This window comes from Ceratotherium simum, chromosome X (assembly GCF_057802395.1).
Source record: "Ceratotherium simum simum isolate JZ-2026a chromosome X, ASM5780239v1, whole genome shotgun sequence".
NCBI classification, from domain to species: Eukaryota; Metazoa; Chordata; class Mammalia; order Perissodactyla; family Rhinocerotidae; genus Ceratotherium; species Ceratotherium simum.
In genome coordinates, this window is record NC_141940.1 from 30413202 (window position 1) to 30532876 (window position 119675).

Sequence of the window (119675 nt, forward strand, 5' to 3'; positions counted from 1 at the left end):
GAGGAGGAGGGGGAGTGGGAAGAGAGTTTGAAGGAAGAAGTAGTCAGAATTGGGAAGTACCGTTAGCAAATGCCTTTATAAGCATCATTATGTAAGCATTCCTCCCTTTCAGCCTGCAATCCCAGGGAGGCATCCTCTTCACCCCCCACCCCCACCATACTATCCTATTGGCTTTCCCCTCCCCATTCCTACCTCCTCTGTCCTTAATATCAATTTACATCAGACTTGACCTGTTTACAAATGTTGGGGGTTGGGGGAGGTCCCTGCCCCACCAAGTGTAGTTTTCCCCAGTCCAGCTCCCTTAGAGATGGCTCTAGCTCTGTAGGTCTTTAATTCCCAAATCCCACTTGCCCCCAGACTCCCTAGGGTGTTGTGAGAGCAGATATTCTGAAGGCATTCTGAGCTATCTGGATGAATGGCTCCATAGAAGCCACAACTCAGCTCTCTAGCTTACCCTCCCAGGCTTGGTGAGATGGGATGCTCCATCTGGGATGCTGTGATCAGCAGGTCACATGGATTCAGACACTAAACTTCTTTGTCTCTCTCATTTCTAACCCTTAAACCCACTGTTTTTTTGCTAGCCTTTAGTGGGAACTCGTTCAGAGAGCCTCAGGAGGTAGACTGAGGGGAGAGGGAAAGAGGATGGAGGGAGACAGAAGCCAAAAGGAAAGGGAGGAGAGACAGGAACTGAGAGGAACCCTCTGGAAGGGTTTGTATCTGCTCAGAAGTGAGGGAGTCTCACCATTCTCCATTTCAGGCTCTAGTGATTACAGAGATTTTTTTCAAGAGCCAGATGTTGAAAAGTCCTGGCAAGATTTTTAAGTCAGTCCTGAAGGTTTCAGTCGAGTTTACCCTGCGTGTTTTAGACTCACTGGAATCATTGGCTAGAACCAGGAAGATCAGATTCCCTTCAAAAGCAGTGGGGGCATTTATCCAAAAACTGGGGGGTCACTGGCAGTGTTTGCATTCTTGCTTTTGTTGGGAGGGAGCAGCTGTGCCCTGCTACCCCTGGAAATCTGCCTTATTGGCCTGGCATCCTAAGGATGTGCCCACCTTGCTTAGCAGAGGCCATCCCCATCCTGAAAGCCAAGTAATGGAATGTATGCCCTCCTGGCATTTACAAAAGGTGGACACTTTTTCCAAAAAGTCTGGCTGTGCATAAAGGTATCTACCTTTAATTTTAAGAATTAAAAAAAATCTAGTCTCCAAATAGTTGTTTTTGTAGTCCTATCTTCTTACCCAGCTCCCACCATGCTATGCTAACATTCGCTTCTACTGGTCTGTCATAAATAACGACTGGCCTTTGGGCATGTGATCATTTTCAAGTCAATGCTATGACCACAGATCCCACAGAAGAGTAACCTCAAAGTCAACTCAACAAGGCATTCTATCCACTATCGATGGTTCACAAAGTGGTGTGCCAGCTGCTATGGTACATACAAGAAAAAATGTAAGAAATATGTCTTGCCCTCTGGAGGCTTACAATCGAAGTTAAAGAGATAGGATATATGCATTTGAAACACCTTGAGAACCAATAAAAGATAGTAGTATATAATCAAATGTTAAATGACAATGGCATGATAACAGCAATTCCTATCAGTTACTGAGGCCTTCCTAAGGGACAGGCTCCATGCTAAGGGCATTACATTTGTCATCTCATTCTAATCCTCATAACAACCCTATGGGGTAGGTTCTATTAATATCTCCATTTTAGAGCCGAAGGAACTCAGATTTGCAAGGAGTAAATAGTTTGCTGCTACACAATTAATAAGGGCAGGCAGAGCTAAGATTTTATCCTTAACTTTTAATTTCGAAAACACTTCAAAACTACAGGAAAGTTGAAAGAATAGTATAATGAAGACCCATATATGCCTCACCTAGACTCACCAACTGTTAACATTTTACCTCATCTGCTTTATCATTCTCTCTCTGTCTCTCTCTCTCTACACACACACACACACACACACACACACATACATTTTTTCTGACCTATCTGAGCATTAATTGCAGACATCATTACCCTTCACCTCTAAATACTTCAGCATGTATCTCCTAAGAACAAAGACATTTTCCCACAAAATCCCAATGCAGTTATCACACCTCAGAAACTTAGCTAGAGTCAGGATTTGAACCCAGCTCTGACTCCAGAGCACTAAACACAAGTGCAGTGAGAACAGATCAGTAGCAGGAGCCATCAGGGCAGTCTGGGAATTACAAGAGGGATTTTCTGTGGACCCTCTACTCCTGATTATTCATAGCAACAGGAGAAAGGAGTTGACCAAATAATCACAGAGCATGCATAATCAAAAAACAAAATTCTATGGTTTTTGGAGTGTGTTCTACTTGGGTTGGAGGGGAATGACACAGATTCGCCTTCCTAATTAGCTTCTTCTCTGGCCAATATTAAAATTGGTCTTTCCTAACCACCCAGTAACATTACAACTGGGGCAGCTACTACAGAAGTTATTCTTTGATTAAAACATAACTGCAGGGCTGGCCCTGTGGCCTAGTGGTTAAGTTCGGCATGCTCCACTTCGCAGCCCAGGTTCCATTCCTGGGCATGGACCTACACCACTCGTCAGTGGCCATGCTGTGGTGGTGACCCACATACAAAATAGAGGAAGATTGGCACAGATGTTAGCTCGGGGCTAATCTTCCTCAGGCAAAAAGAGGAAGATTGGCAGTGGATGTTAGCTCAGGGCGAATGTTCCTCAGCAAAAAAGTAAAAACAAATAATTGCAGAAAATCCATGGGGCCAGCCCCCTGGCTTAGCGGTTAGGTGCGCGTGCTCCGCTACTGGCGGCCGGGGTTTGGATCCCAGGCGTGCACCGATGCACCGCTTGTCCAGCCATGCTGAGGCGGTGTCCCACATACAGCAACTAGAAGGATGTGCAACTATGACATACAACTATCTACTGGGGCTTTGGGGTGAAAAAGGGAAAAAAAGGAGGAGGATTGGCAATAGATGTTAGCTCAGGGCCGGTCTTCCCCAGCATATGAATAATAGAGAACTGACCACAGATTGTAGCTAGAAATTTTAGCCACAGGTCAGGATTCAGGATCTACAATATAAAACTAATCTTTGGTCAGTTATGCATCTTCCCCCCTTCACTAAGTTAAGAAGAGAGGGGTCCATGCACTGCCCTGCTCCAGAGACCCCAGTCTACCCACCCAATGAAATTCCAGAAGCAAGGTGTTGCTTATTGCAGACTGAAGGAGAAAGCAGGCCTTCTGCTACCCAACTGGCCAAGCCCAGCTGAGGGGCCCTGACCTGGCTTTCTCCTTTCTAATCCAGGGAAGCCAGATTTAGAAAGGCTGTCAGATTAGGAGACATCTTGACCTTTTTAAACCCTTGATTTCTCTCAGTAAGTTAAAAAAGCCAAAAGCCTGCATCTGCATTTGCTTTGCTTTTCACACTCTCACTAGACACTTCAGAAACCAAAATATTGCAAACCTCTGCATCTCAGATGCCAGGACAGGGACACCCCTTTACCCAAAGGGGACTGGGAAAGGTGCCCTACTGGATCTTCCAGGCAGCCAGCATTATCAGGTCACACTTCTGCTCTCTCTCCAGTTCTTTTGGTTTTCTGTAGATACACTCTAATCAGCAATATCTCTGAATCCATGTAATGTAAGCCATGTTATAACTGGGATCCACTGTGTATACACAATCTTTGGTGGGGACTTTCATCTCGAGAGCATTCCTGCCCTCGAGATTTCACAACTTTAAGGACATTGTTGCTTTTTTTGTTTGTGACACCAGACTTTCTTAGGGAGTAAATCATTTTCCTTAGGCTCGAACAAGTACAGTTTAGACGGGTCAAAAATAGTGTTCAGATTGAGGTGGGAATCCTGGCAGCCTTGGTATTTAAAATCTGCCTCATCTCTCTCTTCTCCCCTCTGCTCCTCCCTCCCCCCAGCCTGCAGAATCTGAAATGCCAGAAAGCAACTTTTTACATTTCCTTCCTAAGGCTGTTCAGTGTCCTTCTCTGGTAGAAGTCTCTGCTAACTCCTCATGGCTTCCCCTCCAAATTACTCCTCACACTCGTTAGCCCTGCAGGGATACAGAGAGGCTAAGAAAGAGCATCTGGTCTGCACTAAGGATGCTGTGGTCGCGAGAAGTTGGAGGCAGAGGAAAAAGGGGAGTTAACAGTTCCTAACCATGTAGGGAACAAGCCCGGCCCTTTTTGGAACTAGTTCAGAAGACAGCGAGAGGCCTCAAAGGAGAAACTTTATCTGGCTGGTTATTGCATCGGCCCGCTGGTTTGGGGCTGCGTGCGTGTGGGCGCTTGGCGTGCAGAGCTGCCCCCACTGGCATGCCCGCAGCGCCGGCTCCTATGTCCCCCAGCAGGCAAGGCGCGTAACCGGCCGCCGGCTACCCAGGAAGCACCATGGCTGGGTTTTATGCTTGCCTGAGGACTCCAGAGTAAGTGGCGGGCGCAGCCGACCTGCTCCAACTAGACTCCGTGGAGTGGAGGGTGGCAGAGCGCCGGCCGCCGGTGCAGGGGCCTCTACCCGCCCAAGCGGGGTGCTCGCCGCGAAGAAGGGCAGCTAGGGGCGACCCGGGGCTGGGCGGCGGGCAGCGTGCCTTCCAGGGGCTCGAACTCGCGTCATCCCGCCCGCTGCTTGGGGGCGGTCCGCTCCCGGGAGGGCTCGCGCAGGTGTGCGTGCGTGCGCGTGTGCGTGTGCGTGGGAAAGCGGCGGCGGGGGCGCGGGATTCCAGGACTTGGCGGGCCGGGCAGGGTTGGGGCGGGGCTGGGAGCAGCGCTGGGCGGCTGGACGCCGCGAGGCTCCTGACTTGCAGGCTTTCTCCTTCCCGCCGCCGCCCCTACTGGCTCACCTGAGTCCCCGGGCGAGATGGCCGGGCCGGGCCTGGCAGGTGGGGCATCTTCCCACGGCTGTTGCGGTTGTTGATTAATTTAGTTGTAGAGGCAAGGGGGAAAGCGCCAAAGGGAAAATACAGCCGCGCTGCAGTGACTGATGTAGAATATCTAGTCATTCCAGGGGTTTCCTTTCATGCGCATCGTGATGCCCGACCTCTTGGTGCAAGGGTACCTTGTGGCACCCCTGCGGCCTTGGCTTTGCCAGAGTTTGTAAGAATGGCTCAAGGATATGAGGAGAGCTGCACGAGGATGTTGATGTAACAGGCCAGGGCTAGGGAGAGAGACTAGGGCCGAGCTATAGGTTCCAACCTGCACGTGTCAAGAAATGTAGCTCACGTCATCTTAAAAAAAGCAGCCCACAAACCTGGATTTTACCAGGCTAATTTCATTGACTAGTAACACCGTTAAAATAACGTTCGCTGTAATACTTCAGTTAAATAATGTGTCTCAGTTACACCGAAACATTTTGTTCTGGCACCAGTCAGCAGCCAGCACGACTGAAAATAAAGATATAAGGGAAGGGGGGCACTGGAGGCAAGAAATGGGAGAGAGAGAGGAAGGAGAGAGGGATGGAAAGAAAGTGGAATTTGGATGAATGGAGAAAATCACCTTAAGTTTTCTGAGTTGTCTTAAGTTCTAAATTTGTTCCCAGCTGTACAGTGTGCCGTCTCCCAGTTATCTGATGTGGAGTTACCTCCAAGCCGTTTATTCTCACTATGTGTCCCCAGTGGTGTCTTTGGATGTTGTGTGTGCATACTTCAAGCACTGACAACAGAAAGAAGATATTAACCCAAACAGACCTAGTCATATGGCTAATTAGTGGGTGTGGGAATATACTTGGTTATTTTCCATTTTCATTCATGAAGCTAACGCTCTTCTCCCTCAGCTATCACAATTGAGCATCACAGCCAGAAGCTCACCTCGCTCATTGCAGGTCTCCAGTAGTTGAGAGGTGCATAGGTTCACCTGACCTCTGCAGGTCAGTACCTTCATGGGAAAGCACTGTATGGACACGGACTGGCAGCCTGTGGCCTGCAGGCCCAAAGTGATATTCCATGTGATTTTTAGTGGCACTCTGTTTGGGGTGCTAAAGTGAGGTGCTTCAGGCATGGAAGTGTGGGTAGACTAGCTGCCCCCTTCTACTTTTTCCTCAAAATCAGTACCAGAGTGCATTCCTACTCTCCGGGTGGTGAATGGGCCCGGACTCTTGAAACTTGAAGTGTCCTTGCAACTATTTTATAATACTTGGCCTTCGATGGATGCTGTGGAAGTTACAAGGCTTTCTCTGTGAAACTCACTATAGCACCAGATGACAGAGAGGTGGCCAGTGAAGGCTTTGGGAGGATGAGGGAGATGACGGCCGCTACAATGGGAGATGATCATGGCAATGTTATTGCTCCCAGGTGAGTGTCCAAACCCTTCCTCCCTGGGGCTCAGTGCCACCTCATGTAAGATTCTCCTGCTTGCAAACAAACAAGTGGCCTTTCTCAGAGCCTCTTCATCCTAATGTTTGCTTTCCATGGAGGGGATCTGGGGCAGCCTGAAATCTTTGGGGGTGGAAAAGGGAGATTCAGTGGACCAAATGGTCTCTATACTTGTGGCCACAGTTGAAGGCCGGAGCTCATCTGATGGTTTATTGAATCTGGGCTGCAGGAACAGGAGAAATGAGAAGAGGGCATTTGAGGAGATTGAGGAGTCAAGGCCTCTACAAATAAGTGGCTTGGAGTCTCCCACAGGACCTAAAAGCTATAGAGACTCAGTAAACATTCAAAAATATTGTGTACCTGCTGTAGCAAGCTTTGTGCTGAGCACTGTGGGAGAAACTTTGCTTTTGTTTCCTGGAGCCAGGCGAGCACAGTGCCTGGCACAAAGATTTGTTGAAAGAATGATGTTGACTGAGCCCAGATGCCCTTGAGGAGCTTGCCTTCCTAGGGAGCGGTCAGCCAGGTAAACAGCAGTTTGCGGGAGGTGGGGTGGGAGGCCTGAGCTCAGTCGGAGAGAATGTAAAGGAAGACAGGAGCAGGTGGAGGGCCTGGGCGCCTGCAGTGGGAGAGAGATGAGAGGCAGAAGGAGAGAGGGATGGAAACAGAGCGTGGAATTGGGGTGAGTGGAGAAAATCACCTTAAATTTTCTGAGTTGTCTTAAGTTTCTAAATTTGTTCCAAGCTGTACAATGTGCTGTCTCCTAGTTATTTGGTGTGGCGTTAGGGTCCCTTCTCTGAGCTTTTGCCAGGACTCTGGGCGTTGAGGGAGAGGAAGACCAGGGGAGAAATCGTGCTGCTCCAACATTCACTGCTCCCCCTGTAAGCCTTTGCTTCTCTCCCGCCTTCCATGCCCCCATCATCCCTCAAAAGGGGGTTTCCTAGAATCACAACTTGGCCATATCAAGAGGGTTGTACCCCCTCAAGGAACCCCAATAAGCATTGAAAGTTGAATTTGGGTGGAAATACAGGATTGGTTCAGTTTTCTCTCCAGATCACAATTGCATTCTAGGTTTTATGTAGAGGTGTGTGCACTTATTATATGAGCTGGAGATATTTGAGATGTTTGGCCAGTGGTGGAAATGGGTATATTCAGAGTCACCCGTATCCTTGTAGGCCTTAACTTCATGCCACGATCCTCGTTGACACCTGGGTCTAATCAAGTCAGTTGCTAGGGTACCACTTTTGGTGTTTAAATTCTGAGCTGGTTATTGTAGATATAGCTTTTGCTTAAGATAACTAGCTATTAAGTTCTGTTCTTTTCATAGACATAGAATGGCAGCAGGTGACAGGAGAATTATCAAGGGATCAGTGAATATGCTTATTGGTAGAAGGAAGAAAATAGTAATAGTCTTGAATTATGTAACACCATTTTGTGCAAGGATATGAGAAGATAGAGGAAAAGCAAAAGAACTTTCTTAACTAGACAAGATCCTGTCATAGTGGGACGGGTGAAAATGTCTTCATTTTAAGAGTGAGGAAACTGGACCCCAAAGAAGTTAAATGATTCTCCTTGGGTCACAGAGTCAATGACAATTCCAAGATTAGAATCCTGGGTACCCTGACTTCCAGCGTAGCGCTGTGCAGCCTGGGATAGAGGAAAGATCAACCTCTGAGCGAAGAACCAAAAGCACCATCATGGGATACTGTGGCCCCTAGCCTGAGCTGCCCCAGAGGTTTATTCAGCCCAAGGCAAAAGAGCCAGCTGGGGCAACTTCATATTTGGCAACCCCAATCTCTCCGGTCACCACCCCTTCCCGTTTCAGCACCCTTCCCACTCCAGGTGTTCTGGGCCTGAACCTTGCCCGTCTCTCCAAGCCTGTCTTCTCCAAGCCTCTGCCATCCTAGGCTGTGGACTTCCCCTTGGCTAATACATTGCCATCCTGTGATGCACGGGCTAGCTCTTGGCCAAACTGACCTGTGATATTAGGTTAGGGGGCATGGTTGGATTACTCTTGACGATGTGCATTTCAATAGGACCTGGATGCTTTTGTGTCACTCTGAGGCTTGATTGTCATCTGGGGGAGCTTGCCAGGTTGGTGGGCCCCTCGCATCATGCTAATCAGCTTTTCCTACTCTAAGAACAAGATTCAGGAAGGTGAAACTGAGCACTTCTGCAACAGGTGCCTGACCCCCGACCAGGGAAGAACTGTTGTAAGTGGTGTGCCAGCCTGCTCCTCTTGGCTGCAAAACTTCCCTGATGCCCCCCAAAGCAGTGTGGGCTGCTATTTGAGATTAGAGGCCACAAATATTGACTTTTTATGAGTTTCAGTTGCTGATATTCTGGGGGCCCATGCATTCTTTTTTGGCCCTGGGCAGCCCCCTGGCACCCAGATGCTGGAGGAGATCCAACCCCAGAGGTCCCTCCAGTGGCTGACAGTCTTGGGGCTCTCTATCTCCCCCTCCCATCTGCAGCTATTCTCCTGAACTCGGGGCCCGCCTGCACCCGGGGAGCAATGATGAACGCGAAGCCTGGCCCTGTGAGCTTCTGGTTGGAGAAGGCAAATATGGGCCAGCAGAAAGCACCAGAAATGTGTAGCTGCAGCTACTCAGCCTGCAGCTCAGACCCAACTTCCACTCCTCACTGTAATTAAGTGTTGAACGTGGTCATTAGAGATCCCTGTGGCACTTCGCCTCCTTCTCTCTTTCCCTACTTCCCTGCTTTTTTTAATTCTAGTTTTAGAAGAATGGCTGTTAACTCCAGTTCCCTGGCAAGGGGCCCAGACTGGGTATTGCATTTTGCTAACCTGCATTCACCCTGTGGCATCTGCCCGAGGCACTTTCCATTCATGAGAGCCATAGGGGAGCCTATGGAGTGGCAGGTGCCTACCCTGGGGAGGGACTGTCCCAGGCCCCCAGCCTTGCCCTCTGTTGGGGGGAAGCCCAGCTCCTGGGAAAGTTCTTGAATAAACTATTTGCTATATTTACCAGTTTACCAAAGGTTTGTCTCTTTTGATTATTTCTAACATAGTTAAAATATTTAACTCTTGGTAAAAATTCATTTAGGAGGGAATGGTTTTAAAAGCTTTTAGAGATTTCATTTGGTCTCTAGCGGCATTCTAAGGAGTGTTCCATTTGTTGTAAGGAGGTTTTGTTTCCTTGGGAATATATTAAAAATGTGGAAAAGTATCTTATTTCATCAGTAACCAAAATTTTAGCATTTTATATGGGAATGTTTACACTAGTTTCTTTTGAATCCTTTGAAAGCCCATTTTCTGTTGGGCCAACTTTAGCATTTTGGGGATTCTTTCACCAACTTCTCAGCTAGCACAATTTTTGGTTGGTTATTTCTGGAAGTTAGTAGCCAAAATGTAGTGTGCGATGTGGTTGCTCCTGTCATTTCCTAATTGATTTTCTACTTTACCATTCTTTTAGCTTTTTAAAGCAATTCAGTTCTCATCCTTCCTTCATGATTTCATGGTTAGGGTTAATGGATAGCAAATTTGGGGAACTAATCGTACAGTACGTTATGGTAATCCCTTCTTGGCATCTCCACTCTCCTTCTGCTGCTTTAAATGGTTTTACTCTTTCATGAAATCTTCAATAGTTATTAAAACCACTCATTCAGTGCAAATTGCTGTAAACTATGATTCACTAGAAGAAATGAGTTTTGGTCAAATGGCTTATTTTCAGAAGGCCAAGTTAAGTTAGTGAAAAGATTTGCCAGTTTGATTACTTCAAATACATATGCTAACCTTAACCCAGAGATTCTCAGCAGGGGTGTGGGGAGCAAGTTTGCTCCCCAGGGGACATTTGGCAAAGTCTGGAGACATTTTTAGTTGTCAAAACCAGGGGAAGGGGTGCTACTGACATCTAGTGGGTAGAGGCCAGGGATGCTGCTCAACATCCTACAATGCACAGGACAGACTCCCCCACAACAAAGAATTTTCCAGCCCCAAATGTCAATAGTGTCAAGATTGAGAAACCTTGCCCTAAACTAATAACATTTTACCAAAGTAGAAGTCTGAGGAGGACCACCCTTAAGTGTTTAGACTAGCACTATCCCATAGAAGTTTCTGTGGTGATGGAAATGTTCTCTATCTGTGCTGTCCAATACGAGAGCTGCTAGCCACGTGTGGCTATTGAGCACTTGCAGTGTGGCTAGTATGACTGAGGAAATGAGTTTTAATTTATTTTTTTTAATTAATTTAGAGTAAAATAGTCACATGTGGGTGTTTGCTTCCATATTGGACTCAACTTTAGAGGCACTATAGTCTAGGGGAGCATGGTTCTGGGATCAGACAGTCCTGGGTTTGCGTCCACGGTCTACCACTTCCTAGCTTTACGGCCTTGAGTATGTCACCCAAGCCTTCTGAGCCTCAGTTTCCCCATCTGTAAAATGGAGGTAATAATGGGACCTACTTCTCAATCTTCTCAGAGGATTGTGAATATTCAGTGAAATAATGCATGAGAAATAAAGCATGCGGCACAGTGCCCAGCACAGTAAGCCTTTGAGGGTGTTAGTAATTATTGCCGGAGACTTGTGATTAGTATAGCAATTGCCATCATGTAAGCGGGGCTTCTGCAGGGCTTACAAATGAGACCTCCCCTGGGATATTATTGAAAGGCCACTTCAGAGGCAGAGCCCTAACTCTCAGCCCTCACAACATTACCATAGGCGTGTCCTCATCCCTCTTTGGACCTTGGTTTTCTCATCTGTAAAATGGGAATAATAAAAACTGTAATCATAATAATGCCACGTACCTAACTTTCTATGTCACAGAATTGTTGGGAGGGGCAAATGGCTGTGGAAGTGCTTTGAAGAGTACAAAGCCCTCTAAGTCTAAGGTTTATGTTATGAGTTTGCACACAAGAGTGCTTTTGTTTAGATTCAGTGCAAAAGTTCTGCCTTGGTAGAGCTGTCGTCTTAAATGTGAAATGAGAGTGCCTGAATTAAGGAAGTTGTATTGGAGAGCAGCAGAAGCCAGGAGCTCTTCACAATGTCAGGTCCTCCTCTGTCCATCACCCAGCCAGTAGTGTGGCGGGAGAGCCCACGCACCCCTTTAAGAATGCAGGGAAGCTTGGCATTTGGGGTTGGGAAACCAGAGCAGTGTATGGACCAGCCTGGCTCCCAGGCTGTTCATGAAGGAGCAAGGCATCTGGCCCCAGGGGAGAGAAGAGGGCCCCTCACAGCAGCTTCCAATGTGCCATCAAAGGCTATACTGCCCCAGGGCTCAGCCACCTAGCGTAGTATCTGGCCTGAGAGATACACACGTACACACGCTGAAAATATTTGGGACCATACAGTGGAAAGAGCATGGGGCTTTGGAGTCAGACATGGGTTTGAATTCTCACAATGCTGTTTACTAGCTGTGTGGCCATGGGCAAATGCCTCAGCCTTCCTGAGCCTTAGTTGTCTCATCTGTAAAATGGAGGTAATGGTTCCTACCTCACAGGGTTGTCATAAGGATTAAATCATGTAGGTGACAGGCACATAGGTTAACCTCAGTAAATGTGAGTTCCCTTGCCACCTAATGTTGGTAAACAAAGATTGACTTTTAAGGGGCCGGCCCAGTGGCGCAAGCGGTTAAGTGCACGCGCTCCACTGCGGGGGCCCTGGGTTCTCGGGTTCGGATCCCGGGCGTGCACCGACACACTGCTTGGGAAGCCATGCTGTGGTGGCGTCCCATATAAAGTGGAGGAAGATGGGCACGGATGTTAGCCCAGGGCCAGTCTTCCTCAGCAAAAAAAAAAAAAGAGGAGGATTGGCAGATGTTAGCACAGGGCTGATCTCCTCACACACACAAAAAAAGATCAGGCCGGCCCCGTGGCTTAGTGGTTAAGTGTGCGCGCTCCACTACTGGTGGCCCGGGTTCGGATCCCGGGCATGCACCGATGCACCACTTGTCCGGCCATACTGAGGCCGCGTCCCACATACAGCAACTAGAAGGATGTGCAACTGTGACATACAACTATCTACTGGGGCTTTGGGGGGAAATAAAAAAAGGAGGAGGATTGGCAATAGATGTTAGCTCAGGGCCGGTCTTCCTCAGCAAAAAGAGGAAGATTAGCACGGATGTTAGCTCAGGGCTGATCTTCCTCACACACACACAAAAAAGATCGACTTTTAACTAATTAATTGGTCATAATCCCATTTGCATTCCTCTGAGATGGAAAAGGAAATGAAAGGTTTCTGCTGATGGCGTGGGAAAACTGTTTAGTCTTTTGTTAAGAAGGCGAAAGGGGAAAAGGATTCTCCTTGCTCTGCTGCTACCATGTCCAGAAGAGCAGTCTGAACTGTTTGGGGACAGGCTCAGATAAAGGAGCAAGCACGGGGCTCTGAGTTAGTCACAATTACAGTGTTAATGAGGAGCCTGAGCAGCCTTGCCTGGGCTTGGGAATTCCCTGGAAGAAGTCACCATACTCTGTGTGCCCAGAGAGAGGCTTTCTGGGGACATGGGTTTCCCAGGCATCTGGAATTTAAACTCGAGCCATCTCTGTGGCCGGTGGCTCTTGTGGTGGTAATGACCAAAGGGTGCAGGTTGGATCCAGTTGGCTTTGCCCTCCCGCAGCCGTGGGCCCCAGCCCTCCATGCGGATAGCCGATTCACAAAGCTGCTGGCCACCCGGAGACTACTGGAGAGAGTATGGGTAACTGCAGGAAGTCTCATCCCCTACTTTTGGGAAACCAATGAAGATCAGGGGACAAAGGTCATTAACACCTTGGGAAGGATAGCCTTCCCATGGAGAAGGGAGAGTAATGATGATAATAGCTCACATGCATCAAGTGCTCACTACGTGTTACCCCCGTGCCAAGTATGAGTTAGTTCACCAAATTGTCTGGGAGAGCAGGGCCCTTCTCTTTTTTGAGCACTGTTCTGGTCTCTTCTTAGCACATAGTAGGTGCTCCACAAACACTTATTAAATGAATGCGTCCTCATGGTTAGCCTATGATGAAGGTACTACTCTTAGCCCCACTTAACAAATGAAAAAATTTAGGTTTTGAACAGTTCAGTGACTTGCCCAAGATCACAAGCTAGTAATTGACAAGAGCCAGGATTCAAACCTAGATTTGTCCAACTCCATAGCCTAACTCTTGTGCAACTATGTTATGCTTCCTCCTCAGAAGGTCAGGGTGCCATATCTCTCTTTCTGCAGCAAAGGGATGTCTGCTCAGAAACTATTGGATCATAGAATCAGGGACACTGCAAAAAGACATGATATTGTGACATCTATACCTCCTTCATCCCACCTGCTCCCTCCACCTCCCAAATTCTGTCCCCAGATAGGTTCATTTTATGGGAAGGAAGCTAGGCATGAAGAAATTATATGACCTGTCCAAGATCACACAGCTTGTCGGGATCTTCATTAGCTTGAAGTTCTAGTCTTCAAAAAGCTCAGAGCCTGATAGGGAGAGAAAAAGTTTCATCTATCGGGGCCAAGACCTAAATGGGAGAAAATTGACAAAAGGCCCCATATTGTTAAAGCAACTTACTTGAATTTTTTAAAAGTAGAAACATAAAACATTTTACTCATCTAATTTGAACTTTTGAAACTGTATTCCTTGTTGCAAACACAACAAATTATAACAATATAATTCAGTTATCTACTATAGCATATGAGGGAGATGCTCAAAATGAGGAATGGAAACAAGAGAGGAGAAAAAGAAGAGATACAGACATGGGAAAGTCTAGATATGGATGAGAAAAAAATTAAAAATGGTAGGCACTGTATTTCAGAAAGATTGATAAAGTCATGGTGCATTTTTATATCAATAAGGTCGGTATCTCTTATTTCCCATCCTGGGGTACTCATGAGCCAAGGACCAGCCCAACCTATAAGCTGTGGGTTACGTTACTTCCATTTTCTTATTGCATTCAGAGCTCCCCTTTCCCTGAGCCCAACTGTTCTGAAAAAGTGGAGAGGAAAGTAAGTCAAAGGGAGACTTCTGAGGCCCATAGGGGTTGGGGAAAGAAAAGGGTGCCAGGCACATCTGCCTGTTCACATTTTGAGCAGATCCCGGTAGATAAGGCAGGAAAAGTCTACTGTCCTGAGTTCGCATAAAGCATATGAACAGAGGTTTCTTCATTGGTTCACTATTCACTTGTGATACTTGGAGAGAGTCTCCAGAAGCCTTTTAAGAGAATGAGATGGGGAAAAATCCCCACTAAACCTCCATCACCTCTTTTTGAAGGACATAATTTTACTTTTACATATGAGGAATGTTTGTTTCTTCTGTGCCTGTGGCTCCAGAAGCCAAATGTTCATAATCCAAAAACCTTATTTCATGCAGAAATGGCCTATGTTTGCTTATTCAGAGTTGGAGGAAGGAGGAAATTGGGATGAGGTAGTTAGTTCTCTGATAGGGATGAACTCCCAGTTTGAAGAGTTGTAAAAAAATTTCTTTTGGAGGGGAAGAAAGAACGAGTAGGGAAGTTTAAGTCAAATCTTCTGCAACCCTGTGAATTTTTTAGATGGGAAAAATAGCTTAGGTTTCTAAACAATCTGAAAGTAGGAGAGTTTTCTGAAAATATCGACAGGCTTCAGAAGGGCCTGCTCTGAAGGCTGGTCCCCTGTTGGCCAAGTCAAGCAGGACCAGTAGGGGCCTCTGCAAAATCTGGCCTCTCCAGGGATGAACTGGGAACTTTGAAAGATTATCTCAGTGAATCCTAGAATCCTAGAATACCTGAGCTAAAAGGAACCCTAGACTTCAAGTCTAGTCCAATCCCTTGGTTTTTAGCTGAGGAAACTGAGGCCCAGAGAAAGAACTTGGTGTGCCCAAGGCCCCACAGCTAATTAATAGCAGAATGGGGGTGTGTCAGCTCTCCAAAAGTTGCTATAGGCCTCATTGGAGGCTCAAGTCTTAGAGAGGTTTATTAGAAAAACAAAATACCTTCCTTTGTGGTCACAGTCCTCTCTAGATATCATTCAAGTTGCTTTTTCTTCACCGCCCTTGCCCTGCCATCCATTTCTTATGGCTTCCCATTTCAGCTTTTCTGTTCCAGTCATGCCCAGTACCCAATATGATTTACAGCAGGGTTTCCTTAAAGCGGGGTGTTTGGACTCTTTATCTGAGAATCACATGAGAGCTTGTGGAACATGCAGATCTCTGGGCCCTGCCTCAAATGAAGAATCAGAATCCCTGAGGGTGAAAGCCAACGAATGGGTGATTGTTATGTAGGATGTTGGCTTACCACCTTCCTCCTGGAACTCATTTCTCACACCATTGTCCATATCTGTAGTAGCAGTTTTAAAAAAAAAAACCCTCCTATTTATTGAGCTCTTACTTTGTACCAGACACTGTGCTGTTTCTTACGCATTATCTCATTTATTCCTCAGATGCTGGCTGTGTGCTTCCCACTCACTCTCAAGTGGACAACAGAGTAGTGTCCAGCTGGGAGAAGGGGCCAGCTACCTCCCACCCCCACACAAGTGCTCCTCCCAGGCACTACTCCCAGTGTGGCTTTTTACTTTCCTAAGCTATTCTGACTAGGGATTCTTGAGCCTTACTAAGTCCCATAGATTTCTGCTCTCCTGGTTCTCACTGTCGCTTTTCTTTTCCCTTGAGATGGTTACCCCAATGGGAAGAGCTCTGTGCACATCATTTACTTCTTCAAAGTGGCAATCCTCTTCCTTTCCCTGCCTAGCAATGAAGTGGTTTGAATGAGGGAATGAGTGAGAGAAGGCTTTGAGCACTGCGTGTTGGGATGCTCTCTGCTTCTGCGGCCTGCAGTGAACACAGGAGGAGGGTGCCAGGAATCTCCTTTCCGTGCTTGGCCATCTGGGTCTTTCTCTCCTCCCCTACTAGCTGCCTTCTAGTCTGGCCCAGCTCCAGGCTCTCTTTCATGTGGCCCTTCTGTCTCTGCCCTCTTGGTGTCCTGTCTAGCCCTAGGCCCTGGGGCATTCCATTTTCCAATCCGTTGCTATCTGGGTCCCTTGTCCTGGAGCCTCCTTCCTGTGGCCTGCCAATATTACCCCAGAAGCTTCTTTTCCAGGCACTGGACCAAAGAGGTACAAGAGTCAGGTGTGAGAGCAGACTTGACGCTGGGCACAAGGGCTGTAACCAAGCCAGGTGCTGCCCATGCTTCGTTGCCCCCAGCACATCATTCCGGCCAGAGTCCTCAGGCCCTTCTTGGTCACCCAGAGTTTGTGGCTGCCATCCGCCCTCTCTGCCCCGATCCTGAACTCACCTGTGCTGACTCTCAGTGCCTCGGGGCTCAAGCTGTGGCCAAACGTTTCTGTCTAGCAAAAGGCCCATGTTAAGGTGGGCTTCCTCTACCAGGCCTTTCATGATTACTCCAGCCTACACCAGAGGTCCTTTTGCGTCCCTTTTGCTGCTTTAAATGGAGCCACCACAAAAGCACCCTCTAGGACCGCCTGTGGTGAGACTGCCTCCTATCCCTCAATTCTCCCATCTGCTGTTCCCCTTCACTCTCACCTTCCCTCGTTCTTTTTTTTCTTTTTGTTTCCTGAGGAAGATTCACCCTGAGCTAACATCTATTGCCAATCTCCCTCTTTTTTCTTTTTTGCTTGAGGAAGATTAGTTCTTTGACCTCATTTGCACCTAGATCTCAGCTCTCTAGCCTTGCTTTGCTGCTTCCTGCCCAACTCGGCTTTGCGATGGATTTTGGACATACTTCTCTGGCTTAACCTTGGCCCTCTGCCTCATTTCTGCCCTCTAGCCCCGTGTATGACACATGCAAGCAACTTGCGCTCCAGCTTCCTGTTCCATGACTCTTGGGGCCTACAGGCCGCTCCTATAGGTAGTCAGTACCCTAGAGTTTAGCCTTTGGGTCCTCATCATAAAATGAATCCTTGTCATAAAATATCATAAGAGAACACATGATAATTTTGTCACCCCCTCCTCATTTTACATATGTGGGAACTGAGGCCCAGCGAGGAGCTATGACTTGGGCAAGGCCACAAGGATAATCTGTTGGAGGGGCAAAATCAGCACCCTGGCCTTCTGATTCCTAATCAAGCACGGTTCTCGAATTTCTCATGTGTATTTTTTTCTTTGTCATCAAGGAGCGGGCCACTTTAGTGTAGCACTTATGGGCTCTGGAGTCAACGACCTCGGTTCAAATCCTGCCTTGACCATGCACTTGTGTGTGACCCTGGGCAGTTAATTACCCTTTCGGTTTCCTTGTCTACAAACTGGAGGAGGAGGAAGAATAAATAGTCCTGCCTCGTAGAATTTTGTCTGAGGATTCAATGAGATGATATATGCAAAACACTTCAAACAGTGTCTGCACATATTGAATGTCCAGTTAATGTTAACTATTTTATTTTGTCATTGCCTCTGTGGCACCTAAAACAGGTCTGAGCACATAGTAGGTCTGCATAAAGACTTTGGGGTACTAAAGAGAGAGGCCCTGGGAAATAATGTTCTCACTGTGTTGTCTGGTTCAAGGGGAATGATTCTAATGGTGGGTATTTTAGGCCTTGTAGAAAGAGAGGGCAATGCCATGGCTGGGGTAAGGGGAGAGATTTGAGGTCCAGGCAACCTTTGGGTAATGCTTCCCACAGCTCCAGGTAGGCAGCTGCCTCTTTGCCTGACTGCAGGGCTGTCTATGGGGTTAAGGGTTAAGGAAATCTGAGGTCTTAAAGGCTCTCAGATATCACTTTGACTGAGAGTGGCCAGGACTCTCAGATTCGTGGAGGCATTTTTATTTCAGTGGGCATGTGCCCCTTGGGGACAGCAGCATCACCCCTCCTTAGACCCATTCCCTCCCTGTTAAGACACAGTTCACTCTGAGACCTCTCCCTACCGCACCCCAGAACTGGTAGACCAAAGGCCATGTATCATAGCCGTGAGGTGATGCTGAGATTGCCTGCCCCAGCCCCCACCCCGTGGGCTAAAGGGCCTTAAGATGAAACCAAAAAGTTACAAGTTGCCCTCACAAAAGGCACAGCTAGTTCAGCTTGGGATAGGGCCACATTCTTGTGGCCTAGTTCTCTTCCTCCTTTATCTCCCCTGCCTCCCCCACCAGGGAATGTCTGCTGGTTGTTGTTTAACCTCATTTATATGTAGATCTCAGCTTTCTAGCCATGCTTCGCTGCTCCCTGCCCAACTGCTCTCCTAGTGGCCTTTCGAATTCTAAGGCCAGGAAACATCTGTGTCATAGCCACAGAATCCAACCAGCCACGTGGAATTCACACCCTGCACCAGCACCATCGCCCCCTTTTCTCCCTTCTTGGAGATTTTTCCCTCCTGCCCCCAACTGATGGTTTATTGACTGCTAGGAGCAGTAATAACAGCAACCACAACAAATGCATAACAAAAGAAAAAGCCTTAGACACACTCTGCCGGGGGTGGACTTGAGAGCTGATGGAGACTTTGAGGCCAGAGCTCTTGGCCCCCAACACACACTTAAAGCTGTGAAATCCATCCTCAGGTCCTCTTGACTCAATTCTGGCTCTTCCTTGAGTCCCCCAGGGTCCTCAAGCTTCCTGCTCCCCTTGCTGATACCCCACTTCAGCCTGGCCACCGGAGGGGCCCACGCTACAGACCTATCCTCTTTAATATTGTGCGATCTCTCATCACAATATACGTGTCCAGTGAGCCATTTTTGGAAGGACTCTTCATTGCTAAAATGATCAACGAATCTTTGCAAAGATGTTAGGGGCTGATAATGACCTGGAGAGTTATCCTATTTTCAGGTCCTGTAATAGGCCAGTCCGTGACATTCTTTGGGGCAGGAGTGGATGTGCACTTAATACTTACCAGATTTTGCCAAGTTAGGAGGGAGCAGAGTGTAGTGGTTGAATCATGGGCCCTGAAATCCACCAGAACCGGATTTGAGTCCTGGCTCTGTCGCTTACTACTTGTATGACCTTGCACAGATTACCTAATTTCAGTGGAACTCAGTTTCCTCATCTGGAAAATGGGGATGGAAATAATAAAAACCAAATAACAGTGCCTACCTCATACGGCTCTTGTGAGGATTAATGAACTAACACATGTAAAACCATTTGTCACAGTGCCTGCCTGGCACAGAGTAAAAACTCAGCAACTTCATTCATTGTATTAATTGTATAATATTAATTGCGCCTGATTGCAAAAACAGAGCCTTTAATCATAGGATATGTGGATTGACAAGACAGAATAGGACTTCTCATCAGCAAGGCTTTGAGGCCGCTAAAGAGATGGCAGAAAGAACCTTTTAGACCAGGTTGTTTGCATTTTTAATGCCCCCCACCAACCCCGCCAGAGGATCTAAGGTGTTAAGGGTGGCATGAGTTGGGTCTTTCTGAGCCTCTGCTGGATTACTCTGGGGGTGAGAAGCAATGAGGAGGAAGGGAAAGCAGGACTGGAAGCAGAGTTAAAGACCTTTTAAGTGGAAATGCTGGAGGAGGAAAAGGCACAACGACGAAAAAAAGAAAGAAGACGACGAAGAGGAGGAGATGGAGGAGAAGCTTCAGCCAGTATGGCTGTTGCAGCTGCTTCTCTAAGATAAGGAGTGGGTCTTTCCTGTTGCTCTCTTCTGCTAGTAGTGGAATGTAGCTCCACAGAAATTTTGAGCAGTCTTCTAGCCAAGGCAACCTATTCTTTTGAGGCTGCCTGTAGTCTCCAGGACAAGCACATGCTCCCTGGATGACGATCAGGATGCTAAGAGGTATTCCTGAAATGGGCTTCCCTATGGTAGGGAAGTGGAGAGTGGTAGGCTTTCATTTTTCTCTGGTCTCCTAGAGTGGAAGAAAGGCCTGGGTGACAATTACTCTACAGCAGGTATCTGAGACAGGAGGCCCCTAGAGCATGTTTGGGTATCTGCTCAGTGGTTCTGATGGTCAAATGCCCATAGGTGAGTGTATGGAATGTAGAGAAGTGACCCGCTATCCCTCATATGTCTTCCTACTAAGACCCATGGGCATTTTGAGGGTTGACTTTGCAGAAGTTGCTGAAGATGTCTTTTCAAATAATGTGCCACCAAAGCCATGCAGCAGTTTCTGCATTGGGCAGATACCCACCCAAGGCTCTCAGAGCCAGGATAAATGACCATCAAGATTGTTCTCCTCTAGAGCCAGCCCTGATGGTCTAGTGATTAAAGTTCGGCACTCACTGCTTCAGTGGCCTGGGTTCATTTCCCCGTCATGGAACCACACCACCCATCTGTCAGTTGCCATGCTGTGGCAGAAGCTCACATAGAAGAACTGGAAGGACTTACAGCTAGAGTATACAACTATGTACTGGGGCTTTGGGGAGGAAGAAAAAAAAATATTGTTCTCCCCTATTCAGGATACCATGAGGGTGCTCACATCTGCTCCTAGGAGCATAAGCAAACAGAAGTTCTAGAGGTAACAAGTCAGCTTTGAGCCTTCCAGGAGCTGCTGCTGCTCTTGGCTCCTGCTGGGAAAATGCCAGTCATACTGACTACCTTGGAAAACTCTGAATTTTGCATGGAAGTAGTTATATCCTGGGTGGAACATGGTATCCAACCCTTACCACCCTAAATGAACTCTGCCAATCAGTGGGGTGGCCGTCCACATCAGAGCTATTCTGATTACTGGTGGGTTTGTGGAGTGGGGCTTCTGGAGCTCATTGTGGGATTTAAGGGACAGCCCTCTCCACCATGGCGTCCAAGGGCTGCTTTCCAAGAGCTGGCTGAACCTCTGGTGCCCTCCTGCCAAGCTCATGTGGGAAAAAGAGGAAGGGGGAGTGATCACAGGCTCCTCTCCCCTGAGGTTAGCTTATTTTTCAATTAATAATGGGAATGGGGACCCTTTCTGATGTTTTCCTTTCAGGGGCAGCCCAGGTTCCTCTCTGAGTTTGCTTCCTGGCAGCAGATACTTCCTCTAGAACTAGCTGGGCAGTTTCAAGGAGAAAGGCACTCGCCATCATTCTCTCCCCCACGTCATGCCTCAGAGTGATCAACTCCAGGGCTCTTCATCCACCGATCGGCAATACACACACCCCGGGCTGAGGGCACAGAATATAGCAATAGTTTGAAAGAAGTTGGAGACATTGTCTTGGGGTAGGGAAAGCCATCTCAAACAAGGTGAATCTTCAGGGTGCTCTCGTATGCTCTAATGTTTTGGCAGGGCCTAACCTGCTCGGTTGACACCTCGCTTGAGAGAGTGGCAACTTATGTTTCTTCGAAAAGAAGTGTTTGTGACGGGATGGCCTGGGGCACAGGAGCAAACAGTCTCCTCATGGGCTTGTTACCAAGTCCTGTGTTGCAACTTACATGACTCCAAACCTACCCCACTTTTGGCTTCTTCCTCAATTAGAGCTGGGGCTTGTAGGACTTGTATTTGTTTTCTATTGCTGTGTAACAAGTGACCAAAATTTTAGTGTCTTACGACACAAATTTACTATCTCTCAGTTTCCACGAGCCAAGAGTCTAGGCGTGGTGTAGCTGGGTCCTCTGCTCAGGGTCTCACAAGGCTGTAATCAGGGTACCAGCCAGGGCTGAGGGCTCATTCGAAGTTTGAGGCTATTGTGGGGGAAGAAGGAGAATCCCCCTCTGCCCTTTCCCTTAAGGTTCTTCTGGCTGGCCAAATAATTAACAAGACAGGTTAGCAGGAGAAAATAATACCAAGTTTAATAACTTGTATGCATGGGAGAAACCCAGGACACTGAATTCCTCAACACAATCCAGAGATTCTTGTCTTAAATACCATCTTCAGCTAAAGACAAAGGAGGATGTTGGGGGTGGGTGGTGTTTTGGGATTTCAGAGGGGAAGAAGACAATTTACATGGAGAGGGAAATGTAAATGTTTGTCAGACAATGCTTTGCAGGTCCACCTATAGAGAATGTGGCCGGAGAGACAGGAATTATAGTAATCAAGAGTATGTAGATTTAAGTCTTCTTCTTCTGTCCTGATAAGAGTTTTCACAGATAAGTTCATCCCCCCCTTCCCACTACACAGAGGGAAATAAATACCTTTACAAATGTAAATATTTGGTAAACAGAACTTTGTTAAGAATGGGCTTAGCGAGGACCCTGCCAGTCTGTCCATACCCCGAGTTAAATTCCTTTAGGCAGTTAGTGGGGGAGGTCAAATGTCCATCAGAGAAAATACTTAAAGTAAAGAGATATATTTCAGGGTGGCCAATTTTGATCTCCTACACTATCTTCCAAGCTAACTGATTGTTGGCAGAATTCAGTTTTTTGAGGCTGTAAGGTTGATAAAGATTGGCCCTGGGCTAACATCTGTGCCCATCTTCCTCTACTTTGTATGTGGGACACCGCCACAGCATGGCTAGATGAGCAGTATGTATATCCGTGCCTGGGATGCGAACCTGCGAACCCCGGGCTGCAGAAGCAGAGCGCGCGAACTTAACCACTATGCCACTGGGCTGGCCCCCGAGGTCCCTGCTTTTTTGATAGCTGTCAACCAAGGGTTGTTCTCCACTACTAGAGGCTACCTGCCATTCCTTGCCACATGGTCCTCCCCATAACATGACAGTTTGTTCCTTCAAGGCCAGCAGGAGTATCTGCTGCAGCTTCGAATCTCTCTGACTTCTATATCTGACCTCTAGACACTCTTTTAAATCAGATCACCTGATTAGGCCAGGCCCACCCACACTCAAGGGGAAGGGATTTACAGGGCATGCACACCAAGGGGGGGGCAACAACCTTGGGGGCCATCTTAGAATTCTGCCTACCACAGACTCTATGTAAAGCATTTCATCCTATCAGATTAGCTTTTTAAAAATGAAGCCAGCTGCTTTCCATTAGCATTCCCCACTTTGGGAAGGCAGCAAAGCTGTCAAGCGAAGTCTCCTGAATCCTTGAACCTGAACCAGGCTGTGGTTTAAAAATTTCAACAACCTTAGAAAACAGGCCTTTTCCCCTTGTTTTTTCTCTTTTTTTTTTCTAAAGCCCTTGTTCAGCCCTCAAGTCAGTCTGAGGAGGAAAAGATGCTTCTGGGGCTTAAGCATCTGGGGTTGGCCCAGAGAGAGCAAGCAAGCATTTAAATAATGACTGATCATGAAACATTGTATCTCTGCTGGGCCAGACTTCTTTTTTTTTATTATTGATGTCATAATAGTTTACAACATTGTGAAATTTTAGTTGTACATTATTGTTTGTCAGTCACCGTATAATCCCTTCCCCCCTTGTACCCACCCAACCCCCTTGCCCCTGGTAACCACCAAACAGTTCTCTCTGTCCATGTGTTAGTTTATCTTCCAGTTATGTGTGAAATCATGCAGTGTTTGTCTTTCTCTGTCTGGCTTATTTCGCTTAACATAATACCCTCCAGGTCAATCCACGTTGTTGCTAATGGGACGATTTTCTTTTTTTTTATGGCTGAGTAGTATTCCATTGTGTATATATCTATATATATATATACCACATCTTCTTGATCCAATCATCAGTAGAGGGACACTTGGGTTGTTTCCACTTCTTTGGGCCAGACTTCTTGATGACCATTATTCCATAACTTTATGCTCCATGAAAGTAGTTCTGAAGGCCTTTCATCATTTACTGGATAAAAACTTACATTATTTCCTCTTTCCTTACTCAGCTTGTCAACTTTTTCATGAATTTCATGCAGAGGGTTCTTTTACCCACAGTGTGTCTCAAATTGTCCCCACATGTTTAAAAAAATGGGTTACTTTTCCCACTGATTCCTATTTGTCACTGCAACCCCCCCCCAACTCCTGCATTCTACCATCCATAAAAGCACACAGTGAGCACCTTCTGTGTGCCTGGTGTCGTGCTAGGTGCTGGTGATATCCAGACAAGCAAAATGTGGTCCCTGTCTGCAGGGTGATATCAGCTATGACAGAGGTGTGTGCAAAGGGCTGAGAGCATGGGGCGTGGGTGGTAATCTTTGATCTGGGACTTGAAGGATGTGTAGGATTTCAATGATGTGGGGATTAGGAAGGTGGTTTTCCGGGCCAAGTGGACAGCCTGTGCAGAGCACAGAGAATGTAAAAGAACATGGTGTATTTAGGGAATGACTGGTGATTCTGGGAGACCAGAACATGGGGGTGTGAGTGGCGGTGGATGGTAGTAGAATGGAGGGGGCAGGGAACATCAGATTGCAGAGGACCTTGAATGTAAGAACTTGGCTTTCGTCCTGCAGGCACCAGGAAGTTGGTGAACTAGTTTAAGCAGGGGAGGCTCATGGTCAGATTGGTATTTTAGAGAGAACATTGTGACTTTTTTCGAGATGCCAGTGAGGTGACAGTAGTTTTTGCTCAATATCATAAATAAAAGTACAGACCAGAGGAGGCGGCACCAAGGCCACTATTAAAGAGCCCTGGTATAATTAAGGAACAAATTCGCTTTAAACTTATTTTAGCCGTAATGAGACACATGAAAGATATACAGTGATGCCTCTATGAGGAGATACTTGGGAGGCAAAGCTCTGGTTAATAAGGTCAGCCGGAGGGCAAAGGGAGAGAAGGTTTGCCAATGGTGGTGGCTGTAAAGTAGGAGGAAGCAGGATGTCTGTTCCTGAAACCTCCTCCATGAGCGTCTGGGCCTAGCCCAGCTGAATGGGGCTTCTCACCCAGGGTCCTCGTGGCTGGGACACCTGGGAATGGACTCTCTGCACCAAGGACAAGAGGGGTCCAAGAGTGCTTGGTTCTGCACAGGTGAATAACTTAGGGGTGGGGCCCACCTTGCTGGGATGGAAGGCAGGCCCTGCTAAGTTGGGAAACAAGGAGGTTCCTTCCCTAAACAAGTCTTCCTCTGCCTCCTATAGCATGCCTCTACTTCTAAGAAATTGCTGACCACAAAGATGGTTCTTCTGCTACTTCTTCTTCTTTTATTGGATTTAGGCATTCACTCAACAAACACTTATTGAGTGCCTGCTATATGCCAGGTACCATTCTAGGTGCTGGGAGATCCAGTGATGAACAAAATAGACAAGGCCCCTGCCCTAACGGAATTTACATTCTAGTAGAGAAGACAGACAAGAAACCAGTAATTAAATTAATGTAGAATATAATTTCAGGTAGTGATGAGTGCTATGAAGATGCTAATAAAGGATATCAGTGATGGAGAGAAACTGGGAGGGCTTTAACTAGTATGCTCATGGAGGTCCTCTCTGGGAGGTAATATTTGAGCTGACTTGAATGCTTCAAAGGAGTCAGCCTTGCAACTAGCTGGGGAAAGAGCCCTCCAGGCAGAGGGAGCAGCAAATGCAAAGATCCTGAGATTGCAAGGGGCTGGCTGTGTTGGGGATTAGCAAGGCCAGTGATGCTGGAGGGGAGGGAGAGTGCAGGAGGGTAGCAGGAGTGGTTGTCCGGGGGGCCTGGGCGTGGGGCCACATCACATAAGGCCCAGGGTAAGGAGCTAGGATTTGCTGAGTGTGATGGCAAGCCACTGGGGGGTTTTGAGCAGGGGGCTGATGTGACTGCTGTGGCGGCGGTGTGGAGAATAGGGAGGCAAAGATGGAAGCAAGGAGACCAGTTAGGTATTGCAGTGACCCAGCAACAAGATAATGATGGCTCAAACGAGGCAAGTAGTGGTTGGATTACAGAAATATGTTGAAGGAAGAGTCACGAGATTTACTGTTGGATTAGATGTGGCATGTGAAGGAAAGAGAGGAATCAATGACTCCTAGGTTTTAGTCTGAGCATCTGGTTAGTGGCATTTCCTGAGACAGGGAAAACTAGGGGAAGGAGTGAGTGTGAAGGAAACCAAGATTTCCATATGCACTGTTAGGTGGAGATGTCGACTAGGCAGTTGGTTATAGGAATATGGAGTTCAGGGAAGAGGTCCAGTCTAGAGATAAAAATTTTGGAGTCCAGAGTGTATAGATAGTATTTAAAGTCTGAATGAGATCATCCAGGATATGGTAGCCGCCAGCCACATGTGACCCTTGAGCACTTGAAATGTGGCTAACCCAAATTGAGATGTGCCGTATATGGAAAATACACAACAGATTTCAAAGACTTAGTATGAAAAAAAGAATGTAAAATACCTCATTGACATTACTTTTATAATGATTACATGTTGAAATGATAATATTTTGGTTCTATTGAGTTAAATAAAATATATTATTAAAACTAACTTCACCTGTTTCTTTTTACTTTTTTTAATGTGGCTACTAGAAAATTTAAAATCACATACATGGCTTGTAATAGTGGCTCACGTTAACATTTCTATTTAATGGCATAGGTCTAGGAAATGATTGTAGATGGATAGGGTCAAGGACAGAGCCCTCGGGTGCTACAACATTTCAAATTCAGGGAGAAAAGAAAGATCCAGCAAAGGAGATTGAGAAGGAACAGCAAATGAGGTAGGAGGGAAATTAGGGGAGTGGGGTGTACGGAAGGGCAAGTGATAACATTATTCGAAAAGGAAGAAGTGTCAGATGCTGCTGGGAGTTCAGGTAACTGACAGTTGGATTTAACAAGAGCAGTTTGGTGGAGTGGTTTGGAAGCAGTTCGGTTTGGAAGCCTGATTGGAGAGAGCTCAAGAGAATAAGTGAAGACATAAAGAGAGTAAGTAGAGATCACTCTTTTGAGTTTTGCGTTAAAGAGATGCAGAGAAACGGGGTAGGAGTAGGAAGAGGATTTTGAATCAAGGGGAGGTTTGTGTGTTTTATTGTGGGTGTTGGTTTGTTTAGAAGGGGAGACAGCTCAGCTGATGGTGGTGCTGTCCTCAGGCCCGTTAGGATTCAGTTGGGGAAATAGGGCAAGTGTGCCAGAAACAATTGGAGACAGTCTCAACTCAAGAGTTAGTTAAATCGAATAATGACACTGTTAGTGATCTAGGGACGCAGATGCCGCCAAGATGCCCTCTTTCTTTGTTCTCCCCTTTGTCTTTCATATTTTTCTCTTTGGTTGTTGTTTCCCTTTCTTTTTCTACCCTTGACAGTGGTAGGTCAAGGACAATGTTATCCTACTGTGGCCTGGTGTTTCGGAAAGCAGGCTCATTTTCCACGGACTTCTCTAAAGCTCAGAGAAAGTTTATTTCCCCAGGGTCTAAAAAGCCTTCTTGAGTGGCGGGGCAGGGGTGCTGCCATGTTCATTAAGATGGCCCAGGAACTCACCAGTGATGTGAACTGCTCCTAGACCAAGGAATTCTCCTGTTCTCCCTCTGAATTTCTGAGGGGCTTCTGAATTTCCTTACCCCTTTGATCCTTCCAGATCTCCAGGTGGAACTTGTGTGTGTGTGTGTGTGTGTGTGTGTGTGTGTGTGTGTGGTAATTAGTGAGCATTCTGTGGGCCTGGGGTTAAGTCATCTTCAGGCACAATTGTGATATTGGCTCATAGAGTTTGAGTGACTTGAACGAAGTGTCAATACCTTTCAGCCAAAGCCCGCCAGCAACACGCCTGTCGTTGAACAAGTTGGGTTTAGTACTCGCTGCAGTGAGAAGGAACACACACCGTGGGGAGCCATAGGACTTCCCGTGAGAGAACCTGAAGCCGTCTTGACACCAGGGCCCTGTCAGCCCTCATTGTGGTTTGGAAGCTTTCGCTTTCCAAGGCCTTAGTCACTCTTGCTGGGTGACCTCTCAAGTTTGCCTTAACCTCAGAGCCTGTGGTCTCCTGTCTCTACCTCCAGAATTGTATCAGGGACTTATGGCTAGAAAGCAGCACAGGATGGGCCTGGAGCCCATCCATGAAATAGCAATGGCAGCTTGACTATATCTGGGAGCAGAGCAGATCTGAGGTGGGGAGGGCACCCCAGAACCTACTTAACCCCACTTGATGTTACTTGAGTCAGTCACATCAAGACCCCAGGGGAGCTATTATGAGGCAGTCTCTGCTTGCCTCTCTACAGCCCTCCTGCTATGTATGAATATAACACCCTTTCTCTGGATTAAGGTGCTCATCAGATCTCCCTCCCCCTCCCAAAGTCCCATTAAAAATGTCAGCATTGATTTATAAAGGTTTGATTGTCAACTGACAGGCTTCTCTAGACCTGTCATCCCTAGCTTTTGCTAGAAGGCTAGATTGAATGGAGAATTTACAGTTGACTCTCAATTGATTATCTGCACTAATGGAAAAGAGCACAAGGACAGATAATTCTCCCATGACATAGAATCAGAGTCATGGGAGAATTATCCTTTTGATGGTCACTTTGGTTGTTTCCCATTTTTGGCTATTTAAAACAATGCTGTGATAAACATTCTTGCAGGTCTATTTTTGTGTACAAGTGTGAGTATATCTACAGGGTAAAGTTCTAGAAGTGATGCTACTGGACCAAAAGGTATGTGCATTTTTTAAATTTTGGTCTTGTGAAATTGCTCTTCAGAGAACAATTTACACTCCATAATGTATGAGAGTGTCTATTCTTCCTATCCTTGTCAGCAATGTAATGTCATCAAAATTAAAAGTTTTTTGACAATCTGATAGGTGAGCATGTTGGCTTGATATTTTGATTTGCATTTCTTTAGTTATAAGTGGGACTCAGCTTTTCCTTTTTTTTTTTTTGTGAGGAAGATCAGCCCTGAGCTAACATCCATGTCAATCCTCCTCTTTTTACTGAGGAAGACTGGCCCTGGGCTAACATCTGTGCCCATCTTCCTCCTTTATATGGGACACTGCCACAGCATGGCCGGAGAAGCGGTGCGTCGGTGCGCATCCGGGATCCTAACCCAGGCCGCCAGCAGTGGAGCGCGCGCACTTAACCGCCAAGCCACGGGGCCGGCCCCCAAGCCTGAGTTTTTCTTTATGTGGTTATTAGCTATTTCTATTTCTTTTTCTATAAACTGCTCTTGTATCCTTTGCCCCATTTTATATCGAGCTGTCTTTTATTGATTTATATGTGCTCTTGACAAATTAAGAAAATTGGCCCCCATATCTGTATTTGTTGCAAGTAGTGTTTCCTAATTTGTTATTTTTCTGTTGACTCTTTACTTTTTTTGGCCAAAAGTTTTAAATTTTTATGCAGTCAAATATCTCGATCTTTTCCTTTTATGTCTTATCAATATAATTTTGTCTCCGTGGGCACACCCATGAATAGTAACGGGCCTCCAACACTAATGGTCCCCAACACAAAGCAATAGATCAGGGTTTTTACATTTGTCTTTTTTTGATAACAGTTTTATTGAGATGTAATTCACATCCTATACAATTCACCCATTTAAAGTATATAATTCAATGCTTTTTAATATAGTCAAAGATTTGTGCACCCATCACCACAATTAATTTTAGAACATTTTCATCACCTCAAAAAGAAACCCTGTACTCTATCTCTTAAAAAAAGAAAAAACCGAGAAAACCATCACCCCCATCCCTAGGCAAGACACTTTCTGTGTCTGCATATTTGCCTATTCTGGATGTTTCATATAAATGGAGTCATTGTCTTTTTTAAGGAAGGATAATTCTCTTTGATGGCAATTCCCTTTGTATATCTTTTCTTGAATAGTTTTAAGAATCTAACTGAAGGATAAAGGGTAGGGTAAAATGATTGTGTTCTGTCCTGGATATTAAATGATGATCTTCTGCTTTTTTGCTCTATATTTTCTTTTAGTGCTCTTACTATGGCTGAATCACTAAGGGAAGTTTCTAGCAGTCTGGAAGTTCTGGAGGCCAGTGATGAGAGTAAGTAACCTAATAAAATCTTGATAACTAGAACTAGATTTGTTTACTGTGCTTAGCCCCTGGGACAAAGTATCGAGTCACAAGAAAAGAAGTTCATATGAAATTTCTAATAACATTAGACTCAGGCCACATTTACTTTTCAGTCTTCTACCTCTTCTCTTTCATCTCCAACTCTTATAGACAAAAGATTTGTCTGAGGCCCTGTAATCTTTGAGGCTGGTTACCACATTCTACTTACTAAGGCAGGGGAAGTATTTCTGCTTAATCAGAAAAAAACATCAGAGCAGGCTATAACCTCAGAGTCAACTGAGGTTTTACTCTAGCGAGCAATCCAGGTTTAACCAATAGATACATTTGTAATTTGAGGAGTAAAGGGAGGAGAGAGACAAGAGACCACTATAGGCTTCTGTTACGTAGAATTCAATTGACAAAAATTCTGTTTTTGCAAAACTTACTCAGATGTGTATTCTTTGCCTAAATTGTGGTGCCACCTATGAGTGATAGGTGACCATGAGTGGAATAATAGAAAGGGAGGCAAAAGTCACTAAACAATGATAAGCTTTATTGACACCGAAAAACCAACCAACCAACCAACAAAAACCAAAAACAAAGGAATCATAAGGCATAAAATGAGACCTTGAATTTAAAGACAACTGAATTGAACAGTTCACTGGTTTGTTCTTCAATTTTTGCTGAGTTTTCTTAGTAGTGTATGGTACAGAAGACTTGGTCTGGAAGGACAGAGAGAGGGGAACCTTCTTGTGGTTTCTTAGAGGCCTGACTTCACTGATGATGTGGGATGGGGGATGCTGAGCCTGGTGAGTGGATCCTTGAAGGCAGGACTTGGGTCTTCATCTCTGTGTCACCATTGTTTATTATTGGGTCTCAGCAAGAGCAATTCGACACTCAAAACTATTTAATCAATGAATGAATAAATAAATGAATGATAGGCCTCCTCACCAAGGCAGTCCCAACTACCAAACCAACCGACCTATCTTTTTGGATATGAGCTAGACAGATGAAGAGTGGAGTTAAGGAAATGCCTTTTCTCTGTTCCCAAGATTTTTTTTTAAAGACCAAGCATTTGGGTACATTTTTAGTATTAGTCATTCCTAGCCCGAGAATAAGGTGCTGTTGACAGGTTGAAGGGAAGAAAGCCTAGTTAGAAATGTTTTCTTTCCAAGCAGCAATGCAGGAGAACAGGGTCACCATTAGGTGATGCATTTTTAAGGCTCATTGAGTTCAACCCAGATGGGCTGCCTGTGTGCATGACAGATAAGCAGATATACAACCCAGAAGCAATGATTTCTTCATTGGATTTAACAGTGTTTTATTCTCCGGGGAAAAAACTGCCTTCCGTGGACTGTTTTCTGGCGTGTGACACACTGCAGACCCTCATTGGATGAGGATGTTGAAAGCTACTGCCTGTTTGGGAGTACATAGTCCTTGGGCTTGGACAGGAAAATCAGTGGCTTTGTTATAGGAGAAGTCCAGACAGCCGTCAGCTCACTGACCATCACTGCTGTGCCTTGTGGGGGCATAAGTTACCCGGTATATAGGTGACTTACGCAAACATTCCTGGATACAAATGTGGGTTTTGACCTATACCTGCTGTCTAGGTCTATCTACCCTTTGCACTTTCAGCAGTTTTTGAAAACCAGCCTGTGCAGGGCTCAGCTGCTGGCAATTGAAAGGCATCCCTTTACAAAAGAAAGCTTGAGAGGCCAATTTATACACTTGAATATGTAGCAACCATCTTGGATTCCATTAGGGTTTCAAAAGGAACGTAGCATGTGGACAGTTCCCAGCTTTGTATCTATTCCCAGGGCTCCTCTGCACACATGGGGTCTCATGCGGTTGACGATGGGGAGGTCTCCTAAGGCAAAGCAGGCTGAGGACTTGGGCTCTTGCAGCTGACATTCAGTGTCTGGCAATGGGTTGCTCACTAAGGCTGTGTCCAGCTTCCAAGTCACTACCCTAGTGACTTGATGACAGCTTCCAAGTCACTACCCTAGATGAGCAGCCAACCCACCATGTGTGGTGGTTACCATCTCTTGATGCCCCCCACAGCCTCTCCACCAGCAAAGCTATACCACCCCCATACTCAGAGCTACCCCACAGCGGGGAATGGAAACATTCTTTTCCTTTTAGTGCCCATGGTTGAAGGAGACACACATTGCTGAAGGTATTTTGAATCCTCATGGGAAAATAAGTTGTTGTTTCTGCCCAGCAAAAATGGAAAATTGAGGGGACATTGGAATATATGCATACTTAAGTTTTAGCACCTGTTACAGTTCTAAAGTCACCAGTCATTTTTTTAATTTAGGAACATAAAAACGTGTTAATGCATAATTTTGGTTGCTCATACAATGATTATTTTTGGTACATTTGGTTTTATAGCCCAAAAAGTTTATTATTCAGTTATTAAGTGTTTATAGATTGTGTCACAAATGGAGCTACCAGCTGCTGGTTCTCTCCTCTTTCTCTTTGCTGGTTCATGAGAAGCAGATTTGTAACTCCAAATCCTCTAGCTTTGCCCTCCTCCCTTCTATTCTGGGATTTTGAAGCAAGAGGGACAATAATCACCATGTTTCCAAATCCTCTGAGCATACAGTTATTCCCCTTTCAGAAGACCAGATGGAGATCCACCTGTCAACAATCCATAAATATTATTCCTTCTATTTGAAAAATAGCGATGCCTGCAAAGGCCAACATATGGCATGCCCCTTCCTGTTTGTGAGAGGACACTGCCCATTGTCATGTTGGCAGGTTGAAATTGACCATGGTGGGAGTATTTACACCACAGAAATAGGCGAATACTACAAATAAGGGCATTTTCCCCACAGATTAAGTTGATAAATATTTTTCAGCAAAAAACTGGTTATAGTAATTAGTATAGTAATCAGGATTATACATAAACATCTCATTATTTCATAGATTTTAGAAATCATTTGAGGGTGGGAGATTAAGAGAGAAGGCCAGAGAGCAAAATATAGCTTATTTTAGAGCCAGCCTACTCTGTACTGTATACTTTTCAGCACTTTCACATTGAATCCTAACAGTAGTTCTATGAGGTCAAACATCATTTTAAATATGTTATTATCATAAAAATTAGTTTAATTTTTTCCTGAAAAAAGTTAAAGAAGGAAACTTGGGAAAATAGATGTTTCCGGTTGTATCTTCATGTTTTATTCTCTTTATCTCTAGGTAGAATTGACAACTTTGTCACAACCATGACCCTATATAGGTACATCCTTGTAGATGAGAAATTGCTCATGTCATTTAAAACTGAAATTACTTAAGCAGTGATTATCAAGCAAACAATTCTACAGTGTTCTTTCTTTGCCCCACCCCATGCTGGTTTCTGCTTCTAATCATGTGTATTTTAGAGTTCACTATTGAGTTATAGATATGCAGCTGCTTCCCCTTGTCCATGGATAGATAAATTAGATACACAGAATTGATAGATCAATTCTACAGATAGAATTGAATCTGGTCTTAATAAACAAGTAATTATTGATTCCTTAGTACTAGTTCACATTTGTTAGCTCTTGCTACATGCCCGATTCTGTGCTAAGCTCTTTACCAACATTATTTACAATTTACATCAACCCCAATAAAGGTCAGTGTTTAAATTATGGGATGCTTAAGGATACCTCTGCTCAGTGATCTCAATTTAGGGAAGTGACAAGATGTGCTGGCATTCTGTACCCCTCAGGGGACTCAGTGGTCCCTCGAGTGTTACTGCATGCCTTGCACTGTGCTAGTTGCTAAAGGGGATGCTGAAGAGGAGCTGCCTACAGCCTTGATGGAGGGACAGTAGCTAAGACATAGAACTGTATCTTACTCTTTTCTCATTGATACTCCAAACATAGCAAGTACTTGATCTTAATATTTATTGAATAGATGAATGAATGAATGAATGAGCAGACTAGAGAGCAATCAGAAGTAAAACTTGTGGTGCCAAAAGTCAAGTTTTAGGTGTGTAGAGAGAAGCATGAATTGTAGTGATTGGTGAGAAACTGAACTTAAAGCAGGCCTTGAAGTTTAGAAACATTTCTAATAGGCAGGCCCAGGAGGAATCAGTACACAAATAGGTCATAGCATTTCAGAGCTAGAAAGAACCCTAGTTCAGCATTTCCCAAAGTGTGTTTTGTCACACATTCTGCTTACATGCATTTGGGAGACAATATTATCGCCTGGTTTCTTGCAGTTTCACCATGCACATAAGCATGTTGACATTTCAGAAAAGTCTTGTTGGAAAGCAGACCCCTAAACTTTGTCTAATCCAGCTTTCCCAGATTGATTAGACTGCACATCCCTTTTTCCTGCAACAGACCTATGAGTATCTCTCTGAACACACTGTGGGAGATGCTGCTTAGTGTGACCTCATTTTCCTGCTGAGTCTCAGAGAGGCTGAGTGACTTCCCCAAGGTCACAGAGCTAATTGATAGCAAGGATCCCAGAGTTTTCTGATTCTTGGGTGGTGCTTTCCGTTACACACTAAGCCTTTCCAATGGCAGCCCCATTGGCAACTCCCTTGGCTAGGCCTTCACTGCCAGCGCAGCATCGCTGTGCTGGCAAGACGCCTTCTGGAGACCAGACTGTTGGGAATTGAAATGAGACACCTGAGTTGGTAAATTATTGCATGTGAAAGCAAGAAGAGCTAATTCCTTCGTTCTGAAGAATGCAGCATGAACTCCCCTCCCCTTTCCCTTTTTCTACTGAGCCCGATAAGGATATACGTGTTTATTAGGAAACTGAAGAAAGCCCAAACAGCCTGAGGAGGGTTTAAAGCTCACATTCCTCACTGCTGCCCTGGTAGTTATTATAGATAGAGCAAACTTTCAATTATCTGCATGTGCAGAGGGCAGCAGCCGTGTAGATAATCCAAACCAATCAGCAATAACTGAAGAACATACACAATGCACATAATACACACACACACGTGCACACACATGCACGCATGTATGCACCCCTTGCAAAACCCTTTGGTATCCAATTTTGTCATGCCTTTTGCACAAGCAGCTTCTTTGCCTAGCAGCCCTTTCTTTTCTCCGATTCCCAGCCCTCTGCCTTGCTCATAAATTCCTTCCTCAAGGAAGTCTTTCCTGACTGCACCAACCGACTGCCTCTCACTCCTTGGGTCTGTATCCTTTCAGCATACAGACTGGGCAGTAGCAACTCCCACATGGGTTTCCAAGGGTCCTGAAATGTTTTTCACATGTGGAAGCTTGGCTCCCCAACTGGATTGCAATGCTTTCAGCCATCAGGGTGTTGTCAGGGAGGTACCAAGTGCTTACGTTGGCTCAATAATTGCAGCACATGAATGAACTTCTGAGGACCAGGAAAGAGGTGTGGATTAATAGTTGAAATTGAGAGGCAAGTAAATGCCTGGTGGGTGGGGTCTGAATAGAGGCTTCCCAAAGCCCACAAGCTGTGGTCTGGGCTTTTGCTTTCCCAGAAACTAGACACTTTGTTACTGAGTTATTAAGAAGAGAACAAACCAAATGAATGGTGCTATGGGCACTGCGGGCCAGGCCAAGATCTGCAGGGCACCTGGGATCACAGTCCTTGTTCATCACAAGGGTGCTGTTTCCTCTTCTGTCTTCCCTTCCTCCATCACACTCTGCCTCACTTTCATTTCTAACTTCCAGGAAAGAAGAAATCCAAATTTAAAGTCTTCAAGAGCTTTTTTGGCAAGAAGAAGAAAAAAGAGCCTGAAGGTGCCCAGGGAGAGAGGAGACTAAGACCAAGTTTGTCCAGCGGCAATGTTGGCGTCTCTTCTCTGATGCCAGTTCAGGAGAGCCGACAAACTGCGCCCAGGTAAGCTCACATGGCGTGGAGCAGGGTGAGGACAGGACAAGAGGTGGACAGCTGGATCCAGGTCCCCCTTTGGCAGGCAAATCACCAATGAGCCTTTGGTCCCAGGGACTCTTGTCCCCACTGCCTGTGCAGCCATTGCCAATGCAGCCATGTCCCGGGGGGCTTTCTCTGTGCTCGTACGTATGCTTGTTGTCTGGGCTGCACAACTCCATGGGTTGGAGCATGGGAAATGCACATCTCATTCCCCAAGGGCACTGGGTGAGAGGGTGCAGATAGATCAGGGCACCCCTTCCCTGTCACAGCTACAGTCACCGGAGACGTGGGGCCTACCACCAGTAAAGACCTGGAGGCCTCTGTTTCATAAGGTGAGGACGGCCTACATCATTCAGGAAGCTTGGTCTGGTTTGCTTGCCTGGCCCTCAGATCTATGATGACCAGGCGAGGGGAGCTAGATCTTGTAATGTGTGATTCAAGTCTCATCACTGTGATAATGTAAAAACGAACAAACGAGCAAGCCAAGAACCCAATCCATATCTCCCTCCATCACAGTAGACTGGGAGAAACGCTGTAACTGGTCACAGAAGGTGTGAGGAAGAACGTTGCTCGGCCACCACTGCCACCCCTATTCAAATTTTCATCTGTGATGCCCCAACTTCCACATCCTGTTGTGGAAAATCTGAACACCCGGTACCCCCAGCTATTCCTGGATCAATCAGATCCCCTTCTCTGGGTTTCCACTTGGGCCTGTTCTCTGGCCTTAAACTCCAGACTTATCTGGACTCCCCACAGAGCTCACCTGTGCTACTACCCATTCCCTCGAGGCTTTGCTCTGTACTAATTGACATTTAGTGAACATGTCATACTGCCCCTAAAAGTTGTCACTTAGGTCTCCCTGAGAGGAACCTTAATGAGTGCATCGAATGTAAGGAACTTCAGACAGCTTTGCTAGTGGAGGAGATGGTTTTGGACAGAGGGGCTTGTTTCATACCTCACAAATCATACTATTAGAGACCATTGCCTTATAGCTCTAAGTAAGGCTAAGACTAGCCCTGCCAAAAACCCCAGGGTGGGGTGAGGGAGGGGTGTTTGGGTTTACTCTGCGTTGTCTCTACAAATTGGCAAGGGCTTTCTCTACTAAAGTTCTACATTTCCCCCTCTTACTTATCCCTCCACCTCCAAAATGGCCAATGTAGTCTGATGCGTTCTGCATACTAAGAAGGTGTGTGCATGTGCACCTCTCTGAAAGATGGGGGATAAGGGAGGGAGGGAGAGAGAGGGAGAGGATGGAGAGAGTGGGAGAGAGAGTTCAGTGTAAGTGCATGAACTAATTCAAATATAGGGAAGGATATTTTTCTAAGGACCTGAGATAGGTCTTTTTTTTTTTTTTGCAAAGAGCATAAATTAATTAAGAGTATAACTTAAGAGTCCTGAAGATCACCCCTGACCCCAGTCTCTTGCTTAATGTGCTAGGGGAGAAACCCTGGAGAATGTCACACAAGCTTTTTTCTTCTATCGAAGCAATCACTCATAACAAAACTTATAGCCAGCCCTCCTCTGGCCTGCACAATAGGGCCAGTATCTATTTCCAAGACCATATTAAGCTATATCTGATGGAATAGACAAATCCCATTCCATTTGATTTTTGAATGGGTGCTGATATACTGTGCTTTATTGCCCTTAATTAAGGCCAAGATTTAGTTTGGAGTTTTGGGTATATTTTCTTCTTTTTGCCTCCAGGGAGCAGATCAGTAAGCACTAGATATGGTCAGTGGACAGGAGGTTTGGTTTCTGACAAACTTGGCCACAGCTGGTGCTAATGTAATCCTTTGATCAGGGAGGGCCTAGCACTAGAGAGCCAATTCAACAGCTGCACTCTGGCTGATGCACTCATGGCCTAAGGTTTCCTTGCAGGTTTTCTGCACAAAGCAGGGGAGGCGAGGTAGTCACTGATGCTACGCTGGTCCCAAGCCTGGTTTGAGCCAGCAGGTCATAGAGAAGCAGTGACTGAAAGTGTGCCTGTGTGCATAATGAGCGAATGCGTGTATTTAGAGATGTCTGGAAACATTGCTCTCTCAATGCTGCATCAGTCATACATGCCCATTAAGTGTTTATCTAGAGTCATGTTAATTTTATGCTGGACTGCTATGTTAATAAAGCAGAGCATGTTGCCTTCACTACCAAGGCTGCCTGGGTAGCAGCATTTTCTAGGAAAAACGTGGGTAAGAGTTTAATAGAAAGTGGCAGACATCTGCCTCGTCTCTTCTCTTGCTGGCCCACAGCCACCTTAGTGTGGGTGCCATTTTAATCCCCATAGCACCAGATTGTCCTCGGGATGTGTCATGATCAAGTATATCCATGTGTATGACCCATAGCCAGACAGGCTCACAATGACAGGTGGCTGCTAGCCCTACAGTGCCCAAGCTGCTACTCTAGCTCTCATTTAAAGATTGTTTTTTAAAGTGCCAACCTACATGTATTGTTTTGTAACAAAGGTTAATAAATGCAAAAAAAAAAGTATTTGAAATTTAAAAAAATTATTTTATCTAATTTTATTTTTTTTTTTAAGATTTTATTTATTTATTTTTTTCCCCCCAAAGCCCCAGTAGATAGTTGTATGTCACAGCTGCACATCCTTCTAGTTGCTGTATGTGGGACGCGGCCTCAGCATAGCCGGAGAAGTGGTGTGTCGGTGCGCGCCCGGGATCTGAACCCTGGCCGCCAGCAGCTGAGCGCGAGCACGTAACCGCTAAGCCACGGGGCCGGCCCTATCTAATTTTAAAACATTTCCATCCTTCCCTAAAAGAAAGCCTGTACCCATACACATGGATACTCCTGTATCCATGTTGTAGCATAAGTCAGTACTTTATTCCTTTATACTATTGAATAGTATTCCATTGAATGGATATGCCACATTTTCCAAAGTGGCTGCACCATTTTGCATTCCTACCAGCAGTGTATGGGGGTGCCAGTTTCTCCACATCCTAGTCAACACTTGTTATTATTTGAATTTTTGTTTCTAGCCATTCTAGTGGGCATGAAGTGGCATCTCATTATGATTTGGATTTGCATTTCCCTGCTGATTAATGATGTTGAGCATCTTTTCATGTGTTTGTTGGCCATTTGTATATCTTCTTTGGAGAAATGTCTATTGAGATCCTTTGCCCATTTTTTAATTGGGTTATTCATCTTTTTATTATTGAATTGTAAGAGTTTCTTATGTATTCTGGATACATGTCCCTTATCAGATGTATAATTTGCAAGTATTTTCTCCCATTATGTGGGTTGTCTTTTCACTTCTTGCTAGTATCCTTTGAAGCACAAAAGTTTTTAATTTTGATGAAATCCATTTGTTTTTTTCTTTTGTTGCTTAAGCTTTTGGTGTCATATCTAAGAATCCATTGCCAAATTAAGGTCATGAAGATATACCCCTATGTTTTCTTCTAAGAGTTTAAGCTCTTATATTTAGGTCTTTGATCCATTTTGAGTTAGTTTTTATACATGGTATTAGATAAGAGTCCAACGTCATTCTTTTGCATGTGGCTGTCCAGTTGTCCCAGCAACACTTGTCGAAAAATCTATTCTTTCCCCGTTGAATGGTCTTGGCACCCTTGTTGCAAATCAATTAACCATAGACAGATGGATTTATTTCTGGATTCTCAATTCTATTCCATTGGTCTATATGTCTATCCTTATGCCAGTACTACACTGTCTTGATCACTGTAGCTTTGTAGTAAGTTTTGAAATTAGCAAATGTGAGTCCTCCAACTTTGTTCTTCTTTTTCAAGATTGTTTTGGATATTTGCGGCCCCTTACATTTCACTATGAATTTTAAGATCAGTTTATCCATTTCTGAAAAAAAAATTGTTCTAAGGAAGCTTGAATTTCAATAGGGATTGCAATAAATCTGTAGATCAATTTGTGGAGTATTGCCATCTTGACAACGTTGTTCTTCCAAGCCATGAACATAGGTTGTCTTTCCATTTATTTAGGTCTTCTTTAATTTCTTTCACCAGTGTTTTATAGTTTTCAGAGTATAAGTTTTACATGCCTTTTGTTAAATTTATTCCTAAGTATTTTACTCTTTTTGATGCTATTGTAAATGGAAGTGTTTTCTTAATTTCATTCTCGGATTGTTCATTGCACGTATATAGAAATACAATTAATTTTTGTATATTGATCTTATATCCTGCAACCTTGCTGAACTTGTTTATTAGTTCTAGTAGTTTTTAATGGATTCCTTAGGAGTTTTACACACAAGATCAAGTCATCTGTGATAATTTCACTTCTTCCTGTCTAATATGGATGCCTTTTATTTCATTTTCTTACCTAATTTCCCTGGTTAGAACCCCCAGTACAATGTCGAATAGAAGTGAGAAGAGCAGACATCCTTGTCTTGTTCCTGATCTGAGAGAAAAAACATCCAGTCTTTCATCATTAAGTATGATATTAGCTGTGGGTTTCTCACAGATGTCCTCTGTCAAGGTTGAGTGTATTTAACATGAAAGTGTGTTGGATTTTATAAATGCTTTTCCTGCACCTATTGAAATGACCATGTATTTTTTGTTTTTATTTTATTGATATGGTGTATTACATTAATTGATTTTCATATATTAAAGTAACCTTGCATTCCTTGCAAATCCTACTTGGTCATAGTGTATAATTGTTTTTATATGTTGCCGGATTGAGATTGCTAGTATTTTACTGAGGATTTTTGCATCTATATTCATAAGAGATATTGGTCTGTAGCTTTCTTTTCTTGTAACGTCTTTGGTTGACACTTTTAAAAGGTAAAATATATTCCCACATCCCGAAAGGAGTCTCTTGTGCCTTTAAGCCTTTCATTTGTTTCTTACTTTCCTCTGATTTGTCTTAACACAAATAATTGTCATCAACCTAGCTCCATTCCCAATAAGAAGGTGTTTCTATATGGATTTAGCAAGCTAAGGGGTAGGGGTTGGGGTGTGGTGGGTACATAAGATGACTTTGAAAATAGGACAGATGTATCGCAGAGCTCTTATATGAAAGAGAAAAAGACCTGGTGAATGAAAGTCTCCAGCATCTAGGCAGATATTTGATATTTTAAAACAAATCAAAACAAAAACACTAGAGAGAAATTTGGGTGTGAAAGATGTTTTATAACTCTCACCTTAGTCATAGCAAGACTCATGGTCTTCCCTGCCATTATACAGGTCACCGCTATTGAATAGTACACTTTAAATTGGTGAATTGTATGGTATGTAAACCATATCTCAATAAAGCTATTAAATAAAAAAGACATGTATTGATCATTTAAAAAATCAAAATTATACAGAAGTACATAAAGTAGAAGATGAAAATCCCCCTCTTGTCCCTAGGGCCATTCCTCAGAGGGAACTACCGCTTACAATTTGGTGGATATCCTTCTAGACTTTTTTCTATGAACATAAACTATATATGTATGCAATATATGTGTATATATTGAATGGGACCATACTATTCTTTATTTTTTCACTTAATATCTCATGGACAACTTTCTATGTCAGCATGTATGCATCCTTGCCCTTCTTTTGAGGTGTCTATGGTAGGCCATATTCTGTATATACATGTGTCTTTGGTTCCTATGGCCCTTGGGCTGCTTTTACAAGACCTTTTCATTCCTGTCCAGAGCGAAGTGCAGCATGGGGATCAAAGCCCTCTCCCATGACAGCATCTTCATGTTGGAGCCTGAGCCTGAAAGATCAGCAAGAAAATTATACCCCTCTCCGGAGCCCCAGAGAGGCAGACCTCTGCAGGTAACAGTGAACTCGAGCATCTGTGCCTGACTGGACTACTCTTCTTCCACTCCCTGCTCCTGCCCTGCCAAAACACAAGAGGGGGGAGTTTGGCTGTGCTTCTCAGCTGATTCTACCCCGCAGGGCTGTTGTCAACCTTAATGAGAGAATGTATAAATATATGATGTGCTTACCTAGTCTCCCGCACACAGTGTTGGCTGGTATGACCTTATTCACTTCTCTTGACCCACCCCAAGAACTCTTTAAGTATTATGACAGTGACATTCCACTGTTAATGTGCAGCCATTCTAACCCCCATGTTTTTCCTTTCTTCCACAGAGATCTCATGTTTCCAGAACTCTGCCTAGAACTGGGACTGGTAGTGTGCGTGGAGCTGTTCCTGGAGCTGTGTTTGGAGCTATGCCCCGATATGCACCCAGAAGTGGAATCTGGGTTCAAGGATCCAGGATTACTGAGGTAATAGAGTGAAATTGTTCCAAGTATGGCAGTTGAGTCAGTCAGACTGACCTATGATTGAATTCTTGCTCCGCTACTTACTGGCTTTGTGATCTTGGGCTAATTCCTTAACATCCGTGAGCTTTTGTTTCCTCATCTACGATGGGTATAATATTAATATCTACCTCAAAGCGTTGCTTGTGAGGATTGAATAGACTCAGAAAAGTTAAAGACATTACTCAAGCTCACTCAGATAGTAAGCAGTAGGCCTGGAAATCTTACCCACATGTGTTGACCTCAAAACCCATGATTTTTCCATTATTCCAGTCTCTAAGATGTTCAACTTCTTTGTACCTGCCTCAACAGGGAGAAGGGTACATACGTAGTCTCCATAAAATGCAGCATGTACATAGGACAGTCCCTTACCTCCAGCTAATCATAACCATTGCTCAGTCAGACTCTTTTGGAGCTCTGATCTAGAAATGCTCCAGGGGGAGCTGGAGATATTGCCAGGGAGATAACCCTTAGCACCTACCTTCCTCCATCTCTCAGCTGTGGGTGGGATTATACCCAAAGATCCCTGTGTAAATGGGAAGGCCACACAAGGAGGAGACCCTTTTCCACTGGAGAGCTGATTATTTTGAATTTGGCAAAAGGTAACTGGGGTTTATTTCTGACATGTCTGCTTAAGATCCTATATCTCTCACTATGGTTTCCTTACTGTATATGGAAGTTCTCCTGGGTACATTAGCCGTGAAGGGTGGAGAAGCCAACACTGAGATGGTCTACAACAGTGCTGATCTAGTGGTTGTAAAGCAGCCCCTAGCTCAGGGGACTGTTGCCCTCTTGCACTGCAGCAGGAAAAGTTGCTTCCGTGAACTTTCCAGTCTCCAATTTTAAACATTAACACCAGCTTTCACTTGTCTCCACAGCTACACTCCCTTGCCATCCAGTGGCAAAAATCTAGGCATACATGACCAAGTGCCACAGGGTTATTTCTCATATTCAGAAAGGGGAAACCTGTTTCCTGGACTCCTCTCTCCCTCCCTCATCCCTTAGTCCCAGCAACAGAGAGACTCTTATAGCAGAGATATTCCTTTAAAAAAAAAAAAGATGATTTTTTGGTGAAAATTAAAGGAAAAGATTCCAGGAGCATTTCCTCTCACAGCGAAGGGGGTGGGGAAAGCCACAATAGCCCAAAGGCAAGTTTTCTTAAAAGTCTTGCTTGGGCCTACACCTCACACACTTGGCCTGCTCCCTTAGTCTCTCCCCTGGGAAACAGGGCTGAAGACAGCATAGGATGTTCACAGATCCTGAGTCATCCACAACCGGATTGACCTTTGCCTGGGAAATTTCCCTTAAGTGCCAAGGTAACAATCCTAAGTGACAGCGGAGTTGATAGCAATAAGTCAAATGTCCTGACACGCAGTGCTGCATAGAAACTGGGGCAAGAATGGAATTGGCCAATGGCTGGGTCCCTTGAAGGGCCAGGATTCTTAATGGATTAAGTGACATTCAGAGCAACTGGGAGATTGTGGGAGAGGAAATCCAGGTATACAGTTCTGTTAGAAATACTGAGACTAAGCCAGTTTTTCTCCCCTGCCAAATTTTCACCTGCTGTCCTATCCGAAGTGTTTGGAATGTGAATGCCTAGATTACTCTCCAAGACATTTCATGTTCTTTTTTTTTGAGGACACATAGATAAGAAGATGTCATAGCAGATTATTAGTATCTTCCTATTGTTGAATCAAACGGAATTCAATAATTTAAGAAACTGAGACTGCAAAGCACTTTTTCTTACTGCTCACAGGCCTGGCTCTCCTTCTGCAGCCCTTCTTAAAGAAGCAAGCACATCATCTCTTCTGGTTGTTGCCTTTAAATGTCCTGAACTTGAGTATGGGACATCCTCTTCCCGGCCCATATAGTTAGGAGATAGGAGTATATGGTGGTTAAGAACATGGGCTATGAAGACAAGCAGACCTTTCAAATGCTTGCTCTGCCATTGTGAGAATTAGGGCTAGTTATGTCATGTCTCGGACCTGGTTTTCCCCATCTGTAAAATGGAGGCCACAAGAGCAAATGCTTTAAAGAACTGTTGTAAGATTCAAATGAACTACATCTATGGAAAGCACCCCTTGCCTGGCAGGGAGAAAGATCTCAAATCAGTAACCTAACTCTCCACCTTAAGGAACTAGAAAGAGAAGAGCAAACTAAACCCAAAGCTAGCAAAAGGAAGGAAATAATAATAAAGATTAAAGCAGAGTAAAGCCCTCAGTAAAAGTTAGTTGTCATTATGGTAGTTATCATTATTAGAATTGGGCTTGGGGATGCTTAACCCCCAAGGCCTCTCCTCAAGATCCCCCAATGAGGCCTGGTAATAATAAGAGGGCACCTTAGACACTGGGCAGAAGTACCCTCGGGGCAGAATCTTTGCAAACCCTCATTGTGGCCCCTTTTCTTTGGCTTTGTGAGTTTGAAGGCCATCTGCCCTGAGCAGGAGCAGAGGCTCTGACAGAAGCAAGCATGTCAGCTCCATGACAGCAGGGATTTTGTTTTATTCATTGCTGTAGGCCTAGCGCCTGGAATGGGTGTGGCACATTGTAGATGCTTAGCCGGTTAAAGATAAAATCAGGGATTCTGATCCACATCAAGAGGACCATGGCAGGGACCAGTGCCTCAAATTCAAGTGTACCATGAGCTTCAAACTAATTAACTAAATTAGTCTGCTGAAGCCCAAGGAAAACCCAAATGATCAATTTTATCCCCTTAGGAAAACTAGTAAAGCAATTCCAACCAGGACTAGTTCTGTAGATTTTCTGAAAATCAACCTTGACAGGATTAAGATATGCAACCAACACAGTCAAGATCCTATCCAGATAATTCCTGGACTGATAGGAGCAAGGATTGTAGTTTGGATGCCAAGCCCAGATCATAACCCAAAGACTCACCTCCATAAGAACTGGATTTCCAAAGACAAGGCTGAAATCAATACCAAGATCAGACTCAAACAAGATTTATAGTTAGCATCAGTAGGGAGATAACACCAGAATTCTGGTTTTGATCAAATAAGCAATTTGAAGTTTCTGTCTGTGTTTGGGGATTGGCAAGGGTGTGTGGCAGCCCAGAGTGTGAACAAAGGCTATGGTTTTGTGTAGGTACTAGAAGTGAAGACAGGGAGGTAGAAGATTCTTTCCTTGACTTGTTTTTTTCGCTTTGAGTTCTTAGTCCTTCAACCATTAAGCAACAAGAGAACACCAATAATTTGGAGGAAAGCACACAAGTTTTAACTTGTTCCTTCCATCCTCCTCCTTGACAGATCCCACCACTGCGCCCACGCCAACCCAGCATCAGCCCACCTCTTATCCCATCTCACTCAATCTCTAAGGACTTTGAAGAAATCTCTGCTGATGATGAGTCATCTAAGAGCCCAAAAAAGAAGGCTTCACCACACAAGATTTTGACATTGAAGAAGGTGAGTGTTAGTCCCATCCTAAGTGGCAGGTTGTGGGCAGGGGGCACAAGTCAGAGACATAATTTCTTCTTGCACTCTCTTTTCTCCTGCTGTAGCTCAATGCTAGGAGCTGCCATCTTGGCTTTTTATGTGCATGGCGGTTTACATTTTTCTGTCCAAATCTATAAACCAAATAATCAGCACTTTAATTTATAAGCAATGGAAGACAGTGTTTCAGAAAAAAATAATAGTTTGCAGATGTTTTCAGTTATTTCAGGAAGAAAACCATAGAGATTTTTATGGAAGTAAAGCCTCTACGGTTTCACATGCCAAAATCTCAAAGATTAGTGCATGTAATATTGTTTGATAAACACATATCCATATGAAAAATCATTTGACACATGAGAGGGCATGTATGTGTATTTCGTACATCTAAGTTTGTCAACCAAATAATATCCATTAACAATTGGAAAATTAGGAGCCAGACCTGATAGTTAAAGTTTGGTGCACTCTGCTTCGGTGGCCCAGGTTCGGTTCCAGGGTGCAGAAGCACACCACCCGTCTGTCAGTAGCTGTGCTATTGTGGCGGCTCAAATAGAAGAACTAGAAGGACTTACAACTCTAATATATAACTATGTAGTGGGGCTTTGGGGAGGGAAAAAAAAGAGAGAGAGGATGATTGGCAACAGATGTCAGCTCAGGGTGAATCTTTCCCAGCAAAAAAAAAATTGGAAAATTAGTAGATTGTGCCCATATCAACACTTCCATTCTCAAACTAATGTGTAGTTAATTTAATTGGTTATTGAATTTAAGAGAGCTTTTGAAGTGAAGTACAGTTTACAGCAATTAACCTTGGGAACTGAAAAGTAAACAGAAACGTAATTTATAACGACAATAATTGGCCAGTCAGCACAAAACTCTGTTTTGATATTAAGAGTTCCTGTGGAGAGAAGCAGCCTTCAGTTAAATATGTCAACAAAAAAACTAGTAGGTTAGGACCAAAGTTAAATCACAAGCTTTGGCAGGTGGCAGGTGGGTGGATGCTCACTGATTTATGGATTTAGGCTATAACTATAGGCATTTTCTGCAAAATACCACTAAATCAGATGAATTGGAACAGTCTGAATTGGTGGAAAGATTGAATTAGATAACATTTTTTTATTGTGGTAAAATAATCATAACATAAAATTTATTGTGTTATAGTATACAATTCAGTGGCATTAAGTACATTCACAATGTTGTACAACCATCACCACTGTCTAGTTCCAGGATAGTTTTGGTTCCCCCAAACATATGCCCCATACCGATTAAGCAGTTACTCATCATTCTTCTCTCCTTCAGCCCCTGGCAACCACTAATATGCTTTCTATCTCTGGATTTGCCTATTCTAGATACTTCATATAAATGTAATCATACAATATGTGGCCTTTTATGTCTGGCCTCTTTCACATAGCATGATGTTGTTGCGTCTCATCCATGTTGTAGCATGAATCAGTATGTCAATCTGTTTTATGGCTGAATAATACTCCATTGTATGGATGTACCGTGTTTTGTTTAGCTATTCATCCATTGATGGACATTTGGGTCCTATCCACCTATTGGATGTTGTGAATAGTGCTGCTATGAACATTCATGTACAAGTTTTTGTTTGAACACTTGTTTTCAATTCTTTTGGGTATATCCATAGGAGTGGAATTGCTAGGTCACATGGTAATTCTATGTTTAACTTCTTGAGGAACCATCAAACTGTTTTCCCCAGCAGCTACACCACTTTATATTCCTATCAGCTATGTATGAGGGTTCCAGTATCTTCACAACCTGGCCAACACTTGTTATTTTCCTTTTTGTAAATATAATCCTTCTTGTGAGGGTGAAGTGGTATCTCATTGTGGTTTTGATTTGCATTTCTCTAGTGACTAATGATGTTAAGAATCTTTTTGGGGCTGGCCCCATGGCTTAGCGGTTAAATGCGCGCGCTCCACTACTGGCAGCCCAGGTTCAGATCCCTGGCACGCACTGACGCACCGCTTGTCTGGCCATGTTGAGGCGGCATCCCACGTACAGCAACTAGCAGGATGTGCAACTACAACATACAACTATCTACCGGGGCTTTGGAGAGAAAAAGAGAAAAAAAGGAGGAGGATTGGCAATAGATGTTAGCTCAGGGCCAGTCTTCCTCAGCAAAAAGAGGAGGATTGGCATGGATGTTAGCTCAGTCCTGATCTTCCTCAAAAAAAAAAAAAAATCTTTTCATGTGCTTATTGGCCATTTGCATATCTTCTTTGGTGAAATGTCTATTCAAGACCTTTGCCCATTTTTAAATTTAAATTGGAATTTTCATTTTTTTGTTGTTGAGTTGTAAGAGTTCTTTATATATTCTGGATAGTAGACCCCTTATCAGCTATATGATTTGTAGATATTTTCCCCCATTCTATGAGTTGTCTTTTAATTCTATCAAGAGAACAAAATTTTAAAAATTTTGATGAAATACAACTTATTGATTTTTTTTTCTTTCAGTACTTGTGCTTTTGGTGTCATATCTAAGAATCCAGTGTCAAATCTAAGATCACGAAGATCTACCCCTATGTTTTCTTCTGAGTTTTAGCTCCTGTATTTAAGTGTTTGATCCATTTTGTGTTAATTTTTATATATGGTGTGAGATAAGGTTCTAACTTCATTCTTTTGCACGTGGCTATCCAATTGTCCCAGCACCATTTGTTGAAGAAACTGTTCTTTCTTCCACTGAATGGTCTTGGCACCCTTGTTGCAAGTCAATTAAGCATAGATGAATTGGTTTATTTCTGGATTCTCAATTCTATTCCATTGATCTATATGTCTATTCTTATGCCAGTATTACACTCTTCTGATTACTGTAGCTTTGTAATAAGGTTTGAAATCAGGAAGTGTGAGTCCTCCAATTTTCTTCTTTTTCAAGATTGTTTAGGCTATTTGGGGTCCCTGGCAATTCCATATGAATTTTACAATCAGTTTTTCCATATCTTCAAAAAGGCACATTGGGATTTTGATAGGAATTGCATTGAATTTGTAGATCACCACCTTAATATTGTCTTCCAATCCATGAATACAGGATGTCTTTCCATTTATTTAGGTCTTTCATTTCTTTCAGCAATGTTTTGTAGTTTACAGTGTTCAAGTCTTGCATCTCCTTGGTTAAATTTATTTCTAAGTATTTTATTCTTTTAGATGCTATTGTAAGTGGAAGTGTTTTCTTAATTACATTTTTGGATTGTTCATTCCCGGTGTATAGAAATACAACTGATTTTTCTGTGTTGATCTTTTCTCTTTCAGCTTTGATTAATTCATTTATTAGGTCTAATAGATTTATGGGAATTCTTTAGGATTTTCTTTTTTTATTTGTTAATTTTTAATTTCTTTTCTTCATATTATGTCTTTTCTATTGATTTCTCTATGCTAATTCACTTAGTATTTTTTTCTGCTTTCATGAGTATGCAAAGTCTGTCTGAGAATTTTTTCCCCAGACATTGTAATTTTCAGTTCTGGAAATTTCTGTTTGGTTCCTTTTTTTTTATAGTTTCCATTTCTCTTTGAAATTCCCCATCTGATCATTCATCATAACTATATTGACTGTAACCCTATCTATATATAGAATTTTCTATATATAAGATCATGTCATTTGCAAACAGAGAGAGTTTTATTTTTTTCTTTCCAATTTGTATGCATCTTGTTTCTTTTCTTTGCCTAATTGCTCTGGCTAGAACTTCCAGTAGAATGTTGAATAAAAGTGGTGCAAGCAGACATCCTTGTCTTGTTCCTGATCTTAGGGGGAAAGCTTTCAGTCTTTCACCATTAAGTATGATGTTAGCTATTGGTTTTTCATATATGCATTCTATCCCTAGTTGGTTAGGCTTTTTTTTTTAGCATGAAAGGGTATTGGATTTTGTCAAATGCTTTTTCTATATCAATTGGGATGATCATGTTATTTTTTTCCTGCATTCTATTAATGTGGTATATTACACTGAGTGATTTTCATATGTTGGACCTCCTTGCAATCGGGGATAAATCTCAATTGGTCATGATGTATAATTGCCTTAATATGCTGTTGCATTTGGTTTGCTAGTATTTTTACATGTGTATTTATGAGGGATATAGGTCCATAGCACTCTTTTTTTGTGATGCCTTTATCTGGCTTTGGAATCATGATAATGCTGGTCTCATAGAATTAGAAAGTGTTCCCACTTCTTTTTTTTTTTTTTTTTTGAAAAATTTGTGAAGGATTGGTGTTAATTCTTCTTTAAGAGTTTGGTATAATTCGCTGGTGAAGTCATCTGGTCCTGGTCTTTTCTTTCTTGAGAGGTTTTGATTACTGATTCAATCTCATTACTTGTTATAGGTCTATTCAGATTTTCTATTTCTTCTTGAATCAATTTTGGTAATTTGGGTGTGTCTAGGAATTTATCCATTTCATCTAAGTTATCTAATTTGTTGACATATAATTATTCATAGCAGTATCCTATAATCCTTTTTATTTCTGGAAGGTCAGTAGTAATTTTCCCCTTTCACTTACGATTTTAGTAATTTGTGTCTTCTCTCTTTTTTTCTTAGTCAATCTAACTAAAGATTTGTCAATTTTGTTTTACTGTTCATAAAACCAACTTTTGGTTTTATTGAGTTTTCTCTATTGTTTTTCTATTCTGTATTTCATTATCTCTGTTTTAATCTTTATTATGTCCTTCCTTTTGCTAGCTTTAGGTTTAGTTCACTCTTCTCTTTCTAGTTCCGTAAGGTGAAGAGTTAGGTTATTGATTTGAGATCGATCTTCTTTTTTAACATAGGCATATACAGCTATAAATTTTTGAGGACTGCTTTTGCTGTATCACATAAGTTTTGTTATGTTGTGTTTTAGTTTTCATTCATGCCAAAGTATTTTCTAACTTTCATTTTGATTTCTTTTTTGGTCCATGGGTTGCTTAAGGGTGTGTTAATTTTTACCTATTTGTGAATTTTCCAGTTTTCCTTCTGTTATTGGTTTCTAGTTTCATTCCATTGTGGTTAGAGAAGATACTTTGTACGATTTCAGTCTTTTTAAATTTATTAAGACTTACTTTGTGGCCTAACATATGGTCTATCCAGGAGAATGTTCCATACATACTTCAGAAGAATATGTATTATGCACTTGTTCAATGGAATGTTCTGTATATATCTGTTAGGTTCACTTTGTTTATAGTATTGTTTCAAGTCCTCTATTTCCATATTAATCTTCTGTCTAGTTGTTTATTCATTATTGAAAGTGGGATGCTGAAGTCTCTAACTATTATTGTAGAACTGTCTATTTCTCCCTTTGATTCTGTCAATTTTTGCTTCATGTATTTGGGCGTGGGTCTTTTGTTTGGTGTGTATATGTTTATGATTGTTCTGTCTTCCTGATCGATTGACCCTTTTATCAATGTGTAATGTCCATCTTTGTCTCCTATAACAATTTTGACTTAAAGTCTATTTTGTTTGATGTTAGTATAACTTCAGCTCTCTTTTGGTTGCTATTTGCTTGGAATATCTTTTATCATCCTTTCATTTTCAACCTATTTGTGTCTTTGGATCTAAAGTGAATCTCTTGTAGACAGCACATAGATGGATCATGTGTTTTAAATCCATCTTGCCAATTTCTGCCTTTTGATTGGAGAGTTTAATTCATTTACATTCTTAGTAATTACTAATAAGGAAAGACTTACTTCTGCCATTCTGCTCTTTGTTTCCCTATATATCTTATATCTTTTTTGTTCCTCAGTTCCTCCATTACTACCTTCTTTTGGATTTAGTTGATTTTCTTTTTTTTTGGTGAAGAAGATTGGCCCTGAGCTAACATCTGTTGCCAATCTTCCTCTTTTTGCTTGAGGAAGATTGTCCCTGAGCTAACATCAGTGCCAATTTTCCTCTATTTTGTATGTGTAACGCCGCCACAGCATGGCTTGATGAGTGGTACATATGTCCGCACCCGGGATCCAAACCCTCGAACCCTGGGCTGCCAAAGCAGAGCACATGATCTTAACCATTACACAACCAGGCAGCCCCGTAATTGTTTGTTTTTTTTTTTCTTAGTGTACCATTTTCATTCCCTTCTCATTTCCTTCTCTATATATTTTAAAATTATTTTCTTAGCAGTTACCTTGGGGATTACAATTAAGAAAATTAGATAACATTTTAAGACGTAGTTTTCTCTTTCTATTAATTTGAATAGGCTAACTATGTATTTTATAGGTTAATGAATAGAGTTAAATTATTTATAGTCAACATTTCCAAGCATCAGTCTAAATATTTGTCCTGTTTGAATGTAATAAACTCTCTATTAGTAAATTCAAGAATTGAGTCAGGTCGCTGTAGGTTAAATGTTGGGCTGGCAGGCAGAAATTCTAGTCTTTGGTGGTGAAGTCAAACCCCTACCACTCCCAAGCATGAGATTTTCTTGGCTATTTCTGCCATGCTTCCTGATTTATTAGTTCACTGTGGTGAACACGGGGGGGGGGGGGGCAGGTGGCAGCAACAGCAGCAATAGCAGCAGCAGCATCCCAAGAAGCAACTGTAATCATCATCCAAGCCAGATGTGCTGGCGTGGATGCTTCTCTGAGCTTCTCATAAATTATGACCCCCAACTCTTATATCCCCAAAGGCCTCCCCACAAACCCAGCTCCTACTGCCTTCTCACTGAGCATCAACTAGGGAGCTAGGCAGAAAACCAAATCATCCAAACAGAAAAGTCAGCAGACACACAGATCAGTGGAACAGAATTGAGAGCCCAGAAATACACCCACACATCTATGGACAGCTAATTTTCGACAAAGGAGCCAAGAACATACAGTGGAGAAAGGAAAGTCTCTTCAATAAATGGTGTTGGGAAAACTGGACAGCCACATGCAAAAGAATGAAAATAGACCCTTACCTTACACCATACACAAAAATTAACTCAAAATGGATTAAAGACTTGAATGTAAGATCTGAAACCATAAAACTCCTAGAAGAAAACATGGGCAGTACGCTCTTCAACATCAGTCTTAGCAGTATCTTTTTGAATACTGTGTCTCCCCAGGCAAAGGAAACAAAAGAAAAAATAAACAAATGAGACTAAGGAAACCATCATCAAAAGGAAACAAAAAGACAACCTAACAATTGGGAGAAGATATTTGCAAATCATATATCCAATAAGGGGTCACAAAAAGATGACTAAAACTTTATCCTCTCAGAGGAGTCTTTCCAAGTTTGCTGTTTTATTCTTTCTTCTCTAAGCTGCTGCCTCCTACTGGTGGCAGGGGGAAACACATGTTATCTCTCAAAGACCCAGTAGACCTTTTACCCTAGGCTTATTTTCTCCTCCAAATCCCCTGGGACAGAATAGGATGGACTGCCTTAAGCCCTTGCTGTCTCAGCCTATTTCTTCCACATTTCCTTGGGTGAAGAGTTGGGTGCTCTTTCCCTTTCAGTTCTAGTTAGCAAAGCTTGCTGTTTCTTCCCTGAGTGATCTTCCTCTTTGGGTCTCATAGCCCTCTGACCCAGTTCAGTGGCTTGCATTCTTTGAGTATAGATGAGACAGGCAGTGAGGATGAACAGGTATCTCTGTGTGGTGTATGTGACATAATGAGCCACTGTGACTCTCTGCTTGACCTCAGCTTTCACCACACAGAGACAAAAGCCCAAGGCTCACCCAGCAGTCTGACTTAGCAGAACCTGACTAATCCACCCCCCCATACACTCCTCCCTACCATCTCTAGCCCACCCTCTGACCAGGGGATTCTCCTATTTAGCACTTCCCTGAGCCCTGCCACTTTCCCAACCTGGTTCATCTTCATCTGTATTCCCTAATGAGTCTGTAGAATATTTTTCTTCAATACTGCTTTTCATGGTAAAAAATAATTGTGTGGAAAAGAAGTCATGCATATACAACTCAATCAGTTTTCACACTTGAGAGAGGGGTCTATCTATTAGTGGTTAAAGTTTGAGCTGATTAAACACCTGGGCTTTAGTTCCATTGCAGGATAAATGTTGCTATTTAACATGGTGGGGGTTAAGTTGCTGCCAGTTATTCCATTGTATTGGCTAATGAAGAGTTAATTTAGATTGCTGCAAGGTTGCCTCCTTATCATGTCTCTTGCTTTACCCTTGATGGCCTACTTCATAATTCACCATTATTATTTACAAATAGGTCTCTGAAACTCAGATCAGTATTTTTTTTAATTCTCTGATACATCAAAGGAAAACATTATGCCCCCTCTCCATTGTTGCATAGAAATTTGTAGCTTACAAAATGATTTTGCATATATAGGTGCATTTGATTCTCTCAATAACTCTGTAAGGTAGATAGAGAAAATACTATTATTCCCCTTTTAGATGAAAAACAGTGAGGTTCAGAGAGGTGAAATGACTTGGCCAAGACCACAGAGCCAATTAGAGAGAGAGCTGGGACTCAAACCCAGGATTCCTGCCCAAATCTATAGCACTTTCCGCCAAACCACATGGACTCCAGCAGCTCTCTTTGTGCAATCGACACCCAGCAACAGCAACGGCGGCTAACACAGTGAGACTTTCTTATGTGAAAGGCACTTCCCTTGTATCATTTCATTTCATCTTTACCACAGCACACTTAAGTGTATATTATTGTTATCCCTTTTTCAGAAACATAGAAACTGAGGCTCAAAGAGGTTAGGTAACTTGTCCCAGGTCAAACAGCCAATAAATGGCATGGCTAGGACCTCAAATTCAGGTCTATTCAAATCCAAAGTTTATGTTCTTATTCTCTATACTAGTTAAGAAATTGAAGAGATTGTGATAGGAGGCAAGCAGCAGGGAATATGTGAAATTCCACCTCCTAGAACTTTCAAGTTGGCAAAATGGTTGCCACAATAGCTTTTATGAGGCAAAGATTCTGAGTGAAGCAGCAGCTGCACAGGAATTCTCAGGAATGGGCACATAAGCCACTTTGACACACTCGGGAAATTAAAATCCTAACAGCCAATATCGGGTCTCGTGTCCCATGCCAGTACATCTTGTGGAGAAGCCTCCCACCGAGAACCGCTTTTCCCACAAAGAGCTGCTGCTTCTTCTGGAGATGTTCCAAAGACTACGTGCCTCTCGAGCTGTGGGCTGAATGGCTCGCACAGAACCCAGCTCCCCAGCATCCTAGTGTCAACCCCCCCAGACAGTTTCAGAGTGAGCTTTTCCCCAGGGTGATAGCTTTTTGGGCCAAATGTTTAATGAAATCTGGGCCTAAATAGCCACCGGGTAATGCCCTTATATAAGAAATAACAATCAGCATTCTCCTTTGTTCCAAGAAGCAGCCAAACTGCTCTCTATCCCCACTCAAGTGTTTCTTATCAACAGTTAAAGGAAAAGGGGACAACTCGAGCATCATACAACAGACAAAGAAACCATCAAAAAGAAGACCAAAAGCGTGCAATGTTAACTGAACTATTTTGCACTGGGTCTAGAAACTTGACAGAAGGGGAAAAAGGAACCAAAATGTGTCTTAATTTTCCCAAGAGCAGCCCTTACCCCAACTTAACAGCAAAGGAGTGTCCAGCAGCCCTGCCAACTAGTGCTGAAGGATCCCTTCCCCTGGCCCAAAGCCTGACCCAGGTTCCTTCCTCAGGAAGATTCTGGGTTAGTAGACACCAGGCTTGATACATCTCCCAGATCTTGGGACAAAAGGAGCTCATTTAACTCTAGCTGTTAATCAGAAGCTGTCCTCGCTAACCTCCCTCTAAAACACAGAGGAAATGAAGACATCTGACATTGGGTACAGAGAGGGTCTGTTGGCTCTCAGAGTGCGGGGAGGAGGGGTGTGGAAGGAAAAGTAGAGAAAGGAAGCCCCATTTCCTTCGCTCGCTTTTCTTTCATAAACCTTCCCGAAAGGGATTAGGTTTGCTTTTTCTGGGTAGCTCATAAAATTCTGCGGTTGGCTCCTGTGGTAACTTTTCTAGGTTTCTCCTAACCAATAAGACTGAGGGAAAAGATAGGGCCTAAGAAGAAGCCTCACTTCCCAGAAGGAATCCAGATATTGCTGGCTCCTGTTCTAAGGCAACTGATGGGGCTATTTAGGAACTTGCTGTGCTTCTGTTTGAAGATGGGAGGCTTTCTCTACATGCCAGAGGATTGGGCAGTAGTTTGCAACCCTGGCCCCCAGAAGACTCACTTGGGGAGCCTGTTAAGCTATTTTAAGGCCCCTCCCCTGATAGTCTTACTCATCAGGTCTTGATATGTCCTTAAAATGTGCTTCTTCTACACTCACTCCAGGTGATTCTGATGCTGGGGGGTTCCCAGACCATACTTTGAGAAACACTGCCCAGAGTTCCAGAGAGTTTGAATAGTTTATTAAATGAATAGTTTATTTAATTCACTAGTGATTTTAAGGAAAGTTATAAAATATACACATACTCTATACCCATACAACATACTCTAAACCCAAAAATAGAGATTCTCCTGGGGCTGTTTTGAATCACATGCCCGAGCTGGAGCACAATAATCAGGTGGGCATAATACTTGATGGCTTTGCTCTCTCATTTTTAGCCCAGGGTTGAGGATAGCTGTGGGTCTGTGTTTAGATCTAATGCCTATAGATTCCTTAATGAGAGTCAATGAAGCACAGGGAGACTAGTGGCTATTATTAAGTTTGATGGACTCTTGGCACAGGCTGTGATTGGAAACAGTAAGCTCTCTCCTGTGCACAATCTAGAAATTGCCAGAATTTTTCTGAGCCTGATTTCTCTGTTATGCTATAGAATGAGTTTCACTAAACAGTGCTTTTGTCTATAGTGTTAATACCATAAAGTTTGGGATGCCAACTGAATTGAAAATGTTTATTAAATGCATGTTTACTTGCTGTCTAGGCATCATAAGTTAGTTTTCATGCAAAGCAAGTTGCATGGTGTCCTTTTAGGGTTTCCAGACTCACAGACCTCCTTGATTTTTTCCATTTACCTTTGGCTAGAGCTAGTGAGGTCTCAGGAAGAATAACTAAAATGTTAGAGAACAGAGGAGCTTTCTCTGATGACTTCTCAAAAAGGTAACAGCTGGTGGAAGCTTTTAACATAATTAGTTCACCATTTAAAGAAACACTTAGTGAGCAACTACTATGTACCAAGGACAATTTTAGGTGTTAGAGATACAGTATTAAATAAAACGGATGAAAAACCCTTCTTCATGGAGTTTATCTTTGTAGCGGAGGATATGGACAATAAACAAGATAAATAAGCAAAATATACAGTATGTTAGACAGTGATCAAAGTGCCAAGGAGAAAAAAATAACACAGGGAAGAGGATTATGAAGTGTCAGGGTGGAGGGCAAAAATTTTAAATAGGTTGGCCAGGGAAGGTGTCACTGAGAAAGTAGCTTTTGTATCAAGACCTGAAGGAAGTGAGGGAGCTAGCCACATGGACATAGGGAAGAGCATTCCTAGCAGAGGGAAGAGCAAGTGCAAATGCCCTGAGGGAAGAGCATGCATGGAATGTTTGAGGAACAGCAAACCAGCAGTGTGTCTAGAGCAGAAAGTAGTAAGAGACATGGTCAGGGAGGAAATGGGGAGATAGATCACATGAGGTTAGTGGGAACATAAGTGTTGTCATCCAGTTCCAGAAGACCAGAACTATAAGACCACTCTGAAGCATGAAAAAATTTCAGAACAATAAAACGAGAGACATTACTTGGTACACTGAGTATTAAATTCATAATTCCAATTGATAACATAAGCCAAGTATACAGTATCAGTAAGAGGTGATAAATAAATTCATGGGTGACAGTTGCATAAAGAAGTTAGGAAAGGCTTGGGACCACTCCTAATTTTGTGTGATTGACCCCACAAAAGATAACTGTAGTATTCCTCCCCCGTTTCCTAAAATTAAAAACAGAATGATGAGCTGGATGTATCGTCAGCTTCACCCATTAGCATTGGAATCACAGGCCATAAAAGCACCATATTTGGAACCAAGATAGTAGCTAAGGTTATCACTGGATCAACCAACAATGGAGGTGGGGAAATGTGAAGGGTTGTGAGAGCTGCAAATACCAAAGGGGTCCCTGGCACTGTGTAAAGCTAGTTTGAAAAGAATGAATGAGTACCCAAAAATGTAAATTTTGTCCCCCTGCTAAACTACATCATTTTCCACTGGTGTCCAGGAAAGAGATGGCTCATCACTTGGCCTTCAAAGGGGCTTCTGCTAATACAAATATCTAGAGCTTCCTAGGAATGAGAGGCGCTCTGCAATCTCTCTTTGAGGTGTGGAAAATGCTATGTCAAGAAGCCCAGAAAAGAGTATTTTGAAGCTCTTACAGAGAAACCCAACTAGGAGCCCCAGGATCAGATAGTTTGAAGAGGTGGAGGCCAGTCATAATGAGGACAAGGTGACAGGCTCCATCCCTACCCCACTGGGGGTGGGAACACTCAGTTCCTCAGGGTGCTGCCATCAGCCTTGCACCCATGAACAGTAAATATAAGGAAAGATAGTGTGCTGTCCATGCAAACACAGCTTACAGACAAGCCCTCTTCCAACCTGATTTTATTCCCTCCACCAAGCCCTTCTATGGAGAAACCAAAGCCCTGTTGGGTTTTACTGACACAGATTGTGCCTCTCACCCCAGTTAGCCCCTCCTATTAATAAAAGGCAGTACAGGACAAGAGAACATGCAAACTGACCTTGTAAACTCCATTAAATGGCTGGGTTTCTATCCTGTGGTCAAAGGGGAGCTTTCTAAGCAGGGGAGCAGCCCAAACTTCTTGTTTCTTGTTTTTACCTGCAAGGGAACAAGCAGAAAGTGTGCACCTTGCCTCCAATGAGCCTATTGACCAGAAGTATCAATATTGCTGTAGGAAAAAGGGACAGTAGTTCATGAAGGATTTCTTCTTTAGGAATTCTTCAGTGAGAGGAATTTCCAACCTTTGAGACCAGTGACAGCAAACAGAGTTGACTCTTTTCTTTTCTCCCACTCTCTCCAGAGCTCCTTTGAGCCCTCATCTGGACCTGTTCTCTCACAGTCTTTCACCACGTTTGCCGTGCTTGCCTCTCCCAGCAGCACTCAGCTGCCTCTTGGTTTCAGCACCCCAGCCACCACCCAGGGCTGTTTGGATTCTTCAGCTGCTCGACACAAGATGGCTTTAAACCCCCGGAAACTAAAGAAGAAGGACCTTCAAGTGGCTGTAAGTCCTTCAAGAGGCCTGGGAATAAACTCCTATACAATAAAAGATGAGTTCCAACCTTTGCAAACTGCTCCTAGGGAAGTGGTATGCTTTGGGGGATACATACTCTGAGCAGGGATGGTAAAGTCAAGGGCACTGTCTCAGGCTTGACACCCCCGGAGAGGTGAGCAAACTTGTATCTAGTGGATGGGACGCCCCATCCATGTGGAACTTACATAAAAGGCACTGAAGAAAGCAGAAACAGTGACCTAAACCCCGAGAAACTGCTTATTGGCTTAGCATCTGGGAATTCACTCAGCCCTCTTTGTAGAAGATATTAAACTATAGTCCAGATCAGGATTCTTTTAATTATTAATCAGATAACACCCATGAGTTACAAATTGCAGCACTATTCCACTCATTTGGAGGTCAGGCTTCCAGCAACTCTAAGCATTCAGAACTCAGATATTAACCTCTCCAAAGATCTCTTGGTGTCACATAGATGTCACAAAGTCCTGTCACATGACTTTCTAGCAGTCAGAGCTACACTTAGGCAAGCCAATTTTGTTAAAAACATGGTCACAGATCAAACTCATAGATCTGACAACAAGGAAAAGTGACAGTTGATGGCAGAGAGAGATGACAGAAATGACCTGGGGCCATTTAGTACAGGGATCAAGAACCTTGCCCACCTCAATAAGTCCCTCAGGGCCACACTGTGTCATAGTCCAGTGCAATAGATCATGTTCATTATTTGTGCGAGTCATCAAGCAAAGTTGAACTATATTCCCTGATCTCTGTTTAGGAAGATAGGGAAGTAATGCCTTTGGAAAAGATTTTTACTAAAAGCTAAGAGTTAAAAGATGTTAGTGTTTAAAAGGATATGTCAATTAGCTGGAGGATTCACTTTGGTCAAACACCCAATTCCTCAGTGACTCTAGGCTATAAGTAAAGGGCTATAAATCAGAGCTGTAAGAGACTAAAAGATTTTGTAGTTACAAATATTTCACAGGGAAGGACATTCAAGTACAAACAGTTTCCCAAGATCAAACACCCTTGTGGTGGCAGAGCTGGGGTCAGAGCCCAGTCTTCTTACTTCCAGCCCAGTACTCTTTTCACCCCACCATGTCACCCCTAGCTTAGACATCTCAATTTAGCTTTAGAAGAAGAAGAAGTACAAGTTGAATGAACAGTTGGCAGGCCCTGAGAGGATCTCTTTAGTTTGGTGTCAAGCAGAGGGTGACCAATTACTATGTGCTAAACCCTATACATGCATTATCACCTAGACACTTCACCACAAACCTGGGAGATGGGGAATGTTGGCTAAGGGAAACTTAGTGTGACCCTTCTAACTTCTTCCTTCTGCATAGCCTAATTGAAGAAAGGCCTGGGCAGCACTCTCTAGAAGGCTGTGACATCTACTTCCTTGTGACTTTCTCCCTGACACATGGATGAATGTAAGAGTCCAGGATCATTTGTGACACAGAGGCTGCTGCCATTTGCTCCCTGCTTTGGAATTTCTTAGGTCTCAAGTCCCACGGGAGGTTTCTCATTATCCCTAATTTGTAGATGTGGACACAGAGATTTAGAGACTAACATGCTCAAGTCACACAGAGAGTAAATGATGGAGCAGATATTTGAACCCAGGTCTATCTGACCTCATCACTCAAAAGTAAATGATTTTGAGCTGAGTCTGTTTGCACAGGCACTTTGAGTGGGAGAATAAAGAGTCGAACATTTGTCTCTAGATGCATGTCATAAGGGCTTACACTAAGCAAATTCCAGACACTGTTCAGTGCAGTGCTACTCCGACATTCCCAAAGCTGCACTGTAATTATCTGAAAACCTTGTTTATACTAAACCAATTTCAACCCCTTCAGTGTAAGGGCTGAATGCTTCATCTTTTTCTCTCTTCTTTCCAAAGAAAACCCCAATCCTCTTTCTTCTTTTGAGCTGGAAAGGCATAATTCATGCTGTCACTAAATTCCCAGAAAAGAAGCCAAACAGGATTTGATTTTGGCTCCCAGATCTGGTGAAGCAAATTTGGGAATTCCAGTGTTGCCAAGAGTATGATTGTTGTCAGGCCCAACAACCCCATTTTCAGATTTATGGCCTTGCAGTGTGGTTCAGTGGTTTCCAGGGTGTTTTAGAGAGTTCCCTGCAGCATATCATTCAGAGACCAGAAACTTCCAATCGAGGCGAACTACTTCCAATAGGTAAAATGATCACCAGGTGATGGATGCCACTGGAAATAATTTCCATCGTTAATGGTATTGTTATGTTCCCAACAGAGCCATTTCGATATCAAGGACTTTTTTCTCCCGATGTTTTTTTTTTTTGGCAACCATGCAGGGATGGATGGAGAACACTTCAGTCTGATTCAAGCTCTTTCTTTCTCTCTTTTAGGTGAAACCAAAGCAGGATGAGCCAAGCCTTCTACTGGTTTTTGAAGAAGAGAAGAGTACAAACAAACCAAAAGAAGCTGACCAAAAGAAGCCAAAAGATGACAGTGCAGGTTGGCACATCTTCACCCTCCCCCAGAAACATGTACTACGAGCTTAATTGCACAGTGACAGGAGCTGTATAATGAGAATTACCCAGGCCTGCTGTCCTTGGTCCTCAGAGAGCTTTCAATCTAAGATACATATTAATGTGGTCCAAGTTTCTCCATCTAAACTGCCTAATTAATACAATTGCCACTTGTGTGGGATTTAGGTAAAGGGTCATACCTGGATCCCTATTTTATCTAAATGAATTTCCAACCAGAAAGGTGTTTTGTGTTGATTTGTTTGTAAGTTTGTTTAATCCTCTCCAAGTCTAACGTGCATGCTGAGTTCCTCAGTGAGCCCAGACATCTGAGGCAGCCAATGATTTCCTTTCCGCCTTCCCCTCAGCAATAATAACAGAATTGGCCCCAAACTAGTTTCTTAAAGTTGCCTTTCTCTTCCAGTAGAGGGGAAAGGTCTTGTGTTAACAGTGAGACCAGTTCCCATATCCATGAGCAAAGAGGGCTTGGGCAGCTGCAGACAGATGTCCTTGGCAGCCAACACCTATCAAATCCCCGAACAATAAATACCACTGGAGTGAAAATCTCTCTGTGTGTTTGTGTGTGTGTATATATGGGTGTTGGCTCCAGCTGATGGCAAGCGAATTTCAAGCAATACTTGATAAAACAAAATTCCAGTTCCCACAGATCAAGTCAAACAGTTATTTCATATTTTTACCACAAAGGATTTCACTTGTGGGTTCAAAGACAGCATATCCCTAAACACATTTTCCCATGAAAACTAACGAAACCACGAAACTGTTCTGCAAAAAAAAAAAAAGAAAGAAAGAAAGAAAAAGAAAAAGAAATTAAATGAGTAATCTCTTTTAATTTCTTTTTACCTTTTTACATATTTATTTTTAATAGTTGTCCCTTTTATACACAGAGGATAGAACTGATTCAGTGTCCATGGGGGCAGATACTTTGATTGCTTTTCCATATAATGGGAGTGGTTTGGAGTGCAGCCAGCTATGCTCAGTGCTGTATGCTGGATGTGAAACCACTAGATGGAGCTAGGGCTACAGTGGGGAGGGAGGGAAGATGAGGGAGGGAAGGCAGTGCGGGCCCTCCCACCTGGGGATCAAACTGAGTTTCTCAGTAAAAGTACTAGAGAGGAGACGAGCAATCTGTATAACTGCTGCTTTGTGCTTGACCTGAAGCCTATGGACTGATGCAATTGTTAAGGCTTTCCAAGAATTGCTTTGCATGTATATTACATTGGATTATTTTAATACAAGAGAATAGAAGGCAGAAGAAAAGGGGGCCATAATCTTACCTCCCAGATAACCCCTGTTGACACCTTTCTAAAAAATAAAACAATAGCTTCACATGATGTGAAAATTAAGTAGAATTAAGTAGAAAATATAAATACTAATTAGAAAGTAAAATTTCCCTGCGTCCTGCCCCAGTCAGTTTCCTAAAAGGTAATTGTTGTTACAAGTTCAAAAATTGCCTTTTGATGTGTCTCACACCTAATGGTGGACCAGACTAACGGTGATGAGCCAACCTTGGAATCACTTCATAAAACTGGGATTTCACTTTGATTTAAAAATTTCCAACTGCGGAAGGCTAATAGTGACCAAGTTGTTCTCTATCTTCTGAATAGCTAGCTACTTCTTCATACTAGGGAATTCAATAGCAAACAAGTACCCGTTGGGGCAGGGCAGAGTATTCTTATTTTACACATATTTTTCCTTGCCTTGTTTCTATTTGGTACAGGTCCCTCAAGCCAGGAACAGAGAAACAAAACTGAGATTTATGAGAAGGAGACAGCAGATCAGGCTGCAAACACAGATGCTGCTGAGAGTCAGGGCTGCCCATTGTCAGCAGTGTATAGAGGACAACATGTAAGAAAAGGGTCAAGTGCTTCAGTAATGAGTGAGTGTGGTCCCAGAGGAAGAAGCTTGAAACAATCCAGTCATGGGCTTGGCCTAGATGATAGAGCTGGATCCCCAGCTGATGATAACACTGCCAGGGAATGCCCTCCCTGGCACCTGTCCTTGGAGAAGCTAGTTGTGGAGCAGCCCATAACTCCACAAGCGGAAACCACAACTTTTCAGGAGTTGCTTTCAGATAAAGATGACATGGGAAGGAGAAATGCCAGTATAGATTTTGAAGCCAGCAAAGCATCAGCATCACAACCCATACCTGAAGACATGGAAGAGTCCATAGTTAGTGGTCCATCACCATACCATGAAGATGGGGCCTCGGGAGCTAAGAAGACAGAAGCCAGAGCTTCTCTTTTACCAGTGGTGGAAAGCCTTTCTACAACTGAAGATGTCCTTTTCTCAGTGGCAGTGAAGGATCGAGTATTTATGGATCCTTCTCATATTCAGTCAGAAGAGGAGGAAGCTTCCAGCTTTGACTTGCAAAGCATCCAATTTAAAATGGAGTCAGCTCAAGATATCCCAACTATCTGCAAAGAAAAACCTCCTAGAAATGTTCTCCAGGCCTTCACAGCAAGCATTTGGGGTATGGCAAGTGCTTTGGCAGAGGGAGGCATTTCTGTAGAGAGGCTGCCTCCCAGAAGTCTTTCCCAGTCCTTGGGGAAGCCCAAAGCTGAAGAAGTCTCCTCAGAGAGCACTTCAGAGGCGGGGAGTGGTTCTGAGCAGCAGCTGGCTCCCAGATACTCTTTCCAGTCCTTAGGGAAGCCCGAAGATGAACAAGAAGGCTTTGCAGCATCAGAAGGTCCAGCTGTAGAACTGAGCAGTTCTGAGCAGCAGCAGCTGCTTCCTAGATATTCTTCCCAGTCTTTGGGGAAGCCCGAAGCTGAAGAAGTCTCCTCGGATTCAGAGAGTGCTTCAGAGGAGAGGAGTGGTTCTGAACAGCAGCTGGATCCCAGACACTCTTTGCATTTCTTGGAGAAGCCCGAAAACAGCCAAGAAGTCTTCACAGAATCAAAAAGTTTTGTTGTGGAATTGAGCGGTTCTAATGAGCAGCTGGCTCCCAGATGCGCTTCCCGGGCTTTGAGGGAGCCTGGAGAAGTCTCCACAGAGTCAAATAGTTATGTTGAAAAGGACAATAGTGCTGAGGATTGGGGCAGCTCTGAGGAAGATCTGCCTCCCAGACACCCTTCCCAGGCCTTGGGGAAGCCCAAAGACCAACAAGAAGTCTCCTCAGTTGCAAAGAACACACCTGAGGAGTGGAATGTTTCTGTGACGCAGATTCCTCCCAGACACCCTTCTCGGCGCTTTGTGAGGCCGATTGTTCAGCAGCAGGTCTCCTCAGGTTCAATGAGTGCTTCTGTAGAATGGAGCGGTTCTGTGGAACCGATGCCTCCCAGGCACCCTTTCCAGCCCTGGGTGAGCCCTAAATTTGAGCAACAAGCAAGTCTAGAGAGCATTGCTGTTGAGTGGGGCATTTCTACGGAGCCGCTGCCTCCCAGAATGCCTTCTAAGCACCTGATGAGGCCTAAAGTTGAGCAACCCGTCTCCTCAAATCCAGAAATTGCTGCTATTGAAGGGGTCAATTCTATGGACCTGCTGCCTCCAAGGCATCATTCTCAGCCCCCGATTAAACCAATAGCCAAGCAAGAAATCTCTGCAGGTCCAGAGAGCACAGCTGTTGAGGAGAGCATTTCTATGGAGCCACTGCCTCCCACAATGCCTTCTCAGCCCCTGATGAAACCAGTAGTCAACCAACCAATCTCTGCAGGTCCAGAGAGTGTTGCCATTGAGGGGGGCGCTTCTACAGAGCCACTGTCTCCCAGACATCTTCCCCAGTCCTTTGTGAGACATAAAGTCCAGCAAATGTCAAGTTTTGAGAGTGCTGCTGTTGAGGGGGATATTTCTGGAAGGCCACTGCCTTCTGAACATCCTACTCAGTTCTTAATGAGGTCTAAAGTTCAGGAAATGTCCTCATGTGTCGAGAACACTGCTGTTGAAGGAGGCATGTCTAAGAAATCGCTGCGTCCCAGGCATCCTTCCCAGTCATTTGTGAAGTTTATGGCACAGCAAATCTTTTCAGAGAGCCCTGCTATTGAGGGGGAAAGTTATGTGGATCCTCTGTCTTCAAATCAACCTTCCAAATCTTTGTTGAGGCCTAAAGTTGAGCACCAAGTTTTCGCAGGTTGGGAGAGTGCCGGTAACGAGGGAGGCATTTCTTTGAAGCTACTTCCTACGAAACACCCTTTGCAGTCCTTGGGGAGGCCTGAAGACCGGCAAGAAGTTTTCTCACATTCAGAGAGGGCTCCTGTGAAGTGCAGCAGTTTTAAAGTGCGGCTGCCTCCCAGGCACGTTTCCCAGGCATTGGAGAAGCTGGAGTACCAGCAAGAAGTCTACTCAGTTTCTGAGAGCTCCACTGAAGAACGGAGTTCTGAAGAGCAGCTGCCGTCCAGATGCCCTTTCCAAGCCGAGGATGTGGCTGAATTCCAGCCACATATTTCCTCAACAGGCTCAGTGAGTGTACCTGTAGAGTGGAACAGTTCTGAGAAGCCCCTGCCTCCGAGGCACCCTTTTCAGGCTTTTGCAGATCCTGAATATCAGCAACAGGTTTATTCCAGTTCCGTGAGTGCTGCTGCTGAGGGAACCATTTCTGAGTGCAATTCTAGCAACTGGTCCCTACCAAGAGGCCCAGCTTCTCCAAACAAAACCAAGAAACACAGCCAAGGCTCTGAAGACCTCATTAAGAACATGCCAGCTACTGCTACCAAACCTGTGAAGTTCACCATTGCTTCTGCCTGGCAAACATCCACTTCAGGGGACACTTACTCTAAGGAGGAAGTTCTTCAGAGTGGTGATCGAAATATCAGCCATTCGAATTTATCTGCCAACGGGGCTGATGTTGAAAATCTTTTTGGAGTCCGACTGAGAAGAGTCCCTTCCTCACAGAAGTACAAGAGTGAGAAACAAGATGATTTTACCAAGCTTCCTTCACTCTCTTTGGGCCCAATTTCATCTTCCATAGGTAGAGAACAGCCAATCAAAAGAAGCACCTCCCAGGGGCTCCTGGGCACCACAGAGAACCTCACCACAATATCTGACTTTGGAAAGAAGCAACGGAGCAGGCCCAAATCTGCAAGCATGGCCAAGAAGGAACTGGCTTACAAGATCCCAGGTAAGACTTTATCTTTCCAGATGGCAAGTAGGTACCAAATGGAGGGAAGAACTGGAAATCAAAGTCTTGAATGGGAGGAAGTCTATTCTAGCCTTGCCTGCTGAGTTGTTGCTTTGATAGGGCTGGCTTGGGGATTTAGGGGCAGGATAGTGTCCCATTCTAGATTAATGGATCTGGAGATGCTTAATTTTGAGTCTTCCATTTCCCAAGGGGGTCCTCTCTGGACATCCATCCACATTCTGTAATAGACACATGACCATCTCCCCATTCCCTCTCCCCTACCCTCTGTACACCTTATATTTAGATGAAATTTTGTATTTTTCTCAAAATACTGTTACATATATTATGCTCCTCCCAACACCATGTGGATTTTTAAAGGCAGCTCATTAACAGAGCACTATGTTCAGACCCTCGGCTTGAAATCTTAGTTTACTGTAAATGTTTGTACTTCCACAGCTTCTTCACTCACTTGAAATGTCTAAGAATCCAGAGCTAGGTGATCTTTTGAGCACCAATCTCTCTCAAAGCTTTTGTACCTTCAGACTCACCATCACACAGTCTTGTATATGCCTATAACCACACACGTGTAACCACACACTTGCATGAGGAACTATGAAGTAACAAATACTATAAGATTTTCCTTGGAGTTAGAGGAATGATATCAATGCCCTGAGCCTCTGGCCTCCCAGGCATTTTCCCAGCCCACCTGGAAACCATTGTCCTACTCCCATTTGGGGATAGGAAGAGGGATGGACAAGGGAGAGAAAGGGACCAGTAAGATGACAGTATGCAAACTTTGAAGTACAGCTTCTTATCTACCCAAGGAACTCCTGCCTTGCCAGGCTGTGGGGAGGGCACAAAAGAAGGGGGCCCTTCTCTACGTGATATCTGTTTATTTTCATTTGTCAATTAACAAGGATCTCATTGGGGACGTTATTGTGGGTAGGCACCAGCCAGGCTCAAGACCCTGCCTGCCTCACTTCAGTTCTAACTCCTTTCATTCCTTTCTCAGGAAAGGCTCCTGATCGACAGTCAGATTATACCACCTCAGAGCCAGCTTGGATAACCATGGTGAAGCAGAGGCAAAGGAGTTTCCAGGCCCACATTCCTATGAAAGAGCCAAAAACCAAGAATAGAGCTGAAGCCAAGGCTGAGACTAAGGAGCCTAGATATGGGGTAGGACCTGGGGCAACCCACAAAATACTCCAAAAGTTTGCTGGAGCCAATTGGTTAAGCTTGCATCGGGAACTTTGTCAGGCATGCAGCTCCCCACCTCTTTGGGTGTGTTAATCAAGGCAGGGGGACTCTTCAGGGGAAAAGACTTGCTTTGTACTCATACAAACATGCCCCGCTTTATGCTCTTAAAGGATTTGTGAAAAGTAATGAATATGAGAAGATTCTATAAATCAAATCCTGTCCTAAATATTCTAGAGCAGGATTCCATGAAATGGGTTGAAAAATAAGGAGTAAGTCATAAAAAAAAAGTAACCACTGGGGTGAGAGTTGAGTAACAGATATTTTATGCCCATAAATATGTACATGTATTTAAGAAACTGTAAATGGATTTAAACTATACATATTATCATTCACTTAACTTTTTATTTCTGAGCACCTTTCCGTATCAGTACATAATGATTTACTTTTATGTAAACAAAGGTAATGTTTGATGTTTGGGTTTCTACATATTGATTTGGTTTGGTGTGGCACCTCCCTATAGGTTAAAAGAAAAGTTATGTGATGGACTAGGCTAATGGTGCCACATGTGGATCATGGATAATGAGACTGTGTCTTGCTTCCAATGTCCCATTTGCAATGTCTTTGGAAGTGTTGGAATGAGAATCCCTCTTGTCAAAACTGCAGAAAACTGACTCAGGAAAACATCAAATTTACATATCAAGAGATCTGTCTAAATTCCTACATTTTTAAGTGCTGACTGTTGTTGAGGGATCACGTGAGGATCTGTTTAACTCTTTGCTTTAAAGAGCTTGTCATTTTTATCACTAATATTTTTATGGGAGTGGGATTATGCAGGGGCAAAGTTCACCTTGGTTAAAGCTTTTGTCAGGGGTAATACACTAGGGTATACGAACTCATTCATTTAGACCAGTTGTGGAGAAGTTAATTTGAAAAATTTTTGGGCCGGCCCTGTGGCTCAGCGGTTAAGTGCGCACGCTCCGCTGCTGGTGGCCCGGGTTCGGTTCCTGGGTGCGCACCGACGCACCGCTTGTCCAGCCATGCTGAGGCCGCGTCCCACAATGCAGCAACTAGAAGGATGTGCAGCTATGACATACAACTATCTACTGGAGCTTTGGGGGAAAAAAATAAAATAAATAAAAATAAAAATTAAAAAAAAAGAAAAACTTAAACTGTACAATTTTGAAAAGACCTACAGTTATATCACTTTCTAATGCAAGGAGTGCAAGTCAGATGTCAACAAGTTTTGCTAAGTAGAAATCCTACGGAACTCACTTCAATGAATTGATAAGATTTGTTTGTAACCACCACATTCTGTTAGTTTGCTCTTAGGTGCTGGTAAAGTGCTAGGGAAAAGGTTGTTCTCAAGTTATATAGTTCTCATGTTAACCTGTTTACGCTATTTGTATGATTAGACATTTTCTTTCAGATCTAAAAGGTGGTAAACTAGAACCAGCTTAGGTTTTGTGAACCTAAATTCTGAACCAAGGTACTCTCAGTGCTATTTCTTTCCTTATCTCTCTCTCCCTCTAGCTCTCTATCTCTTTCCTTTTGATTAATGTTGAACTCATAATACCCAGGACAGGGCTTGTACTTTGTGATCTTCTGAATAAGTAATTTGCTGTTTTCATGTCAGGACTTACAAGCTTTCTGTTTTCATTTTTGTATTAAAGGGAACTGGCATTGCAAATGAAAAACAACCAAGAAGGAATTTCACTTCTAATGTCAATAGACAGGAGAAGATGGCACAGATGAAGCTACCTAAGTCTACCAAAGCAGGTAAAAACACACACCCCAACCTTCCTCCCCCAAAAACAGCTCTGGTGGAATGTTGTGAAACTTTTGCAATTTCAAGCTCAGACAATACATGTCTCTTCCTCCCCAAATCAGCTTCATGATTCTCTCATGGCTCTTCCATTAGATACAGATATTAACTTGTTTTAGGAAAGTCCAATTATTATGACTACTGTAAGTCCAGTGTGTAACTTTCAGAGAGTCTTCCAGTCTTTTACGCCATCAAGGAAGCTGTATAGGCACAAAATTGTGATCACTCACTAAAACATTCTTGTGGCTAGTATTTAAGAGGAAAGAACCAAGCTACCTTCCAGTTCATATCAAAGCGGTATTTTCTTACCTTCTATGTTCCCAATGAAACTGTTGAAAATAATCCACTATAAAGGCTCAATGGTATTGAATTGTTTTTTAACTATTTAAAAAGCTTGTTTCAGCCCCCTCATATTCTGAGCAGGGGTATGAGAGGTAAGGAAACGTTGAAAGCTGAGAAAACACTGTGCTGGGATAGAATAGAATGTGGTCTCATCAGTGGAGTTGTGTGCCAGAGGGTTTTTTTTTTTTCAGCAGGAGCAGGGGGAGTGGAGAGTGGACTTATATTGCCTCATCTTTGTCCTCTCCCTTAGGCCCCTCATGAAGAAATTAGACTAGGAATTTAGGAACCCATTGTCTGGCCATGAAATAGCAGTGCCTGACCTGCTCATAGCTATTAATGGCCTCATGGGCACTATGCTCCTGCCAAGTGGTTCTCAACTCTTACTGTGCATTAGAATCACCCAGTGAGCTTTTTAAAAATTACAGATGACCCTGGCTCCATTGCTAGAGATTCCAATTCAGTTAGTTCAGGAAATGGCATGGGTATTGGTATTTTTAAAAAGAGCCCTAGGTGATTCTAATGTGTAGCCAGGCTTGAGAACCACTGGTTGAGTCTAAGCCATAAGTCAGTCAACCATAAAGCAGGATGAGGGAAGGAGTTGAATTGGGGAAGAGGGAGGTAGTCTGCTGCGTCAGAGCAGTTGGTACAATGTCATTTAGCATAGACTTTTACTGGATGGATCTGTTGAATCATCAGTCATTTCACACAACATCATGGATTGGCAAAATAAAAATAATATTACCTTATTTAAAATTTAAAAAACCGAACAGGTACCATACAATGTTTCCTCTGTGGTCTCAATTCAAAAGTGTAAGACAATCCAATAATAACCATTCAAAGATTGGCAGTTACAGCTGTGGGTATTTTCTCTCAGACCTTCCCATGTCCAGGTCCCTGTGGCCAGAGCCATATTAATTTGACCCCTTTGACATACCACCCATGGCATTGCCCATGCACTGACTTTTAGAAGCTGGAAGAAACCTGAAAGGAGGAAAAATTTTATTGCATCCCGTAAACATGCCTCAGTTTCTCTGGGGCTGCTTACTGCTTGTGTGTTATTTGCTGTGGTTCTCGTAGGATTTGAAGATCCGAAGATATTTCAAGTGCCTGCCATGGGAAAAGAAACCAGACGATCTTCAACTCTCCCAGCAGTGCTCCAAGAGCCAGTTGAGCCAGTTGAGCTGGTTGAGCCATTGGATCCAGTTGAGCTGGTTGAGCCGGTTGAGCCAATCTGGTTCTCTCTGGCCAAGAAGAAAGCCAAAGCATGGAGCCACATAGCAGAAATCATGCAATAAATAGCTCCTGGGTGGAGCATCAGCATTTCAAATGATAACTGCCAATAGGTGTATTAATGCCACAGTCACTTTTTTACTGTAACCATTTTTTATTAAGCAAAACAGCCTTAGAAATGGGAATTAAAGCTAATAATTATTTGAATGAAACAAATGCCATGAATGCCTAATCTTCAGTAGTCATTGACAGCATCTGAAAACCCAGCATTTCCTCTGTGAAACTATGTAAAATGTTTGCACTGCAGTAGAACTGGGAAATCTTTAACTTTGGACAATGTGCTTTAGGAGGGAGAAAGCAAAAACATTTCATTGGAGCAACTAAGAAGTGGACATTTCCCTTGATCAAATAAATTAATTCTAATGGAAATGTCCAGATAATTTGGCCTAAGGATTCACTTTTAGGTTTTATGAGCCTAGTTAAATGCTTCAGTTCTTTGCTTGCTGCTCCAATCTTTGCAAAGGCCCCTAGAAGAGGTGGTGGAAGTAAAAATTCTGGGTCTCCAAGAAAAATTTTGCACAGCTGGTCTCCTAATCAGCACGCTGCCCTTTGAAACAACCTTCTTTGTATCCCTGGAGGACCCCAATTCCTGCAATACAGAGCTCTCTCTTTGCACATGCCCCATGTCAACCTGTTCCAGGTCTGGCAGCAGTGAGCACCTTCCTATGATGCAGAATATTTCTTGGGGATTATTGTACTCCTCTGGATGGTTAGTCCATTAGTGTTTGACCTTCTGCCCCAACATCACTGTGACCCTCTCCACTTGCTCAGAAATGTACTGGATGTCATACATATCCTGTTTTGTAAGCACTTAAGACCCTGTTGAAATTCAAAATTCTACAGATGCCAAAAGCTGTACTTTCAATCAGGAGATGGGAAGCCTTCCACGAGGAAGTCTGGGGCCACTGGAGAGCTGTCTGTCCCCCTGGCTCCAGCCTTAAGTTGGAGACCTCCATGTAGCCTAGTTTCTAGATCCTTTCCCTCAGCAGCCTCTGTTTCACAAGATTTTAGCCCAAAGCAAGACTACAATCTCAAAGCCGTAGAACGATTAACTTTCTGCTAACTGGAAGCCTTAAGTGATTAAATCAGCCTCTCCCTGCCCTCATTCCTAGAGGCACACACCTCAAAAGTTACTAGGCTGGAAAGCCCCAACTTCCCCACTGAACCACTCACCCCCAAGTCCTTCCCCTTTATTCCATCCTCCAGACACACCAAACACTGAGAGCTCCCTTTGGATGCCTGGACAGTATCTAGCTCATTTTCTTGGGAGACCCAGAAGTGTCTTCTTAGTATACCTCTCACTGTGTCTGCCTCTGTCACCTTGGGGCTACTTTGCTTGAACAGAAATGCAGGCCTAGACATAACTGTGCCTTTAAATTCTGAGTGGCATGCTGCTTCATGCAAAAAAAAAAAAAAAATCAGAGACAGAGTGAGGTGCCAGAGCTTATTTAAACCCTTGGTGCTTGGTTTTGCTGATGATGGTATAATGTGACATTGTACAATCATATGCTGAAATTTGCATTTTCTCTATAAAACATCTATTTTTCCTGATACTGTATCTTTGCCTTTTTGATAATGCTTGGTTTTTGATTGATTGGGTTTGCTTTCCTTTGTATTCCCATAGTGAACAGTTCATTAAGGTTGATCAATGCCCTTTACCCAGGTAATTCTGGTAGAGTAGCTGTTATACCTCCCTTCCCCCTTCTCTCAGGGTGGACCACCATTAGGTTATTCTCACTCTGAGAACTCTCCATTAACAATTTCTTTTCCACAGTTAACAACAAAACTCTGTGTTTAAGTAAAAGGGTTAAGTGTTTTTTTAATGCCTAGAGGCACATTCGGACAAGTTTTCAGCTTCTTTTAGCATTCTTGATTTTTGCTATATGCAAAGCAAATAAATTTAATAACACCTATTCTGTAGTCTGTTTCTGTCACACAGGGAGAGAAATCAAATAGGATGTTGACAACGCAGACCTGAGGTTTGTCAGAGAAGCAAAATAATCTTAAGAGGTTGTGCGGGGCATAAAGGGCCCCCATGTAGGTGTGCCTGATCAAGCTGATGGCCCCCAGGTGGGTATTTGTATGGGGAAAAGTGGTATTGAAGAGGGGGTTTTCATGTATGTAAACACCTGGAGAGCAAAGAGAAGGACAGGCGAGAGAATGCAGATGGGAGTGAGTAGCGGGGGCAAAATGGTGGTTGTACTCCAGTCGGGCCCAGGAACTAGGTCCAAGTCCTATAGCAAGATGGGCTATTGGAACAAGCCATTATCAAAAGGAGAGGGCCCCACTGCATGCAGGTAACAAAGTATAACACGGAATGAGCAAGGGGAAGGGATGATAGACCAGATATTTAACCTGGCCCTCCTGTAACATTTGTAACATTTGCAGCGTTCAGAAAAAGAGCTCAGTTGGGGATCCAAATACCATATGTCTAAATGTTTGAATGTTTAAAGCACCTAATACAGCATGTTTTATTTAATAGTTTATCTCCTTCCATGACAAATATACCTTCGTGGTGACCTGAAAGTCCTGGTTGGGATGTAGAATTCTTGGATTCCTCTAAGTTCTGCTCCAATGGTGTGGGAAGAGCTGCCCCTTCTCCCTTCCCCCTACCCCTGTCCCGGCTCCTAGACCAGGCCCCATCCCCTGTTTGGGGCATACAACCCTCCCTTGGGCCTGGGAGCACATACCGGCCATGCAGTCAGCCCTCCCAAGGACAGCTCCAAGAGGAGCATGCAGGCCCTGGCAGCAGTCCTGGGACTGTGCAGAGGTGCCAGGTACCTGGAGCATGGTCTAGCAGGGGCACACCCCTTGTTCCCAGGGCTGGGCTCCTGGCCCTGTAGGGAGGGCTGTGGTTGAAGAGAGCCGAAGTGGGGCCTCTAAAGCATGGAGCTCAGGACAGAGGTCCCTCTTGCCTGGGTCTGAAAGGAATACCATGTTAACAACTAGCACAGCATAAACATCGACAAATCAGCACCAGTTTGAAGCCCCTCAAATCACACTATATGGAAAACTGTCTATTGGCCTGCTCTTTCATTTTCAGGAATGATGACAAAGGGCCTGTGCCTCTGTCTCACCATGTGGTTCTAGCCATAAGGAATACATGATGATACATTTTAATACGTCAACACTTGTGACCAAAAAAAGGATTGCGGAGGTGTTAAGTTTACTTCACTTGAACAGGCATTAGTGGAGCACCTACTAAGTGAAAAACTCAGTACCTATTGCTTTGGGAAAGAAACATGAAAACTTTTCAGGTTCCAACCATTCAGAAGTTCACAGTCCAGGGGGTGGCGGGGTGGAGGGAATAAATACACGTATATATATATATAAGTAATGCACAAATACTTGGACACGAATGTTCATAGCAGCACTATTCACAATAGCCAAAAGGTGGAAGCAGTGCAAATGTCCATTCATAGAAGAATGGAAAAACAAATTGCAGTGTATACATCAACAGAATATTATTCAGTCATAAAAAGGAATGAAGTACTGATACATGCTACAATGTAGATGAACCTCGAAAACATTATGCCAAGTGAAAGAAGCTAGACACAAAAGTTCACATATTGTATGATTTCATTTATAGTAAATGTCCCAAATAGGTAAATTCATAGAGATGAAAGTGGAGTGGCGGTTGCCAGGGGTTGGGGGGTATGGGGCGGTGGGAAGTGACTGATTAATGGGTACAGGGTTTTGGGGTGATGAAATTCTTTTGGAACTAAAGAGGTGGTGGTTGCATAAAATTGTGACTGTCACTGAATTGTTCACTTTTAAATTTAAATGAATTTCACCTCAATTAAAAAAGTAATGCTAATATGTTAGAATATGAGATGTGCTACCACAGACTATGAGAGAAGGTATCAGTGCTACCAAGAGAGCACTTTGGAAGCCTTAACTAAATGCAGAAATGAGCCTCTAGTCTCAAACCCCAGGCTCTTCCCCTTCTCTAAGCCTCTGGTCAAATACGACTTCACCTTTTTTCCCCCCTTAAAAACAGAGGCTAGAGATTAAGCCCATTCTCTCTCTTTCCTCTTTTTATTTTTCTCATTTTTTATTAGGAAATATTTCAGACCTACACAAAGGTACAGAGAATAATATTATCAACATCTGTGTACCCACCATCCAGCTTAAGAAATATAACATTACAAAAACAGTTGGAGCCCTCCCCAACAGGATCCCCCTCCCTTTCTTTCCCCAAGAGGTAACCACCATCCTAAATGAGATGTTTATCTTTTCCTCCCATGCTGTTACACATGCTATATTTGTATGCATCTCTCATATGCATGTTTACTCCAGATATTTGTATCCACAATCAATATATGGTGATCATTTTGCATGTTTTCTTAGACTTCATATACATAGTATCATGTTTGTATCCTTCTGGAACCAGCTTTTTCCCTTATGCATTTTTCTGCTGCCATCGCCCAATCTTAGCCCCTCTGTGTCTGAGCCACTGTGAGTTCTAGTCTCCTCCCCAGTCCAGACCTTGCCATCCTGTTCAGTTTACCTGCAACAGTCCCAAGCCAGTGAATTAAGGCTGGTCCTACCATAGGTGAGTCTCAGCTTCTTCCCCTATGGCTCTAAACCAGTGCTTCTCAAACCTTAGCTGCATCAGAAGCCCCTGGAGGGCTTCTTAAAACACAGATTGCTGGGCCTACCCTCAGAGTTTCTGATTCAGTAGATCTTGAGTAGAGCCTAAGAATTCCTGGGTGATGCTGTTTTGGGGGGCAAACTTTGAGAACCAGCGCTCTAAATCAATGTGTGGGCCCAGGCTGAGCAGCACCATCTGGCCTCCAGGCAAGCTGGGCCATCCATGAGGTTTCCTTCAAAACCATGCAGCAGTGCTGGCCAATACACATATAATGCCAGTCCCGTGTAATTTTAAATGTTCTACCAGCCATATTTAAAAAGTCAAAAGAAACTGATGAAAGTAATTTTAATATTATATTTTGTTTAACCCAATATATTATTTCAACATGTAATTAATTATTAATGAGATATTTTACATTATTTTTTACACTTACAGCACATCTCAAATCAGACTAGGCACATTTTGAATGCTCAGCAGCCACACGTGGGTAGTGACTAGCGCAGTTAACAGTGCAGCTCTAAAGGCTTGACCTCCAGCTCTGTCTTTTCAAAACTGTTTTAAATTTGATATTTTAATTATTTGGGCTGGGATAAAAGAATTTAAGCTTACCAAATGGTGAAAAGTGATCCCTTTCAAATGACGATAAAGTGGGCCAGAACAAAAAGAGGTAAAACAGGGATTTGAGTGTTATTTACCCTTAAAAAAACTGCACATATTTCAACTTGCGCATTAAAACAAACTTTTATTTTTAACGTGAACAAATGCTGTCAAATATATCTGTAAAATGTGAGGGAAAAGTCAGATGTCAGTGGATATCACTTTTTGGGTGATGAAGTTGGAATGAAATCAGTGTTGATAAAATTCCCTCGCGCTTCTAAAAAACAAGAAATCTAAAGAGTGAAGAACAGATTCTTTCTTCTTCCTCCATCTTCTTTCTATTCCTCGCAACTGCAGGATGAAATGAGAGAAAATTAACAATTATCCAGCATTAACCAGCACAGTCACTTTTTAAATCTAAGAAAATAGTCAGCCCTATGTGTATCTGCTGCGTTTGTGTGCTATATCCCAACAAGTAGAGAAGAACAACACGTTTTCCTCTTGTAACCTGCACCCTTGGATATAAGGTGCTCCTGCAACCGACAGCTTCAGTCATGTGATCATACCAACTTTGTCTCTTGCCAACACCGTAAATGCTTTTATGATCCTTGAGAGGCCATTCTGGGATTTAAATAAATCTCTCCACCTTTAAAAGCCTGTGCTCATTCCACAAATGATACTCCCTCACCCTCCCAGACCCTTGGTTTCTATATCTACCATATGAGAAAGAGGTGTTAGTATGAAATACACAGCTGTGAAAATGCAAATAGACAAGAAAAAGAAATATGTTAATCATTTAAATATACTCAAAGACAAGATCTACCTTAAGACTTAATTACCAATTCAGTGATAAACAATAGTCATACTAGGACTAAGTTTCTTTTCTTTTGACTGTCACATACAATACAAAAGTCTACAATGGAACAAATGTTTAGGTATTAAGCATTAAATGTGGTCCTACTTGAAATTCTTAACGTTTTGCTCTTTGTAAGTAGTCACATTCTAAAAGGTATTGTTTCCTAGTTAGTACAGGAGACTCCATTTCTGTAGCCAAGTACTGAAGGCCCAACTAGTGCACAGCCCAGCGACTTTAGCTGCTGCTTCTAGTAACTGTTTTCTAAACAAATACTGGTCTTAGGTACTGATATATTTACTACTCGTTAGTAGACTTACAGGTAGAGGACAAGAGACCTCACAGGAACCAATGAGTAGCCATGACGTATATTTCAGTATATGACGCATTTTATATTACTAGATACATGAGTATTCTGTTAACATTCTAAGTAGGTAAAATTGAATTTTTAAACTAATTTTAAACAAACATTTTCTTAATTAATTTACTGGAAGAATTAAGAAAAAATAAAGTTGTCAGTAACAGGTAAATTCCAGGAATGGTGGGGTGATATTCAAAGTTATACACAGATACCTGGATTTTCTCAGCGTGCTCTCTGCTGGGTCCAGATCCTTTTCGGGTCCTTCCTGTTTTCTGTTAAACTTCTCTTTTTCTTCCTTACTTTCAGCGTCCTCGGCCTCTTCATTCGCGTTTTCATACCGACATTTAGTTGTTTCTTTAGTGAAGAACAACAGAGATGTTGGGACCAGACATTCACAGAACACAATCCCAGTTTATCAGGAATAGTGCCATCCAGGACTCTGCCCTCAGGAGAAGCAGGAGGATGGAAGGAACTAAGAGAAGAACGGTTGGCCACCTTCCTGCTGGTTGGTACGACACTGCCATGGCCCCCACATCTCCGCTGCCTGACCGTTTTCACAGCGACCTTATTTCTCTTTCCGGTAAACCCGCCACCCTGTGCTGCTGGTTATCTCGGGCCCTTCCGAGAAGGAGGGATCCGAATTACCGGGGCCTGATGCATGTTGTATGTTTTGGTCAGAACTTTCTTGCGAAAATACGTTTTGCCTCAACGACAAAATCTCTGGTGAAGCTCATTAGTTCCTCAACCCACCGAATATTTACTTTTTACCAAGTGCCCGCCTAGCCGTTCCTGATGTTTTGGGATCAACTTTCTAAGGATCTTGAATTTTGACAGCCACGACCCAGAAAGGAGGCGTGCCGTTAGGTCCTTCTTTTCCCCAGGCTTCCCCTCCGTTTCCTCCCACGCTCCCCGCGAACACTGCCTCGGCCGACAGGCACCGGCGGCTCCGAAATCGCCCGGGTGGTCTCAGCTCTCATCAGAGGCTGCGCTAGGGCCGCGTACTGTTCCTCACAACCGTCAAGGTGGCACGGAATCGGGCCCACTGGCCCCTCGGCGGGTTGGGGACCCGGACCCACGGCCTCGCCCCCGGGCCGCGCTGGGCGGGCGGCACGTGCCCTGGCTGCACCCACGAGGCGCCCCCCCCCCCGCAGCCCCGCCGAGAGGGAGGCGCCCCCCCGCAGCCCCACCGAGAGGGAAGCGCCCCCCCCCCCGCAGCCCCGCCGTGAGGGAAGCGCCCCCCCCCGCAGCCCCGCCGTGAGGGAAGCGCCCCCGCAGCCCCGCCGTGAGGGGCGCGGCCCCCGCAGCCCCGCCGAGAGGGAAGCGCCCCCGCAGCCCGCCGTGAGGGGCGCGGGCCCCCGCAGCCCCGCCGAGAGGGACGCGGTCCCCCCACCACAGCCCCGCCGAGAGGGAGGACCTCCCCGCAGCCTTTCCTCACCCGCAGGGGCGGCAGCCTCCTCCGCGGGCTCCCGGGTGGCCTCCTCCGCGGGCTCCCGGGTGGCCTCCTCCGCGGGCGCCGGGGCAGCGGCCCCCTCTGGCGGCGGCTGGGGCGCGTGGAGCTCGGCCGCGCCGTCGGGCGCCCGAGGCCGGGGCCGGCCTATCAGCAGGCGGCCGGCGCGGGGCCGCACGAGCACGTGGTCGTTGTAGTAGACGCGGTGCAGCAGCGAGCGCACCAGGTCCAGGAACATGAGGCGGAAGTTCGCCATGGGGAACAGGTGGGCGTCCACCACCACGTCCCGGCCCGCCTCCTCCTCGCCCTCCTCGGCCGGCCCGATGTCCGAGTCCTCCCCGGCGCTCCCGCCCTCCGCCGCAGCGGCCGCCTGCTCGCCCGCCGCCTCCCCGAGGCCTCCCGCGGCGCCCTGGACGCCGGCCGCCCCGTGGGGCCCGGACTCACTGCCCACCCCGTCGCCGGCTCCGGCCGCCCTGGCCCACGCTCCCGCCATGCCCATGGGGCTGTCCGGGCCACCTAGGGTCATGTCTCCCTCTCCTGTCTCAGACATGGCACCAGGCGCTACCTCAACCGGGGCGGCGATCCGGCTGTGGCGACGACGGCGAAGATGGTGGCCCCCTCAGTGGCTGCCGCTGAGAGGAGGCCGTGGGCAGTGGGGCCTGACGCGAGGCGCACGGGGTGGCAGAGGAGCCGGCCGCTGAGGGGACAACAGTCTGTGGTGGTGCCTGAGGAGGCCCCACGACGGGAAGGGCAGGGGACCCCGGTCAGGAGCGCCCGCCCAGGCGGCACCTCAGATGTAGGTGGACAAGGCGGGAAAGATCCCGCTAGGCAGGTGACGGGGGGCGGGGCCAGAAGAGTCAAAGGGCCACGCCCCCTCATCAGAGCTCCCAGCTCATTTGCTGAGACGCGAGGATTGACATGCCCTGCGTCCAATGAATGGCCAAGGCCCTTGCGTTCTAAGATTGCTCACAATCGCCTCTGTTCTTTGAGGCCTTAGGGTCCTGTGCTTCGCTTAGGTCCACACAACTCCTGTCCCAATTTTGCGATTGTCACCAAACTGTAGCACTTCAATGAATTGACAACCTGGGTTGAGGAAACTTCTTCTGTAAAGGGCAGAGAGTAAACATTTTGGGTTTGGGAGAGTCGGGAGTAAAATCCAGACCATTATGTAGGTACTTATATAACAAGAGAGAAAACAAATTTCCAAAAATATTTTATCGTTGAAACTAAAAATATAATAATAATTGCATACAATTTTTTAAATAATATAGGACTATTAATGAGCAAAATGGAATTTTTTGGGCACCTCAGACGTAGGCGGACAAGGCGGGAAAGATCCCGCTAGGCAGGTGATGGGGGCGGGACCAGAAGAGTCAAAGGGCCACGCCCCCTCATCAGAGCTCCCAGCTCATTTGCTGAGACGTGAGGATTGACATGCCCTGCGTCCAATGAATGGCCAAGGCCCTTGCGTTCTAAGATTGCTCACAATCGCCTCTGTTCTTTGAGGCCTTAGGGTCCTGTGCTTCGCTTAGGTCCACACAACTCCTGTCCCAATTTTGCGATTGTCACCAAACTGTAGCACTTCAATGAATTGACAACCTGAGTTGAGGAAACTTCTTCTGTAAAGGGCAGAGAGTAAACATTTTGGGTTTGGGAGAGCCGGGAGTAAAATCCAGACCATTATGTAGGTATTTATATAACAAGAGAGAAAACAAATTTCCAAAAATATTTTATCGTTGAAACTAAAAATATAATAATAATTGCATACAATTTTTTAAATAATATAGGACTATTAATGAGCAAAATGGAATTTTTTGGGAGAATAACATTTTGTTTAATTAGAGTTCAAAGTTAGTGTTCTCTATTATCAAAATTGATTGCATATGTTCATCTGTTGATCTGTAATGAGGTTTTACATAGTTCATCTTTGCAAATGTCTTTTCACACAGATATTGGCAAATATTGATATCAATCCATGAGATAGGTACTTCTAAATACTGATATCAATCCCCAGGCATATGATTTTAATTGAGCATGTTGATCTCTTGGAAGACATTTATAGAATTCTATTAGATTCTTCTCTTGGTATTTGCCTTTTAGCATGTCATTACAGTGCAGATTAATCACTTCCAATTGGAGTTTATGTGGAAGTTCCTCGATTGCACAGTTAAGTGGGTTTGAAATGTTGAAATGTCCTTTGTACTTACATAGAGGTCTGAAAAAAGCTGCTGGAACTGTAGTCTGAGCTTGGATATATATCCACTGCAAATTTGTGTGGCAATAGAGATCTTGCTTCTTATTTTACCTTTTGACAGCATGGGAAATGTATAAAGCAGCCTGACATTACTTGGATTCAAACAATGTTAGTTGTCATTGAAATGACTTTACCACAGTATAAGTTTTGTATATAAGCACTATTTGCCTTGTAATTTTAGGTTGAATTCATTAAGAAATATTACCAAACCTGCAGCAAAAGCTAATTTCCAAAGCCATTTAGTGTTCAGTTGAGGGAGATTTTCTCAATCAAAAATAATTCAATCTCCACCCTGAGCTCGAAAAAAATCACACACACACACTCATCCCTTTACCACTGTAAAACAGCCATAGAATTGCTGTGTAGTGGAGCAATTCAGGACATCCAGCTTCTATTTCTGACCAAAGTTCACAGAACTGCAATGGTTAAGTTCATGAGAGTGAATGAAGTTCCCCATTGACACTATTGGTTTGATAACACACGAGAGATTCAAATATTTTCTGCAGTGTAACTGCTGATAAATAATATAATTAATAACCATACAAATTAAATGCCTTACATTTTCACAAGTTTTACATATTTGTTCACTAACCCTTTTTCTGTTCCATACAGATTTTTACCACCATCAGTTGTAACACATCTTAGCAGATTCCACTTCAGGTTATACTAAATTAGTGTTTTTTCAACTTCTTCAAAAATATTCTCCCCAGAGTTGTTCCATGCAGATTGTTCATAGATACTAATTCTTCAGTCACTTTAAACTCAGCATTGACTCCTCAAGTAAACAACAACCACCTAGCAATATTAATAACATCTGTTGACTCATGAAGTTACAGGACATAAACTCCAAACCCTAGTCATTCAATAATTTACCAGGCATGTATTGAGCACTCACTATATGCCTGGAGTTGTGCTGGTGAGTCCCCATTCACAGATGCCTAAGACTCACGGCTTGCCCTAGTTCATGGTCTAGAGGGAAGACAGACACTTGGACAATGATGACACAGGTGTCAAGTACTAAAACAGGGATGAACACAAAATGCCATGGGAGCATGGGAGAGAGAATGGTTAGCTGGGGAAGGGGTGGCACAAGAAGTGGGTTGGTGCCAGGGAAGGTACTCAAGAGGAAGCATTTCACCTGGATTCTGAAGGATCACTGGGAGTTTACCTAGCAAGAAGGAATGGCAGGAAAGGGGGAAGAAGGAGTTCCCTTAGGTAAAGGAAATAGTATGCATAGTAGAAGAGGTGTGTGTGTGTGTGTGTGTATGTACCTGTCCAGGAATGAAATGGCTATAGCATGGGCAGAGTGACAGATGGGCCTGGAAAGCAGATTGAGGCATAATTACTACTACTACTAATTAATTATTACTAATAATAATTATTACTAAGAAGGTCTTCTGCCTCTTATATAAGCACATACTCCTCTTTGTGCCACCATTCCCTTCCCCTCTTGCCTAGCACAGTGCCCTCCCATCCTCTTCACCTCCTATCCAAACTGATCAACTTTATTCTGTAAATCATGCATTTACACATCTAACAAATTTATTAGGTACCTTCTGATGTACCAATGCCATGTCCCATTGGAACTGTCATTTGTACCTGTTCTTGTTTGACACATGAAACTCAAAGATAGCAAAATTGTCCATAGTACCTATCCTAGTGCCTCCCCCACTATCATTCCTGTGTCCTTTTCAGGGGTTTGGCCAAGACCTCTGGAAACTAGGCCCTCCAGCTGCATACAGTGTTGGTGTTCTGATATATTTGCCGAGACTCTAGTATATACTCAATCATATCCTCTCCAGTTGCCTCCTCCACTTTTTAGCAGGGCTGAAACAACATGATGACTGCTGTCAATTATGAAGTCTCTGGTAAAGAAGTGTGTACCTGGAGCCTCTTCCTTGTACAGGAAAGCAGGACTGGGCACTGGGCTTGCATGGAGAAAGCTGTTGTCAGGGAAGGAAGAGGACCCTGGAGAAGATGGTCTTTTTGCAGTGGCAGCAAATTATGTCCCCAGGTGGTTGGAGTTGGCTCCATGTCCCTGGGAGGGAGAACTGGTTGGCACCAGCAAACAAAGGAGAAAGGAAAAAGCTGAGCGAGTATGCTGTCAGGAAATACCTGAAGCAAAACTGAAGGAAAGTCTCCTCCCAGCTCCAACACTGGGGCTCTCTTCACGGCAAGTACATGGCCCAGAAGTTCATGGGACAGTCTCCAGGGCCTCAGTCATCTGCCTGAGGATGCCTGGGGGTGCAAACACATCCAGGAGGTCACACTCTCTACCTCTAGTGGGCAGTTTGTGCCTGTCCTCCGTCTCCAGCCATCCCATCCGTGGCTTCTGATTTTTTCCAAGCCAGGAAGTTGGCACAACCCAAGATTTCAGATTTCCTTAGAGAAAGGTGATGTCTTTCCTCTGTCAGTCAACAGAAGTGGCCAAGTCCTTTCCCTCTGCAGACCTGCCATCAGGGTCAGAGTGGGACAGGGGAAAGGACTCAAGGCCATGACAACTTGAAGAGGTTCCTAATTAATGCCAGGCATGGCAGAGAACACCCCTGGAAAACCAATCCAAAGCTCTCCTTTACAGCCTGGCTCAAAACTCACCACCTCCAGGAAGCCTTCTTTTCTGTGTCTGCTCCCCCTCCCCCTCTCCCACCCCCACAGGCTCTCCTGAATTACAGTGCTATGTGTGGACTTTGTCTAGCTCCCCTACAAAAGCACAGGCCTTTGAGGGGGAACGTCCAGACCTTCTTTGAGTTTGTGACGCTCCTGGTGTCTTTGCACAAGGTAGGTGTTTGATGCATGTTTGTTGACGGAATCACAAGAGCGTTGTAATCACTCTCACCATCAAGATGTTTCTCCTCTACCTGCCTCGGGCTTGACTGTCCACAAAAGGCCTTCTCATCCCTCTTCCTTTCTCTCTTTGGATCCTCTCCATGGCCTCCCGTGAGGTTTCTGCTCTTGTGGCCGGGTGTGATGCTTGTGGTGCTGTGATGCTGTGTATGATGAGGGATTGCACCCCCGAGGTGAGACCCTGTCCCCCCACCCACACACATGGGGAGTGACCTGGCCTATCACTGGCCTCCTAGTCTGCCGTGTCACAGCCAGACTGGGCTGTGGGTGCTCACCGAAGAGAAGCGCCCACACAGGGGTGGCATCTCCCTCCAGGACTGAAAGCCCTGGGGTACAGAGCACAGGGTCCTCAAGCGCAGCACCTCCTGCTGCCCGTGGAAGCCCCGGGAGGGGCAGGGGCCATCAGGGGTGCGGTCTCTCGGGACTTGACCTTGCCTCCCACATCTCAAGGGGTCACCGCACAGGCCTGTGACTGACCTGGAGCCCAGCCCCTGGGAGTGGGGTGGAATGTCAGGGCTCCATCCCTCCTGTTGAGCAGGAACCGCAGCCCTGCCGGGCCTTGTCCTGTTGGCACTGCCAAAGGCCTCTTTTCACTCACAGGCTCGCCTAGCTTGTGGGGTTTATGTCTTTCCCTCCAGGCTCAGTAGTCCTTCCTAAACTGAAACTCGTTCATCGTTCTTGGTGACTTTAACATCCACATGGACCACCTATCCCACACCCTAGACTTTCACTTCCATGACTTTCTTATCTAGTCTTTTCTACCTTACATTATATACTCACCTCTATATATGATCCTACACTAGCCTTTTTTATTACCAGAAACTGCACCATTTTGACAATTTCTACTCTAGCGCTACAGTTCTTCAATATCGTCAGATTACTTCTCCAATCCATTGACCCCACCACGTTTTTACTCTTCATCTGCCCACTGTTTTCTCCATTTGCCTCTTTACCTAGTTTAGAGTCCACCCATTGACTTTTGTTATAATCACTCTGTGGTAGGCAGAATAATGCCCTCCACCAAAGATGTCTACATCTTAACCCCTGGAACCCTGTGAATATGTTAGGTTACATGGCAAAGGGGACTTAAGGTTGTAGAGGGAATTAGGGTTGCTAATCAGCTGACCTTAGGATAGAAGATTATCCTGGTTTATTCAGATGAGCCCAATGCAATCAGAAGGGTTCTTAAAAGTGGAAGAGGGAATGAGAAGAGAGAACTAAAGAGATGGCAGCATGAGAAAGACTTGGCCCAATGTTGCTGGGTTTGAAGATGGTGGAGGGGGGCTATGAACTAGGGAATGTAGGCAGCCTCTAGAAGCTAGAAAAGACAAAGAAATAGATTCTATCCCAGCGTCTCCTGAAGGAACGCAGACCTGTCGATGCCTTAATTTTAGCCCAGTCAGACCCATTTTGGCCACATGACCTCCAGAACTGTAAGATGATAAATTTGCGTTATTTTAAGCCGCTAAGTTTGGGAAATTTAATACAGCAGCAATAGGAAACCAATACACACTCTCTTGTTAAAGTCACTCCACTCCCTTTCTCCTCTTAGCCATCTGTCATATCGCCTAGGCAAAACCCCAACCCTACTTTCACCACACAGTATTCTTTTTCCTTGTCCATACTTAAAGCAGCTGAAAATATTGAAAATTGTCTGACTGGGTTCACGACAAATTCGTGATCGTGAGAAAACTCAAGACTGCCTGGCAACCTCACTACACTTCTCCACGTCAAACCTTTGACAACTCCACCATTCAACACCCAAGCCTCTCTGTTTCTTAGCCTCCTTGTTTCCTATGATTTGTCATCTACCCTACCTTAGCCAGTCACTCCCAGTGCCATGCCCTGGGTCCCAGATCTTTCTTAATGAAAATCTACATCACTTCCAAAAATCTCAATTTCAAACATTTCACTCTCTGACCACCACCTCTTTTTTTTTCCACTTTGGTCCTCTTGTTCTTATTATGGTCCCCAATGACCGTCCTGTGGTCAAAGCCATGGGTCACTTTGAAATTCTCATCTTCTTTGATCTTCAGCCACAGCTCTCCACACTATTCTTCTTGAAACAGTCTCCTTTCAGGACTTCTGTGGCACCATAGTCTCCTGGGTTTTTTTCCAATTTGATCACTCTACCTGATTCCCCCAAACTGGAGTTTCTCTGGGCTCTGTTCTGGGACTTCACCGTTCCATTCCCTTTGCCTCATTGATCTGATCCTCTTCCATGGCCTTAAAAATGACTCAAATGATGATAATTTCCAAATTGATGTCTCTGGCTTAAACCTCTCCTCTGAGCTACTATGTCATAACAAACTCTACTTGACATCTCCACTTGAATATCTTACAGATCTCTGCAACCTGAAATGGCCAAAAGGGAATTCTTGATTTGCTCCTCCTCCCAACCTGTTCTTCCTCCTGCTTTCTCCATCCTAGGAAATAGCACTTCCACCCACCCAATTGCTCTAGTCAAAAAACAGTTCTTTAATTCCTTTATATATCCATCCCATCCGTCAACTTAGCTCCAAAATCTCTCTTAAATCTGTCCATTTCTCACCTCTTCAGCCGCTGCCATCCTAATCCAAACCATCATCATCTCTAACATTACTACACAATAGTCTCCTAATCCCTGGATCCCTGTGAATATGTTAGTTTACATGGCAAAGGAGAATTAAAGTTGCAGATGGAATTAGGGTTGCTAATATTGGAGGGGTAGATTCTCTGCACAGCAACCAGAGTGATTTTTTTTTAAATATAACTCAGATTCTTTCACCCCTTCTGCTTAAAAACCTTTACTGGCTTCTCATGGATTAAATAAAATACAAAATCTTTAATCTACCCTATAAGACCCTGTGTGATCCGGCCTCTGCCTGCCACTGGTCTCATAGTTTCTAGAACATATGAAGTTCTTTCCTGTACATGTAATTCCATCTGCTTGAAGTGAGCCATGGGAAGTGTTGAAGCAGGGTCCTTACCCTCTACTCCCACGTAAGATTGTGCAGATTGTTCTCTACACAAGAGTATCCAGCTGAGGTGTAGCGTGGGCTGAAATCTAGCCCACAACCTGCTGTTGGAGCTGTGCACCCTGGTATGGGGCTGTAATTACTTGGAGAAAGAGCTTTATCTTTTGACCCCAAAGTGCCAGTGAGCACTTAGCACAAGTCAGCAGGGCTATGCGTGTTCAGAGGGGAGTTAATTTTCCTTTCAGAACCAGGGCAGTCTGTGGGCTGGCAGAGGCCCTGCTTCAATTCTTCCCATATTGGCTTCTTCTCATTCTTCAAGTCTCAGCTTCAGTGTCACCTCCTCAAGGAGGCCTTCTCTGACCTCAGTCATTTTCTATCTCAGCACCATGTCTATTTCCTTCATAGAATTTATCACCATCTGTAAGTGTAGATTTGCTTATCTGTCTTCCTCACTACAAGCTCCTTAAGAACAGAGACCTTGTTGGTCTTGTGCAATACTGTATCTCCAGCACCTAATACACAATCACCCACTGAGAAGTGGCAGTTGGTGAGAAAGAATGAAACTCCTGAGGAGAGAATGCAAAAAGCAAAGAGACGGTCTGGGTCAGCACCTTGCCCAGGTGCCTCCTGCTATCCTGATTGGCATCAGAAGAAATCTCCATGTCATAGGGAAAGTGCAAGTTTGGCCAACAATTCTCAAATACAGCAGCACATCAGAATCCCATGAGGACCGAAAAATATATATAAAAGAGCCACTCCTCCACACCTCTTAAAGGTTCTGCTTCAGCCTGGGTGGCTCTGGCAGATGCTCTCAGTGCACTATCTAGAGGCTGCCACTGGGTGGAGCAGTATGACAGTGTTTTGGAGTAGAGATTGTGCTTTGGGGCAGGCAGAGAGAAGACAAATTACAAGCTTTTGTGGGTTTTTTTGTTTTGGAGGGTTTTTTTTTTTTTTTTTGGCAACTCTGACCTCAGATCTTCCCATTCCAGGAGGATTGGCTAGGCAGTGCCACCAGGAAAGTTCTAGTTCTGGTTTCTTTTCCTTGTCCTTCTAGATTCACAAGAAAAGGACAACTACCTACAGCTTCCCTCACCTTTCCTAACCCACCCCCACAAAGCTTCACCACCATCCTCTCACCTCCTGCCCTCCACTTCACTTTTTACGTTTTTCCAGATTTATTAAGATATAATTGACATATAACATTGTGTAAATGTAAAGTGTACAATGGGATGATTTGATACACATATATTGTAAAATGATTACCACAATAGGCTTAGTTAACACCTCCATCACCTCACATAATTACCACATTTTTTGTGATGAGAACACTTAAGATCTACTCTCTTAGCAACTTTCAAGTATACAATACAGCATTATTAACTAGAGTCACCATGCTGTACATTAGATTCCCAGAACTTACTCATCTTATAACTGGAGGTTTGTACCCTTTGACCAAGATCTCCCCATTCCCCACACCCCCAGCTCTTAGCAACCAGCATTCTTACTCTCTATTTCTATGAGTTTGGCTTTTGTGGATTCCACATATAAGTGATACTACACAGTATTTGTCTTTGTCTATCTGAATTATTGTACTTAGCATGATGCCCTCAAGGTCCATCCATGTTGCACAAATGGCAGGATTTCTTCTTTTTTTATGGCTGAATAATATTCCATTGTGTGTGTGTGTGTGTGTGTATATATATATATACATATATATATGTATATATATATATACCACATCTTCTTTTTTTTTTTTTTTTTAAGATTTTATTTATTTAATTTTTTCCCCCCAAAGCCCCAGTAGATAGTTGTATGTCATAGCTGCACATCCTTCTAGTTGCTGTATGTGGGACTCGGCCTCAGGATGGACGGAGAAGTGGTGCCTCTATGCGCACCCGGGATCCGAACCCGGGCCACCAGCATTGCAGTGCGCGCACTTAACCACCAAGCCACAGGGCCGGCCCACATCTTCTTTATCCATCAGTGGACACTTAGGTTGTTTCCATGTCTTGGCTATTGTGAATAATGTTACAACGAACATGGGAGTATAGATATCTCTTTGCAATAGTGATTTCATTTCCTTCGGGTATATACCCAGAAGTGGGATTGCTGGACCATATGGTAGTTCTATTTTTAATTTTTTTGAGGAACTTTCATACTGTTTCCCATAGTTGCTGAACCAATTTGCATTCCCACCAACAGTGCACGAGGGTTCCCTTTTCTCCATTTCCTCAACAACACTTGTTATCTCTTGTCTTCTTGATGATAGCCATTCTAACAGGTGTGACGTGATATCTCATTGTGGTTTTGATTTGCATTTCCCTGATGGTTACTGATGTTGAGCAACTTTTCATGTACCTGTTGGCCATTAGTACATCTTTGGAAAAATGCCTATTCAGAGCATCTATCCATCTTTTAATCAAATTGGGTTTTTGTTCATGAGTTGTGTGAGTTTCTTATATATTTTGAATATTAATTCCTTATCAGATATGTGGTTTTCAAATATTTTCTCTCATTCCATAGGTTGCCTTTTCTTTTTTTTTTTTTGATTGTCTCTTTTGCTGTACAGAAGCACTAAAAAGTTTGATATAGTCCCGCTTGTTGATTTTTGCTTTTGTTGGTTGCGCTTTTGTCGTTGCTTCCAATGATTTTTTAATCATCGCCAAGACCAATGTCAAGGAGCTTTTTCCCTATGTTTTCTTCTAGGAGTTTTACAGTTTCAGGTATTACATTTAAGTCTTTAATTCATTTTGAGTTAATTTGAGTGAGTAGTATAAGATAGGGGTCCAATTTTACTCTTTTGCATATGAACATCCAGTTTTCCCAGCACCATTTATTGAAGATCCTTTCCCCCTTGAGTATTCTTGGCTCCCTTGTCAAACATTAGTTGATTATATATGGGTGGCTTTATTTCTCTCAGTTCTGTTCCATTGGTTGATGTGTCTATTTTTGTGCCAGTACCATAGTGTTTTGATTATTATAGTTTTGTAATATAGTTTGAGATCAGAAAGTGTGATGCCTCCAACTTTGTTCTTCTTTCTCAGGATTGCTTTGGCTATTCAGGGTCGTTTGCGGTTCCATACAAATTTTAGGATTATTTGTTCTATTTCTGTGAAAAATGCCATTGGAACTTTAATAGAGATTGCATTGAATCTGTAGATTGCTTTGGGTAGTATGGACATTTTAACAATACTAATTCTTCCAATCCATGAGCACACTGCATCTTTCCATTTATTTGTGCTATCTTCAATTTTTTCATCAATGTCTTATAGTTTTCAAAGTATAGATCTTTCACCTCCTTGATTAAATTTATTCCTAGGTATTTTCTTCTTTTTGATGCAATTGTAAATGAGACTGCTTTCTTCATTTCTCTTTCTGATAGCTATAAAATAAATGGGTCATGGGAATGTGGTGTACAGCATGGGGAATATAGTCAATAATATTGTAATAACTTGGTGTGTTGATAGATGGTGGCTGGACTTACCGTGGTCATCATTTCATAACGTATAAAAATATTGTCACTATGTTGTACACCTGAAAATAATGTAGTATTGTATATCAATTATAATTCAATAAAACAAACAAAACCAAAATGAAACAAAAAAATACTAATAATGCTTTTATTTGATTTTCAGTTATTAATATTGTCCCATTTGTTTTTTCCTCATGTTTAGCATAGTCACTTTTCATCAGTGTCACTAGTATCAAAATAATATATGGACCAGAAAATCAAAAATGGGTATGAAATAACTGTATATTGATGAGCTATTCGTGCATAGAAATATTTTAGTTTTATTTTATGTGCCTACTCTACATTGAAGGAACATGCTTACATAATAAATGCTCAACTCTTTTTCTTAAATCTAACTATTAAAATATCTCTTGTAGAAGAAACAGATAAACTTTTAAAAGATAATAATCTCGAATATTTGAACTACAATTAATGGTAATTATTAAACTATGAAACTGAAAGAACATTTCTGTATAGGAATTGGAATTTCTATATTTTATGATTAAAAATACTCAATTTGCCTTGTGATGCATTTAAAAATTTTATAGCAAGTTAACTGTGATTACAGCTATTAAACATATTTTCTTTTAAAAATTTTTCTTTTACATTTGATACATCATCTTTTCAATTAATAGCATGCTGACATTTTTTCTAAAACTAGTATAATATTTCCTTAGTTATGAATAAATCACAGACCCACAATAACAAATCTAATTCAAACTCCTGCACCAATTATCTCTGAAACTTTAAATTTAGATTCTTACTTGCACAGGAGCAACCCACTCACTGTAACAACGTAGAGAAGTTCTGTGTGCCATGATTTTAGAAATATGTGATGTGTTCTTAAGTAAAATGTTCCGTCCTATTGTCTTTATCTTATTAATAAGTAATTAACAGGAAGCAAGTTCTGAAGGACTCCCATCTCTCGCTATGCAACCTTTCAGTTGCTTAACATTGTTTCCCATGTTTTTCCCCCATAGACTTGTCTCTTGATGAGTTGTTCTGGGTGACACAGTACAGGTGGGAAAGGTGTCACCTGGTACTGTGCATCTATTCCTACTCCATTAAATCCAAACTTTCACTCCAAACTGAAGCACGGTGCAGTAGAGATCTGATTGCCTTAGAAATACTGAAAAACCTGTTAGGATTACTAACACTGAAACACCCAGCAAATGTTCCTGAATTTGGCTGGCCAAGTTTCAAATTGTAACAAATACAGCGTTATATGGAAAGTAAAACTGGAAGCAACCAAGGTGTACTTCAATAGGAGAATGGATAAATAAATTGTGGTATTTCCATACAAAGGTATTCAACAATACAAATAAACAAACTACTAATTCACGCAACAATATGGATGGATCTTAGATGCATTTTGCTAAGTGAAAGAAGTCAGACTAAAATGGCTATGTAATGTATAATTCCATTAATATTACATTCTGGAAAAGGCAACACTAGAGAGATGGAAAACTAACAGTTGCCAGGGGTTTGGGGAGGAGGGGACTTTAACTAGGGGAAGCACAGGAGATTTTTTTTTAGTGTGATAGAACTAATCAGTATGGTACTATAGTGGTGAACACAATCAATGCAAAGAGTAAACAATGTATAAAAAAATTTAAAAATCAACCAGGAGTTTTGAGGATCCCAGGATGAAATGCAGACTCTGACTAGTGAATCCAACTGTATTACAAATGTATGACATAACCCCACTGGAGGGAGTGTGGAAAAATGATGCTGACGTAAGTAAATTTGCGAAATGGTGTTTTGATTGGCTAATATAAAGCTAAAGACAAAAAATTACATAAACACTACTCTAGTTGGTAAAATTGTTTCTCGTAGGGGTACAGGTTAACAAATCTGAAACTGCTGTACATGTAAATATTGAGCAATTAAGTAAATGGATGGCAGATGGTGGAAGCCAGGTTCCCACCTGTAGTGGGAGGTTGTAGTGCGAGGCTACAGATAAACAAGAGGAGGAGGCTAAAACGACCCATGTGGTAACGAATTAGAGTTGGAGATATCAGTATGAACTCATGTTCAGCTTAATACAGATACAGATGGATATCTACAGAAGTAATTATTGATATGTGTGTATACATGGGTTAGTATGTGTGCATATATTTCCCAGCTCTGTTCGCTGAAGGGGCCTAGAAGCAACTACACCCCAGCAGCAACGAGCACATCTAATCTCCTAATATTGGTTTCTAATGCTTTTATCCAATAAAAGGAACCAGAGCCCCTTGGAGAAATAGCTGATTCTAGAACAAGGGCAGGGAATATACAAGATAAGCCTGGAGCATCTTGTAGTGACAGAAAATAAGGAAGTGCTAAAAAAAGATCCCCAAATGATGGCGGTATGTCGAAGGGACACAGGAGCCAATCTGAAAGTTTCCAGTGAACAAAACTGAAACAAGTTGAGCAACAAAATAGACAACGATAGTGCTGTATTATAACCCAAGGTATAAAATAAATATCCATATGTCCATACTGATATAAATAAATAAGTGAATTAATAAATAAACGTGGAAGAAGAGAGACAAATCTCCTGTGCAGAAAACTTGCAAATAATTTCTGTAGACACTCTGCCCTTAAGGAGGTAGAGTATAGCTCCCCGCTCTTTAAGTGCAGGCTGGGCATAGTGACCTCCTTCTAAAGAGTGCAGTATGGAAAGGGGGGTGGGGAAGAGTAATGCTACAGTGGAGAAAGCTGACCAAAACCACCTCCAGCCAGGAGATCGAAGTCAACATCAACCGTGATAAGTTACCTTGAGTGTATGTACCCTTGGTATGATGTGATGAGAATGGCACTTGACCTCTGCGGTCTCCCTCCCTCAAAACACATAACCTCATGTTAAAAATATCAGATATATCCCAATGAGGGACAGTCTACAAAATATCTGACTAGTATGCTTCGCAACTATCAAGGTCTTCAAAAACAAGGAAAGTCTGAGAAACTGTCACAGCCGAGAGGAGTCTAAGGAGACCTGACAACCAAATGTAATGTGGTGTCCTAATAGGATCCTAGAACAGAAAAAGGACAGTAGGTAAAAACTAAGGAAATCAGAAAAACTATGGACTGTAGTTAATAATAATGTGTCAATGTTGATTCTCTAACTGTAACAAATGCATCATACTAGTGTAAGGTGTTAACAGTAAGAGAAACTGGGTGTGAAGTATATAAAGTCTACAGGAACTCTGTACTCTTTTTGCAACTATTTTCTTAACTCCAAAACTATTCCAAAGTAAAAAGTTTATTTAAATAATTAATTGCATGTTTAGCATGTGTTTAGTTTTTGGTGTGGTTTAGGCACTGGGAGGGAACATAGTCGTGAATAAAATGAAAAAAAAATCCCTGCCTCATGGACCTGACATTCTAGTGGGGGTGGACAGACAATGAACAAAATCGTGTAATATATTAGATGATGATAAGTGATAGAAAGAAAAATAGAGAAAGAGGTATAGGAAATGTAGAGGTGAGATTTTTAAATAGGAGGTCTATAGAAGATTTCACTGAGAGGGGCATCAGTATTAGGACAAGGGGAAATTTTTTAAGGGCCAAAACATAGTAAATTGTCCATTTTATCTCACTCTCCATTAATCAGAATACTGATCCCTCGGGCATTTCAGTGGATTTCTCTGAATTCAGTGCACTGTGCAAAGATGAGGTGCATGGCTTTTGATTGAGGTTCCTAGCACCAGTATTTTACCCGTTGGGGTTCCCTTTCCCAAACGTTTGTGTTGGTACCAAGTAAAGCAAAGGAGAATTACAGGAATATAAAGAAAGTTACGGTTACCTCAAACTATTTTAGGATTTTCTTAATTTTTATTTATGGTAAGTTTAGGAAAGTAAGTAAATGTGATTTCAATAGAAGTAAATATTGAATAACTCCTGACTTAGGCAATCTGGCTTTGTCCTTTTTATTTCTAAGAACATCTGTGGCCTATATTCAACTATAACTTGCACCCTCAGTTGGTGAAAACATTCTTAACCCTGATCAGATGAAGCCAGTGATAATAAAATGGGCATTTTCTATTTCTGTATGTTATTGATGAAATGTAGTAGAACTTGATAAGCTGGCTAGAGATCACATCTTCTAAATTAAGAAATCACAAGCTTCAACATATTAATTTTCATATTTTAGAGAAGTGACAATAGAAAGTCAAAAATAAGTCAGTAAGCAAAATCAGTCTTCATTAGAGCAAGTTAATACACAAGCAAGAAAAAAAAAACCCAAACCCATATACTTGATGAGAACAAGACACTTGAAAAGCAATACGGTTGGAAATTAAGCAAGCCAATCTGTAAATCAGACCAAGCCTCAAAGCATACTGAGACAGCCAAAAAGGTCCATGTACTTTGTAGGGGTAGGTGGGTTGAGGAGAGCAGTGCTGGCACTCAGCAGTCTCTCATTGCAGGGTATTGCTACTTCCTCTGTGCATTTCTAAGTCTATTGTATACTGTGTCTGTATATGCCCACCTTCATCTCCACCTGCAAAGACTATGAACTCTTTTAACTCTTAATGACTTGCACATCTTGGTATCCTCCCAGTATCAGCACACAATAGATTCTCTCTCCCCCTTTCTCCCTCTCCCTCTCTCTCTCTCTCTCTCTCTCTCTCTCTCTCTCTCTCTCTCTCGTATACATACATATATATATATATATATATATAAAATTACATACATATAGAAAAACTCAGCAAGAATTCAAAGATGGCTATAAAAACTCTTGAGGCTGGAAGATTGATTAAGATTAAAGAACTAAGTTTCGAAAGTTTATAATAATTGGAAATTGTAGCATTTCAAGGATAAAAAGGGGCTGGAGGAAAAATGCTATTGTGGGGCCCTCTCAGTTCAAGGTGAATTCATCTCAACCCCTAATCGTTGCCGTACTAGGTGCTGCAGGACTGTAGCAGAGTAGGCATGAACCATGATCTCAAGGGATTCCAGTCTAGTAATGGCATTAGACAAAGACCAATAACTACAGTACAAGTTAAAATATCTGGTCATTGAGAAGTGAATGGAAATGAGTCTCAGAGGATGGATGAGATTTCCACAGGGATAAATGGGAGGGAATCAGTTGAGATTGAACAAATACACAGAGGCAGGAAAGTATGGATGATAATTGGGGTTTGCTGAGATTTGGCTGGAGGCTAGGACATATGTAGAACAGCAGCAAGAAATAAGGCAAGCAGGAGGAGCCATGGAGGGCTTTTTTATTTTTGACATATTTATTGATATGTAATTCACATACCATACAATTCACCCATTTAAAGTGTACAATTGAGTGTTTTGTAGTATCCACCAACACAATCTAATTTAACATTTTCATTCTCCTTGAAAGAAACCAGTACTTTAGGGCCGGCCCAGTGGCATAGTGGTTAAGTTTGGTGCGCTCCACTTCGGCGGCCTGAGTGTGTCAGTTCGGATCCTGGACCCCAGGCGCGGACCTAGACCACTCATCAAACCATGCTGTGGCGGTGTCCCACGCAAAATAGAGAAAGATCGGCACAGATATTAGCTCAGGGCCACTCTTCCTCAAGCGAAAAAGAGGAAGATTGGCGACAGGTGTTAGCTCAGGGCCAATCTTCCTCACCAAAAAAAATAAAGAAATAAGAAAGAAACCAGTAGGCATTAGCCATCAATACTCATTGTGCTTCACCCGCCTGCCCCTGCCCCCACACCTACAAAATCACTAATCTACTTTCTGTGTCTAAGGATTTGCCTATGCTGGACATTTCATATAAATGGAGTCATACAGTATGTGGCATTTTGTGACTGGCTTCTTTATTTAGCACAATGTTTTCAAGGTTCATCATATTGTAACATATCTCAGTACTTCATTTTTTATTGCCAAATAATATTCCACTGTGTGAATACACCACACTTTAGTTATCCATTCTTCAATTGATGGATATTTGGGTTGTTTCCACTTTTTGGCTATTGTGAACAATGCTTCTATGAATATCTGTGTACACGTTTTTGTGTGGAAATACATTCTTAACTTATTTGGGATACATACCTGGGAGTGGAATTGCTGGGACATATGGTAACTCTTTATTTAACCTTTTGAGGAATTACCAAAATGTTTTCCAAAGCAATTAAACCATTTTACATTTCTACTAGAGAGGTATGAGGGTTCCAATTTCTCCAACACTCCTCAACACTTGTGATTTCTTGTCTTTTTTTTTTTTTTTTTTTTTTGTGAGGGAGATCAGCCCTGAGCTAACATCCATGCCAATCCTCCTCTTTTTTTTGCTGAGGAAGACCGGCCCTGAGCTAACATCTATTGCCAATCCTCCTCCTTTTTTTTTTTCCCTTTTTCTCCCCAAAGCCCCAGTAGATAGCTATATGTCATAGTTGCACATCCTGCTAGTTGCTGTATGTGGGACGCTGCCTCAGCATGGCCTGACAAGCAGTGGGTCGGTGCACACCCAGGATCTGAACCCGGGCCGCCAGTAGCAGAGTGCACGCACTTAACTGCTAAGCCACGGGGCCAGCCCCACCTGTCTTTTTGATTATAACATCCTAGTGGGTATGAAGTTGTATCGCATGGTGGTTTTGACTTGCATTTCCCTGATGGCTGATGATGTTGAGCATCTTTTCCTGTGCTTATTGGCCATTTGTATATCTTCTTTGGAAAAATGTCTATTCTAATCCTTTGCCCATTTTTAAATTGAGTTGTCTTTTTATTGCTGAGTTCTGAGAGTTCTGTATATATTCTGGACACAAGTGCCTTACCAGATAGACATATGATTTGCAAATATTTTATCCCATTCTGTGGGTTGTCTTTTCACTTTCTTGAAGATGTCCTTTGAAGTACAAAATATTTTAATCATGATCATGTCCAATTTGTCTATTTTTTTCTTGGTTGCTTGTGCATTTTGTGTTACACCTAATAAACTATTGCCTAACCAAGGTCACAAAGATTTATACCGACATTTTCTTCTAAGAGTTTTATAGTTTTAGCTCTTACATTTAGATCTTGGATCAATTTTGAGTTAGTTTTTATATATGGTGTGAGGTAAGGGTCCAACTTCATCCTTTTGCATGTGATTATCCAGTTGTCCCACCACCATTTGTTGAAATGAGTATTCTTTCCCCATTCAATTGTATTGGTACCCTTGTCGACAATTGATTGACCACACATATACGGGCCTGTTTCTGGACTCTCGATTCTATTCCGTTGGCCTATATGTTTATCCTTATGCTAGTACCACACTGTCTAGCTTACCATAGCTTTGTACTAAGCATTGAAATTGGAGAGTGAGAGTCTTCCAACTTTGTTCTTCTTTTTAAAGATTGTCTTGGCTATTTAGTGTCCCTTGCATTCCCATATGAATTTTAGAATCAGATTGCCCATTTCTGCAAAAAAATAGAGCTGGGATTTTGATAGGGATAAACTTGAGTCTGTAGATCAATTTGGGAAGTATACTATAGAACAATATTAAGTCTTCCAATCCATGAGCATAAGATGTCTTTCTGTTTATTTAGGTTTTCTTTAATTTCTTTCAGCAATGTTTTGTAGTTTTCAGTGTACAAGTCTTGCACCTCCTTGGTTAAATTTACTCCTAAGTATTTTATTATTTTTAATTCTATTGTAAATAGAATTGTTTTCTTAAATACATTTTTGGAATATTCATTGCTAGTATAGAGAAATGCAACTCATTTTTGTATATTAATCTTATTTCTGCTATCTAAGGCTTTTGACCAGGAGCATGACTTCTTAATATTTAATTCAGGAAACATTTTATCATAGCTTAGTCTGGATAATCTCTAGGTTTTTTCCAAGCCCTGTGCTTCTAGAGATAATGAAGTCCTGAAATAGGAACAGTTGAAGTGGAAGGGAAGAAGTGTTTATGAGAGAACTGTGGTTGCATTTTTTAAGAGACTTTCTGTGTATATCTCCTCCTTTCCACCCTCAATACTGCCACCTCAATCTAGGCCCTTATGATCTTTCCCTTGCAGCTGCAGCAACAATGACTTTCTAACTGGCATGCCCTGTTTCCAGTCTCCTCCCCACTTAAACCCTTTCTTCATGCTGACACTAGAGTGATCTTTTAGATCATAAATCTGATATATTGCCAAATCTAGTGGTCATTTCTCTATCCTTCTCCTTTACCTTTTAGCAGCATTCAACATGTTTGACCACACTCTCCTTCATGAAACACTCTTCTTTCTTCACTTCTGGGAAAGCACTCTTCTGATTTTATTCATACTTCACCAACCCCTTCTTATAAGTTTCTTTTGCAGGATCCTACTGCTCTGCTCAATCTCTAAGTGTTGAAGTGCCCAGTGCCCTGTCCTGAGACTCTTATTCCCCACACACTCTCTCTAGCAATCTCATCCAATCCCATGGCTTTAAATACTGTCAATGCTGATGACTCTCAAATTTTTATCTCCAGGAGTGACTTTTTCCATGAGCTCCAGACTTGTATATCCAGTTCTCCACTTGTATGGCATCTCAAACTTAATATGTCCCAAAGAGTACTCTTGATTCTCTTGTACCTCTAATTACAGTGTTTCTCATTTCAATACCAAGTTGCTCAAGTCAAAAACCTAAAAGTCACCTTCAATTCCTTCCATTATTTTACTCCCCCACCTGCAATCTCTTAGCAAGTCCTATTTCTTTTACCATCAAAACATATCCCAAATCCATTCACTTATCTCCATCTCAACCACCACCACCTTAGGCCAAACTACTATTATTTCTTTCCCAGATGACTACAATGGCCTCCAAACTGGTCTCTCTGCTTTAATTCTTCACACATACACACTCCATTCTCCATACAGTGGCCCAAGTAATCTTTTAAAAAACATAAATCAGGTCATAGTGTTCCTTCACTTAAAACTTGTCAATGGCTTCCCCTGGCACATAAAAGAAAATATAAATCTATCATATCCTACATACTTTATACAATATGGCCTCTGCCTATCACTATGCCCTCGTGCTGTACCATTCCCTTCCTTATTCACTATGTTCCAGTTACTCTAGCCTTGTTCCTGTTTCTTAAATACAGCAACCTCACTACAGTCATAGTGTCTTGCTTTAGCTCTTTCCTCTGCCTAACAAGCTCTTTCCCCAGACATCTTCCCATGGTTGGCTCTTTTCTGTCATCCAGTTAGTACATTAAAAGTCATCTCCTCAGGAAGGCCTAACCACTCAATATAAATTAACTCCTTTACTCGATTCCATTACTATCACATCACTGTTTTATTTTTATCATAGAACTTAGCACTACTTGATATTTTCTTGTTTATTTACTGCTTTGTTTATTTCTCTTTCCTCTTCTTTACAATGTAAGCTCTATGAGAGCAGGGACCTGGTTTATCTTACTCATACTGAGTGAATAAATTTTGAACGAAAGTGAGAGGTTAGGCCTAAAGAACGAGAAAGAGAGAGAGAGAGAGAGAGAGAGAGAGAGAGAGGTTTAAGCATATCTGCAGGTGTGGCTAATGTTACTGAGAGCAGGGTGGAGAGCTGAGCACAGACTGATTTGGACTTCAACTGAAATATAATGATGTATTATTCATGGTTCTCCAGAGAAACAGAACCAAAAATATTAGATAGATGATAGATAGATAGATAGATAGATAGATAGATAGATAGATAGAGATTTATTAGATTTATTATAATGAATTGGCTCACATGATTATGAAGGCTGACAAGTCCCAAGATCTGCAGGGTGAGTTGGCAAGGTAAAGCCCCAGGAAAGCCAATGGTGTAATTCCAGTGTGAGGGCTAGCAGGCTTGAGACCCAGAAAGAGCTGATGTTTCAGTTGAATACGAAGGCAGGAGAAAGCTGATGTCCCAGCTCACAGGCATTCAGACAGGAGGAATTCTTACTCACTTAGGGAAGGATCAGCCATTTTGGTCTGTTCAGGCCTTCAACAGATTGGATGAGGCCCACCCACATTAGGGAGGACAATCTGCTTTACTCAGTCTACTGATTCAAACGTTAATCTCATCCAGAAACACTCGCACAGACACACTCAGAATAATGTTTGGCCAAATATCTGGGCACGCTGTGGTCCAGTCAAGTTGCCACATAAAATTAACCATCATAAATGATAACTTGCATTTGTATAACTTGTAATTTTTCAAAAAGCATTCACTTATTTCCTCACATTGTCTTAACAGCCACTCTATATGTTGGAAAGGTAGGTATTAAACCTGGGGGAAACTGAGCCTCTGAAAGGATAACTGAGACTAAAATCCTACTCTCCAGATTACCAATTCCATCCGTTGGCTCAAACTCTACTTTCAAGGAACAGTGGACTGTCTGTACAGTCTCATGGAAATAATAGGAACCCAAGTGATTTGAATGGAAACTGAAGAAGGTATTCACCAAATAACCAGACAGGTCCTCATAACCTATACATTCTAGCATGGTCTCTTGTGGGTTTTGCCCATATGTGGGATTAAATGAGTTACTTCAAAACATTGCTTTATGGTTTACCTGGGTGATGTAGAGGGCACCTAGTGCTTAATTGCAGAGGAGAAGGCGAGTGGGAAGTATTTATGATGAAATTTTGTGGAGGGGAAAAAAGGGATAGGAACACAAACAGAGGATAGATGCATTACCTCAAGTGGCTTTCATTCAGGTGGCTTTATTCTACCAAAATTCAGTGGGAGGAGATTTATGAATAACTGGAAATGATAAATGGAATAAATGGATGTATCCTTTCCAAACCGCCCAGGATACCCTATCTAGTCAATCAATGTTTTAATTCTTCAATTTCTACCTTCTCCCTCTTAATTCCAACCTGTGCATATTTGCAAAGGTTCATCATGTTACCACTCCTAAACACAGTAGTGAATGTCAATGAGAGCATTCAGGAGGAGGAAGAACCTCCCAGAAATAGACTTGTAAGTGTTAATGCAGGAAATTATTTTCTCAGGATAAAAGTAAACAAATGTACATCTAATTCTGACATTCTGCCTTATAAGATTCTGGTCAATGTAAATATCCCCTCTAATCTGACTACATTTCTTCTTGGATTGGACTGATTCGCTTAGTAAATTAAATATTAAAAGAGTTGTAGAGTGTGATGTGTAACCTTGGCTCAGTTGCTTGACCTCTCTAAGCCTCCATCTCCTTGTCTATAAAGTGGGGAAATATAAGTCCCTACCACTTAGCATTGTTTTGTGGATTAAATATGATAATGCACTTAAGTGCTTAGTACAATCCTTAGCACATAGGGAGTGGTCAAAAAGTATTAGCTGTTATTATTTAAGGTAAAACAAATGCCATTACAGTGGAAAGTAGTATGCTGTCCTGGAAAGAGCACTGAACTGATGTCAAGAGTCCTGGATGCTAGCTCTGATTCTGCCACTAAATAGCCATCATGGCCTTGGGTAAGTGACAAAATCTCTCTAGACCTTAGTTTATTCACTTGTAAAAAATGAGGACATAGGACTAGATGGTTTCTAAGGGCCCGTCCAATTTTAGGTATCTTTCCACAGCAATTCCATAAATCCCCTACTACAGAAAAGTCTACTGTGTCCGCCTCCTACTACCCCAAAGGTGAGGAAAACTGAAATGTGTGAATTACTGGATTAAAAATATGTCCATGAGGGGCCGGCCCGTGGCTTAGTGGTTAAGTGCGCGTCCTTAACCGGGTTCGCATCCCAGGCGCGCACCTACGCACTGCTTCTCTGGCCATGCTGAGGCCGCATCCCACATACAGCAACTGGAAGGATGTGCAACTATGACATACAACTATCTACTGGGGCTTTGGGGGAAAAAAAAAAGGAGGAAGATTGGCAATAGATGTTAGCTCAGAGCCGGTCTTCCTTAGCAAAAAGAGGAGGATTAGGATGGATGTTAGCTCAGGGCTGAACTTCTTCACAAAAAATAAATAAATAAATAAAAATATGTCCATGAGGTTATCAGAGGAAAACTTGTCTAGGCTCCCACCAGTACTGCAGCACTTTTCTGCCTGTGGCTGTAGTCTATTATGAGGGACAGAGTACAGCAGGAGCCCTGCAATAACCTGTTGGAAAAGGTCGGCACAGCCCATGAGTGCGTCATTAGCATGCCGAATGAGGCCATTGAGCCCACGCATTATCATCGACATTTATGTGCCTCTCCTCTTCGCATTTGGAACACATCGGGGTGTTTCAGAGGCACCCACACAATAGTTCTTTGAAGACCGTGTCTGGAACAATTAAAGCATCCGCACTGATCTTGCCTTTGGCTTTGTGTGTCTGAACCATTACCGAAGCTTTTGTCCTGAAAATAAGCTGCCACTGGAGCCTGGAAGACTGTCAATTTCTTCTGACTACAATCTGAGATTGAAAGGCTATGTGGTCAATTGGTCCTTCTTGATTTGGGGGTGGTATTAAAAGGGCACTCAGCCCTGAAATTGGCTCTCTGAACCTGTTGTGGGAAAGACTTAGCAACACTTCATAGAAGCTCACTTGCAGACTCTCCTTTCTCTGGAGGAAGAAATAAATAAAAAAATAAGAAATAAAGAAAGAAGTTGGGTAGGAAACATCTTGATTAATGTGCTGTTTCCAGTGCAAGAAACCAGCAAAATAGCCTTCAATTTGAGGGCTGGTCAGTTCCACTCATTGAGTATGGTGACAGAGCAACCAAGAGACAGCTGTAAGGGACATCAAATGTGCAGGGAACCCAGGAGGCACCAAAGTGGCCAAAGGACAGGTTCTACTGATAGTGAGGAACAACATCATTTTTCCATATGGGTTGGACAAACCATTCCATTAACATAAACATGGAGAACCCATGGGTAACTCTGCCCCTAGCAGAAGTCTAACAAGCCAAAGGTAGTTAATGCATAATCCACTCCTTACTGTGCACAACAAAGACACAGAGAGAAGCCCATGTGCTGTTTCATGCATAGATTTGTGGGGCATGTGCCCTTTGATGTGGTCAATGCATGCTTAGGGTTGGTCCTTAGATTTTAGGATGCAGAAATTAGATTGGATCACTGCCTCCTCCTCCAGGGTTCTGAGGAAATGATTCTCTCTAACCAAGCTCATAATAGACAGATATCCAAAAATATTTCCAAAATAATTTGGGGGAATGACTTAAAAATGCTTCACAATCTTTGAGTCCTCACTATGTGACAGGGACTCTAAAAAATTCTTTACATGATTTATATCATTTAAACTTCACAATAGGGCCAGCCCCAGTGGCCTAGTGGTTAAGTTCAGCATGCTCCACTTTGGTGGCCTGGCTTCAGCTCCCGGGCACGGACCTACACCACTCATCTGTCAGTGGCCATGCTGTGGCGGCAGCTCACATACAAAAAGAGGAAGATTGGCAACAGATGTTACTCAGGGCAAATATTCCTCACTAAATAAATAAATAAATAAATAAACAAACTTCAGGGCCGGCCCCGTGGCTTAGCGGTTAAGTGCGCGTGCTCTGCTACTGGCGGCCCGGTTTCGGATCCTGGGCTCGCACCGACACACCGCTTCTCCGGCCATGCTGAGGCCATGTCCCACATACAGCAACTAGAAGGATGTGCAACTATGACATACAACTATCTACTGGGGCTTTGGGGGAAAAAAAAAAAGGAGGAGGATTGGCAATAGATATTAGCTCAGAGCCGGTCTTCCTCAGCAAAAAGAGGAGGATTAGCATGGATGTTAGGTCAGGGCTGATCTTCCTCACACACACAAAAAAATAAACAAACAAACTTCACAGTAATCCTGTGGTACTGAGGTACTATTTTCTCCCCACATCGTAGATAAGGAAATTAAGCCTCAGACAGAGAATGTAATCTACAAATGGTAAATGACAGATTTGGGTGACTCTAAAGCCATTATGACATTCATGTCATAATAATAATAGAAGACACAGCCCCTTCCTCAAGTAAATAGGACAAATATGGAGCAGGAATAAGGAAGAAGGCTTATAAGCAGGAAACAGTCTCCTACTGCCTATGACTCAGCTGCAGCTGTGACTCATAGAAGACTGAAGGTCACTCATCAAGTTGAAAATGACCCTGGACTTTAGGATTAGAGCCAATGCCTGAGTGCTGTAGCTCTGGTTGTTATCCTAAAAGGACCTCTCTCACCACCACTCCCACAAAGTTAAACATTCTTCTGCCTTCCACACCTACCTTCTCTCAGATAAATGTGATCAAAGACAACAAATAAGGAGCCTAAGTGTGCTGTTTGGGGGATGGGGAGGGCAGAGGTGGGTTCTGAGACACAAGGGAGGTTGACAAAGGAGCAATTTCCAAGGTCTAGGAATTGGGCAACATCCCAGACTGATCTCTCAGCATTTGCATGGTTGGTGAGAATGGGGACTCTGGTCCCTCTGATGGGGCTTATGTTGCTCAGGCGACAGACTTTCCTCCCAGAGGATGCCGAGAAAATAGAAGACATCTCTCTCTCCTTCATTTTATGACCCAGACTGGAAACAAATTTCTCTGAGTCAAACCCCATTCTCATCAGCAGGTGCAAAATAAAATAGCTGCCTTACATAATGCTCTGCAGTTCCCCACATTAAATGAAAGTGGGTTGATTAATCTATTTACATCTGGTTTGCAGAGGTGTTGCTGAGATAAAGGAAACGAATGGTGGGTATTCACTTTGAGCAGTCTCTATATTAATCATCAATTTTCTATCTGACACTTGTAGGCATAATGGGAACTTACAGATGTTGTCATAGGTTGTGGGATGGGGGATAACGAGAACTGCAAGGGATGGGCCCACTGGGCTGGCTAGCCCTTTGAACCTTGGTAAACTCTCAGGTTCCCAAGCCTAGGTTTGTTTTTGTTTTTTTGTACCTGCCAGCATGCCCATCCTGGTCTTCTCGTGTTTTCTTGCCCACACGTCGCTTTACTCTCAAGTACAGCTTGTGAGTGGCTTGTACTCATTTGCCCCCCCGAACAAGAGGCCTGCCCACTCCTGCCCGAGTAGCAGCCCAGCAGGGATCACCTAGTCTGAGTAGCACCAGGCTTTTCAGACTTCAGCCTTAGGCTCTCTGTTTTCTCAGGTTTTGTCCTTCTACTTTTTAGGGCACTCCCCCCACCTCCCATCCTGAAGACATATACACAACATATACGCTCCCACTGCCCACTCCCCACCCTCAGTTGAAGGCTCTCCTAACAATAGGGCAGTATGATGCAGCCTCAGGCATTTGTAAATACCTACTTGTCTCCTCCTTGATGAGTGGGCTGAAGCCTTCACTTATTCCAGTTATATAACCATTCGTTGGTCAGCCAATTCCCATAAGGCTCTTCTCTGACCTAGTTGCTCCTCATAATTTAATGATTTCATAGGTTACAAGAGGTGCGGCTGCCAGGTTGCTATAGAAACCTTTGCTCTACTGACATTTTTTTCCTAATAAAAAGTTTTTGAAAAGTTAAATCAACTATTCCATGAAGGATTGGATATATTTTAAGTATAATGTGCTCTTTCACATTGGGGAATTCTTGAAAGCCTTCTTTCTACGTCAGACAAATTCAACTTGTCACCTGGGTTTTGTTTTGTTTTGTTTTGTATTTTTACATTTTCAATCAAATAATCCTATTGAGTTCCCAAAAAGGAGAAATAATAACCTGGGAATTACTTGAGAATCGTACATGCTGTTGCTAAAGGACTAACTTCATTGTCACGCCTGGACTCCACAGGCTGGAATGCTGTGGGGAAGACCAGGGAATTGATAAGACATGGCAAAGGAGGGTTGGAGGTATCTGAAGTCTGGCAAGCCTGAGGTCGCATTAAAAAATGATCAGCTTGGGGCCAGCCCCGCGGCCTAGTGGTTAAGTTCACTCACTCCATTTTGGCGGCCTGGGTTCGCGGGTTCAGATCCCAGGTGTGGACCTACACCACTCTTCAGCCATGTTGTGGTGGTGACCCACATAGAAAAAAGGAAGATTGGCACAGATGTTGGCTCAGGGTGAATCTTCCTCAAGCAAAAAGAGGAAGATTGGCAACACATGTTAGCTCAGGGCAAATCTGCCTCAGCAAAAAAAAAAAAAATCAGCTAAAGACTATGCTCTAAACCCAAGGGATGAGGCCACAAAAGCCCCAAATCCTGTGCTTGGGAGACCGTGAGCAGAGTTATGTGCCTGGGCAACTAAGAAGTCCAGGAAGTCAAGCCCCAGGCAGATGGCTGAGGGACAGCATAAGTCCCTAAGAGCAAAAATTAAACTTGGGGCTGGACAACTGCCTTCTGATATAAGGTTGGGGGGCCCTAGATGCCTCCTGCCCCAAAGTGACAGCACCAAAGAGTAGCTTGGGGGAGCCATATAGACCCCCTTATATCTATCTGTCTCCCAAAGTTACCCTCAAACAAATATGATAAAAGCCTTCTTTGATAAGGACAATCTATATTTTTAAATATTAGGTAAAGGGCGAAAAAAAAGCATATTTAGAGACTTTTGCTATTTCTGCTCCTCTACCACATACCATCTAAATAGAAGTAGTGTGCTTGCTATGTAAACTCAGCTTCAAGAGAGCCCCCTGGCCACACATAGTGCCCCTTCTTCTTGGGCACGCTCCATCTCCCACCAATAATCATTTGCTGCCCTTAATAGATATATAGATATTCTTCCTATACAGATATTCTAGAGCTGCCACTGTGTCCTAGGCTGAACCTTGGTTTCCAGGTAATGGTGAATCAAAGATTACATGGAAATAATGTGGTATTATCATTATCTACCAGTCTTCATGGCTGAGTGCAAGAAGGGCTGGGATGGGAGGCGGAGGCATTCTAAGGCAGCTTTTATTCCCAAGAGAGCCCAGACCAAGCAGGGCTCACAGCTTCCTTACTCTCAAGGGACCCACTTGAGGCTGAACAATGTCTGTGGAGCTTAGTGGCCTAGCCAGAGCATAGGCCAAGGATGGGGAATGAAAGGGAAGGACCAAAAACAAAAATGGAGGACAAAAAGGAAGTAGGGCAGGAAAAAGAAAAATCACCTCAGGTCAGGTGTTCCTCTTGCCAGCATCTCTGATGCCTGGAGCACTGCTCAAAATTGCCTGACTCCTGAGAACCCTGAGGCCATCACCCATTTAACTTTGAATGGCCCTGACACCTAGTAACATCTGCAGTTGAGTTACTCTCAGGGTACAGATGTAGATCTGAATCATAGCAGTCAGTGGTCTTAATTATAAGCCACAGAAACCATCTCCAACTTATTTAGGGAGAAAATATATTTATTTATAGTTTCTTGGTAGCTCAGAGTTCCTGTGAAAGCTAGGGACCCAAGCCCAGGTCTACGCAAGCAGGAACGATGGCCATCACACTGCAGAACTAGCCCGCTCAGGACATTACTGCAGTTGCCACCAACGGGCACTAGATATGGCAGCCTGCCTGCCCCCTTAACACTCTCAACACTGAATCAGGAACTCCATCTTGATGCAACCATTGCTGCTGCTAGAGAGGCTCTGCCCCATCAATTCTCATCAATGGGGACTTCCTCAAATATTGGAAGAGGGTTTAGAGTCTGGGAAGTAAAAAAGAGGGACTCTATGTGTTTGCTGGAGCTGTCATAACAAAATAACAGATTGGTGGCTTAAGTAACAGAAATTTATTTTGTCAGAGTTCTGGAGGCTAGAAGTCAAAGATCAAGTTGCCAGCAGATCTGGTTTCTCCTGAGACCTCTCTCCTTGGCTTGCAGACAGCCACCTTCTCACTGTGTCCTCATGTGGCCCTTCCTCTTCTTTTCAGGACACCAGTCAGATGGGATTGGGTCCCACCCTAAGGGCCTCATTTTAACTTAATTACCTCTTGCAAGGCCATATCTCCAAATACAAACACATTCTGAGGTAGGGGATTAGGACTTCAACATGTGAATTTTGCAGGGCATACCATTCAACCCACGACAAATGTTTATTTCCCCAAGCTTGCCACCTTGCCTTGGGCACTACTGGTTTGAGATGGCTCGCTATTCCATTCCCTCTACCCTTCTAAGGGCAAACCAGGCTATCTTCCCCTCCCACAATCTTGTCTAATACCAGCTACTTTTTCTTCTCTACCAGTCCTCTATTGAGGTCCCAGCATCCCTTGTGGCTGCACTTACCCAAATTAAAACATGTGGAGCTCTTAAACCTCCTGATCTGATATTCTTCTAGATGAACTGTTGGACTTCAAATTGGCTCACCTAATGGCAGCTAGCTCCTATATAAGTATCAGCTCATGTCCCAAGGACCAGATGGGTGGAGATATCTGGAAACATTTGACTATCATGTTCTTCAAGATAAGCTCTGGAGAAAATGATTCAGAATGTGGTCCTGCTGCCCTTGAAAAGATCACAGTGTATATGCACCATTGTTAATCTAAAAAGGCTAAGTACACATGTCATGTTTTCATGATCAGAAATACACTATCTTCTTTTTGCAACACACTTCTAGGTCAATAAGGAGTGTTAACCCAAGAATTTGTCTCTGTAGCTCTCATTTTGTCATTTTCCATAATCTTGTTTTGTAAATTGATAGTCATTAATTTTCCCCCAATGGATGGCTGTTAGTAGAAGTGACCTAGGTAAAATTCTGTTTGAAAAGAGTGAAATGAGATTGTTTATGATCCCCCATATACATCTCTGGGCTCAATCTGATGACCTCTTTTCTTTAGCCAAATAGACAGAATGTTCTAGTCTTTAGCTCCACAGCTAAAGGATGAGAGAGGTTGGGAGAGGTGTAATGCTACTCCTGGGAAAGGAGGGGTTTTGAATGGCGGAGGCCAATTGAGGATAGAAGGTTAGTCAGAACTAGACTTTTAAAAAATATATTAATGTGGCCTTCTGACTTGTGGGGTTTTTTTTTTTTCGTAAAGCCCAAATCTATGGGAATTATAACCAAAGTACAAACGTATATTGAGAAGCCATAATGAAAGGAGAATTCTTTAGGAGAATAAGACAAAGCCTTGTTTGTAAGAGATGCTGGGAACCATCAGCCGGGTCAGGCAGAGGATGGCCAGGCATGTAGTGTTCAGAGGCTGTTGGGGAAAAAGGGAAGCTGAGATCAAAAGAACATAACAGTATAATGCAAGACCCGAGAAAATAAGAGCTAAAGGAGCAAGGGAGGGAAACTGGGTGGAAATATGACTATGGATTCAAGATGAGAGAGCTCAAGTGTGGTGAGGCCAGGACAGAGACTACCAGATGAATAAAACGGGAAAAAACTAGGACGTGAATGTCCAATTGGCTTTAGTCTAGACCCTACAGTCAGAGAAAGACTATTTCCAAGAAGGGCCCAGGTCAGAAGCCAGAGAGCAAATAGAGCAGGATGGTCCATGTATACATGTCAGGATACAAGATTCACCAACAGGACAGGACAAAGACAACAGTCGTCATACGACTTAAAGTTTGTGTTCCATTTCCAGACCGTACCGCATATAGTGCAGTACAAATTAATCTTTATATAAATCCTGGGTTTATCTCGTGAATAGCAAATTACACTGTATTAAACTGCTGTGTAATTAAATGTGTGAATGTGTTACCACAAATTTTGTAACCTTATACCTGGCATTTCCTCAGTTTTTTTATTTTCATATCATTATAAGATTTTTTTTAATCGTGGTAAAAAACAAATAACAAAATATACCATCTTTAAGTGTAAAGTTCAGTAGTGTTGAGTATATTCACATTGTTGTGCAACATTCTCTAGAACTCTTTCATCTTGCAAAACTGAAACTCGATCCTCATTGAACAACTCCCCATTTAGCTTGCGAATAGCAGAATTATACTGCATTTAACTGCTCTGTATTAAATGTATGAATGTGTTACCACAAATTTTGTAACCTTATCTTGGGCATTTCCTCGTTTTTGTTTGTTTGTTTGTTTGAATACATTGGAAGGATCATACAATGGAAACGGTCTGGGACTTTCTCAGCTTCTGTGATTTTTTCCCTTAACAGTCAAGTTCAGCCGCACAGCTAAGCCACTATGTGTGCCATCCCACGAAGGACAGGGAGAGAGAACAGGCTGGTCAGGGAGAGTGGGGGATGAGCCTAGGCTGAGTCACAGGAAGGGCCATGAGGATTTCTCCCTTTGATGGAAGAAATCTCCCTGCCATGGTGAGAAATGAGCACTCTGGAAGCAGACTGCCTCGATTCATGTCTCCCTCCACTGCTTGATTGCTCTGTGCCTTTGAGCAGGTTCCTTAACCTCTCTGAGCCTGTTTCCTCTTCTATAAAACAGGGATGGTAATAGTACTTGCCTTCTAGGACTGTTGTGAGTGTTTTAAAGAGCACTTTGCCTAGTACATAGTATGTACACGATATATAGTGGCTGCTGCTGCTATTATTATTTTATTATTATTCTTGTTATTTATCCTTGTGTAGTGTGGGAAAAGGAAACCTCTCTAGCTGGGAGCTCCTGTGCTGGGGACCTGTAAATCAGTTTTGTCATGACCTTAGTGGAATGAATGATGAGGATTCAACTGCTTAATTCCACTGAAATCCTAGGCGAGAGAATAGTTTCAGTCTTGTGGTTTGAAGGGGGTGGGTGTGGAGGGATGACCTGAAGCAAAAGCACAACCTCTGAAAAGGCTGGTCTGAAAAAATCAATCACGCCACCATAGTGTCTCCAGAAGATCTCCATTCAAGTACAAATAATCTCAGAGCCAGGACCAGAAATCTGGACTCCTAACACTACGCATGTCCACATGAATTAGTTTTTAGGATTGCTTTTTCCTGAAAACAGCTATTGGCATTGGAGGTAAGCTTCAAGATGGAGAAAGGAAAAAGACCCAGAGCCAGTGGTGTGCTGGTAAAAATGCAGCAACCGGTTCTCTGGGAGGGGAGTCCTGATTTCTACTGTGCTGTAAATACTCCCATCGTGGCTGATTTCAGCTACCAACCTGACGTCACTGAACGTGGACTTGGAAAGAGATGCTCAGTGGCATAGTATTTCCACCAGGCAGATGCAGTAGACCTAAATAACTTCCAGAGCATAGATAAGAGCCAAAAGTAGTACAATAATTAGGAAGTAATAAGCTTTGAGTATTTATTACTTTGTTTTTAATGTAATTTATTTAATTTTAAGTTTATATAACTCATTTTTTAAAATAATGGTTGTGTTTAACAGCCGACTTGTAAAATTTCTGAAATCTTAATAATTGGCTTTCATGAGCCAGTATGAGCCAGAATGAGCCAGCTCCAGCACACCATGGCCAGGGCCCTGGTTTGTCTGGTTGATCAAGGTGAGGAGATTCATCTGGGTCCATTGTCCCAAAGCCTTCAGATCTTATAAATCACAACCCTCTACTCCAGTCCTGTCAACTCCTTTCTTTTCCCCTTCCACCCCTGGCATTCCCAGTTCTGAACACTCCAATCATTATTTAAAACATGTCCATCCCACCAATCCCCACTTCTCCTCCTCCAGTCCAAACCCTAAGAGGGCTCCCGTGGTGGTTACATAATGAACCCTGACTTGGCCAGCAAGCTGGGCTCTCATACACTAGCCCTCTCTCCCTCTCCCAGAAGCCTGCTGCACAGGCCTCCCCAGAGACCAGCTGGTGGCTTCAATCAGGATAAAACAAAAGTGTGAGAAACTGGGCCCTGCTTCCCCAGCAGGAACTGCCATGCCTTGAGCCCTGTGCTCTGCCAGGCCCAATTGCTCACAATATTCCATACGACTGGCCAGTGCTCTGTCTATGGACCACTAGATTTTTCATGTGTTTCTTCTGCCTGGAATATTCATCAACCCCTTTCCACTCTTTGATCTGTAAAACTTCTCATCCTTCAGGTTTCACCTCCTGCATTGCCTCCTCCAGGAGGCCTTCCCTGAACCCCTCCCCAAGCAACATTAGGTACTTTTCCTCTGAGGTACCACCACGCTTTGTGTAATGTTCTGTGTTTTTTCCCTAGGCTGTGAGCCTCTCAAGGGCATGGACAGTGTTGTATTCCTCTCTGTAGCCCAGTGCCTAGCATATAATATGTGTCCTGCAAATATTTGTTCCATTAACAAGTGAATGAGCTGGAGGTGTTAATGCCCTCCTAGGGCCTGGACTAAGAATTACCACTGTAGCTGAGCCTCTATTTTCCTGGCATTTCCTATAGCTGGAGACGCCTCTGGTGAACACCCTCACGTCTGAGCTTGGAGGTAGATGTGAGCACCAGAAGACCTCTTTTCCACTTCAGTTATTTTTTTTGAACATATGTCAATGATTTTATTTACCTCATTAAGTAATGAAAAAACCTCATGTTACAATCTTTTCCAAGGAGAATTCAAAGCACCTTTTTCCACTTAAAAAATCCCTTCATCTGTGGATTTACAGCTCTGTATTGCTGATGGCCAACAAAACCCCTCCCCTTCAGGCATCTGGCCTCCAGCAGGAAGGACTGGGTTGACAACCTTCTTTTCTTTGTGAAGCTGTTTCATTAAGGGGCTTTAAAAACCTTCAGGAAAGAGAGAAACAGGCACTTGATGGGATCATTGGACCTACGAACCAACCCTGAAATCTCTTGCTGCTGGTCTTCCTATTAAACAAGATCATAAATGTCTATTTGGGGGGAAAAATATAGGAAACGTTTTGGTGATCTGTCCTTTGAAAAGCAAGGCTGAATATGTTTTGATGGCCTGCCACAGAGGGCCATATTTGGACAAATCAAAATGATGAGAGGAAGCCTGGGATCCGGCAGGTGACTAACGATCAATAAACTAGAACTTATTGAGTGCTCGCTATGAGCCAGAGCTGGATAAGCAACTCATGTAATCCTTGCAACAACTCTATGAGGTAGATACTCTTATTACCGGCATTTCACACTGAAAATTGAGAAACAGAGGCCTGAAATGATTTCTTTAAGGCCACATAGGTATTAAGTAGTGGGGGTAAGATTTTAACCTAAATAGTCTGTCTCTAGGTCCATGTTCTCAACCACTACACTTTGCTAAGATTCGATGGAGAGATAAATGAATTAATGTAGTGGAAAGCATTGTGCGTTGTAGGGCTTTCTGTGCTGGATCAGGATCCCCAAATCTGATTTTATTCCCAGCTGGGATATGGATCTCAACTCCTTCCATGATCACCAGAACATTTGGGGGTGGAGGGGGGTCTGTGCTGGCAGATGGGATTCTCAAGGACCCCCTTGTCCAGCCTAAAGCAGCCTGCCTCAGGCCCATTGAACCCAAACTTCTGTGGGTGGGGTAGACGTTTCTTCCAGGCAGCAGGTTGTGTGAGAGAAAACCTCCTTGAGTGGAGAAGCAATCTAAAGAGAAAGGGTGGGGGCTCAGAGAGAGAACGATCCCCAAAGGGGCCTTTCCAAATAGGCTACAGCTGCTTTAAAAAAAATTCTTTGTTCTTCCTGATGAAAACTCCATCTCCAAGATAGCCCCCATCAGAAAATTCATGGGGTGAGCTTCCCCTAGTGTGAAGAGTGTACACCAAATAGGCTCTCCTTCCATGTGCGTCACTACCTCATGGAATGACCTTGAACATTGTTGTGCAACCACAGCTTCCTTATCTACAAAATGGGAGAATAATACCGGTTGAAAGCAGGAAGCTGGGCTGGATGATTTCTTAAGCCCTCTTCCTGCTCTGGGAAGTACGACTCTAGAACTATGGGGTTGCAGCATTTGCATTTTCTCATTCATTTTACCCTTTGAATCTCCAAATCTATATTCATATTTTTTCAGTGAGACAAGAATACTCAGAGAAGCCTTAGAGGTGGGCAGAGGGAAGAGTGAGCTGGGCAAGCTGTGTTGACAATCCTGGGCCCCTGAGTTGGTAGTCATTGGGGAAAGAGGCCGTCACGGAGGAGGGGTCCAAAGATAGAAGAGGGGTAAGTCTTTGGGGGACTAGAATTAGAAAGAATATGCTAGGACACAGGACTTGAGAAGTGAGGAGAGTAGCGGGCCTCATGAGAGCCAGTCTAAGCCACAGAGTAAGAATAACGCTGATGGGGTCAGACAGCCTAGATTCCAAGCCCAGCCTCCTTGCTTCCTAGCTGTGTGGCCTTCAACAAGCAGCTTTATTTTTCTGAGCTGCACTGTCCTCCTCTGTAAAAGATGCATAATAATAGCACCTACCTCAGGACTAAATAAGATCATGCTTAGCACAGGCCCAGCACATGATTCACGTTCAGTAAATGGGGGCGGCTGTTGCTGCTGCTTTGCTGCCATCATTACTGGAAGTTCCCCACTGGGTATCCATGAACTTGGTTCTTCTGGGTCTGTGGCACTACATGATAGGTGGCTCATAATAGTGCTTAAGAGTGTGGGCTCTGGAATCAGACTGCCCAAGTTTTAATTGTTACGACCATAGGCAAGTAACATAACCACACTGTGATGCCGTTTGCTTTCCTATAACATGGGAATAGAGATCTACTTCATAGGTTACGGTGAGGATCTAATGAGAAGCTAAATGTTTAAAAACCTGGAAAAGAGCCTGGCACGCAATGAACACTCAGTGGACATTATCTGGGCCTTTGGATGCCTAAGCGTGTAAGAACATGACTCATATTTTCTGAAGACATGACTGCAGTCTTGGTTTGGGCATAAGTGGCATCCCCAATCGGGACAGAAGATCAAATCCAGTCACTAGGAGAAAAGGATGCATGAAGTTCTGCCCAGAAAGAGGTGAAAAGGTAGCCACTTCACTTGTCATGATTAGCCATTTTCGCAACCCTTCTCTCCCTCCCATGTTCCCTCTCTCTAATTGGAACCCATCCCTGTAGAATGCTTAAGCAGAAGGACTTAACTCCAGGACATAATGCTCCCCCAACCCTCACCACTGGTCCTCTTAAGAAAGTGTTCATTTGGGCTTGTAGGAGGAGCGAGTGGTCCCGAGAATGTAGTTGCATGCTAGGAGTGGCAATAGGCATCCTGATAGGCCAAAGGGGCTGTGATCTCCCCTGTTTCCACGACTGTGTTGAATATTCCCATAATGCACCTCTAAAATCCAAGAGAAGCAAGATTTTTATAGCAAAACTGGACTTGGGGTAAGTGGGCTATTTGGGGACTTAATTTCTTTTTTTTTCTTTTGCTTGAGAAGATTGTCCCTGAGCTAACATCTGTGCCAATCTTCCTCTCTTTTGTATGTGGGATGTCACCACAGCTTGGCTTGATGAGCAGCGTATGGATCTGTGCCCAGGATCCAAACCCGCGAGCCCCAGGCCACTGAAGCAGAGCGCATGAACTCAACCACTATGCCACTAGGCCGGCCCCACTGGGACTTAATTTTGTTGCACTTGTAGCGTCCAGAAATTGTTGATATTGACTTACTGGAAGGTAGGCAGTGTTCTGTATGGGGGTTTATGGGGAAGCACTTCAGTAAGTGGAGGAAAGGGTTTTTCAGGGCTTTCTAATGCAACCATAATATTTGCTAATACATGTATAAGTGGACAGTAAACATGGATGGCCAGTCGACGTGAGCATAGGTTGAAATGGGAAAATCAGTAACAGAAAACTGGAAAGGGTGGTAGCAGGGAGCTCAGAAATCTGGAGGCACGGCTGCTTGGGGGCTACACTCTTCTGTCTTGACCAGGGCATGCCTCTATGTTGGGCTGACCATGGGCAAGTCTGGCTGGAAAGTTTCTGCATTTCCTGGAAGAAGCCAATATAGGGAGTACTGACACCAGCCCCTTCCCATCCCACCTCAGTCCCTCCTGGGAGTGAAGAACTCATAAAACATAAGAGAAGAAGAGAAAGTTTAAACATCTGGGATCCTGTGGGTCTACGGCATTTTTCCTTCCCTTTCTTGCTCCTATCTCAGCTTGAGACTGGGAGTTCCTTCTAGGGAGGCATCTTTGATCCTGGAGGACTCAAAGGAGCCAGAGTGGATCCCAGAGAGGAAGCAGCAAGCGTTGGCTTTGGCTTTTCTCAAGGCCTAGGGGACAACTGCTTTATAGGGAGGATTGTGCCTTTGGCCAGAGTGTACTCATCTCATGAGAACCAGAGAGTGGCAGACCAGGCACAGAAGGGCAGAGCCAAGCATTTCCTCTGGGGCCTAGCTGGACAGGAGTTCTGATTTTTCTCAATTACCCAAAAGACCCTGTTACAATGAACAAGGTCAGGCCAAGTGGAATTTTTTATCATTTCATTTTTTCAATTGTCCCACTACATATGTCTTTTTCTCTTCAATGGTAAAATACAACTTGTATGACGTCATCAATGGCACGAGACTAAAATCAGTACCATAAAGAAGAGGTGATGTTGCTGAAGCTCTCTTGCTGGAGTCAGCTCAGTCAATATTGCTCATTGTCCCAGTCCATTTTACCAATTTCCTGTCAAAAGGTTCACACTTTGGGCCTTAGCTTTAGCCTATTGTTGAGAAATGGTTTAACTGAAATAAAAACATGTAATTTGCTTTCATGAACATTTTATAATGCCAAAGAAAACAGACTAGGTAGTGTGTTCTGCTTTATGCAAACCCAACATATGAATGGATTTACAAATAAACTAGGGGCGGATTATTGGCAAAATGCTTCAACATAATTCTTTAAATAACAAGCTTTTCTGGTGCATTTTTCCAACAATTAACTTATGGCCAGGTTTTCAGAACATATCCGTCACATTAATCAGTTCACACCTGCCTCACTGTCACATACATATTGTCACATACATAAAAGACCTGCACTGTCTAAGTGCAGGTCTCTTTCCTTGAAAGATCTACTGGTCAAATGTGTTACAACCAATAGGAACAAGAACAAAATGGATGTTCCGATAGCTTTCCTTTCTCTTCAGCTTCCAACAAAATGATACTAAAGTTATTTGGGTAATTCTTGCCCTAAGGTTATGGGTAGAATTTTGTTAGATACAAAGTGAGACAATAGGAAACATTTTTTAATGAACAAACAGCTTTCACAGAGACTGTCTATATTACATTGTTATTACAACATAGATGAGCTGAAACTTTTTTTATACAGATTTGGAGGAAAGAAAACCTTTAAGAGAAATCAAGCATATAGAGGTAGTTGAATAGCAATATGGGTGGGGGAAGCATTATCTTAATTCTCCTTTCGGTTCATTACAGTGTAAGAGTAAAATGGCTGCTTAACAAACAACTGGAATAACAAAGAGAGACACATTTGCCACTGTTTACATGGCTTGCTTGATAGTTTAATCCTGGCATTACTGAGGACTGCATAAAATGATGGAACTAGTTTATCTAAGATAAGCCTATGATGCCACATTGACCTATTTGCTCTCCTTTTATTTTGTTGTTGTTTATTGTTGTTGCTTTGACAATAGATAAACATTAAACAACTTTTAAAACGATGCATAAGCTACAATGTTGCTTTGTAAACTTCTGTTAATCACATTTGCTGCAACAAATTTTTAAACAGCTACAGAGTCATGAAGCAAAAGCTTTAGAATGACATTAGGAACAGAGATTACAGGCACTTCTCTCTCAGGGTTAACTTAGAGCATTTGAAAATACCCATTTGTAAGTGAAAATGCCTTCATTTCACCTCTGGATGTGCACAACCCAGATTATTAAATAGCTGAACATTGGGATTTATCATTCTAGGAGGAACTAAATGTGTACATTTTACATGGCTCCTTTTCCTTCTTTCTCTCTGCACTCAGGAAGGGCCACAAATTGCAGCCCATGCAGCCGGCTGCTTTTCAGAACTGTCTTCAATTATAAATCAAAACTTCATTCCACAAGCCCAAAAATGGGCTGAAAAATCTGTCCTTTTCCATTATTTGGGCTGCCTTCCATTTGCATCTTTATGACACACCTCTGCTATGATTCTGCCTTGGTAAATGGAAATGGATGCAAAGTCAATATGTTGGGAACTCAAGCAATGAGTCCTTGAATAAAACTCTCATCTTGGAAATGGAGTAGGCATGGGGGAACACAGTCCCCAGTGGATTCCAGTCCATCAACGGTAAGCAATCTGTTGACAGTAAGAGATCTTTGGGTGCTGTGAACCAGCCTCAGGAGCTTCACTGCTCCGACAGCCATTCACAGGGGATGATCTGAGGCCAGGCCAGCTCCACAGGCAGAGCTGAAAGCGCCACACGTGCAGTGACACAACTAGCCCCATGCTGCAGCAGCACAGGGATAGAAGCAGTCGGCCTTCAGAAAAGGCAAATTGTTGAAATAGTCAGTTCTCTACCCCCTAAGTAAGGGGCAAGCACACTTTTCTCCAAGTTGTCTACAGAAAATTAGTTTTACCATTTTGCATTTTCTACATTTTGCTGGTTATTAGCTAGCAGCAGTAGTACAGTACAAAGCAGAAAGGCATAATGTCTGCTTGGTACCTAATATATATATACACATATACATACACACACACACACACACACACACATATATATATATATATACATACATACATACATACACAGAAAATAACCTACTAGGAAAAGACTAGGTCAGTCACGACAGATAGGAAAACTAACCAAATAAATGGCACTATCTACCAAGGGGGAAGTCTTGTCGCTCTGGCCTAGATTTAGCTTTCTGTCTTTCTCTGTATACTCTTCATTCTCAAGCTTTGCAGTAAAATCAAATTTACAAGCAGTGAAATGGTCATGTCCAATTGATTACCCTGTTCAAGTATGTTCCAAAGAAAGCCAAGGCTTACCGCCTTGCATCTTGCCTCTCACCACTACTGAAACAAAAGCTTGCTGTAAAACAACCCAAATGTGGATCTAGGCTACTGAAGTGCAATTCTGCCTTGTCAACATCTCCACTTGCTGGAGTTCGGTACTCACTTATCAACCTAAAGCATGCTGTGATGTGGAATTTTACTTAAAAAAATCAAACTTCCCTTTTTACCTAGATTAAGTAGAGATGTGTTAAGTAACTTAATTTTACTTACCTGTAACTTCCCATTGTGAACTTCTGGGGTGCTTTTGTGACTTGATTGCCATGCCTGTTTAATAAAATTATGTGTAACACAAACTATTTAAAATATTAAAAATCTGCAAAGTAATGGGTTCAAAATCAAGCTTGGCTATTTACTGGCTGACTGTGTTACCTGGGCAAAGCACTTAACAGGGCAGAGCCTCAACATTCTCATCCATAATATAGGGGTGATAACTGTCTTCACAGGGTTGATGTGAGAAATAAATGATTTAATCAGTTCATGTATGTGAAATTGGCAGGCTCAGTAATTGCTACATAGTAGGTTCTCGATACATTTTTGTTGGAGCAGCATAAAGAAATACCATGAACTAAGCACAAATTCGTAGACTGTAAAATCTGCTCACCCTGGCGTGGCCAAGATTCTCAATACCTTTTGGAGAGCAGGGAGTGATGATCTGGTTATTCTAATGGAACTAGAACATAAGGCTTCCATTATATCAGAAATTCTAGACCTCCAAACAACACTACTTTTTAGCCCTACTGAAATAAGAAATATTTGCTGGCACAGAATTCTCCCTTATCTGTGACCCTCATTTGTTCTCCTATCTTTTCACTTTCCCAAACAGACTTGACTCCAAAAGGAATTACCTGTAAAGCATCAAGTTATCGCCCCAAAATCAGTAGTGTGGATGCCCCCAACCAAGTTTAAAGGAGTTGGAAATGGGTATTGTGTGTAAAGGCAGTGTTTTATGCAAATGTAGCCCCCTGATGATATTCCCTAACTAGGAATAATCTAATCATAGTTATTATCTGTTGACTGTCTCCCAAGTGCTAGGCACTGTGCTGAGTGATTTACATATATTACCTCATTTAATGTTATAACAACCCTATCTGCGGTATTTATCACTACCATACTCTAGATGAGCAAACTGGGGCTCAGAAAAAG

The 119675-nt window shown here is 43.2% G+C and overlaps 2 protein-coding genes across 2 annotated transcripts; one reads left to right on the forward strand and one right to left on the reverse strand.

Moving 5' to 3' along the window:
• The first annotated feature begins 4299 nt into the window (after positions 1 to 4299).
• On the forward strand, positions 4300 to 72181 carry KIAA1210 (KIAA1210 ortholog). Its single transcript, XM_087427697.1, has 12 exons — positions 4300 to 4426; positions 29693 to 29763; positions 35421 to 35589; positions 41234 to 41360; positions 41679 to 41816; positions 45112 to 45267; positions 58200 to 58400; positions 60786 to 60894; positions 62644 to 65979; positions 66992 to 67155; positions 68847 to 68952; positions 70418 to 72181. Exons 1-12 carry the CDS (start codon positions 4392 to 4394, stop codon positions 70633 to 70635), a joined length of 4830 nt encoding a protein of 1609 aa, XP_087283823.1. The 5' UTR covers positions 4300 to 4391; the 3' UTR covers positions 70636 to 72181.
• Positions 72182 to 75948: 3767 nt separating this feature from the next.
• On the reverse strand, positions 75949 to 79490 carry CT47C1 (cancer/testis antigen family 47 member C1). Its single transcript, XM_087427743.1, has 3 exons — positions 78471 to 79490; positions 77248 to 77389; positions 75949 to 76172 (listed from the first exon to the last, which is right to left on the reverse strand). The coding sequence occupies exons 1-3, from the start codon at positions 79030 to 79032 to the stop codon at positions 76160 to 76162; spliced, it is 717 nt and encodes a 238-aa protein (XP_087283869.1). The 5' UTR covers positions 79033 to 79490; the 3' UTR covers positions 75949 to 76159.
• Positions 79491 to 119675: the final 40185 nt, after the last annotated feature.

Coding starts and splice junctions, on each gene's coding strand:
- KIAA1210 (XM_087427697.1), top strand. CDS start 4,392: ATGGCTGGGTTTTATGCTTGCCTGAGGACTCCAGA. Junction 41,361..41,678: donor AGAGAGGCAGACCTCTGCAG/GTAACAGTGAAC, acceptor TTTCTTCCACAG/AGATCTCATGTTTCCAGAAC. Junction 58,401..60,785: donor AGAAGGACCTTCAAGTGGCT/GTAAGTCCTTCA, acceptor TCTCTCTTTTAG/GTGAAACCAAAGCAGGATGA.
- CT47C1 (XM_087427743.1), bottom strand. CDS start 79,032: ATGTCTGAGACAGGAGAGGGAGACATGACCCTAGGTGGCCCGGACAGC. Junction 77,390..78,470: donor GGAGGCTGCCGCCCCTGCGG/GTGAGGAAAGGC, acceptor TCTTCACTAAAG/AAACAACTAAATGTCGGTAT.